This window comes from Crocodylus siamensis, chromosome 11 (genome assembly GCF_052110815.1).
Source record: "Crocodylus siamensis isolate JL-2025a chromosome 11, ASM5211081v1, whole genome shotgun sequence".
In the NCBI taxonomy this organism is placed as follows: domain Eukaryota; kingdom Metazoa; phylum Chordata; order Crocodylia; family Crocodylidae; genus Crocodylus; species Crocodylus siamensis.
This window is the reverse complement of record NC_143405.1, coordinates 61,135,570-61,249,878: the sequence shown is the minus strand read 5'-3', so window position 1 is coordinate 61,249,878 and position 114,309 is coordinate 61,135,570. Positions and strand designations below refer to the sequence as shown.

The window sequence follows — 114,309 nt, the reverse complement described above, 5'->3', positions numbered from 1 at the left end:
CTTCCACTTACTTGATTATTCTGTAATTTTCAAAGAATCGATGCATAGTTGTTGCAACCTTATCTCAAACTCAGCCTCAGATCCAGGACTTGGGCTACTCCAAAGGCCAGATCCTCAGGTGGACCTCCCCAGGTGATGAAGCTCTCTAATCTCATACATCACCAGAGGTTGTGATCCAGTGCACGGCTGTTAGGGTGGGGATTAGGCAAAATGAACTTTTTAAAAAAAAATTAACGGATTGCTGAAATGGCTTTCCCATCTTCCAAGTGTCAAGAACTTGAAAATAATCCATCAGTTCATAAAGACTCTCTCTTTCCCATCAGGCTAAAAAGCCTTTTATTTTTTTCTCTCGTTATGTGAAATTTGAAGAGCAATTTGTCAACAACGTAGATCGGAAAGTTTGAGTCTTTGGGAGAAAAGCATAAAATGATGCTTTTTTCATTAAAAAAACGGATTCTTCCTACTGCTGTAGATTCAGTCGGGCCCAGCTGGAGACACGCCTTCTTGTAACACCAGAGGACCTAGCCCAGAAATGTTAGCATGCACTGTGATGGGATGGAAAAAGCAGCAAGGGTTTAATTTAATAATTACTAGACAAGGTTTCTTATCCATCAGAGAGGACCTCTCAGACTGGCTCAGCAATACCTGGAGCATCATGAGCCAGCATCTTTCCTTTCTAGCCTCCAAAGAAGTCCATTAACTGGGAATCTCCAAAGGGGAAAGCTCATCAGAGAGCACAGATCATTCGGCTTGACTCGGCGTCAGAGTTTGTCTGATACAACTTCATTCTAAGTGTCGATGGATCATCAGATCAATGACCTGAAAACTTAACTGCCTTGAAATATGCCTGACACGATGGACATTAATGGCTTAGAATGAGCCCGTAAGGACCTATCGTGTCAATGTACCAGAAGTGAGATTCAATAGACTGTAGCGTATCTAAACTCGCCATCAGCCCATTAAAGCCATAGGTCCATAAAGGAACATTTCTCCAGAAGAGAAGCAGTGCCTGAATTGGCTTGACAGATTGCAATGGCCTCAATCAGAACCGTTAATGAAAGCCTCTTCAAAGGTCTTAGATCTCTTTATTGAAGACCTGGGCTCCTTAGACAGAAATGGTGAGGGCAGGGCTACAGAAAGGTACCTGACAGACCTGGAAAATGCAATTTCTCATTCACAGACACCGCGTGCCTGGACAGAATTACTGACCTGCGGCTGAGAGATGTCCTCCAAGACTGATAATGAAGCGCAGGGCAAAGACCATCAACACGAGCTGTAAGGAATCTCTGCTTTCATCCTCTAAGGAAACAGTGCTTATTTCTCTCCTCCTCCGGCCTTGGGAGTCCTCGCTTGCTGCTCTCCCCTGGGTATCCCTGAGGGGTGCAACTGAGGGACAGACTGGATGAGTGAGCGACGGAGGCAAGGGAAGTGCCCAGAGATATGGGACAATGGGAGAAGTATGACTGGGGGACTGGTCTTCTCTCTATGCACGGGGGTTACCCAAGCCAGCAAAGCTGGGAGCCCACAACACACTTCTGTCTCAGCCCAGGGCTCTGGCACAGACCCACTATCCTCTAGCCAAGCCTCTTCGCCCCTCCATATATTTTCACTCATTTCCCAGAGCATAAAGCCAACCTCCTCCCATTCTCCCTTGTTGCTTTGGGAGCAGTGAGTTAATGGGAATTATTGGGGCGTTCCTTGGCCATGACATGGGAAGGGTGACTGTGGGGTTAAAAAGGTGGGTGTAGGATTCATGGAAGGTAATGAGCTATGAAGCGGAGGGCAAGGAGCAAGGATAGCTAACTTGTAGGGGCAGGGTATAAAGAGAGAAAGGAAGAAGCAGTAACAGAAGCAGTCGGACAAGGCTGCAACAGCCCCTGGATTCATACCTTCTGGATTTTCTCCAGGATGACTAAGGCTCCTTGAAACAAAAGCTAAGGTCCTGAGCATCCACCTGAGACCAAACACATCACAGCACAAACACTGCAGCGTAAGCAGGAAGGGTCATCAGAAATATTATCAATAAATCAAAAAAACAATCTCCTAAGCAAATTTCAAAGCGCGCCTGTATCTCAGGTACTGCAACCTCCAAAGTCACTTTCTATTCAAATAACAAAAAAATGAGGGTCTTTTGCTAGCCAGATGCCAAAAACCTGAGACATTCACTAACAAAAGGATGCCAAAACCCCATGACAAGCACTAAAGAACGTCTTTAAGGTTCCCAGATCATCACTCTTTTTTCTTAACCTCATTAACAAGTTTACTCACCGCAAAATGCATTCACTACACAAAAGGGAAGCGCTATAAATTTGAGGCGGCTACACGCTGTCACTTATAAGTCAAAGCAGGAATGAAATCCCTTTCCCAAGTGCAAAAACTCAGTGCAACCCTAACTATAGGGCCATTTCTCAATGCAAAATTCAGTGTCCTAAAGAACTTTGGAGATTTTCCTGTTTGTGCTGACAAAGCCAGCGTGTTAATAAAGAAATCTCATGTTTTTTATGGGGAGATGGAAAGCAGCAGATAAACAACCTAAAAGATGCATTACCTGACACGATCTCATGCAAATATCATATGCATGTCATTACCACCGATCGCTCGAACGGCACGCTATTCTCCTTGGGAGTGGGACGCCTGTGCCTTTGTTGTCAGTGACAGCCAAAAATCGATGCTAAGTAGCCTTTCCCACACAATTCTGTTGCAATTCATAAATTATTAAGGGCCACCTTTTGTAAAAAGTTCCTGTTTACAAGGTTACTCTGTAAGTTAAAATGTTTGTTTCCCCTTAGATCTCTTCTGGAAAGCATCTGTGGGTAGATTTACATGATGAAGTTGATAGAATTGTATTTTGACAGTGCATCTGTCATCCGCGCTTTGTGTGTCAAGAGGTCGGGTGTGCGTTCGGTGTTATCAGGTGGGCCATTAGTGTTTGGAGGGATACATTAATGGGCCTCTTTTCTGTTACTTTTAGGTAACGGAAACCATCTTTCAAGACACCACTGGAGTGCATGAAAACCTTATATGACGTTTGGTTTTTCCCGAATGAAAATTACGCAGAAAATATGAAGAATTCTCTTACACCTTTGAAGATCTGAACTGAGCGTGGCTCCCGTATTTGCATACTTCAGCCACTTGGATGTTAAAGCAGTTCCTCCTTTTGGGAAGCAAGGGCCTTTCCTAAATATAAGCATGCATGGGCAATGAAGCATCCATTTGCTAAGATAGTCCTGGTAGACACTAGATATGGCCAAGAGTATTGAGGTCAGTGGGAAAACTATCATTGCCTTCAGTGGGGATTGGGGAGGACACTAAAAGAATTGCAGCTCCATTTTCCTGTGAATCTGTCTCTGGGGCTTAGTACAATATTCCTAACAGGCTTGGTAAAGCATGCTGCTGTCTGTGCTGAAGTCTTCCAAGGCTAAACTGGGGGAAAAAATTTCCGCTTTGGTTCAGACCTGTGAACCCATTGATTCTGGTGGGTTCATGCGAGTCTAACCAAGGGCAGAGAGTTTAGTCATATGAATGCAAGTGCTATTTCACACAGCTCCTCTTCAATTTTGCTGGGACATAGAGTAATGTATTTTACATTGATTTCCCCACTGTAGTAGATTACTTGAAAGGCACTTAATTTAAAGAGTAAGCAAACAACAGCCTGTTTTGCTTGCAAATCAGTGGTCCTGGTGAATTTTAAAGCAGGGGCTGGAAAATGGAGTGAACACCACAAAATGGAAAATCATTGAATTCATACCTTGCGATAGACAGATATGCAGGTTCATAGCGGATATAATATAGAGGGACCTCATTTTTGTATCTTACTACTGAGTTACCTTTCCACTTGTTACAGCGCTCTTCCATCCTCTCTCTCTCACATGGAGATCTTAGCCGCTTCTAGAAAATGAATGATGATTGCTTTCTTATTATGCTGACCATAGGAATTTCAGGGACCCACTTACTGTAGGAAGATGCCGCAGCTGAGCAACTAATCCAAAGCACGTTCCTCCATCTAATTACTGCAGGCTAAATCTTCTGCAGAGGAACTCAGTAGTAAAAGTTAGGCAGAAAGCCCTGTTTTTAAAGCCACGGAGTTTTCTGAAGCTAAATCTTACCAGCATCGCTCCTATGCTACTCCTTTGTTGAGCTCATCTTCCATGGCAGCATGAGTCTCCCTCCAATAAGGTCCTTGTCTGTGCCTGGGGTCCTTGTCCAGACCTTCCCCCCCGATACACACACCCAAAGTTGTTGGGAGACTGTAAACAGGGAGGGAGAACATTTATGTGAGAAAATACATTCCCTGTAGGTTTGGAAAGTGGCAATGGCATGGAGAAAGCATCTCCGGCTCCAACCTGAAACTGCAGAGAACATACATAAGAAGGTCTTCTGCATGGCCAATAAGAGAAGGATCCGATGGTGTAGGATTAGTGATCCTTCCTCAGCCCTATGCATCAAAGAGCAGATGATGCAGCTCAGTACAGCCTTACAGTAAACGCCTTTTCTTAACTCATGCAACCTCGGACAGGAATGTAGATCATAGCTTGCAACGGGACATGTCTCCAATGAGATGGCAAATTACGTGTGCTATTGTTTCTCTAAGTGTTACATGTTCAGACCCCCTTCTTCCTTCAGCAGACACACAACCTTCAGCTTTGAGGGAAGAAGTGCTGGATGGCTAGACAATCCTGACTGTATTGTAATTGCTCAGTAGGTGCTGTCCTGGGGAGCGGTGTTTCACCATAAAACATGCACACAGAGTTTGAGGGATATACGGCTGTGCCAGCTTCAGCCCCAGAGCACCATGTGCCTCGTCCTCCTTCTTCTACCCCCTGGCAGGGTGGCCATTCTCACTTCCCCTATGGCAGCCAACACAGCTGAGCCAAAAGGAAGTGGGAATTAACCCGTGCTCAGTTCAAGGATGTAAGATGCCACTTTTCTGCCGAGGCAAGAGAGCACAGTTCTTGGCCAGGGTGTCTCCCGAGATGGTGCAACAGCACCGACGCTGGCTGGGCCTAAAAGTTCAATGCAGCTGAGAGTGGCTTCCCTGGCAAGGTTTCATTTACTATCATTCTGTGTAAATGACTGTAATGAACTATCTTTTATCTACACTACCAAAGCCGTTCTCCTTTTGAGTGCACGTAATATCCATTAGTATTAATGGGAGTTGCACACACACATATCGGGCTGGAATGGCCCCTGAAGTGTTCTAACAGTAATATTAATCTCTCCTTCTGGGTGACTTTGTCCTCATAACAATAATAAAGCCATAGTGCTTTATAAAACGCAAAAGGTCTCTTGAAGGTTGGTACAGGCTGTTATTCTAAACCATTACCTTGGTGGATTTCCATCTAAATGCATTGCTGGTAGCTGGCATGTAGCTGAGTGTAACTGGACTAATGGTAGAGGACTAGATTTTAGAAGGCAATTTCAAATACATTGTATGGGACTGTCAAGACTGCCAAAATGGTAAAGGAGCAAAAGTTTCATGGGAAATGGATGGAATATGTGCTCCTAAATCCATAGACACTTAAAAAAGTCCCACCTTTCATTATTGATGCATTGTTTTATATTTGGAGCACCCCAAAAACCATGCTGTAAAAAAGGGATCCTGACTGCTAAGCTAAAAAACAACTGCAACTAAAATGGAAATCAGTATTCATGAACAGACTGTAGTTCTGAGCAATCCTGCTTCCATGAGATGGGAGTGACTACAAGTGGGCAGATTAGGGCTGAATACATGGACAAGTCCATCACTGTATGAAAACCCAGGAGCTGCTAGAAGTAGATTGTGCTCTTCCTTTTGAGTCAGCCCAGAATCAGGACAGCAGCATGATGCTTGGGACATTAGGCTACTGAACATGTTGTTTCTCAGTGACCTTTAAGACAGGTCTTAATAGTTTAGGGGGCTTTCATTTTACCAAGTTGCACTTTGTAACAGTGTGAGCATGTCTACACGTGCATTTACTCCAGCTTAAGTTTACTGCGGAGTACATTACTGCGCAGTAAGGAGGACTAGGCTGGCATGTACATGTGCAGGTGTTAAACTGCATTAACGCTATGTTAGTTGGGACTAAAGTTAGTCCCAGGTCAGTCCACACCCGGTGTTACTGCACAGTAAGGCATCTACACATGCACTGCTGTGCAGTAACTAATTGGCCATATATTTAATACCTGCATGATGCAAGTATCAAATTTATGCTCAATTTGGCATAAATCACCTTATTTACTTAACCGTATGGGCATGCACATACAGATGCGCACCTGTACTGCATAGTAATTTTGGTTACTGCACAATAAATGCACACATGTAGATGCATCCAATGCACTGTGCCTACACACATGCTCCAGGTAGTTTCTGCGGCATAGAGTACTTCTCACTTTCAGAGTACTTCTCACTTGTTAAGTAGTTTAAAGGTTGCATGCAGAAGTACCTGCATTTCAATAGTGAATAAAGCTTTTATGGTGGGAACCACCAAAAGTAGTCATTATATGTAGTTTTATGAGCCCATTTTTAGCATGCAAGGAAAGTTAGTGATAAAACAATCCTGGAATGCATCAGGTGAGGTGGTTACAGTAGTGACAGGGAAACAATACCAAGTTCTAAGTGGAATACTGGTACAATTCTGGTGACCAAGGTTCAGGAGAAAGAAACTGCACCACCATTTCTCTTCCATGAGGAAGCATGCTTCCAGCCCCTAAAATACTGGTGTTCTGGAGCCAGAAGCACTACAACAATATTAGACTATTAGACATGGCAGAGGTGAATACACATTACAGTATTTGTGCATGCAATCAGGAAACGCTGTAAATCCGAACGAGATCCTTTGGAAGGAAAACTGCTTTATTAACAGAAGACTGTGATCGTGGATGGAGGATCTAGGAAGGTAAGTTATATACCTGGGCTGTATTTCATAACCCGTCTTATGGAGCTTACACATCACTGCTTTTCCTCTCCTTTTTAATGTCTTTAAAAGCAACTATTGTCTTCAGAATGGCTATATGTAAGCTTGGACACTGCTATTGCTTTTATTTGATGGTTACTGAGCTATGTACTAACTGGGTTCAGTTCTAAACGTTCACCTGCTGTGTGATGTTTGTAGAGTGACTTACTGTCTTTGAGCTTCACAGACCTTTCAAAATTGGGTCTAATACTAATTCCCTTCTGCTATTCTTTGTCTTCCTTGTTCATGTAGGCTGCTTGCAGATGTTCAAAAAAAAAAAGTTAGTCCAATCCAACTTCTCAGAGACAGCCTTTGACCACACACTTGTACAGCACTTGATACACTAGGTTAATAATGAGCAGATCTAGGGTATCAGGACAGAAATAATAACTTATCATTATCTTTAAACAATATCACTTCAGAGATGTGCCTAAAATGGTCTAAGACCTCTGGCAAGTTGCACTGAAAAATACAGTAAGAGCATTGGGTCCATTTGAGGCAGCAGAGACTATGGGATAGAATAACTAGGCAAACTTTCAAACAGAAAAAAAATCTCATTTACTGATTAACCATTACAATAACCACTATGAGCCCAGCTGCAATCGGGTACATCACTGAAAGTGAACTAAAAGTGAGGAACCAAAAGCAAAATATCAGGTCTGATCTTCCTGCCATGGAAGTCAAAAGAGAGTTTCACTGTTGATGCCAATGATTGTAGGACCGGAGGAATATCCCCATTTGTTCCAACAGAGAGGAAACAAATGGCTGTTGTTCACATTGTTGATGATCTCTTCTCCTTTAACAGGAAAGGTTGTGCACAGCAAATTAATTAGTGCAATGCAGTCTCAATTTTTTTGGCATTTCTGGAGATATAAAAAATGGTTGTATAGTATTACCATCATATTTACATACAGAATAACAATGCATCACATGGCTGAGTCAGCAGCAACTCCTGTGTTTGATACCTGCCTGCACCACTGCATTTAAGTCTGTTCCAAAGCATCTTCTGTCATAAAATGACACAACTGGGAACAGACTGGCTGCAATTTCACCTCCTCCTGCACTTCTGTGTTAGGAAAAGCAACGACAAAAATGTAAAACAGGCAAATAAGAAAAAATGGTAGGAACCAATCTATAGGAGCAAGAACCAACAATGTGTCACAAAGTGTACCAGCCTGAATATTTGGTCTGTCAAGGAACTGGACACTTAATTATTACAATCATTATAAACAAAAAATAATTGAAAGTGAAAATCCTTTCTAATCCAGGACTTTAATTCTAAGTAAGTTTCCTATTAGAAAACAATTAAAGCTATGAAAATCTAAACAAATCATCCTTCTTCTAGTAAGCCTTCCTTATGCAATGCTAGTTTCCTCTCTCATTTTGAAGTATCTGAATGGACATTACTAGCTAATAGCTAAATTCTTTTCCATATCTAGAATCAAAGTATGTGCACTTCGCTATTCTCCCACAGAATGGATTTATTTAGAATAATAAAATCTGTATCTACTGCAAGATTTAGTTGCTGTCCTGTGCTTCCCCATACCAGTTATGAATGTAAAAGTTAAAATATCTGAAACCATCTACAGAAATAAATATAATTGCACAGGCTGTAACAAAAGTATGGCATACACATAATGCTACTGATTTATAAGAGCCATCTTTTCACCTACATACAGAATCAATATTTACTAAATCACAGCTGAAAAAAACACTGAGGCATGGTTTACTAGAGCACTAGCCCTGAGGCTTATTTGGCTATTGGATCAGCTTCACATTGGTCCACTGTGCTGTAGGTGAGATGACAGTACCTTCAAATGAATGCATGTTGCTTCTTTCATTTTCCTCCCAACGTTCTTGACGGCTCAAAAATCTTCTAAATCAATTTTAGAGCTCATAGTGCCGTAAATAAAATCTTATAGCCCACGTGTGTGTGCTTCTATGAATTGCTTGCAGGTGGAGGAGAATCAAACATGTCTTTTAGAGAGAAGCAAAATTCCTTTTTCAAATTAAATGTGGGAAGATCCTGAATCAAGATGCGCAGCTCAGTCCAAAGGAGAAGTGCTATCCTTCTTGCTCACCGACTATGCAAGTTCAAAGTGTGAAGTCTACAATGTCCTCTCAAAAAAGGGTCTGAGCGTGATACCCAAGCAACGCAGCTGCAAATCCCATTGTCCCCGCAATGATACAGATGTCTATTCTTCGCTACCGTGTCACCTACAAAAGGAGAGAGAGTTACGTGCTCAGAAACAAACAGAACAACAGCCCTGCAAATGAACTGGATGAATGAGCATGTCACCTGATAAAACTGTACCCACTGCATGTAACCTGCACATAACCGGAAGATGTATCCCGGTGTCGGGCACATGCTATTCATGGTAAGGGGATTTCAGTCTCTAATTCCCACTGACTTTCCCAAGGGAATTAAGTGCCTCTTTGTCTTAAAAAAATCTTTCTTTTCAGCATGGTCTTGTTTAATGCCTTTCTTGAAGATCATACAGAGCGGGCCACAGGCAATGGAAGCTGATTGACTTCAAAGGAAGACCTGACCTGGACATACTTCTCTATATGTATAAAGGGATGGGGAACTGACTTCCACTAATGCCGGAGAGCTAAGCCTTGGGAAAGCTGCAGAGAAAGGAGTCAAAATATCCTAGGAAGTGAGAACATTAATGAGGAAATCAGAGGGAAAGGGCCTAAAGTAGCATTACCAAGGCTGGAAATAGCCCAGTGTTCGTCAAAGGGATATGTAGAAATTGCACAAAGAGTCTTGAAGGGCGCAAAGATTATGGACGGTGGATGCAAATGAGTACTCAGGTTCAATGGCAAGATACAGAACATGGATCCATTTGAGAACAGTCCTTCAGTTAAGACAAGTGCTTCCATATTCATGTGTAGTGTTTGCAGTTCGGCTCACGTCCATACAGGCACTTAAAGTTAAGTTCCTCAGCAATTTTTCAACCACTAGTTGGTCAGAAACTGCATGGGCAGTTCAGCAGATCAAACTCTAGTCCTTGATCCCAGCTAAAATGCATTTAAAACATCTGGTCGATCTGGTTTTCCTTAGTGATTACAAACTAGCATAGACTCAGTGACTATAAATAAGCACAAAATGTAGTCGATTTGTTTTTCTCTACCTTCACCAGATAATTACTCAGAGAAGTAACCTCTCCACTCTTTTTCACTTGTTTAGTAATAACAGGAACATTGCACATGCTCATGTTGCATTTTTACTCTTTTCATGAGCTACCACCAAATATGGGGGCTGGGGTTATAAATTTCCTTGGATTCTGAAAGAACATCCTGCCCCCTTATCAAAAAATACATCTTTTTTTTTTTCACGATACAATCATTGTATAAATTAACCTGCATTTATTTTCCAGTACAATCTTTTAATGTAGAGCAACGGTCTGTCAGTGATTTTTTAGGAACTGCAGTACCATCCGCACATGGTAGCCAGAGGCAGTTATACAAATGAATTTATGATGTGTGCATAAGATGTGTAAAAGGCATAAAATGCTTTATACAGTTCAAGTCAGTCTTGTTTGGCTTAATAAGAGAAACAAAGTTTTATGATTTCAGAATTATTCTCAGGTGGCCAAATACTAAAAGCCAGCTATAGCAGCACGATGACTTTGGGAACAGTATTCAGCAACTTTGAGTTCTTGAAGAACTAAATGAAATGTCACTTCTGCTGGGGACAATGTTACATTTATATTCCTGCCTTACAAAGTGACTCTTGTAGGCTTACCTACTGATGGAGGAATATGGAAACACAGATGAACGAATAAACAGAGCCCAGATGGGCCAGAAAAATCATATGAATGCGGAGCATAAGAAGTGCCTTATCTGTGTTGTCTACAACAACACAGTTTTATTGCAAAGCCGGATTATCAAGGAAGCTACACCGGGGCAGTTTCTGGTGGGACTTTCACTTTGAATAAGTCAGCTATTGGCTAGTTTCTTGAACAAAGCACCATCTGTCACTGGATCCTGGTGCCTTTCAAAGCAGCTTTTAGTCATTACCTTGTTAGTATTAAGTGGGTGCATCTATAGAGCTGACTAATTAGCTCCACAGCAAAAATGTCACCATCTACATGTGCAGTGATCTTAGGCCGGAGTAAACTAACTCTGCCGTAGTACAATACTGCCAGACACTAGCACTACCCTAAGGTAGAGTTATTTACCCTGCCGCCCTGCACTGTAGCACCCTTGAGCCCCAGCCAGCCCCTCTGCAGCCTGTTGAACTGGGTCAGAGCACTCCTGGGCTGGCAGACTGCCCCCACCTCCCCCCCCCCCCGGGGCTCCCTGCCAGCCAGGGCTGCTCAGTGTGCTGCAGTCCCAGGTGCATGTGCAAACTCAGTGCCCAAGAGCAATGAACTCCAGTGCAAACTGTGCTGGAGTTTATTCAGCCATATTAATTGCACATGTAGACATACCCAGTATTTTTATTTTTATGGTAGCAATGCCCAAGGACCCCAGGAGCTCCATTGTGCTGGGTGCTGCACATGCATACATAAAAAGACAGTCTCTGCCTTAAAGCGTTTTGATTCCAAAAGAGAAAAACAGTTCATCCCCATCAAATCTGGGTCACTGATCCTGAATTAGAGACCACTCGCACGTTCACATAAGAGCTGCCTGACGTGTATGGCTTCCCCTGAATTTATGTCCTTGCTCCTGTGTGAAGCAGTCACTATCAAAGGGCACTTGGCATCAGTACGTCTTTATTAATACAGACTATAATATAAAAGGACAACATCAATCCTCAGCTTGAAGAGGATGCAAAGGAGAGGATAAACATATGTCTTTGCAGGTCACTGCCTGCTGGACAGTGCCATCTCTCTGATGCATGGAGACACCCAGGAAATATGGATGAGTTGCTGCACCTCACTGAACTAATTTTAGCTCATTGAATTGGCAGTGGTCCAGAACATTTTATCTTCATCGGCCATTTGCTATGAGACTGGATCAACCAGTGAAGATCTTGGCCAATATCTTTAAAAGAATGGGTAGCTGACATTAGGCCCCTAACAAGGCCTAATCTGATCAGCACCTAGTAGCCCCTCCTGAGGCCAAGGTGGACTCTCAACCCCTCAGAAAGTCTGGGAGGGACTTTTTGAGGGACAAATGCACCTTGACTGCAGCCCACTTTATAAGCTAAAATAAATTCAATGAGGTGCAGCAACTCAAACATACTTCCAGGGTGTCTCCATACATCATGGGGATGGCAGCTGGGTACCTAAGTAGGGAGACAGGGCCTGGCTTGTGAAAATCTTGCCCCTGGGTTCTCATTTTCCATAATCCAAGGCCTGGTCCTTTTGAGAGCACAGTCCTTGCACTAACAGACCAGCCTCTGTGGAGCTTTTCATAGCAGAACAGGTTGTTTCTTAGTTAAAAGCGGAAAGGTTGGACCCCATATAAGTGTAGAAGGGGTTGATCTACTGCAGGGGGGCAACGTTTTCTGTCAGGCATACCACAAATTAGCCCCATAACCTCCCTGAGTGCTACTCGGGTCCCCTTCTCCTGCCCTAATGACTGCTCTGCTTTTGGCTCCCAGCCCTGTGCTCCCTGCCTGACCTGCTGCTATGTTTTCTGCTTCCACCCCATGCACCCTGCCCAAGTTGCTTCTCTGCTTCCTACCCTATCTCCCTGTCCCCTCCCTGTCTGCCACATGATACACACAGGTTGGCCACCCTTGACCTACTGGCTATTCAAGCATGATGCTAAATCTCTACACAAGCTGGCCCATGCCCAGGCTTGGCAACCTGTACTCCGGACAGGCAGAGTCATGATTGGACATGGAGGGCCATGACAGTGCCCCTCTCAGGAGGCTAGCAGGACAAGATTTTGTGAAGCAATTACCAGCTCCATGGGATGAGGCAATTGCCAGCTCCATAAGGATGAGGCAGAGCTGTGTGATATGCTGTTATAAGGATTTTATGTCTTTCTCCCCCAAAGGGAGGGAGGTGCTAGGGTTATGCAGGCCCCAACTGACTCCCAGGGATCTTTGCCCCAGCACCCAGCTAATTTAATTAGCCTGGGCAGAGGGCACAGCTGTCTCTTCACTCTTGTACCTGGCACAGAAGTGGGTGATACTGATGCCAGTATTAGCAGGGCAGGTGTAATGCAATGAGTAAGTGTTGTTGCCAGGCTGTCACCTTTAAAGAGACGCTATCTCTATACTTGCCTTTGTGGTTTTGACTTTATTTCCACTGCTGCAAGACCAACCTGAATAGTCTGGCAGCACTTTACAGTCCTCTCCATCCAGACAGGGGTTCATGTGACACCACCACTTCTGCAGGACAATGGAGGCTGGAAAAAGAAACAGAGCAAAACGTTTTCTCATGCTGGTGACTATCTCACCTGCAGGGAAATTCCTGTTGGAAAATATGTCACGTTCGGTTAGAACAACATGCAAACCATTACAGGTACTAGTCTTGAATATAGGCGCTGTGGTTAACTTGTCTTCCAGGATCCTAAAACTTTTACTGATACCAGTCCTCCTTATGCACCCAAGGAGACGGATCCCATTGCATTTGCTGGGCTGAGTTATTTATTCAATGACTTTCAGTGTTTATGCTACCTGGATCTAATCACTGATGAAATTCAAGACCTCCATGCCCACAATCTCTACAGCAGGGTCTCACGGTGTGCAGGATATGGGTTGGAGGATGCTGATATCAAGGAAATAGGTTACCTTAGCTGGTATGAAACTAAAAAGGACATGATTAAACCTCAGCCCCCTACACCCGACTACTGGCATGATCAGGCAGGGCATGAAGTGAGACCAGCTCTTTTCTACAACTCTGGACTTGGAAACTGCATGGAGACTGGGGGGGGGGGGGGGGGGGCGGGGTGTACAAGCGAGAAACAGCCTTCCTTGCCAGTAACCAGAGCTCCCCTCCCACATAGGATGTGCCACGGCAGCGATCACCTTATGTCCACACACCGGCCTGGTCTGTACCATTTATGAATTGGATCACCCCAGTCCCAGCCAATGATATTGGTCACAGGTATGGGTCAATGATGCTTTCGTCACCGTAATACAGTTAATTAATAAGAACAGTAGCAGCTAATGAGCACATCATATAGAACCGCTCTGAAGGGTGTTCCCAGGGTACAGGGTAGCAAATGTTTAACTTGGATGTGGTCCTGTAAGTCCTCTTTGGTAAGAAAATATAATGTTTCAGAAGTGGGAACTAAGAGGATCCTATATGAAGCACATGCAGGAAGTGGGGACTCTACAGTAATAACACTGGAAGGCATATGCATATTTAACTAAGAACCTACTTCCAATTGCACTCTCAATATTACCCTATATTTGTGAAGGCTATAGCATTAAACATGCCTGTTTATTAATATTCTGCTCTTAAGATATTTCCCCTTAATCAGACTATGCTTATAAGCTTTACAGACATAGCCAGGACTAATATTAATGATAACAGATAGATTTCCACCACAAAATATTGCAGCTATCTGCATGCCTTCTTTATTTAACATTAGCATGATAGGTGGGAATACGCAAACCACAGAAAATCATTATGGAAGATACGGCTTCACAATCTTACCTATTCTAATTTGGACTTTAAATAAAATCTGGCTATACCTATTAGACAGATACTTTGCATCATTTAACTATGTGCACAACATATTGAATTGTGTTCTTTACTCTAATGAGATGTACAAAAATAATATGGTTTAGTTCTTGTAAGGAATAAACCATTTTTCATTAATTCCAAAATGTATTTGTACTTCTGCAGTCTCCAAATTAGGTTAACTAACAGCAGGCTGACATCAGTAGATTGCTGAAATGCTGATTCAATTACTTATTTTCTAAGGAGTTTTTTTTTCAATTTTAGCTGGCACTTAGAGGTATCTTTGGGCTGCAAAATACCTTCTTGAAGTAACAGTTTGACTTCAGACACCACTTTTGGAACGATGCATCCAACCTATCAGACTTATAAAATAAACACACGGTTTGTGCCACCAAGAATTTGCATCTACTCTAACTAATTGACTATTGACTGACTAATTTCAGCGAAACTTGATTATGCTTCATGGGACTTAAGGGATTGTTTCCACTCTGAATATATTACCATCTGAGCAGTTTGTTTGAGATCTTTGCTATTTCCTAAAACTCTGACTCATTCTCTTTGCCATTGGTATTTTACGGGCGCAATTCATGACTAACTTGCTGTACTCACAGAGAGCTACATCCACAGAGATTTAGGCTCTCTTATGTTCCCCATCTGGCACCTAGCTGCTCTCATATACACCCTGACAGGGTTCACAAACTGGATGTCCCTCTATTTTGTCTCATCTGCTTCATCCAGGAGGCATCCTCAAGAAATGGGCTCTGCACAAAGCACAGCCAGAGGAGAAGGTGGTGGCGGTCTCTGTTCAGCTGACAGCTCAGGAGTTAAAGAACTTACCCAGCTTATGGGCTCAATTCAACGCTCTTAACCACCTTTTCTGACCATGTCTAAGGGATGGGAGCGGGTTGAAGGTGCCCCATGCTACGTGGAATAATTAAGTATGCATTGTATCAGAGAGAGATCCTGTTTCTAACAGCCCAGTAGTTAGGCCACTCACCCAGGAGAATCAGGATGAACTCTTAGCATCATGTACTGACATATTCAGCAGATGGTCAATCCCGGTCTCCTAAGCGGTAGGAGTTAGCCTTACTCCCTCCTATCTCCTCATGTATGTGCTGTTACTTCATGCAGCAGGGAACAAATCCAACAGGAGGAAAAGGGAGTCCTCCCCCCACCCAAAAAGAGTCTATAGCATGGGGGTGGGTAGGTCCATTTCCTGCAAGATGGGCATAGCAGGTTCATACCTCCTCTGGCTGAGCCAAGATTTCCCCAACTTGGGCAAGTGCTCTAACCACTGAGCTAGTCCAGGTGCAGTGTGCACCTTCTCCACCTGGATTTTCAAGGAAAGAGGACTGATCCCTCTTTGGGGAAGTACCAAACTCCCAGAGAGAATCCAGGGTTGTGAACCTGCTACCCAGAGTAAAGGCCTAACCCCAGAAAGGGGCAGGAAAACTCAACCCTATGTTCTCCTTAACTTTTCCTAGCTGGTTTGAATGTTCCTCTAGTCCTCACACTGGCTTTCGTGGATCCCATTCTTAGGTACCAAATTTTCCTCTTGCACTGGGTTGGGAATCTACACATTGAACTCAGATGTGATCACCAATAGGCATTAGGCACCTCATCTCTCACCACCGTGATGCCTACTTCTCCCTCTATTAACATCCCATGCACCACATAATTATTTCTTTCTTTCTATAGTGCAGAATCCTGGTTTTCTTTCTTTCTTTCTTGTACCTGTCATCAATTGGTCACGATGAAATTTGAGACCAGCCCCCAATGGATCTCTCTGAACATGAAGCCATTTTCATCTGCCCATATCTAATCTCTGCCCATTTCCAATATCTTAATGAACACCTTTCAAGGAAGTATTTCAGGAATAAGGTAGCAAGATAAATGGCCAGCAGTACAGCATAGGGTTGGATTCAGCACCGCACTACTGCAGTTTTACACTGGTGTAACTCCACTGATCTGAATGGAGTTAACGCCTGTAGAACAATAAAGCAAATGCAAAGGTGAGCCCAAAATTTCTAGAAATGCCACTTTCCATAAAAAGCTGGCGCGGATGCTAATTGAAAGCACTGTAGAATAAATCAGCACTTGGAAGAGCTCTGAAAGCTCTTATATAGATTGAATATTTCAACTTTGGCCCATCTCTACTTATGGTTCTTTTTAAATGAAACCAATCCTTTTCCTTTCATTGACTGATTTCAACTCTGTTCTGAAAACTTCCCTCAGAATAACACTTTCTTGACAAATGTAATGCACCTTATTCCGGTTGCTACAGCAAGCCACCTATTCTTTGCTTCAGGAAAGCACTAATTCGTATGTCTAGTTATGTCAGGATTACCCTGTACCCCTAATGTCTAATATGTATGTAGTTCTGTATTTTTCAGCCCTCTGGACACAACCGTTCATTTCAAATGTATCTCTTATCTTACAAAGGGAACAGCTCTCACCGTCAGGCCTTTAAACAGGGAAAACTTCTGCATAGCAAGACTTCCTTCACTTCTGCGCTCCCTGTAACTGTCTGACTCCTGGGTGGATTTATGTTGTTCCCATCCCTTATCAGCTTGAGTGGTTCTCGCAGAGGTTTCAATAACCAATTTTTCTAAGGAATGGGATTGGGTATGTCAGCCTCATATACAACCCGCATCTTGAAGGAAGAGGATGCTGCCTTGGTCTGACATCCACCAGCTCATTTGCTGTGGGTTACCCTCCTGCAAATAAATCTTTTCCTGGCACGGTCCCCTAGATAGGGTGACTCCATTGAAATAACAGACTGATAGAGCTGAATGCCAGAAGGTGCCATGAGATCATGAAGCCTGACCTTTAATATACCACAAGCTACTACATTTCACCCACTTATCCTCGGATTGAGCCTAATACATTTGTGTTTTGAGTACAGCATGCCTTCTAGACAGGCCTCCACATTTAGATCTGAAGACGTCAAGAGATGGAAAACCTACTTCCCTCTTGGTAGTCTTCCACAATGGTCAAAATGCGCCTTATTTCCCATTTGAATGAATCTGGATTCAGCGTCCAGCCACTGGCTCTTACGGCTCCTTTCTCTCCTAGATGAAACGGCTCAGAGGTACTTCTCTTGTCACCTCATTGTTTGATTTGTGTTAAGCTGAGCAGACAGAGCTTATACAATCTCTTGACATAAGGCAGAGCTGACCAAGTGAGGGGCCAGCGGGTGCGGGACCCCCCAGCCGCACACATCATGGGCCATACACTCCTGGACTGCACACCAAGCCATGCAAGCCAAAGGGAGGAGCAGTGCCTGGAGCTGCAGCTTAATCCTTGATGGGCATCAAGCAACCTGCCAGCTAGACAGCCCTGATATAAGGTGTTTCACTGCCTTTCTTTCTGAATGGGTCTGGCTTACCAAGTGATTGGTATGGCTGCCCTGAGCTCATCGTTATCTTCTCAGCCAGTCTTTCAGTCCTCTCTAAGTTTTGGCAGTAGTGATTTTATTTTTTTTCTCCCAGATCCCTGAAAGAAAACATGGATTAGGATCTGGCCTAGTGCCGATCCCTACCAAAGCCTAACTGAAACATTCCCTTTCATGAGGATTCCTCGCTGATGACTGCAATTTGAGATCCATCAGCTAGCCAGTTCTTAATCCATTTAGCATGCACTTATTGGACACTGTACGGTGCATTTTTTCTTAAACCAGAACGCCCTTTGGTAACGTATTTGGTTTAATTCTAAAGTTTATTCATTTGTACAGACCTTTAGCAATCCAACTTCTAAACTTGTCCAAGAATGAAGTCAGGTTTGTTTGACAAGTCCATTTTCCAGGAAACCAAGTTGACCAGCACTATGTTCTTATCCATTAACACTTTATTAACTGAATCCCATATCAGCCTTTTAATTATTTTGCCAGGGTAATTTTTGTATTTTGTAAGGGTATTATGTCAAACTTACTGCCATACAGTTTTTCCCTAACTAGCCTTTTTCAATATCAGCACGACACTTCTCAAATTCCTCAAATATTCCTAGTCTTATTAAAAATGAACATCTTTGGGAGAAAGCTATCCTTTGCCAGCTCTTTTAAAACTCTTGGGTGCAAATTTTCCAGGTCTGATGATTGACATTAGTTTACCCCCAGTAGATATTATTCCACATTCTCCTTAGTTACTATATTAAAAGCAGGTTATAATGTCTGTCAGGAATGGTTTAGGCACAGCTGATCTTTTGTTGGGTGCACAGGGATGCATTAGATGGCCTCTCAAAGTCCCTAGTTTTTATGACTACTATTCTACAGTGGGCTGGAAAGTATTTTGTCATTGCCCTGCAATATAAGCACAGTATCCTGCTTCCTTATAGCATAGCAATTTTTCAACCACTAACCATTTGCTATATACCAGAATTTTTATTTTCTTCTATTTCCTGCTTTAATTGCACCATGGAACTAGGCAGGGCTTTTAGCAAAAAGATGCTGCCTCTTTTAATTGTGGAATCATGCCTTCTGGGCCTCTAAAATACTCTTTTGAAAGAACTCCTAATTTTCACATACATTTTTCTGTCTAACATTTTGTCCTTGCAGCCAAAGGTAGACTCCATTACTAATAGAAATGCCTGGGTGGGGGATGGTTTGGCTTGTGATGATGGGCCTAGATACACTTAACACACTTGAGAAAGGTAGCTTTGCTACAGACAAAATTTCTCAATGCTTCGCTTCCCTGGCTGTGTCTATCAGTCAGGCTGGAGGTACATACTGGAGGGCATTTATTTCTATAAAGGAAAAGGGAGAAAACTAAATCTCATAATGATCACTTTGAATGTTAATGTTTACTGCTTGTTCACAGCAAAGCAAGTTGACCTTTGCTGAATAACATTTTCTTTGGCTCTGATCAAATCTTAGAGTTGAAATTCATTGTGGTTATGTTCCCCCTCTTTTTTGTATGATTATTTGTTGCGTTTGCTGCTTATTTCAAGTTCTTTCTTTCATATGTTCTGCTCTGTTCTGAGCTCAGCAGTTCTATTCATCTACTGCAGAGCTGCTCAAAGCATGGAGCTGGACAGTCTTTGGAGGCTCAAAGAACCCCTGGGAAATGAAGCGTGCACGTAAGAGGAAAAAGTAGCCAAACAAAAAACTAATGAATAGCATCTGGGACTAAAATTACACATATATGCATGTGTGTGTTTGTATGTGATAAATGGTCCCTTGCTCGCTGCTTCTAAAGTCCTGTCACTTCAATGGAAAAAAAAAAATGAGTGGCCCATCATAAGCATAGGATAAATATACTATTTCAACGCCTCATTTCAGAAAAAGACCTGTGCCCTTGTGTCCTCTTCTAAACTATAGCAGACAACTTTCCTGTGCTATGGGAAATCCTGATCCATAGTAAATACTGCTTTTCACCTTCCTACCCTTCTTTTTAATGAGCTACTTTGACTTCTGCTACTACCAATATTTTAAGATCCTCGGATGAAAGACACTGTAGAAGCGCAAAGCACTCTACAAATATTAATTAAGCCTCACAACACAGGAAGTATTATCGGGCCCATTTTACAAATGAGATTGTGTAACGTGAATGAGGATTCAATTTAAAGCTCAATTCCTGATGCTCAAGGCACTTAAGACTTTCAGTCTGATGTGTTTCCAGGATTTAATGAGTGTTTGCATTCCTTCCTACAGCATATGGGGAGTCTTCTTCCCACCCATTGCCAGTCCAGGGTAATTCAAAGTGAAGGCCTTCCTCAATTCCTTCATTTCACCAGAGTTGCTCAGCTGATTTGAATTTCTACTTAACTTAAACAGTTTTGGGTAGATGCCTTAAAGGGGAGGAGGCCTGTTACAACGTTCTGCCCCCCTTTGATCCCTGACAGGAGCACTGTAAACATGTGCACCTAGCTTGGCTCATATAAGGAGCCTCAGTGTCTGTTAAAGACAGGGTGGAATAGCGGGGTGGTTAGGGCTAGGCAAAGAGGCACAGGACGCAAACTATACATAAGCAAAGATCCTAAAGGCTACACATAAGCAAAGACCCCAATACCCCCAGAAGCAACCGTGTCCCTATTCCCTTCATCTCAATCTGTTCCTGCACAATACCTGGCTTCAACAGCTTTACACAGGTGAGGGGAAGCCATTCTTACTGGTTCTTCATGAAAGGGTCAGCAACCTTCACTTAGGGTTCATCTCTGTATCTACAGGTTGCTAATGTTGTCACAAAAGCTAGGTACGGCGCTCCGACTTGCGGTAATCCGCAGTTGTGGCGCTCTGCTATTTACACCTATGTCATTACTTACGGCGCTGGATCCTCACACTTAGGGCATGCCGTAAGTGCAAGGATCCAGAGCCACACATCATCCAGGCCACAACCCACGACCCGCTCTGGGACTTGTGGCTGTGGTACCTGGGTAAGCCCCGTGCCCGGGGTTGGGTGGTCACTACCAAGGTCACCTCTGCCTGCCCCAGGATCTGCGCTTGGCCGAGGAAGGGCCTGGGGCTGGGGCTGGGGCTGGGGCTGGGCCAGGCCCGTGTGATTATGAAGCCACCCAAGGCCAAGGCCAAGGCCATGGCCGAGCTGCGGCAGGACACAGCCCCCCTAAGGCTGATGCCTACCCATGCCCACACAGACATTCAGGCTAAGGACAGAAATTAGACATAAACCAGTGGAAGTGATCAGAAACTGGACCGTGTCTGTAAAATGACAGAAGTTCAATGCACATAAACCACTTTCAAAATGGCCAAAACCAGTTTAAGGTAAACCTGGATGGATGTAGTAACAGACTTACCTGATTTAGGTTAAACCAGTTTATTGAACTTCTGTCCCAAATCCCCTCCAGATTCAAGTTAACTCACAATCCCCCAGCATCCCAGGATGCTTTGCAACTCCCCTGGCATGACTTGCCCAAGCCATCTGCTCCAGCCCAGCAGGGAGGTGTGCTCTAGCACCCCCCCGGCTTCTGGCCTGGGCCAGTGCAGACATGTGGCTTCGTTTCCAAAATCAAATGTGAATGTCTGCTCACTTGCTTATTGACTGTATCAATTCACCCTTGGGCTTTTTGACTGTCTGTACTTATTCTGCCACTTTTAAACCAGTCTATGTGTGCCAAACTTCTGTTGTGTTACAGGAATAGTCCGAGTTTCTGATTACTTACATCAGTCAAACTGTAATGTCTGCATCCGGCTAAAATGTGCACATTCTTCCATTCGACCACAGCCCTGAACAAAGAGGCATATATGTTTGTAATTACCTACTTACATGTATACATCAGCTCAAAATGAAGGCTTTGCTGAAAGTTGGCCCTAAATATCGTTGTGTGCGGCTGAATGTATTTTTTAATTCATATTCACTAATTCCTTACATGGTACTTAATTTTAATATATTGTGCTGCTGCAGTAAAACTGCTGGTTTAATTTGACCTTGTGCAAAGTTCTTTACCATCTGTCCAAGCTCTTTTAAAATGGAAATATCCAGCTGGCCTATGATTCTACTCTAAAAGCCTTAATGATGATTTTTAAACCTAATTTCATTGCCTTTTACACAGGAAGGCATAAAGCACACTACTTATCAACAGAGATCCCTTAGGCCACCACTGACTTCAGCCAGAGTTAGTGATAAAGGGGAAAGACCAAAAAGCCATGCCCCAAACCAAAGATATCAAAAAACAATGCACATTCCTTAATTGTCCTGCTTATATATATTTTTTAAATATATTTTATAATCATTTCCTGAAAGTCTGACTACATTTTAGGTGGATCTACATTAGTGCAAAAATGTTCATTTGAGTTGTCAGAAGGGCAGGACTTGTTGATAATTTTTGGGGAATTTTTTCCCCCTTCCCCCAAGCTTTTTAAATTATGTTTCTATGAATGAAATAGATGTTTGCCTTTTACTCCAGCGGTTTCCAGACCCTGTGACCCCCTTGCAGAGCGCCAAATCCCCTTGGCACCAAAACTTTCAAGTGAAAATACCATAAAGGTAAGTGCAGCCCAGAGTGATGCAGACTCCATACCATGGCCCAGCAAACCACCAGCATCCTGGAAATCACAGTGTGGGAACTATCAGTTGACTCCATTCCAGTAGCTGCTTAATGCTGGACAAGTCACAGAAGACGACATGGACACTTCCTAACTCCTAAAGAGCTCTCAGCCCAAATACACAGACAACCTGAATATGAATGGAGAGAAGGCCTGACTCTTCTCCCATTTCCTATAGCTTTACAGTTTGATTTTAATGGTGCTATTTCCAGTTTACATCTTGTAAATGCAAACGGAATCTAGCCCGATCACACAAAGTCCATTATAAAGACTGCAAGGCCACTTTTATGAACGCTTTCTATCCTGAATCATTTGTCATTATTTTCCCAATATGTTTTGCATTATGGCATCAGGATTCCTCCCAAAGTAGGACACCAAGGCCAGTTGTGCAACCCAGCTGAGTAGGCCCCTTGAAATCAACAGGGATGTTCATTTTGTGTGGACAAGGGTCATGTAGTCTGGCACGAGATGTAGTTGTTCCCTTTATTTCACTTTTCTCATAATAAGGTTGCATGGATTGTAAGCAATTTGGGCAGAGAATGTCTTTCTTGTCATATGCATGTAGAGAGAGCTTTGTAGAAGGGGATGAATGGCACCCTAATATATAGATAATAAGTAATATTGGGAAAAGACTAAAGGTTGGAGACGATACTTTCGGAAGTCACTCAAACCAAGTGCTCTGTCCAATATTTGATATTGGTTAGAATGTAACTAGAAGAGTAATTTTGCACTTTCAATGAATCCTCCTTTAAAACTCGTGTTAAAAATGTGCTAAATATCATCAAATTAAACCTTCCTGACCTTAGTAAAAGCTCTTGGAAGAGAAAAATGAATCTCTTACATCATATTAAACTAATTAGTTCTACAAGTCAGGTCATTAAAAGCCATGTTCAATAAACTCTACTTCTGATTTCTGCAGTGTGGGAGTTGCCATAGAAAGCTGGATATGAAGTGACCAAAAAAAATCAAATGTTGAGGCTTGGAGTGGAAAACTATGGTTTCTACACTATAGGAGCTAAATGGCATTTTCCTGAATGAAGACCTAAATGTTGACAGAAACAGGTTAAGTATGTTAAAGCATCACCCTAAGGAAAAAAGATTAAAGGCTCCTATTTGTAACTCAAAATCTTGCATTCATAATGTCTTCTCCTATTTAATTTCAAGTAGATCTGAATGGAAAAGGTGCAATTAAATTGTTTCAACAACCGTTTGCTAAAAATTGATTAGGCTTCCACTGCACTGCGGATTTATGTCATTCAACCAGGAAAGCCTAGTGTTACCTATGTAATCCTAAAGTATATTTTAATAAATAACTAGAGTTGATTTCCCATCATAAAAAACAGTATCAATGTTGCATGGTACAGCATGTAAAAGGAATTGGTACTGCACATGATACAAGAGGAAAGATTATTCGGAGAAACTCAACAATTAAGGATGATTTGTTTGCATGAATTACAATGTATGAAATTTTAAACATTAAGCCAAATCTGTTCCCTAAATAAAGAGTTTCTCAGAAAACATGTAAATAGGCAAGGAAAGCATTAAAATCAGACATGGTACATTTATTTGCTGGCTTATAACGAAAGTAAAATATTGCTGAAAGTTAGAAAAATGTAGGTGTTTTTATATTTAACTTGTAAAGGTCATGATTTTGTGTGAAAAGCAATGAAAACAGAAGATAAGTATCTTCCTTCTGGATTAACAAAAATGCAGGACACAGTGATTTCTGTGTCAATATTAATTAACAGTAAGCTACTAAAACATTTCCCAGCTTTGTTTCAATTTAAATGTAAATTTCACAGAATTTTATATTGGAAGATCCTTTTAATTCTTACTGACAAATAAGCTAATGAAGACTTATATCAGGCATTTGCTAACATGAAGAAATCTTGGGCTGGAAATAGGTACATTTATTAGTAGAGAACCAGTGAAATAGGTTGAGATGTTTTTAGTCCTTTTAGTGGTGTATATCTCAGCGATAAAAATATCACAGTGGCCAACTGCCTCAACTCAGGAGAAAATGTCTTAGCTGAGAACTTTTTAAATCTAAATAAGTCTAATGAAGATCTATCCAAAGGGCTATTTATTTACCAGTGCCAAAAAACTGTAGATTGTAAGGGCATGGCTACAACTACAGTCAAGGTATGGCTGCAGCCCTTTTGATATAACTGACCTAGCTTTAAACCTGCCAACTTGTCTAGCAACGACAGTGCGGCCCTTGCGCTGCATAGCTTAGGTGCAAAACCAGCTCAAGAAGTGCAATATATATTTGGGCAGTTAGTCCCCATGCAAGCTCTGTGCTGCCATGACTACCCACCTATCAATACTGGAGCTAGCTAGATTAAGGCTAGCTTGGGATGTCTACACAAGTGGTATCACACCTTTGCCTGCAGACAGGACACACCCTCAGTGCCTACGCGCTGAAGAATTCACCCAAGGGCAGGGGTATGGCTGGATCGATCTGTTGTACCATACCTCTCCGTTTATCAGCTGCATGTCTACACATTCATTAATGTGCCATACTTACTGCGCATTAACTTTAGTACTTGAACTAAAGTTTTTAGTGATGCTTACTGCACAGTAGCCTAATACTACTGCGTGGTAGCCTATTAGCATACTTTTTGCCCAGCATGCTACTGCACGGCGTTATTAGGCTACTGTGCAGTAAGCGTCTCGTGTAGACGCACCCACTGTTAGCTACATCCTACATTGCTGATTCTCTTGGGCTTCTTCAAACTTCAGCCAGTTACAATGCACGAAGCTGAATAGATATGGGAGAGTAATGACACGTCGGGGTCTACTGCAAAAACTTGTTCATAGATAGGGTTGGAAGGGACCTCAAGAGACCATCAAGTCCGACCCCTTGCCTAGGCAGAAAACAGTCAGATGACCCCAGCCAGATGCCTATCTAGCCTTCTCTTAAAGACCCCCCAAGGTAAGGGAGAACACCACCTCCCTTGGAAGCCCACTGCAAATTTTGGCCACCCTTACCATTCTCAATCAGGGATGCAGGAAGGCCAGTCTAGAGAACCAGTCAACAGACTCAGACGCCCCAACGCTTAGCTGCCTACCCCTGCTTAGGAACCACTGAAGTGACAACCATCTAATGGCTTCTTTATGCCTCAGTAATCCCACAGCCATAATGCTCAGTCTAGAGGCAATCGGATGGGTTAATGAATTAGCTCAAATTTCTGGGCTGGTTTTAAGCTAGGTTTAAAGGGAAATTTGCATGAAGAAGAATTAAGACGTGTTCTTGGCATGGACGTGAAATGGACGAGTACATATATTAAGGGGATTAATTACACCAAGATTTATGCACACACTCATTATCATCAAAGCGTGGGGATGTTTCCCAAGTTAACAAAAGGGAAGATTATGCTTTCTAGGCAGCAGGAAGTCAAACAAGCAAGGAGACGGTATTCCACACGCAACCCAGAGCAGGAGGAAATGTGGGAGCGACTGCTTACCTTCCACGCAGGAGGGCTGCGCCCTTGTCGTGCCTGCAACCTGCCCTGGGAAGCAAGAGCACTTGACAGTTTGAGAGCGTTCTTCTATGCGGTTCTTATTGCAGCAGCGATGCACTGCGACCACTTCGCATGTCCCTTGCTTCACTTGGTGCTGGCCTAGCAATCACAGGGAGAAGAGCGTCAGGTTGCCTTAGCATGAAAATAAAGGGAATCCGCTCCCAAAGAGGCACCGCACAGCTCTACATGGTGCTGAGCCTCTTCCACTTCCACGGGAGCCACCAGAAGCGCAAAGCTCCCTGAAGGAATAGGCTCCTTACTTGCACCAAGCACATGATGGCTAATGAATGCTAGTTCATCCCGATGATACTTGACTTCTTTACTGCCTCCCTGCACCAAGGAGCCTTATAAATACATGGAGACAAAAACAGACCAGACAAGTTTACTAGACGGACTATGGCCTAGATGGACTAGGTAGGCAGAGGATCTAGATGGAGAGAAGTGTGCAGACATTGTAGCTTCACCCTCCTCAAACTCTCTCACCGGCTTCCTATTTTATCAAATGAGGCTCAGGGTCCCTGCCTTACCATTAGCTCCAAACACTGTTGCCCTGGTCTCATTTCAATCCCCTAGGTTCACCCACAGACCCCATCCTCTCCTTGCTTTTGCATTCTTGTCTTCACACCTTCTTCCATTTCACCTCCCTACGCCTGGGGGGCCTTCTTCCTCCGTGTCTCTCAGGCACCCTCTCTGCTCTGCTTCAACCCTGCTCCTGACACTAGCACTTCAAGGAATCTCCCCCTCTTTTCTCATTAATCATTTTGAAACATTTTTCTGCCCCATTTTTCTGTCCCAACATTTTCTTGTCTCCGCACCCTGTGTTTGTCTTGTCTTAGCTAGATGACAGGTTCTTCAAGGCACTGGCCAGGACTCATCTCTGTTTGTAAAGCACTTGTAAATTAACGGTGCTATATAAAAGTTTCTTATAATAATAAGTTCACTTGACAGAAAGATGCTGCAGAGAATACTAAAGTAATTACCAACAAAGCTGTATCAGTGCTTTATATGAAAAGAATGCAAGTAGTGGAGGCAGGTATGTAATAACAAAGATGCAGGAGAAGAAAGAAAAGTAAGGGGAAAGCCAGAACACAGCAGAGAAACAGATCCATCCAACCCACTGGGAACATTACAGTGGCAAAGGGCCCTCTTTTCCTAGTAACTGAGAACTTCAGATACTTGGAGGAGTTGGGGCGGGGGGCACATGCAAGTCGGTAATGTCCTGGCAGCTAATAACCAACTGGGCTAAGATGACTTATCTCCCCAGTTAACTGCTAAAAATTCCCTCCTCATTGCTTATTATTACCAAGTGACACTGTTTCGTGTTAAGAGATCATGGCATGGCAGCAAATACAAGAAAAATAATACAGAGTCTGCTATTCAAATGGGGCAAGTTAAGTGCAATGTACTCTGCCCGTACCACTTGTTTCACAGCTGCTTCCATTTAGTGACCGCCAGGAAAGACAGAATCTGTGCCGCGGTTGTTAGCACACAGAGGCACAACCTCTCTGGGTGCTGCTCTCACTTGCAGCTGGTTTACATGGCTCTGGGCATACCCCAGCCCTGGACTGCAGCTGCTGGCTTCTGCGGGGTAAGTCAGCGTGTGTGACAGTATAAGACTCAGCCTTGTAGGGCCTGCTCCTTATCTCTAGTATGGGCTGAATGCAAATCACTGACCCCCAAAACCCCTGATCCTGAATCTGAATTTTGCTGCTTCAATCCATCTCTATTCAGCGCCCGGAGACAGAAGGTACATATGAAACAGAGGGGGTATCTATACATCAAAACTCAGCTGTGCTAGCAGACCTGTATTATCTTGGTAGTACAGATTAGCAATAAGAGTGAAGACACAGGAGCAGAGGATGCTAGACCACAAAACCTCCAGGGACTCTGAGTGCACACTTGGGTTGTGAGCACATGTGAAAGCCCCATGACACTGGAGTCTTTACTACTACTGCAGCTGGGACTGAGCTGACAAGGGTATGCTAAAACATGCAACAATCCCCTCTTCATTTAGGGTGTAGACCTACCCACTCAGTCATTTTTTAGGATGCATATCATAAAATAGATATGCACCAAATCCTGCTCTCTTGACTAAGGCAAGTGGTGCTCAGGCAGAATCGGCCAAAGTTTCCAAGTGGAAATCCACAAAAATCAGCCGAGGCAGGAGCTGCAGTAGGGTTGAAGGGACCTCAGGAGGGGATGTGGGGAAGGGGGAAGCCTGTTATGCAATGCATGCAGATACGTATATAGTCAAATGCATGTCAGTCAGAGGTATGTATGCATATGCTTGCATATACAGCCAAATGTATGCATATGCTTGCATATACAGCCAAATGTATGCATATATAGTCAAAGGTATGTATATGCTTGCATATACAGTCAAATGTGCATATGTATGTGTAGACTGTATATGCAAGCATAGAAGCAAAGTATGTATATGCATGTATATGCATGCATAGACAGTCAAATGTATGCATATGTATGCATATATAGTCAAAGGTATGTATATGGTTGCATATACAGTCAAATGTATGCACATGCATATGCAAATATATATAAGCATATACATACATGCTTGCATATACAGTCAAATGTATGCATATACATATGCGTCTAGTCCAACACCCTGCTCAAAGCAGAACCAGCCCCAACTACATCATCCCAGCCAAGGCTTTGTTTAGCCGGGTCTTAAAAACCTCCAAGGATGGAGAGTCCACAACCTCTCTGGATAGCCTGTTCCAGTGTTTTACTACCTTCCTAGTGAGAAAGTTTTTCCTAATAGCCAACCTCAACTTCCCTTGCCGCAGCTTGAGCCCATTGCTCCTTGTTCTGTCATCTGCCCCCACTGAGAACAGCCCAGTTCAAAGTACTACTTCTAAGTAAGTTTCTCAAATAATGAAGAATATTAAAAAATATATACTCTTAAAAAAACCCAAAAAAGTTGGCTTCACAACATTCCTTTGATGTGTGTGTTTTGATTTCACAAGAATTTTGAACACAGCTGGAGATATGCCTGATTTCTGAGGCCAAATCTGTATTCAGAACAATCTCAATGGACAGCTAGCAATGCATACATAATACTGCAAAAGAAATTCAGTCTTCCATTTGTGCACTCAATATGAAAAAGATTCTTTTTTTCCTGAGGAGGACAAAAATGCACTGTACTTTTAAGCAATATATGCTACAGCAGTAAAATGCATAATGTATTTTATAGAAAGTTGGAAAAATGTTGAACACAGCATAAAAACAATCTCTGATACCCATTGTATAAGGTTTATTGGCAGGCTGTGTATTTCCATGCAGGCACCTAATACCCATATCATAATAATAAAGGAAATGGCTTGTAGGACAGTGCTTGCTCCGTAAATCAATATATAAAATAAATAAACAAATAAAAAGAATAAATTCCAAACGATTGGTCTATAAAACTCTCCTGTGCAGTCATTTTTCCCATAATAAATAGAAGCCTAAGCTTCTGGAATATATATTAAAACCATGTTTTAGTTTTAAAGTACTTTTATTTGTTAATTTATTTATTTAGGAAACAGAATGAAACAAAGGGCTTGAGCCAATGCCTGCCACAACTAATTGCAATAGTCATTAGGAGTTTGATCTTATTATACTCATTGAAGTCAATGGCAAAGCTGCAGAGGACTGCAACGCAAGGCCAGGGCTAGGCCATCCAGAGGGAAGGATATCACATAACGGAGTGAAGGAAAAGCCCAGTACCAGTCAGTACATATGAGTGTTAGATAAATGGTCATATCTGGAGTCATTATGTATCGTACATCACACATTAAAATGACTAAGAACTCGTTGCTTAAAGTCATTATTCTCTGGACACCAAATGCTAAGAAAAAACTGATCTGTTACATGAGTAGGTGTAAACCCTCTCAGAGCTGTATATCATAAGGATGAAACATCTCCAGCAAGCATCGTGGAACTGGAGGACCATACATTTTAAAGACCAGGTCCTGCTTGCTTTACATGGGGGAGCACAGCTAAGCCAACAGGATGACTCCCTTAAGGAAGACAACCAGGATTCAGCCTTGAGAGTGCAGCCTGAAGCATGAGGCCTCATCTGAAATGAGTATGTTTGAATTTTAAGGCAGTGACACCATTTCCCTATGGTGCAAGGCTCATGCCAGGAGCCAGCTGCTGCACAGTGACAACAGGAAGCAGAAATCAAAAAGGAATTATGTCCAGAATGTGTGCATTGGCTCACTAGCTATATTACAACACAGCTACTATATACTTTCCAACCACACGGAAAGCTAAGGAAAGATGTCCTCCACTTGCCCAGTGGTAAAGGTAGGTAGCTAAGCTTTGAGAGTGGCCATCTTTCACTGTGGAAGACAATACAATACACTTCTGTTCTCTTTCTTTTCTAAGTAAATCGGACCAGAACCCCTGCTTCAGACTGAAGAAGTGGAAATGACTGAAAGGCCAGGAGACATCTATACTGCATGCAAATTTTGCATACCTTCGGCTGCACTCGACTGTATATGCATGCATATACATACATTTGACTATATGCTTGCATATACAGTCAAATATATGTATATGCTTTTTTATATATATTTTATATATATATATGCATATACATACGCATACATTTGACTGTATATGCAAGCATGTATGTGTATGCTTATATAGATATATATATATTTGCATATGCATGTGCATACATTTGACTGTCTATGCATGCATATACATACATTTGACCAAGCATATACATACTTTGCTTCTATGCTTGCATATACAGTCTACACATACATATGCACATTTGGCTGTATATGCAAGCATATACATACATACCTCTGACTGACATACATTTGACTATATGCGTATCTGCATGCATTGCATAACAGGCTTCCCCCTTCCCCACATCCCCATCTACTTTTCCCCTGGCCACCACGGGCCACTCAATTGTACGTTTGCTAACTAGTATCGTCCCCATGGTGCCCAGAAGTGGCAGTGACCACGTGCTCTGCAAACTTTGAGCACCCCATCTGAGCAGGCTAGCTTTCCGCACGCTACTCCTTAGTGCTCAGCAGCCCACGGGACTGAATTTGCAGTTTGCACTGTGGCTTTCAGAGTAAAAACCCACAGTTTATCTCATGAAGAACCCACCAAGCCAAACAGCCTGCTCCCCTGCATGGATCCATTGAAACCTCTCACATCTGCATTCGTGCGCCCAAAGGCAGAGAATCCTGTGAAGAAGGAACAGAAGCGGCGCGTTCCTGCACCTTTTAATCTTCGTCTCGCTGTACATAGCAAACCTTCATCTCAAACCTTTAAAGTACAGCTTAAAGCATACGGACAGAGCAATTCATGAATAGCCTTAAAATATCTCATAATCAATGTACTCTCAGGAAGCCAATGCAGTAGAAGTGGGGGCTGATGAATTTTAAACGTGCGAAGATCATAGTAAGTGAATCCTACGGCAGAGACATCAGGAAAGCCATTATAGGGGAAACTTGAGGGGGAGATAGAGAAAGCAACTGCTAGTGTCAGACTCCAAAGACCAAGGCCCCTCTGGGCCCACTTATAAAAATGCGCAGGAACTAACAGGCGTTTACTTGAGCCTCTTCCAATCTGCTCCCTAAGAGCCATCAGTATTTTCAGTCTAAATTCTTTCTTTAGTTACAACCTGGCAGCCAAACAGAAAAATGTCCCCAAGGAAGGATGCTTCTGCTGGTCTTCTTCTTTGTCATGGCTCCAGTCCAACCTTTCTATATGGTCTACTTCCAATAGCCTGCACAGGCCACTGCTTCTGGTGTTCAGATGGCCAGATCTTGTGGGGTGCATCATGGTGCTCCAGGGCATCTCAGGAGATGATCCATGGTTTGCTTCTCCTGACAAACACACGGGTTGGTTGCAGAGGCCCCGTGGTTTCATGAGAAAGTTGCTTCTGCAGACACTGACTCTCAACCTGTTCAGGCTCTGCCACGTGTGCCATTTCTAGCTGGAGCCAGATGCTAACCCCTCACTGGGGGTAATTCCTGGTAACAGAGCAAGAGCAAGCTTCCTTTCATGGACGCTGTGCAGCAGTGTGTACTCAAAGAGGATACCTGGTACAGGCGTGTCCTCGAAAGCAGGTGGAGCCTTGTAAACTTGAGTCCATCCAGAGAGCTGCCCTCTGAATCCCCGTTCCCTTATACCTGGGCTGCCTTCAAAGAAATATGGACACTGGCAATTCACCTTGGACAGGAACCTTAACTGTCCCTCGACCGTGGATAAAAACTTGCAGTGTGGGGACTTAATGGTGCTTGAAGCAATACTGAATTCGATGCAGATTCCTGCCAGGTAATTCACCAGGTCCTGAAAAGGAGCAAGTGTTGAGTAGTAGCTGTGCCATGGGCCCAGCCCCTGAACGCAATCTCCTCTTCTGCAGCACCCCAGCTGCAGGGGGCTGTTGCAGGAAGACCCCCTGCCCCAGGGAAGGGAACAGGTCCAACAATGGATGTACCACCCAGCTGCTAGCATCCCAATATCGGGTGCATCTCTTTGGTGCACAGAACATAAGGAAAACATTAGACGCTGGGTATTTTCTGAATGAATCCACAAACAAGCCTTAATGACCATTAGTGTAGGCCAAATGAGAAAACTGACCTGCCACAAGAGGTGTTTCTAACTTGCTCATGCCCTGCCTTCAAGTAGTAGTGTAGTGCTGGTATAGCTGGGATCGCCCAAGATACAAGCAAGAAGCAAAATTTCTTTGGTAATATCTTTTATTGGACCAAATTATAGGCTGTGTCTGCTTTGAGCCCCGAGGGAGGTCACTAGGTCTCCAAGACTTTGTCTAATAGCTCTCCTAACTATAAAATTAGTCCAATAAAAGACATTACCAAACAAATCTTTCTTCTCCCCGACTGCAAATCAGTATTCGTGTGCGGCTGGTCAGTACTGCGAGAAGGAAGGGTCACTCCCTGAATGGCTCACCTCCAATTTCATCAAATATTTTAAATGAAATCATTTCAAGGACTTTACTTGCATGTTTTACCTGCTGGCAAGATGAGTGGCTTAATTACAGCCTGTAAGAGTCTCCGAAGGGCTTGGGTGAAATGTGCTACACAAGCATAGGATGAGTTGTTACCAATGCAGGCCAAGAAAGAGCCTCCCAAGAGACCCCCAGAAGGTGGAAAGAGAACTGGATGGAGGGGGAGCAGGTGGAAGGCAGGACCGTGAAGGTGGAGCAGCCTTTGTGGTGCTCACCGTGGCCCTAGAGCCATGCTCTGTCCTCAGACCAAAGGCTACTCCTTGTCAAACCTGCTCAGAGTAGGTAACTCATCATTTGGGCTGAGGAAAGACACCCAGACACGATGCCTAGCCTCATGCATTGGGCAGAGCTCTGACCTCCGCTCCCCCCCCCGACTTCAGCTAAACCAAGGTGGGGGGGGGAAACTTTTACCAGCTCCATTTTTTCCTTGCGTGCACAAAGATCAAGCATGGTATATCTGTGTTATTTATGCCATTTCAAGAGCCCTCCTAAATCCTATTGAGGAAAAGACCTATAAAGCTGTGTATGCAGCCTGGATGTGTTTGTAGAAAAGCTCTGCTGATCCCCAATATCCCCCACTTTCTCAAATGTCTTAGTTAAGGAACACATGGGGGAAAGGACTGATTTAAGAAGGAAAAAAAGTGTATCCCTGTGACAAAGCCTGCTGTCTTTGATGAAGATAACAGCTGACCGCTGCTGATATCGTGGAAGATGGTGCAAAGGGATGTTGGAATGATTCAACCTTCAGTCAGCATATTCTTCAACGAGCCTTGAGAGCCAAATTTATATGTAGTAACAAGCTTGGTCTGCACAAAATCAACAGCATCATTTATTTAAAAGGATGAGAGGATGATTGTCAATGGGGAGATGAATGTCTATGGCATCTAATATAGCAGGCAGTAGCATGAGAAGCTGAATCTAGGGAAGTTAACAGCAGCTTGAAAGAGAGAAACTTGTTGCCTGTTGCTCTTTAAGGTGTTATGCAGACTTGGCAGCACAGTAGAGTTACACCTACACACGTACACCCACCCACACACCCGGATATGAGAAATACCTTCATGCATATCCTACTGGGCAAGGACCTGTCCTGCTTTTTTGTAAGAGTGGGACTGTAATTCAGCCACCTGCAGGCAAGATTACTGCTACTTGTTATCTGGGGCTACAGCTGCAGGTCACTTGAAAACTATCATTAATTCACTGCAAAACCCAGGAGAAGCACACCCTATCAGGCTTTCCACACCTTGAGTTTCTACTTTCTAAGGGAGCTTGCATTAAGGGGTCTTTCCAGCTAAAATATTGCAGCCCCCAGTTTGCTTGATGAATCCATGAAGCTGACTGAGCCCAGTCCAAAGGTCTCAGAAGCTGTTCTTAATCGGCTATAAAGCACTTTACCGCAGGAGATGAGAGTGAGACCAGGGCCCACGGCTTTCAGGGCAAATAGTGAAAAAAAGTCTTTTCATAAAGACTTAGCCACAACAAAAGATGCAGGAAAAAAAATGCCTGTTGAGCCACAACAGCTGTTCCTGATTGCAAGGAGCCAAGTTTCCTATCCCTTGTTTCTGTGCTCTTTAGGCCCCTCTGCATATTACATGCATCACACAAGTCATGGGTTAATTGCACAATTAATTTAGACCGGCTATATGTGCAAATTACCTCTTGCACCTTAAAAAGATGCAACCAGCTATAAAGTTACTGCTGGAAAATGTGTATTAACTGGTTGCTATCCTGCTTTAATTTGCACATGAAGCAGAGTCTTCCCAGAGGCTGGGAGAAATCTCATGCCCCATGGCTGCTAAGGCAGCTCCAGGCAGCTGCAGACTCTGGGACTTGCAACTGCAGGAGCAAACTGCTTGCCAGTGCAGAGGGAGCATGAGACGGTGGCAGGGTGTAATGGCGACAAAGTGTGATAGGATGTGATGCCGGATCCCACAATCATGCCTCCTGCATGGTTTGGACTGTGCATCAGATCCCATCAGGCCTTTACCTGAACATCTAGAGGGGCCGAGGATTACTGGTGCCCTGAAAATGCCTACACAGGGCAAGCAAGCAAAGATGTGGCAGAGCCCCAACTCCAGAAGCTGACTTCAGCACCCAGTGGAATTTGAAGGATTCCAGCGAACGAGGCATCTACATGCTTTCCTTCCAAATGAGTTGTGCTATATGCAATATGCATCAAATACTTCCAAATGAGTTGTGCAAGGCAAGCAGTATGAGCACATGTAAACCTACAAGGCAGCATTACAACATTACAGGCCCAGAACAGATGTGTGAACCCCGTTACCCGAGTCTCATCCAGAGAGCAACTTGTGAGGGGCCCTCAGGCTGCAATAAATCTTGAAATGTATTTGAAAGCAAAGTGTGTGGCCTCAAACCCGCATGATGAGAGACCCAAGGAGTTAACTGAATCACAAGCATAACCTTTCATATGTGCAGGAGGGCGAACATGCTGACAAAGCTGGAGCGGCTCATGTAATACAGTGAATTCTTTTGGCGACTGTCAGAGGTCACATCCATATGGAGATTAAAGTCCCCTAGAATAAGTAGCGTGGGTGACCTTAGATCAGGCACGAGCTCTGAGGCTTCACCCAGGAACAAAGCATTAAATCAGAGCGGTCGATAAATCAAAATAGCCGTGACAGAAGTAGGTGCTGCACATAGGAGCGGGGGTGGGGAAGAATGCTACCGCAAATGAAAAGGAAGGTGGGTGGAGAATGACCTCGAAACAAATAGAGAAATTACAAGATGAGCCCCTCTGCCTACCTGGATGCTGAGCTGAAGTTAATGAAGAAAAACTTCCTTCCTCCAGGTCTTGCATTTGGTCTGGCCTAAGCATGTCACTTGTATGACTGAAATGTAAGATCAAGCTTGGCAAAGTGCCTTGTGCCTCAGACTAAAGCAGTACTAATAATGTCTTGTAATGGGTGGCACGCTGATGCCAGTTTCCAGTGTTTCTGGTAGCAAATCAGCAGCGCTCTGCTCTGCAATACATGACTATGTCCCCCATGTCTCATTAACCTTCACTCTCACTAATGCATACCAGCAACCCTCCTTCCTGGCATTTGTTCCTTCTTTCACACGTTTATCACGAGTGAAGGAGAAAAGAAAAGTGACTGATTCCCTGGAGGGTCTTTCAGTACCCACCTCAAAGAAAATGACTCCCTGCTATACAGGGAACACCGTGCATGTATCCTGCGAGAGACTGATACCCAACCCACAAATCATCCTACTGGAGTCAATGCTCGTTAAAAGAGATTAGATGACAATATAAATTAAATGAAGGATTCTCCTAATGCACGGGTGGGCAAAACACGGCCCGCGGGCCTGATCTGGCCTACCAGTACATTGGATCCGGCTTGCAGCCAGGCACCCACCAAGTAATCGTATCTGGCTCCGCCGGCTGCTGCCCCTGCTGCGCTTTGCATGGGGCTGAGTCCCGCCTGCTGTGCTCCCAGACTCCCCTGCCGGCCGGCATCAGGTCCGGCCAGCAGGCACCGCTTCGGGGAAGGGCTGTTGCTCCAGCCACCGCCCGGGGAACTGCTGGGATGCCCTGGCCTCCAGTGACTCCTCCTGTCCCTGCTGCCCTAGTCCCCAGGGCTACCCTTGCAGCCCTCGACACCTCTCCAAAACGCGTTACACGGCCAAAGTAATTGCCCACCCCTGTACTATGTATCATCACAGCCAACGTGCTGCAAAGCAATCCCTACCTATAAAGGTAATGATTGCTGCCCTTGGGCTTAGTCCATTACTGAGATACTTTATAAACGTGCCCGCATAAATCCAGGATCAAAGAAACATCACGTAACAGAGAACGAAGTGCCGCATATGGACGTTTAGAAAAATGTTTGCTCTTTCCCATCAACGGAAAGGTTTCCCACACTTCTCTATCGTGCTCTCGCCCAGTTCTCTCAGCTTCAAAACGACCCTTGCTTTTGTTCGTCTATTCATCTTTGCTCTTTTATTCTCGTAATTGTTGCAGGTAACATCACAAGTTGGGAATTCTGTGCCATTCAAGAGGGACGGTTGCAAATTCTTTGAAAATGAATACTTGCATTTATGCAAGCGTCCCCCGCTTTTTGACGTGGTATCTGTACTTTAAATCTATGCCTAACCTCTCAGCCGTGACAACATCGGATCACAGATGGTAGCTGAACATTATGTTATGCACAACCATACATGCTTCTCTTGCCTGCCTATTGTTATTTGCCTTGTGAATCTTGCAGAGCTCTGCTGTACAAAGAAAAAAAAGGAAATCCTTTCAGTTTTGCACATACAGGCAATGAAATAAATGTTGAGGGTTGTTTTATGGCCTTTCTTCATCACTTGAAATGCAAAATGGTCAGTCTGGGCCTAATCGACTTAAACAGATGGTTTCAATCTACTTGATTCAAAATATATCAGCAAACCGATTTAATGACTTCCACGTGACACAAGTGATGTTTGTTTGGAGAAGGGGGAAACAGCGATTTCTAGCTAAGAAGTTAGTGCATTAGTTATCATGGATTAAGTAAATGTTATTTGCTAAAAGACAAATGTATGTTGGGAAATTAAAAGTTTCTTCATTGTAAAAGTTCAGTCTCACATCTAAGTATGCGGGGTAAAATTCAGAGAGTCAGAAGAAGGCCTATGCACCAACTAAGTCCCACTTAATACTCAAATCAAAGTTCGGGTGCAGCTTGACTGTTGTACAAACCTTCAGGTGGGCATTTGCACAAGGGTATATTTTTCCTATTTAAAGACACAAGGGTACCCAATTTAGGATAGTCCAGTTAACTGGATGATCAACTATGGACAAGTCAATAATTATTCATTCCTTAGCCACCATTTGACAATCTGCTTATGCAAGATCAAAGGGTAAAAAAAAAAGAGGTGTATAAAAGTTTATCCTTTCACACTTCTCCTTTTAAATATCCTTAATTTGAAAGAATAGCCTCTGCTGAAATTCCCATCCTCTTAATTGGTTTGTATTCGTTATAATCATGCAGCAATTTTTGATACCACTAGTAGAGCTGGCCCTGGAAAAGCAAAAGGCAGTGGCTGTGACTCTGAATGAGAATGATATATTTGGTTGGGAAAAGAGAAATGAGATTTTATTATGAGAGCATATATACACACATTTAAAGTGAATGGGACATCTAGAGATGTTGCAAACAATCAGACTGGCTAATGTACTAGGCACGGGGCCATCAATTCCTTCTCAGTTGGTCATTAATCCTTGGGAAAGACCAGGATCACTGCTGCTTAATTACTTTCAGAGTCTGTCTCATTTTCTGACAGGCTTTATATGGCTATTATGGGTGCCTTGGGTTTACTCTGATGCAGTAGACAAGACCGGTAGCAAGGGGTCCAAATTTAAGATCCAGTTGCCAGCTAAGCAATAACGAGTCATAAAACTAAACTGCACAAATGCATTTTTAATTCTGAGTGACACTAGGACATTTCAAAGGTTTCAGTCTGTGCCAGCCCTTCCAATCTGGTTACGATAGCTGAACTGAGGATATTTTAGCAGTGATAGTCTTTCGGGTGAGGTTTCAAGCTTGCCAAAGAAAGAAACCACTGGGTTTTTTGTTTTGGTTTGGTTTGAAGCAGTATACTTGAATGATGGGTTAAGAAATACCCTTTGGTTTGCATACTATTTTATATGACTGCAACTGTGAAACAGAGCACAACATGTAAAAATATATATACTCAGAATCGGATCAAATGAGAAACAGAAGCGGCTAGAATTTTCCCATTATAACTCATGACCCAACCTTATATTGTCGAATAAAGGAATTAAAAAAAAAAAAAAATCAGCATTCAGAAATAGTGAAGATCTGCTCATCTGAAGCTCCAGACTGTTGACTCATTAATTAATGAGCTGTTAATTAAGGACCAGCTAATCCCTTCTTCAGTTACTGTGGTACATAAACACCTCTTTTTCCCCCCACTCAAGGAGCTGCAAAGCTCTTGACCCTCTCAACCTTCACTTTTTATCTTCCTTCCCTTTGAATACAAAGGTAGAGCTTCACATTTCAGCACTTCACTTCGGTTTCAGGCTGGAGCATGAGAAATGTTTTTTGAAAAGGAAGCATAATAATGTAATCCAAACTCTGGACTCGGGATATCTGTGTTCAATACCTGATTTTGTGTCTATGCCCAGTTGCAGTGGGCTCTAGTCTGAGTCCTGACCTCGGGCACTGATGCACAATAAATTAATCTATTTTCCCCTTATTTTCCCTTAAGAGTTTTGGGTTCACATAACCAATACAATTAGTCTTTGTGTGGGGGGGTTCCCCATAGCAAAAACTTTTCTGTAGTCACCAAAACCGCAGCCCTGCTTATCCTAATTTGCAGGTTTTCTCACTTGCCAAACTGCAGCAGCAGCAGATTTCTTGAAGCAATATTTTTTTAATACTCAAAGACGTTTTTCCAGCCTGACACCCAGAGTTGTTGTGAAAAAAGGTATCAACTTATATCAGTTCTAGATAGCACTATTCCACATTTCACGTTGGGAGGAGACAAGTGTTACAGGGCCCATCCACAGCAGAAAGATCTTCCCTAAAGTACTTGCCACCGTGGTTGGGATTCTTCATCCTGACCTTTGCTTCACTGACAAGCCTAGAGAGACTGATTACAAAGAACTACTCAGACCCACAAAGGTCAAAATCGTGAACTATGTCTAACCCCACGCTCCTTGGGTCCCAATTCAGCCTGTCCTGAGGACCAGATACTTCAGGTTCATCCTCGTTGCTGAAACAGAGCAACTATGACAATAGCAACTGGGGATTTTCTTAGTTAAGGCACCAGCACTCAGCTTTGACTACTTAGTCACTAGGGCATCCCCATAGTCCAATCACGGGAATAGCCTGGATAACAATAGTTGAAAACTTCCTCAACTCTGCTTTAATCTTGTGCTGGGGAGATGACATCTCCACTAATAGTACTGCAGTTTCAATGGCCCATTTAATCCTTATTCTTTTGCACTGAAACTATTAACACGGCTGCTAACTAGTGAAAATTGTTGCATTTGGGAGGTTCCTCCCCATAATATGAGAAACCTGCTCATTGCAAAGCAGCTCAAGGCAGATAAATTCATTTCACGGAGGCTAACCAGTCAGCTAGGGTGGCAGCATCGACATACATTTATGCCAGGGCCATGCTAGGGCAAAAGAAGCCAACAGGCCCGTCATTACCACAACTGGCAGAAGCTCTTGGTGCAGAAATTAAAGTAAGGAAAGTCAGGCTTCTAATTTGGGGGGCGCTAATGAAATCCTGTGGAGTAGGAGACCTTTCCAGAGGGATAGGCTAAAACATCCCGTTAAAGAAAACAAGGCACGCAATGACCCTTTTCTAAATCTGGGAAGCAGCAGAAAACGCACGTGGAAAGGGTAGTCTCAAACGCAGGTGGACAAGCTCATCAGGTCTGACAGAACTTTTATTTCACAAGAAAACCACAGGCTTCCTCACCAGGTGAATTTTCCCCAAACCCTAATGAGACTATCAGCAAGTGCAGAGATGAATTAGAATAGTCATTAAGGAGGCAAGGAATAAAAAATGAGCCAAAGGAAAGGTCAGAGCAATGAGGTTGAATGAAGAAGAGCACGCGCTCTGTCACAATAGCTGCAGATGTGAAGGAAACAACTTGGGGAGAGGAGCAGATGTTACTTTTAAAGCTGTTGCAAATGTGATGGCTGTTTTCAAGGAGAATGCAGCAGCCCTGGATGGCAGGAGGGAGCACACCATTAACTCACACCAGCCTGTCTGGACTCCCGTAAGAGCCATTGACTTTAACAAAGATGCTCTACCATCTTGCCTATTTGAATGGGATTAAAGGTGACCTGGTGCAGTGGTCATTAGTTCCACCCTCCTTCTACATGGATGTTCCTCTAATTAAAATGGTTGTTTTCCCTTTGAGCTCACATGTGTTACCAAAAGAAAACTCTACAAAGGCATCCTCAAAAGTCTCAACTGTTCCAGGTCTCGGATTTTTATTTCCTTAAATCCCTATAGTTTTTGTTTTGTAGGGACATGGCAAATACCAACTACCATGGCTGAGGTTCTTCTTCCTGCTCTTTGCCTCACCTGCAGACCTACAGAGACTACTTGAACTACTCAGACCTACAAGGATCCTACTAGCATAAAAGGCCCTACTGGTCCCTTATAATTCAGTGCACAACTGAAGGACAGAATTTGATTTAAGTGAATGGTAGTGAGGTAAAGTCCTTCACTTCCTCTGCTCCACGAACAGGTTGGTGATGACCAAAAGTTTCCACCCCGACCGCTGCTCTATGGTGTAACAGGTGGCAGGATGCATGGGTCTCCATAAACCTGCAGGGTTCCTCAATTAGGCCTCCTGCTCATCACCAGCAGGAAGTGCAACTTAATTACTGCTACATCATGATAGCAGAGGGAGCCATTGTCAGCTTCGTTAACTTCTCTCTGCTGATCCTAAAATAAGGAGGTGGCTCTGAGCATGACGATCTGGTTTTGGTGCCTCTTGTTTCAGCATCTTGAGTGGCCAGGGTCATGAAGAATCCCAGTCCTTCTCCTCTATCCCAGTTGTGCAGAATCCCAGTCCTCAACCAGTCTGCTCCAGCATCTCCTGGACAATATATGCAGTTCAGGCACCTTGCTATGCCTTTCCCTCATCCCTTTAATAGCTCTTCCCCCATGCATAGCATCATTGCTTTCTCTGCTGACTCCCCCTGGTTTTCCACATAGCGATAGAAGCAGCACGAAAATAACGATTCTCTGCTTGTTCACGTTCTTTTTAACCAGAGAAACCTGCACAAACTCACGTGAATGTCACACAGCCGCTTGCCAAAACTAGAAGCACCACGTCCTCCTATGCAGACAGGAGAGTCGCTTCCAACCTATTTGCGTGCATGCCATCAACTCTCTAAAGAGAGTGACAAAAAGAAAGCCAGGACGATACATCAGAAAAACGGCCATTTGCTAAGGCAACTGAGGTCTCTCCTACTCGTTTCTCACCAAGCATCTGTCAGAAGGCACTTACAATCGCAACTGAGAACTGGATTAGAAATAGTGACCTTGCAAGGAAAGGCTCTGCCTCTCATTACTAATCCCCAGAGGCAGCCTGGTCCCTTGTAATTGCAGCTTGTAAGTCATTTAAGAGTTGTTGTTTTTTTTCAGCAAAGAAAATTAGAAGACTTGCTATTGGGGTGACTTGATTTAATTTGTGGAGTGGACACTGCCTATCTTATGACGTTAAGTAATGGAGCTGATGCAAGCGGCAGTGCCGTGCCACCAGTTCTGGAGCAGTGTTGTCCAGTTGTGTGCTATATTGCCCAGCATGATATAACCCTGGTAAATGGAGGCTTCAAGGGGAAACCACACATGTGCACACACAGTTAGTGCCAAACTGTATTTAAAAAAACAACTCAGCCCTTTAATAGAGGGTAAAGAGTATTTAAACATTTATTAATAGAAAAGGATCTCAGTTACTGATAAAAAATATTCTCTTTATTAGGGAACTGGCAAAATGTTATTCAGCACAAAACTGCTGATAGAGTGATGGCTCTAGAAAATCCTTTTATCTTATTTGTCATCTTGTATATGATATACTGCATCAAAGAGTCCCCTGTACATACTGTTAACCAACTCATTTGTATTACATTGAAAGGGGGAAGGAAATTTAGAGTAACATTTCCTCATTCTTGTTTCTGAAAACAGGTCCTGCTATGTAGGAATACAGGCAAAATTCGGCTCTCCATATTTTTTTTTGCTCAACAGGAGGAATAGATAGGGGAGGGAGGTCCAAAAATATTCCAAAAAAAGGACAGAAAACAATCATTGGGTTTTAAAAACAACAAAATCCAGCGAGGTATAAATAGTGTTGCGTGCCCTTTGCTGTGATAAGTAAGGCTGGGTTGAGGATGACTATGTTTCTTCATTCAGAGATCAGTGGCAGATCAGCAGATGGCCTGAGGTTATCATAAATATGTAAGCTCTGGAAGTGGCCTTAGTTGAAAGGCATCCAAAAGATAGCTGTCTTCAACAACAACAACAACAACAGAAATAGTTCACTTCTAAGCAGGGAAGCAGATTTTTCACTCCGCAGAAAGACTTCCAAACATACTATGCTCTGAGGATCTGGAAAATAATGATCTACAGTTCAATTTCCACCATCTGAAACAACGTCACAGGCTCCACTGAAAGGGCTACCGACTGACAAATTCAGAATTCATTTTTGTGAACCTCAACTCCCACTGAAGTAAAGCAGAGGTTCAAGCTGCTCAGTAAAGAGAACTGGGACTTTGGACATGACCGTAAAAAACAGAAAGTCTGCCTCTGTATTTCACTTCAGTTGTGTTCAACGTGAATTAGTGCATCACCAAGAAAGCAGGGATGCACCAGACTCTCCATCTGTCCACAAAAGTTACCCATCCTTGTCAGGGGGTAGACTGTAATCACGTTGACTTTATCCATTGAACCCATCGATGTCCATTCTAATTTGAATACATTTTAGGAACACAATTGTCCTAAAAATAGTTTCTGGTCATAAGAACAGGTCACAAGCCGCAAAGGCAAACATGCTCCGTCAACTGGTTGTTAGAAAAACCCACACTAAGGTAACCCCTGGGAGAACATATGCAGTGGGGACCCTAACTAAGCTGGGCCAAAGCCAACCCTTTGCACTGAGCAAACACTGGCTTTGGGAACAACCACACCACTCTCCCTCTCTTTGTGATCTTGCAGGACTGCTTCCAGTACCAGATGCTCTGGACCCATCTGACAAAACTACAGCGACTGCCTTCCACCTGAGCAACAAAGCCCCAAAACAACTCGCGTCAATAAAGAGGATCCCAAAGACTAGTCAGGCACTTAGGATTTCCCGGACAAAAAAACTTGTTGGTCAAAGCTCCCACTTCTTTTTTGCTGCAGAGCCACTTGCACCTTTTATTTCCAGAGGGCAGTGAAGGAGTCATATGTGGTACAAAGAGTTGGCAGGAAACAATTGATATGTTATTCCAACTCTATTAGTAGACTGAGAAAACGCTGATGGGTTGAGAGAAGCAACAACAACTTATTCACAGAGAGGCACTGATAAAAGAGGTGCACTATTTAGGGGCGTCATAAGCTTCTAGGTACACTGCCAAAAATGCTTTCCTCACCCCCCACCCATGGCTAGCAAGAGTAAATGCCCTTTTCTCTCCAGCACTAACCCTCCCAATGCAAGTCCTTGCCTTTGTCACCATAAGATTAGATCGTTTTAAGGCACTCTAGGTGGATCGACATTTGGAGATCATTTGAAAAATGAAGAAATGCTCAGCCTGCAAAGGTGTTGTGAGCCCTGGGATCTGTACTGGCTCCTGATATACTTTCCTCGTAGAATTCAAAGGTTTTAACTCCTAAATCCATACGTGGTTGGGTATCTGGTTCTCTGCTAGACTCTCTCCTCCTTGCAATATATTGCTCAAGCTGAGATCATAGTGCACATTGTAGCTGGAGCTTGCTCTATTTACATAAGAGGCAGTCTGGGTACACCTTCTCCAAGAGAGGTAGAGTCTCTTTAGGCATTTTAAGGCCAGGAGAGACCATTATAATCTCTTGGTTTGATTTTCTGAATAACCACCATCTTGCACCCAGTCATTGCCGTGTCAGACCCACAACTTCCATTTCAGCCACAGCATCTCTTACAGAAAGACAGCTGGTCTTGATTTATAGACTTCAGGTGAAGGACAATCCACCGCATCTGTGGGTAACTTGCTCCACATTGCCCCATTATTACCTTCACAAAAAATAATATGGTCTTATACGTATTTATCAGACAAACCGCCTCCAACCATATGCCAAATGAGTGAGCCTTCCGCTACCAGAAATTGCTTTCTCCTATTAGTACTTGTAGACCATATAAAACGTCTCCTGGATAAGTTAAGTAGAAGAGACTAAAGAAACTCAGTCTATGAAGCGCATCTTCCAGAGCGTGGTTCTCTCCCAGCTCTTCTCTGAACCTAATTTTGGAGCTCCCAGCTCATCTGAGTCTGCTAGAGTCCAGATTTCTCAACCCTCTCCCCACACCCATGCCCCCATCAGAGCAATGAAGCTGTGGACAAAAGTGAGCTGAGATGGATGCCTCAATAGGCAGCTCTATGCTTCTGTTTGCAAAAGTATTTCCCCATCTTCTATGCTAGGTACCCAGAACACTGCCCAGGCACCTAAACAGTGCGTTTAAAAACTGAATGAATAAAATAAATGACAATGTGGGTAAAAGGAAGAAGCCAGCTGGCCTCCTACAGGGAGCCATCGCATTGTGTCGTATGAACTCATTACATCTTGCTAACTACTAGACACAAATCAGAGATGTTACCTGGCAGAAAATTTGACAATTACTTTCAGTGTACTAAAAAAAATAGTGTCACTTATCCCCTCAAGGAAGACATCTTGGATCCTGAAACGAAAAGGAGCATAGTATCTATAAAGCAGGAAGGCTGGTTTCTTTTCAAGAAAAAAAGAAATCAAATAAGTGAAATTTCTCATAAGGAACTTTGCAATATAAAACTAGAAAAAAAAAGATGCTGAAATTAGTTAAAGGAGACTGAATTAATTAGTTTTTTAAACAGTCTTGTCAGGTTCAGCCAGAGATTTTCTTCTTTTTTAAATGGACTTTTTAAGTGTCTGTCATTTGAAAGTAGCAATTGAACCTGAAATCAAGGGTAAGAGTGATAAAACTATGTTAATCTAAGCCAGGCAAAGCATGGGAGCACTATGGTAAAACAAGAACATATCTGCCCTTGAAGGGTCTTGTCAAAAGTGGGACTGTCTCTTGCAAAGAAATTACTCATACTTCCTTGCTGATATAAGTAACTATGATATTGTGACTGATCGTGATTCATGGCTGTGAGAACAGGTTAAATTCAGAATAAAGAGTACATAGCAATTACTGGAATAAATAGATTCTATATTATAGATTCAAAGTGCTGGCAGTTGAACACACTACTTAAGAACCTATAAAAGATAATTTCAAGCATTTGGGTAGAGGTGGATTATTTTGTTTACATTTCAAGACATGCAGACAACCTATATGGGCTTAACTTTAGAAATAAAAAAATATCTTCACTTATACAATCCTCTGTATTGTAGCTCTCTGCAATACATTTTGCATCCCTGTAATTGATGTCTCTGTTGAATCAGAACAGAGAAAAGGCATCTCACAGTTTCAGTTTGCGACTAAAGAGCAGCAAGACAAAAATTGCATTTGAATCCTTGAAGAATCCCTGTACCAGAAATTACATGTATTTTGCAATTATCAACAGAAGAAAGAACTTCTCCCTAAGTCCCTCCTGGTAAGAACCAATTGGGAGAACAAATACATATTGGTTTGTATTTTCCACTGCCCTTTCCACTGAGCTAGAGCAATGCAATTAAGCAAAACGATAGTGGATCCAGGGCAACTATTTATTTATACAGTGGGTGTGTCTGTACATGTTCATTAATACACCACAGTTATTGTGCATTAAGTTTAGTACTTGGATAACCAAGTACTAAATCAATGCACAGTAACTGGCACTACAGCACAGGTTTTTACAGACACTAACTGTGCAGTTGCCTAATACTACTGTGCAGTAGCATATTAGCACGAGTTTTGCCTGGCATGCTACAACACAGTGTTATTAGGGTACTGTGCAGTTAGTGTCTCATGTAGACACACCCCATATGATCTAGTAAGGACTAATGAGAAACTACAAAATCATTTTCTAGAGGACCTTAACTTAGCCCCTAATTCACTGTCCTAGAGATAAAAGATCACTGCTGCTATTTTATTCCATGAAGCAGACTTGTGCCCAAGTATACAGCAAGACTTATCAACAAGAGGCAAAGATTTTCTCTCTTTTTTTTCTAGTGACAATACTAGGAAGACCCTACTAAGACCTATCAACCTCCAGTGAGTGCAAAGAAGACTCTTACCTTCTTTCCTTACAGAAAGACCCTGAACATAATGGCCCCTAGTCCAAGGTCAATGAAGTCAAGGGAGAAATTTCTGGTGTTGTCAGAGCATAATAGCACACTCAATTTTCCAGTAGAATTATTTGGATTTTCTTCATGCCCATAAATTAAATAATGAGGTCAGCACTTGTCACCAATAATTATGATTCGACAGGGATACATATAGATACTCGTCAATTAGCTAATTTCATTTTGACTGCCCTGGAAACAGAGTTAGGAAGGTATCGACAGATTCAAGCCACAGTGAGCACCTGACACGTATCTCTTACTTCTATCTGGAAGTAAAGCAAATCAATTGCTCAAAAAGGTATTTGAGACGGTTTTGTACAGTAACTTGAGGATGAAGACTAGCGAATGGAAATCTTTCTGTACCAATTCTCACTCTATCAAGAGATGCGCTAACAACATGAATAAACACTCTCTTGCCTTGCCTTATGGCAGGTATTGACAAATAAAGAAATCTATGTAATGTGTGGCCACTATTTTAAAGGCTAGAAAGCCCTTTGAGAATATAAATTGCCTTTATATCTATATAGATAGATATATATAGCCCCTACTAGATCATACATACATATATATACACACACACATACATACATACAGACAGACAGACAAACCGACCGACCTATCTATGTGTGTGTGTGTATAACACAAATCTAGACTTTTTCAGAAATATTCACTAAATACTGAATGAGAGATCCCAGAACTGAGTGAGGTTGAAGACCATGCATTAAGATACTGAACTAATAAGCTGCTCCAGAAACCCTCTAAATACATACTGTTAAACACTACCTAGTTTATTTTAATTATTTAGCATGGAGACTGAAAGAAGTTAATATGACCCAGTGGACTCGTTCATGTTTAAAAGTATTGCCTCTGCACTCAACAATCTGCATGCTGCATCTAACCTCAGTGTTGTATGGGAGTGATACCAAATTGAGAGTGTTAATGGAACATCATCCGCTTTGCACTAGTGTGTGCGACTTACACAAAGATGTAGGAGAACGGAAAACCATGCCCGCTGACTTGGCTGACCTCAGTAAAAGTTAAGTATGTGCTTAAATACTTTCCTAAATCATGGACCTAGTTTTCAGAACTTGATTTTTCCCCTTTTCTTTTTCCATCAGCTAGAAAGTCAGTGCTGGCCATTGGCTATTTTCTCCTCTAGAGATAAACTATCTTTCATTTTTATCTTCAACTGCCTCCTCCATTTAAGATGGAAGGACAAGTGCTTCTCATTAAGTCTGCCCCCACCACTCCCACAAATAATCCAAAAGTAAACTCTCTTAATAAAACTCATAAGCTGGAAGTTAAAGTGCCAAATGAAAGAGAAAGCATTTATGAGTCCATCTACAGAGTGGCTGAAGAGCAATTACACCTAACATAAAAAGAGGGAAAGAGAATAGCTGTAAAACAACTGTGTACCCACAAGGAAAGAAAAAAAATGGTGGCCTAAAAAAAAAATCTCTCCTCGAGCATCAAGTATGTCAATCATGGATTTAGGTAATGTAAGCAGTGTGTTCACTTGAACATCTTTGTTAATAATATTATGCCAATGGTCAAGTCTTAGGAAAGAAGAGTTTGCTATTCATTTGAACTGAACAGGCATTTCATTAAATGACATCTCCTTCAATGATAGACTGACCACTCTGAATTATTCCTCACTTCCTATGGGGATGGGGCTTATGTAGATGTGCCTCCATGCCCTTGATCTCCCAAGGAAAAGGAATTCACTTCTGACCCATCTTCAAATCTTCTAGACAAACATTAATGGTTGTCATTTTAGTTCTGCAACCTCATGCTTAATCTACAGACAAACACTTTTCTAAATATGAAGGAAGAAAAGCAATCTTCAGCCATCTCCCTCCTCCCAGCCCAGCTCTATGACTCTTTTCGGATCTATTTACAAAGCATGCTTTGCTTTTTGGTGTATTCATGTTATGGAGCATTTGGTACAATAGCTCTATTTGTTCACAGTGTGACAAATGGAAAAAAATGCTGCATAGAAAATGCAAAGAATCTGTCATACTGAAGCAAAAAGATCAGTCAGTCCAATCAGGCCTTCTGCACCTTTGGGCACCGCTTTGATATTCTGAGTCAGCTGTCCCTTGTGCAGCTATAAGCACTTTGTACCAGCTGATAATCAGGCCTTGGATCTTACATTTTATTTCAGCTTCTCCACTAGATAAGGAGTTAGGCACAGGTTTGCTGTGGAAGGACAGTCTATTAAAAACCTCCAGAATAGGCAACGGAAAGCTGGATCCTCCCAGGAATTGGCAATAGGGCCTCAGACCTTTCACATCGCTGGTTCAAACAGGGCATATTAGGTCAGTGTCAATGTTTGGCAGGCATTTTGGGACTTCTCAGGAAGTCTCAATCCCATTTCCAGTGGAGATGTTCATGTGCTCCAAAGCCATTTCTCAATGGGCAAAAATAAAAAAAACCCCAAAGAATACAAAGGGGCAATCTTGCTACCTTCTCGCCACCAGACGCCATCTATCAAGGTGCAAAGCATATTGGCCAAGCACTGTGGGGCAAGCTTTCCCTTCCTGAGCAGGGGCAGGTCTTCTGCTAAAAGAAAAAAGGCAAGAGAGAAGGGGAGGGACGTGTTCCCAAGTCCAGCGCTTCGGAGCCGTCAGGAGCATTTAGTGTCCGGTGAGAAATGGAAAGCAAAAACCTCCCCAAAAGGTATCTAAGTTCATTGTGAAAAGCTACTGCCAGCTGAAGTAAGTTGTCTGCTGAGGCTTCAAATAAAATCAGGATTGTCTTCAACTGTGTCAGAAGCAGAGAGACAGAAAGCTGCTGATATCAATGGAGCATTGTTTTTTTTAAATAATTAGTGATTCTGTTTGTTTTACCTGGCCCTCTTGGTGCTGGAGACTTTTTTTCCCCTTCTTCCTTCACCCCTGAATAAAAATAGCACATTTCCGTCTTAATGGTGTTGGCTACTTTTCCTCCCCTCCATAATTTTCCCGACTGCTTTTTCTCCAAGCTCTCCCAAGACTCACTGACGTGCTTGGAGAGCTTTTAAAGGAAAAGCGCTCAATTGCCTGGCATCTTCCCCCAGCCTCTCTGAGCTCTAATTACACAGCAAAGATTAAAAAGACAAATGAGTTTTATCATTGCATCCTTGGCCTTTTGGAAGGCAAAAACAAAACAGAAATCAGGGGCGCCTTCCAACCTTAAGTAAACTGTTGAAGTCAGCAGCTTGCAGTGAAGCCAAGAGATGAAATCCAATTTATGGGAAATTTCACTACAAAGTGCACATGCCTTGTGGCAGTCTTGCTTAAGTACAAAGTTGTGCAGCATGCAGGTGACATAATTAGGTCACTAGGGGCAAGGCTGCTTAGAACTGTTACATAAAGAAATCTATAAGACTCCTCAAATTAGACTCCTTCAGGTTTCAAGGGTTGGCTTTTCCTTTCTGCCTGCCAGCGTTCACGAGAGCGACTCTGCGCTGGAAGGAAGCACCCCCTTCCTGCCTGGGCACCGTGCGCAAGTTTTGCCTAACAAGCCTTGCTTTCCAGTGTTATTGCATTATAGCATTTTTGAAATTGTACAGGGAAGGCTGCTAAATACCTTTTCCAGAATTTGGGCACCAAACGCGAAATGTGCTTGAAGAGATGCAAGCAGTGCATTGCCACAGGTGCTTCCCCCACTGCCATGCTGGATGGAAGAGCGACACTAGTCATAGCATCCAAGTAGCTAATATGGGGATTATTTAGACAGCAGGTCACTTTTTCCGATCAACTCAGGGGAACAAGTCCTATTGAAAACAGTGACTTGGAGTGCTAATCATTTAAGATGCTTTTGAAAACCTCATTCACTGTAAAAAAAAACAAAAAAAACCCAAACACACACACACAAAAAAAACCGCAACAGTATTTGTTAGCTCAAGTAGTCAAATAGTTAATACATAATACTGGAAGCCTTTAACACTGAGATCACTTGATGTCTGCTCTAAGTCAGATGCTCGGTATTAGAGCGGCAGCAGTGGTGCAAACCCTGAAACGATGAAGTGGCGACAGCTGCTCCATCATTCATGCTGAAACCTGCTTTCCATTGTTAACCTCATTTCTAGGCCTCTGCTATCTTCCCTCAAAGGAAACCAACCTTTCTGCCATTAAATACAGCATACCCCCTCTCCAGGGAAACATTTTTTCTTAGGAGACCGGTAACGATAAAAACAAGAGGAGCTTTAAAACGGTAGAGCTGTTTTGAAAGTTTCCCTTTTTTATTGATTTTACTTCCTGAGAATGCTCCTGGATCACCCGAAACCACGGGCCCCGGACCACAGCTTTGCTCTGCCACCGTCCCAAGCTACCAACCATTCACATTTCACAGCGAGTTCCTCAGATTGCTCCAGACCAGGTTCTTTGGGTGCATCTGATATCTTAAATAGTCAGTCTAATTAAAAAAAAAAAATCTCTCCTACACCTCAGATTGCTCCAGACTTTTGCCTAAGAAAAATGATCAGGGTGAATTATCATGGAAAGCACAAGGAGGAAATGGCCCTTTCAAGAGAGTTACCAAACCCAGCATCCCGCCCCGGCCAGAACCGCTCGTGCTGTATGAGTTAAGGTGGGTCTGCCTCGTCAGCAGCTCCTTCACATAACTATTTTGACAATATTAATCATCTCTTGTATTTTGGTATCAGATTCTCCGCAAGTGAATGCACAGCTATGTTGTGCCCTGAGAACTCCCTTGATTTTTAATATATATTAGTGTCTGCGCCTGTCAGGTGGACAGACTTTCCTCTCCATGGATCTGAACACATGCTCTCCCATTTATCATGCAGTGCCAGGGGCAGTCAGCAGCGTCATTCCCAAAGGGTCCATCACCGAGCTAGATTAATAATGCTAACGAGTTACCTCGGCTCCATGACACAATTAACCCTAATTAAGAGATCTCTTTATTCCTAAAAAAATCCACCTTCAAAGAGATTTTACCTTTGGGCTTTCTGACTGAAGGAGGAGCTGTGCTGCTCTGACAATCTTATAAGCTGATCAGCCCCGATCTCTATAGCGTTGCACAGGATAATTGATGTAGCAGATGTACGCTGCGCACATCAAGATGTTTTTCAACTGTTTTTATCCTCATCTCTCCTAAGAAGTTAGGCAACTGGTTAACAAGTTGCCAAGAACTTATTTTGCCGTGAAATTAAAGGCCAAATGCAGTGTCAAACCCATACCAGCTGTGGCATGGGATTTTATCTCTTCTATAACTTCCCCTGACTTCACTATCTGCTAACTCTTGCCTAGTATCATAACAGCTACCCTCTGGCTGGGATTAAGTCTTTCCTAACTGTCCGGCACAAGCTACTGGAGAATTAACAGTACAGTTAATATTGTGTTTTTGCCACAACGCTTACAGCACCCTACGGCCGAGGGAAACAGAAAATGAGATTCAAACACACATCCCTTGCCCGGTAATGCACAGTGCTCCTTGTGCTCCACCAACTTAATGCTCTTTTCAGCCCCTGGTAAACAAGCTCATTTCATTTTACACTGGGAACCAAGTCCAAACCTAGCAAGTGCAATGCTCAAACAAATGCGTCTTGCAACCACTCTGACTGCAGCTTTTACAGGGTGATTGAGAAACATGGGAAAGAAACCATCACCATCACCAGGCTCACAGATGTGGCAAGACTAGACATCCAAAGATAAGAAAGACTGAGGGTCACACAGCTCCCGCTCACCCAATTAGTTGCAATTTTCTTGGGATTTGGGCCTTTGTGAACCCCGAGATTCCTGCCCGCTCATGCTGCAAAGGCAGCCTTTACCATACGAATCCCTCCGCTCCTGCTGCATGGATTCTGCAGGCAAACAGACTGAAAAAAAGTACAGCACCAACACAGATACAGACCCCCACCACACACCCACACACACACACTTTTATTCTAATAGGTCATTAACTTCAGAGATTAGCAGCCACCATTGAAATGGCAACGTGCTTAAATGAAAGCTTGTGGGCACCCAACCACAGCATAAACCATTTGAGCACATCTGAACACATGCATGTTTGGCATTTCGCTAGAAACCATTTGAAGTGATATATGTGCAAGGAAACACAATTTTTGTTGCTACAATTTAAGTGGAATAGATTGCATTTTTCAATCACCACCTCAGTGCTGACACTGTTGCAGGTAAGAGTGGAGCTGGAGGATTACACAAGGACAGCGATACTTAGAAAGCAAGTGAGATGAAGATTTTTTTTTTAAATGCTGGGAAATTAAATGATTTGCTTGAACTATCTGGAAGTCAATCCCTGCATATTTAATTGCTATTGATATAGCCCAATAAAAACTGGAGAGAAAATACTCTTGTTCAATGCCAGTTATTTTCCCAGGTACAACTCTGACCTGAATGTTCAGTGGGCTGGACTATTCATCGCTGCAGTATGACCCATGAAAAGCATCCAGGCACATCTCTAATGCAGGATGTCTGATTCAGCCACCTGAGTCTTTTAACAACCAATACAGGAATATATATTTTTCAAGCACATACAGCGAGGAAATGAAAGTACTGGTTGTGTCTCATGGCTGCAGAGTGACAAACTGTAGACGATTCAGGTGATTTTGTTCCTCCTTAAAGTGGAGGGAATATATTCTAAATTGGACAGGCCTATTTTGGTATTCAGGCAAGAAGGAAATGGGAATGGGGTGGTATGTTCCTCCACTGCCATCCAGTGGTAAGGACAACTTGAAAAAGTAATGGACTAAAGATGACTGACTGCTAATGAGGACCAAATGTGGGGTTTTTGTCATATGCTTGGCTGACAGTTACTGGTCATGTTTCCATCAATGCTCATCAAAGCATTTGCTCTCAGAGAAACCAGAACAAAACTTCTACTAAAACATCCTGGCAAGATGCAGCCCCACTGCTGTGCTGTTACTGTACTGGGATGCAAAAAAAACCCAACTCACTTTGGTCCTTTGGTTCACCCATATTGTTGCCCATGAAAGTCACTCTTCCCATTCTGCAGACATTTGGGGTACTGGGGCTCAGTACAGGAATCCTTGGGTGAAGTCCAGTGGTCTGTACTATGCAGCAGGTAAGGTTCACGCCATCAGTTATGATCCACCTGAGCTCAGAAAACCCACTAGGTTACTGTGATTAAGATATACCAGCACACAGAGGGGTGATGGAGTTAGCCTCATGTTTGGCCTCCAGACTCTCCAGTCTAAAGGCCTAGTTGCCTGTGACAGCTGAGTTGAACAGGGGTGGAGCAAGGTTTCAACTCATGCCTCTGGAGGTGTAGCAAGAGATCTTAACCACCCTGTCACAGCAGCCTTTTCCTGACCTTAAACCTACACTTCCACCCAACATGGAAGTCGTTGCACATTAGGCCCCCGGTCTGCCTAGGTTGTTTTTATATATCCCACAAGCAGCCTACCTGTCTATAGAGATACCTAAATCCCTTAGCAAACCAGCTTCTTAGGACCTTTTTCTGCCTTGTTTTCACACTGAAGTGGCATTAGTTTAGAATACAGATGAGCAAAGCCAAATTAAACACTTGATTGTCTGCTCCCTATTTCACACCCCGATGTAGGTAACTGAGGGTCTCTGACTCAGTAAGTGATAGCTTTGCACTCCCATTAGCAACATCATTACATGTGAATGATGAAACAGAGGCAATGATAACAATTTAAAGCCAACTCAACCTGTCAGAGCACAGGCTACAGAGTAATTTATGAAGAAGATAAATTCCTAATGTTAATGAGTCTTTACGACAAGGCATCACTACACAGGAACCCCCATAGCAAATCACATCAAAGCGGGGGGAGCAGGGGTGGCTCTGACTGAGGCCAGAACAGAAGGTAAGACAGATCTTTCCTCATCGGCACGATTTGACAATCAGTTATTTGGCCAATGAGATTATACTAAGACCAAGCACTGTTCCTCCTTACTTATGCTTCTACAATACTGCCTATGGGTTATCCTAGGAGCTCTAAAATTATCATTATCATGTGTTGGGACATCCTTTCAACTTTCTTCCCTGCATTTCCCCTTAAGATCTCTGATTTTCACCAAGCTCATGACTTTCCCCAACCAAGAATCAGGGCCAAGAATCAAGTTCCAGTTCTGTTGGTTGTGGACCCAAAACCCTTTAGCTTCCCACCACAACCTCACTTGGTTGTCAACCCTAGAGCAGTATAACACTCACCATTGTGCTAAGGTGCTTTATTGCCTGCTTATCTGAAAACTCCCAGTACCAGGGACGGTTCCTAAGTACATGTGCAGCAAGGCTGCTCCGACATGCTGTAATTACAGCACATTGGACCAGACTTGATTAAATCGAGTCTGCTAGAGAGTGGTAATTACCATGATGTCAGCATCACGTGTATCAGCATCCCAGCACTGAGAAATGGTAGCAGGGGCGCTTTAACTGAACCCCATCTGACCAGCCTTAGTTAAAGCACTCCCGTCACCATTTTTCAGCGCGGGGACACCAATACAGGCGACGTTCCGGGAGGTTTATTTAGAGAGGCTCCCAGAGCTGCTCTAATTAAAACACTCCTAGACCACATCCATAAACACCCATAGAGGCAGTTCAGTAACTCTGGGTGCCTATACACATGCAGGGCAGGCATTTTCAAAGGCACTGTAACTTTTGCACTTAACTTAAAGCACCTTAGGCCTTAAAACTTAATAGTAGTTGCATGGCTTGGTGCAGTTCTGTAAGTAGGAGGCCAGGGGCACTGGACACTGCAGCAATTAGTACTTGCCATTTTGAAAAGCCCCAGTTAAATGCACGTGCAATAAAGGCTGAGACACACTACCACAGTTCGCCTTTCTTTTAACACACATACAACAAGTTTTAATTAAGGCGACTTCCCCCATTTAAAAAATATTCTCAAGTCACCCACATGTATTAAGTCATGGCTTTAGATCGCTTTAAATGATAAATTCATCACATATGTAGGCACCCTCTATTTTTTTCTGGAATCCTCAGTGTTACAAGCACTCAAAGAAAAATGGTGACACAGCTAGAGTGCATCTGGTCTCCAGCAGCTCCTGCTGCTATACCATTTTCTCATGGCTAGCTGGGCAAAAGCTAAAGCAGCCCTGAGCTGCTCTAAGTAACAGTGCATAGTAAGAAAGCAGCCTTTGCTTGGCACTTAAATGAGGCTCTGCACTGTGGCATAAACTCTCTTTGCCCCATAGGTCTTTGCTCAGTTCAGCCAGAATGAAAAATCAGGCCTAAAATATACAAGCATCTGCTTAGAACATTTACAGTCAGTTCATTTATCTTTCTGAAAAGCTTTTCAATTTAAAATTGATAAACAAGTGTCTGGGATTTTACTACTGAACCCATAGTCTATTAACAAAGCTAAAATCCATCCTCAAAGATAAATGTTAAGAGGATAGGTCTGTAATATGAAAGCTCCAGTAATTAATAAACTCATATAAGCACTACACAGCCAAGATTGCTATAGCGTGTTCATGAAAAATAACCCTACCTCTGGCACATTTTCAGTAGGTTATTGGTTAAACCTGCTTTGGCCCCCAACACTTGTTTGAAAACAGGATAGCAGAACCAACGGAAGAAGTGCAATATATTATTTAATCTCTGATTCTAGTCAAGAGGGGATGTAATCACTAGAGCAGACCTATTTATCTCCATCTCATTTCATCACCCAGTAATTTAAATCTGATTTCTGATCCTCAATCCTCTTATCAAGTGCTAAACAACATCATGAGATCCTGTCTCCACTAAAAATGATTTTTGCCTTTCTTCTTCCTCGCAGACTGTCATGTCCTGTTCACTTTATCAATCAGCCTGACATTATCTTCCTTTCACAGAGTGGATAGTTTAAGTCATCAGATTTATGCAAAAAAAATAAGAAGTAGCTCTCATAGCCCCGGAGAGCTCTCTGAAATTGGATGACATTCTTTATACACAGATACTCCTCTCGAGGCTCAGTGTTTATCCTTGCGCATTTCGTACCCTCTTCTTGTCTTTCATTGCTCTCAATTCTTTCTTTTATACTTTATTTACAGGACATTGAGGCATAATTGACATTTTGTTTTAGCTCACAGCTTCAATCATATAGAGAGGAGGGAAAAAAGCCCAAAAGCTAGAGAGAAGGGGAAGCCTGTCAGATTTAAGAAACCATTACCAAAGCATGCAACAGGATAAGATTTGCAATGAATGCAAACACGGGAGAGGAGTGCTTGATACAGAGCAAACACAGGCCCAGCGGGAGGAATCTAGCTGGGCAGCTCCTCATCCTCACATGCCTTTTTCCTGTGCAATGCCAACACATGTGCACAGAAAAGATCCTGTCCTCCTTTCAGCCTGCCCATCCCAACATGGACCCAGGAGCCAAAGCAGAGCTTCCAACTTAAAACTGTCTGTTGGATTCAACGGGAGGATCGACACCAGACCCTCACTGAACCTGGCTCTGATTTTAGGGCCCACTCCATGCCTTGAAGGCAGCAACCTCTCAGGCAGAGGCAATGGAGAGTTTTCCTCTAAAACCAGAAGAGGCACTGACTTCCCTGCTAAGAGATTTCTAGTGCCAGGTGCTGGGACCACGGCCCTGCCTCTTCCATGCTCCTCTTGGACTGGCTAGAGCCGTTAGCAGGGAACCACCCTGAGACTTATGACAGTGAAATCCCCACCTGCAAAAGGGTTATAAGCATCATTTCTGCCCCCGCCAAAGGATTTACAAAGTGGTGCATGGCCTTTATATGACATCCTAGAGAAAGTGAACATCTCCCACGGGAGCACAAGGACTGCAGCAGTGCTCATCCATCCAAACTTGTTCCCAGTGAAGGTTAGGGCTCTTGGCTTCCTCCTTTCCCACGCATCTAGGGGCAAGGCACAATCTGGCTCTTAATGAAGATGCTAATATGAGGGCAATAGCAATTAGCGGTGTCCATTGTCTTATTACAACCATCTGCTAGGATAGCCACCAAAACATGCATCTTCTCATTGCCTGTCCCCTAGTCAAATTTATCATTTCACAGCACAGAGTTTTTCCTTGGTCAGGCGCACAATGACCTTGCAAATACTATATATTATTTAACAGAACAGAGCCTGAGTGTCCCCTTGTCACATCCCATAACAAAATATCGGGAGCAAAACTTAATCGACTGTAAACGTCAAGTAGTTAGCATTTGCTGCAAAATGCTAATAATATTTCAAAAATGCCATTTCTTTTCATGGCCTTTTGACCAAGTTAGCTAATGGACTGAGGCTTAGGAAATATTGGAAAGAATTTCAGTAAAGAGCGTCCCAATCATTTGTCAGCCTTGGATTTGTATTGCTTTGGTGCAGCTAGCCATCACAGTACATTCGAGCTATAAAACAAGTTTGGTGATGCTATTTAAGCAACCGCTCTATACGATTTGCATAAACAGTAGCTCAGCAACAAAGTCCTCAGCAAGGCAAACTAAATATAATCTCCCATACAGTCCATCTGCTAAATCCAATTTGTTCATCTCCAAGGTTTTGAACCCGCAAATACAGAACATGCACACGCATATCTTTGCTCCTGAGAGCGCGTGCCTCCATCCCACATCTGTAAAATTAGGATAATACCACCTCCTTTGTCAGGCTTCTGAGATCGACAGATGAAAAGCACCGTATAAGAGCTAGCTGTTCTTATTACGAATTGTCCCTTTGACTTCAATGGGTCCAGCCATATGAGAAGAGTCACATACATGCACAAGTGTTTACTTCCATCAAAGGACCTGTGTTTTTGGTTTTTGTTCCTACACAGTCTACCATGATGGGGGCCCGATCCATGACCAGGGCTCCTAGATGCCAACATAATGCCAGTAATAAATCAGCATTAACATGCTGGAAGCGTAGCTGTGAATGCACCTCCCCAAATGTTCCCATATGTAGCATTCAGCATTTAAGCAATATCCATATTTCTACATTTAAATAACAAGTCTGACTCTCAGAAGAAGTGGATAGGCATGCTACTGAGTCTGTTAGGTCCTAAACCACATCATCCAAATCCCTAAAGTTCAGGGGAGAGTTAGACAAATGCTTCTGGGGTTTGTCTCGCCTCTAGTCACTGTTCTACTATTTGGGTAGATTATTTCCCGGGGAAGGAGGGCATGTTTTCCTAGTAAACTTGCTCTGCCTTTAAATGGGCACAGAATACCCTGCAATTCAGTCTGATAAAAGGCTGTTGCTTGACATTATTAAAGCAGAGTTATTCCTAGGTTGCAAGCTAATTATCTTGGCTCCTTGTTTGGGGACTGTGGCATCCCTTGCAGTAAACCACTCTGCTGATGCCAGCATTTTCACACCGTTTCAATGGGATTCTTGCCTTTCATTGTATTTTTGTGCGTTTCTAGTGGAAATAATAAGAGGGAGGGAGAGAAAGGCAAGCAGTAAGGCAGTGGCCCTAGATTTTAAGAGGGCAAACTTCAACGAGCTAAGGAAGATAGTTGGAGAAGTGCTGAGATCCCAGAGGGGAGGGGAGCCAGGTGTCCAAGGTAAGTGGTCGCTCCTTAAGGAGACGATCCTCCAAGCCCAAAGGAAGGTAATCCCGATGAGGATCAAAGGGAGCAGGAGAGCATGCAAGCCTCCGTGGCTCACCAAAAGCATCCAGGAATGTCTCCTTGCTAAAAAGGAGGCTTACACCCAATGGAAAGAAGGGGTCATCTCCAGGGAGGACGATTCTGCAGTTGCTCGGGGATGTAGGGGGGTAGTTAGGAAGGCCAAGGCGGAGATGGAACTGGGACTAGCTTCCCAGATTAAGGACAATAAGAAGTCCTTTTTTAAATACATAGGGGGTAAAAAGAAGGTCCCGGGTAATGTGGGGCCCTTGCAGGATGCGTTGGGAAACTTAGTTGTCACACCAGGTGACAAAGCTAACATGTTTAATGATTTCCTTGCCTCCGTCTTCCTAAGTAGGGACCAGGACAGCCACCTCCCTGCTGGGGCCCCCTCGGGCCCCGGGGGAGGCACACCTGGGCCACGAGTTAGCAAGGATTTAGTTAGGGAGCTTCTGGAGGGGTTGGACGTATTCAAGTCAGCCGGCCCGGATGATCTCAACCCTACAGTTCTAAAGGAACTGGCTGGGGTCATTGCAAGTCCCCTGGCACGGCTTTACGAGCACTCCTGGTGCTCTGGTGAGGTACCGGAGGACTAGAAGAGGGCCAACATGGTTCCCATCTTTAAAAAAGGGAGGAGGAACGACCCGGGAAACTATAGGCCAGTTAGTCTTACCTCGATCCTAGGCAAGCTGTTCGAGAAAATTATGCTGGCACACATCCAGGAGGGGCCAGCAGGGGACTGCATGCTTAGGGGCAACCAGCACGGGTTCATCAGTGGCAGGTCCTGTCAGACCAACCTGGTGGCCTTTTACGATCAGATCACCAAATCATTAGATGCAGGGGTAGCAGTGGACATAGTGTTCCTGGACTTCCAGAAGGCTTTCAACACTGTCTCTCACCCCGTTCTCATTAAGAAACTGGGGGCTGTGGTGTAGACACCCACACAGACAAATGGGTTGCCAACTGGCTGGAGGGCCGCACCCAGAGGGTGGTGGTGGATGGGTCCTTCTCAACCTGGAAGGACGTGGGCAGTGGGGCTCCGCAGGGCTTGGTCCTCGGGCCCGCACTGTTCAACATCTTCATCAGTGATTTGGACGAGGGGGTAAAAAGCACCCTGTTCAAATTTGCTGATGACACTAAGATGTGGCGGGACGTGGGCTAGAAGGAAGCAACAGGATACAATCAGACCTAGACAGGTTACAAGGGTGGGCGGACGAGAATAGGATGGGTTTCAACACAGACAAGTGCAAGGTGCTGCACCTGGGGAGGAACAACCGGCACCATACCTACAGGCTGGGGAACTCCCCTCTTGTCAGCACGGAGGCGGAAAAGGATCTGGGGGTCATCATTGACTCCAAGATGAACATGGGCCGGCAGTGTGGGGAGGCAATTAGGAAGGCCAACCGTACCTTGTCACGCATCCACAGATGCATTTCAAGCAAGTCAAAAGAGGTGATCCTCCCACTCTATGTGGCACTGGTCAGGCCGCAGCTGAAGTACTGCATCCAGTTCTGGGCGCCGCACTTCAAGAGGGATGTCGACAGCATGGAGAGGGTCCAGAGGAGGCCACTCGCATGGTCAGGGGACAACAGGGCAGGCCCTATGAGAAGAGGCTACGGGACCTGAACCTGTTCAGCCTCCAAAAGAGAAGGCTGAGGGGGGATCTTGTGGCCTGTTATAAACTAGTCAGAGGGGATCAGCAGACATTGGGGGAGTCCCTGTTCCCCCGAGCACTGCCAGGAGTGACCAGGAATAACGGTCACAAGCTGGCAGAGGGTAGGTTTAGGTTAGATATCAGGAGGCGCGACTTCACTGTCAGGGCGGCTAGGATCTGGAACCAGCTTCCAAGAGAAGTGGTGCAGGCTCCTACCCTGGGGGTTTTTAAGAGGAGGTTAGAGGAACACCTTGCTGGGGTCGTTTGACCCCAGTACTCTTCCCTGCCATGGCAGGGGGTCGGACTAGATGATCTGTTCAGGTCCCTTCTGACCCTAGAAACTATGAAACTATGAAAAATCACACACCTGTCACAACATTTCTAACAGAAAAGCCACACCTCTGCTCTTCCTTCTATAGTTCAGACCCCCCTCCCCCCAAAATGTAGAATCAGGCTGCTTTGATTGTACCATTTCTTGGATCTTACTATAGGGGAGGGAATATGATTATACTCCCTCCCCTTTAGTAAGATCCAAAAAATGCTACAATCAAAGAGCTGAGCTCCATGCAAGGAAATTCAAATCTGTATGAGAGAGGGCACGTCCCCATCGAGGCAGCCAATTCAGGCATGCAACTATGCTGGTGAAATCTCTAAAAAAGGCAATTTGGTGCAACCAAGTGTTTCCCCTCACCAAGATGCTTTTAGAAGTGTTTTTAGAAATAAAATGGCAAAAAAAAAAAAATCCACTCAAAACAGCATGAATTGCCGGAGGCCCGGCAATGCAGACTCTGAAGAGAATAGTCTGAGGCCAACAGGCACCTCTCTCTCTTTCCCTTCTGACCAGTTGGGAAAAGTGACTCTACACAAGAAAAAGAAACTACAAAAAGAAAAAAAAACACAATTTGCATATACACATTTTGGGCCAAAAGCTCAGCTGACAGAGACCACTGTTGAGCCTGGATACCATCGCACTAGAACAAAACTGAGAGAGTAGCCTGGCTCTTTAAGATGGGGCAGAGAGCCCCGTCACAGGAGCCCAGCTGCAGCAGTTAGGTAATGAAGGAATATCCCATTAGCAGGCAAGAACAGGGAGTAGAGAGCAGCAAGCTGGGCGATGCACTGTTGCATGGGTAAGAGGTGAACTGGAGCCCCGATAAGCTTGCAACCAGGGAGGGCCACGTTACTAAACTGTGCCAGAGCTTAAGAGTCCCTCCTACACATTGGAGAAGAGCTAAAAGTTTTGCTTGCTGATGTACTCTTTTGTTGGATGCAAGGACCGTCTTTGTGCTTTAAGGACTGGCTATGGCATCCCAAGAGAGCAACGCCAGCCTGCAAGACGGCAGACCCACCAACCTGCTTCCAAAAACACACTGTGCCTTTTTGTTTTATTTTATTTTTTCTTTCTTACAGGAAAGGTTTTTTTTTTCCAAAGGTCTTTTGGGAATGTCTGGGAAGGGCAACAAAAACCAGTAAAGATGTATAAACCAGGCACTGCCCCCCCCAATGGGGAGGAAGACACCATTTTAGAGGTGAAGGAGCTCTGTCACCACGGGTGACACATCATACATTTACTGTGTGGCTAAAGAGCACAAAGCAGATCAAAATGCTTCCAAAATTACTGTTTGCTTGTGGTCTGTAATACTCAGAGGCTGCATTTTCCAGTGTTTGCAAACACCAACGGGAATGACAACTGGGCTGTGCAAATGCCAAGCCTTCTCACTTTCTAATACGGCATGCATGATGCTCTAAAAGAACTATGACCTTACATGCATAAAAAGAGTTCATCTGCAAGTGACAACTGTTTTTTTTCTCCCTTCAGTAGTTTCATACAGTTGGTTCAATTGTTGCCCTGGACACTGCCTGGTATCTCTCAAAGGTCATAATAACTACATGTAGGAGCCTCGTGTGATTCTGCAGCAACACTTGGCACTAGAAGGAGACAGGCACCTGGCTGAGCTCTCAGCAGCGTGGTCAGGATTGCTGAACATAGCTCTGGTCCCTTGTGGTCCAGCCACTGTCCAGGGACTCACGGCAGAGTGGAAGTTCATAGCTCCAGACACCTCTTGCCCAAGGCTGGGCTTAACTTTCCATCAAAAAGACTAAATTTAGGCAGAAAAAAACATATAGAAGCTAAGAAATCTATTAGGCCATGCACATACACAGGTCACAACTAAAACTGACTACCAAACTACCAAATTTTGCCTGCATTAGATGCCTGGCCATACTACAAATCTCTTGTTTCTTTTAAACTACCGAAGATGAGAAAAGTAAATGTTGTGCTATAAGATTTCATAGACATTTGGGCTGAAAGGGACCCCGGAGGATCATCAAGTTCAGCCCCCTGCCCCGGGGGCAGGAAGTCTTGCTGGGGTCATAGGATCCCAGCAAGATAAACATCCACAAGTGTCTTGAAGGCATTCAAAGTAGATGCTTGAACCACCTCCGATGGCAGGCTATTCCAGACTTTGGGGGCTCGGGCAGTGAAGAAGTTCTTCCTTACGTCCAGCCTGAAATGGTCACAGAGGAGTTTGTGACCGTTCCATCTTGTCATCCCTTGGGGTGCTCTGGTGAACAGATGTTCCCCCAGGTCCTGGTGAGCACCCCTGATAAACTTATAGGTGGCCACCAGATCACCCCTGAGCCTGCACTTTTCCAGGCTTATTCATCCTTAAGAGCAATAATACAGCCCTAGGCCCCTAGCATATTCATTAAGCTTCTAGTTTCTTTTTACCTGGAAAATAATGTGTTGTTTTATATGCATCTCCCCATCTGCACCGCTTTTTTCAAAATCCTAGGTCCACCCATGGGAGTACTGATGGGGCAGGAGGGGGGAAACAGACCACAGATGATCGGCCTCAAGAGCAACGAAAAAGGACATACATTTTAACTAAGCTAATTTTGGCTAAGCTTCAACAAATATAGCCTGAAAGAAAATCAAATACAGAAAAAAAAATTAAAATGCCATTCTATAGCCATCGTATCCCGATATCCTAGCAACTTGCCTCTCCGCTAAGTACAAAGTAAAAGCAGGATACACATATATCTATAGCTATATCTATATATAGATAGATAGATAGATAGATAATATATATATAAATTCCCACAGTACTCATGGGGTCTTACAGAGTCACTCTGAGGAGATAGCCTTTGCAATTATGAGGAGCAGTGCCGATGGGATAACTTAGATAGATACTGTGCTCAAGAAACCCTGCCCAGTCTTCATCAGATAATTATCTAGTACAGGCATGAGAATAGCAACCATTAATAGAGCTACAGGCAGGTGAATGATGTCCACCAGGAAAATGAGAGTTGAACTCACAAAAGGAAAAGAGGTCAGACCGCAAACAATAGACGCATTGATCCTGGAGTGGCCTGCTCATATATACATATATATTTTTATTCTAGGGAGCATTGTTAAAGATTGCTATCCTGGAAGATAATGAATGTTGAATGTAGCTTCCATTCTTGTGCTGATGGATATTGTTTCCAGCCTGATGAGAAGAGATTACCCTGCTGAACCCAACAAGGCACGTTTAATCTCCTGATTTAGACTCCATTGTCCTCTGCTGGTTGTCACTTTCCTGAACGTGTACGAGACCATCGCTGTAAACTACCAAAGAGACAGCTGTGCTTAACATCTTGTGGCAGCACTCACCAAGGGCTACTTGAGCAAAAACAATGTGCTAATGAAAGCTGTGGCTTTAAATGAGCTCATCTTTGGTTTTCAGGGGAAGAGAAATGGACAGCAGGACTAGAAATACTGTAATACAGACAGACCCATACGGGCCCAAATCAACATCCATTGAAATCAATAGATCAATTCCTACTGATCTGAATGGCCTTTGGAGAGGGCTTCTATCCTGCAGACTGGTGCTCACTAAGGGTGACATTCATGCCGGGGCAGACAAGCAGCACAAGGCCTCTTGCAGCCTTGAAGCTGAATTTTTGTTTCAGTGCAAGGCCCCAAATTCTATATCCCACAGCCTACTTACCTAAGCGCCACTCAGCAGGGGCACTGGCTAGAAAAGCATGCCTCCAAGATATTCCTTCCCCTCCATACACTCCCCTCAGTACATTACAGGTACTGAATGAACAACTGGTGTTGTGACTATAAGTGATCCAGGTTTTCCATTCGCCATGGTAAAACACAGTAAAATGCAGATTTTCTCATTTTAAGGAGAAAAACCTGGATTTTCTCCTTTAAAGGAGAAAAGCACAGAAAACGGTGGGTTTCCCCTTGCAGGCTGGCAGAGGTCCTGCCTGCAAGGGGCTGGGGGCAGCAGGAGGAGGGCAGTCAGGCACAGGGCGCCATGTGCATGTGTGCACATATGCATGCACATGGTCGTCATGCAGGCTGGAGAGCAGCTCCTGCAGGGAAGTCTGGTGGGGGGGGGGGGTGGAATTGAGGCCCCTATAGTGAGGGAGGGAGGGAGGGAGGGAGTTGGGCAGAGCTGGGGCTGGAGCTGGTGCTGCTGCCCTGCTGGGGTAGTGCATAGGGCTTGAGGCCCCATGGGTGAGGAGCAGGAAGGGGCAGTGGGTAGCTTGTCCAAGGGGTGGCGGCAGGGCTGACTCCCCACCACTGCGCGCACTCCTGTGACTCCAGATTTGTGTGTGGGGTGGGGGCAGAGGCAGGGGCAGGTGGGCTGCCCACTGCGGGCTCGGGCTCACTGCTCTGCTGCCCTCCCCCTGCAAGGCACGGCGGAGTGGGGCAGGGAAGCTCGATGCCACTGCCAAGAGCCCTCCCTTAGAGAGGCCCCCCTGCCTACCTGGCAGCAATGGGGGTAGTGGTGCAGAGGGCACCTCTCCATGGTAGTGTGGGGCACACCGCAGCACTCAGCCCCACTCTGCCATGCTGTGCCAGGTCCTGCCTGCTGAGCTGTGGAGGTCCTGGGGGAGGGCAGCAGGATGGGGACCCCTGAGCCCACAGCAGGCAGCCCACATCCACCCTCCCATGCTGCTCGTGGTGGGAGGGGGAGCTGGGCTCCGGCCTCTGCGTTGCTGCAGCAGCTACTGTCTCCCACGGGCAGCAGCTGGGGCTTGGGCACTGCTGTGGGGCACAGGGGCCTGCAGACCCAGGTCCCTGGCCCTGTAGCCCTGGCAGCTGGGAGGCCCCTCCAGCACGGCTAGCAGGGCGAGGGGGCTGTGGGTGGGGAGTGAGAGGCATCAGCAGGCCCAGGGGGCTGTGGGTGGGGAGTGAGGGGCAGGGCACCAGTATATCTGGGCTGCTCAGCATTGCAAAGCAGTGACGGGGGACAGCTGCAGGTGGACCCATATCCTGGTGAAGGAAGATGGCAGGGGGAAGCTCTGATTTTGCACAATAAAAAACCCAAAAATCAAACACTAAAATTTCTAGGTACTTAGAATGTATCTTATTATAGTGACTGAGGCATCAGTAGGCTTCCAAATTGTTTTAAAATTGTAAACAGGTCAATAAAACATTGTGTTCAACTGATACCTATGCACAGAGTGGCGTTTCATTTTAATCATGGATTTGGGGGGTCTTTAAATCAGAGAATTTACAATTTTTTATTTTTTTTTTTTTATGAGAGAATTTGCTATGTTTAAGCAGAAAAAACCCCCCCAGGAACCCTGGTGCTTCTGAAGGTCCTACAAGTAAATTCTAATTTTGCTGCACATGCTGGAGGTAAAGGGTACGAACAAGGGGTGCAGGACCACGGAGTTCCTCATCCGCAGAAAAGGGGCACTGCCTGCACCAGCAGAGCAAGTCTCATCTCCAACATGGAAAGACAACCTCTCTGCTCAGTCCTGGGACTCTGTATGGAGGCTACCTTCAAATCTTCCAAGCAAAGCAACCCTACCAGTGACTTCCCCTACCGGTGACTTCCATCATGCAAAACACAGAGAACAACAGTTTCAGCCCTCCCAGGCTCCCAGACACTATTCAGGTGGCAACCTTTGGTCACTGTTGTGAATCACTAGACCAGAAGCCGAGTAGTTAACTAGACAAGAGGCCAAAGAGCTTCTCCGGCCCTTTCTTTCCCCGGTGCCCCTAGGCTATTCACCTATTATCATCTCAAAATAGTGTCAGTTCAGGCACTTGGGAGTGGGATTTTCACACGCACTGGCTGGACTCTCTTCCCCCTGAGGCCCCTGGGAGGTTTAGGTCATTTGTATCTGAAATCCCTTCCTCTTTTCTTCCTCGCCACTTGACCCTTGTTACAGAAGTAGCTGCCAGTGGAAGCAGAGCCGACTGCTGCAGGTTCACTCTATTAGCTTCCCCCTTTCCAGCCAGTGCACAGGCAGGCACTTGCCAGATGAAAGGGCTGACGAGTCCTTTATGTAGCTGCAAATAAGCAGCTTTCTATTAAAAAAGCAAAGAGGAAGAGTGCCCTTCCCCTGAACTGTGCAGATTAAAGAGCCTGAGAGAAAGACCAGCTAAAAGGGAGGCAGGCACTGCTAATGCGGCCCTGCTGAGCACCCTGGACAGGCCCCAAAACATGGAACCAGAGGTGGGAGGAAGGAGGGTGGCAGCTCTTAACTTTGCAGATATTTGGGGCAGTGCTGCCCAGGGATGACTGGCCACAACGGACGTTGCACCGGTGGCAGAACAAGCGGCTCCTCCTTGATCCTTGCTTCCCCCATGCTGCAGCTAGACAGGTACTGTGCAATGGGAGCCAAAGGGCAGTAATTAGTATCTCTGGGGGATCGAATTTTGTAGCTACACATTAATCCCAGGCACGTAACACCCTCCAGCCCATACAGTGAAGAATATCACAACTCCCCGCACCCCGCTGCAATCAACTCCTGGTAAGAATTGCAAGCCTCAGTCCACAGCCTGTACTCAAGCCACCCGTTGCTGCATGGGCAGCTTTGCCTAACTGGAGACCTGACAGCGTACATGAGATGCGAGTAGGTTTCCTGAAATAAACATTAAAAGTACAGTACAGAGGAAGGCAGGGATCCATCCGCTGCATTTCATGTAATTCTGGTCCCCTTCAAAGTGTTACAGCCTGGTCACAGGACCAGGACAGTGACCAGCCCAGCTAACACGACACCCGCTTTGCTAGACATGGTACAAATACGGAGGAAGGGAAAGATGCAAGCATGATCAGCTTACGAACAGTCCAACAGGGATAAGACAGGAAGGGGAAGACTGGGCATGGAGGCACAGAGCAACTTAGAAACTCCCACTGATCTCAGCAGGGCCAGGATTTCCCCCAGAAAGATTAAGTGACTTGCCCAAGGACACACAGCCTCTTCTCAACAGAGTAAGCTGGGGCAACCAGACAACCAAAAGGAGCCCTGGGTGCGAGCCCCAGGATGCTCATTTTATCAGGGGTAGCCTTGAGGTCAGGAGGGAGGCTTTGCAGAAATAGCTACAGAGACCACGTGAACCCAGACGTCCTCAACCCCAGCGCACCGCCCCCGCAACAAAGCAATCCTTCCTTCCAGTGGGGACGGGTCTTACGGATCCACGGGACCCAGAAAGAGCCCCGTCTACACTAAACTTGGCAGCATTTCCCCCCTCAGCACTCTTCCCAGCAGTGTCCCATGTGCCAAACCCCAGTCGGAGGAGCACCACATGCTCCCTATCAGGCTCCACTCTTCTTTTCTCTTACAACTGCTGGAGATGAGCTTCCTATCCATCCTGTCTGTGGATTTGGGCTTACAAGGCAGGCTTAACTTGGATATACCAACCTTCCCGCCCAACAAAAGGAGCTGCTTTCATCTCCTGCACATTAGCATGAGCCTGCTTGCCTTTTTTATATAACAGAGAGACTTTTTTTTTTCTGCTCAAAGTTAGGAAAAGTAGATAAAAGGCAGCAAAGAAGGGGGTGGGGGGAACCCCTCTGCTTGGTCAGAACTTCGGTCAATGGACTATAAGGATGTTCAGCTGCTGTGGATAGCCAGCTTATAAAAAATGAGGCTGTCAATGTAACATGAATAAAATAAAGTCTGTATTTTCACAAGCTTTTCCCAGTGGTTTCAGAATAAGGCCACCTTGATATTGTGGGAGAGGGCACAAGTTCAGCCCCACACAATACATCCTGATAGCTGGGACTTGGCCCTTTTTACGTTAAATGAGATTCAGTTCTTTAAAAACCCTCCCTTCTTTTTATATCCGGCTGTACTTTTCCCTCCAGATCGTCGTGGAACATGATATATGAAACCCACACATTAATCAGTTAATCTGAATTTTTTTCCGCCTCCCTAGAATACACAAATCTCTTCAAACACAATCGCCTTCCACACAGCTAGAGTGCACATTCATGGAAAACTGTACTAGAGGCTATATTTTACCTTATAAAAGACTAAATTAACAGTGAATTACTCCCCGCTGGTGGCATACCTATGCGTCCAAATTGAAGCCTTTGTCAAAATCTAGCCTACGTGGAATAAGTGTCCACTGTTATTTAAAATTAATAAAACCACTGAAAATAGGAACAAGTATTTCTTCCCCTCGTTTCTTTTTGTTTTTGGAGAGGAGAAATCTCATGAAGAGAACTCCGTCCTGTGCCCTCCTGTTCCGTTTTGCTAGAGAGGGATCCAGTGGTTAAATTGAATTGCTTTCCCTACCTTATTACTCAAAGAGATTACAGCCAGGGCTTTAGACTGTGGCTACCCTATATTTATAAGCAGAATAATAAAACACATAAATAATACACTGAATAAAACATTAAGATATAAAAGGAGTTAAGTGGAACAAAGGGCTAAAGCAGATTGTGCACTACCCATGTCTGACCCATGGAAATACAAAGGACTTATCATTCTAATTAGCAAAATGCACAGTGACGACGTAGATCCTTAGACTGAGCGCTGCGCGCCTGCCTCCTGCTCTGCTTGATCCCGACTGGTTTTTAGCCTTGTGGGGCCCTCTAGTGAGATTCAAAGGCTGCTGCAAGGACACTTCAAACAGGCGCTTTCATCAGCTGGAAACAAAGATGCTTCCCTCACCGTGCAGCGACTCCAAGGAGGGTGCTCCCAGAAAGCCGTGCATGATCTGTTGTTTCATCGAATGCATGAAGCCCTGGACCCCGTGGAGTCAAATGGGAGTTTTGCCACTGATTTCAGCAGGGGCCAGGGTTTTACCCGGGAAGCTTTTGTAGTTTACCCGGGAAGCTTTTGTAGTGGAAAGCTGTGACTCCATAAAACCGACGTGCAACTGTTGTTGGGATCTCCGGCCAAATGTCTGAAATGAAGACGTGGCCAAGAGGCGAGAGTAGAGATCTCACTCAGCAGGCCAGGGTGCATTGCAGCCGACAGAGGCATTCCTGCTTCACAAGGCACCTCAATGGACCAAATGATATCTGCCATGGGGACCCAAACTCCTCTATTTTGCCTTGGGAAACAAAAAGCCTTTGCACACCTCTTAGCTTCCTTGATCTGCCAGACAGCATCCAAATGCCAAACAGCCTTCCTCTTTCCCGAAAGTGCTGTCACCCTGCTCTTCCCCTTGTCCTGAACAAATAACCCCCCTCTCCGTACATGATGCACCCACACCCTGCTGGCTGTAGGAGCCCATGACCTAACCCCCTAGAGCAGCGATTGGCAACTAGGGTGCTGCGGCACCCCAGGGTGCCCTGAAATCCTTTTACTATGGGATCCCATGTAGCAGTAGCGCTATTAAGTGTGCAAGCACAGCTCACAAAATATTCCCAGAAATTGCACACAGGCATTCACAGCATTAAAAACACTCTGCCTTGTTGGGTGTCTGAGTTCTTTGCCACCCACAGGAGAATTGCTCCATTATTTTTTTGTCATCAAGAAGATAAGAGAAAACTAAGAGCTGGCATTTTCCAAGGGGGCCTCAAGCCTATCTGCAAGTGCCTTGACTCTAAAAAGTTTGAGAGCCACCGCACTAGAGAGACGCGTCATCCTCTCTGCCAGCACGCTCCTGGTTTGCTTTTTGTTTCCCACGCTGCAGGGCACATGGTTTGTTCAGCTTTGGCCCCTGTGGAACAAGGAAAGGATTTGCTAAAGAGAGGATTTTGCATGCCACTCCTGTGCTGCCTCTGCCACAGGTAGGCTGCCAATCCAGCCATGATAGCTCTTTGCCCCGTGCCCACTCGCTCACAAATCTCACTCCAAGTACATGACAGGAAGTTTTTTGCTTGTGTGACAGACAATGGGCTCTGTTTGATGGTCCCCCTTCTAGGCTAAACTAACATTTACAGGGAAGGCATTGAGAGAAAGACAGAAAAAATAACATGTTCTGAAAAGACGCTGCTTCTTTCCATGAGCCATGACAGGCAAGGAGCAGGAGCAGCAGCAGGGAGAGTCTTTGTTTTCGATACCAAACGCACGTCTGCATTATTCATACAGATGGGTTTTACATGCACTGAGTCTTTACACATATCCGTCTTCCCCGTTGAAAGAACAGAAAAAGCAGGCACTGGTGCAATCCCAGCAAGTGGCCTATCAACGCCAGTGCAGCCTTGGCCCGCCATGGTTTGCAAACAGAAACTTGCACTGGTATTCTCTATAAATCACTGCCCCCGTGAAACCCAGATTGAAGAGCACCCTGTTTTATGGAGAGGTCATAGAAAGATGCCAGGCATCGGAGCATGGGTCCTGCACTACGTTCCAACTGGATGTCACCAAAACTGAAGGGAGAAGATGAAGGGTCAGCACAGAAGCAGTCGGAGCCAGAGTCTGAGACTCCACTTTCCATGCCAATCAACCAAGCCATTCAGCTCCAAGCCTTCTCCACCTGCTGGGTCAGACATAAGCTGCCATCTGAACAAGGCTTCCCCTATAATGTAGGCAGCTCCAGTTTAAACACTCTTTTGTTTGGCAGTCCCCAACCCTCCTGTACATCACAGACTAAGGGTTCACCGATGCAGCCATTTCATTGATCCTGGACCCAAACTGGCCCTGCATGGCACTGCATGGCAGCATGGTATCAAGGCCTAAGGAAACATAAAAAGCAAAGAAAATCTGTACCCAAACTTTGAGCTGGGATTGAGCAGCAAGTACCTTGGCCTTATTCTAAGCGTCAGCGGTTATTAAACGTTTATTAGATGGGCTGCGATTACCTCTGCCTCTGGGCAAAACATGGAAGGTCAGCTACTAAAGCAAAATTCTGGTATAACGGAGTAGAGAACTCCCCTTTCCAACAAATGTTTCTAGACAAATTCATTGGGGGGAAAAAAAACTACCCACCAGGGAGTGCTGGTGAGAAGCTTCCCGTATGTCGTGTAGGGTTGGGAAGACATGGGGACATGGTGCAGACAAACCCACAGGGCCTTCTGAATGACGCATACTTCCTGGCCCTGTGTTTCATTGTCATGCCGCAGCCACATGACGAAGGGATGAAGGAGGAAATATGTGCTGACCAGAAGGTTGGTGTGCCCTCCGGGTGCCTCAGCCGTTGACAACTCCCAGCTGCTTTGAAAGCGTTGTGTTGAGAGGAGATTTTATCTTAACTTCCACCTAAGAATTTGGTCAGCAATTTAATGTCAGTTGAATAAGATTGTTTCGTTTCTGCGAGACCATACATTGTAAAGGGCCAAAGCCCAGCTCCATGGGAATGCTGCCCAAATTTAGCCCAATTTATCATAAAAGGCAAAACAGAAATCTATCATGCTGTAGTTGAACATGTCTTGGATTGACATGAGACTGATCCCTGTAAGCGGGAGTTGATTAATTACCCAGTAGTTTTGCCTGTACTTTACCATACCTGCTTAAAAACAGGGGGAAAGAATTTGAGTCAACTAAAAAGATGCAATTAAGCATTCTGAAATATCAAGTGCAAAGAGTGCTATAATTGTGTGTCATGAACATTCATCATGCATGCACACAATGGAAGATACCCTCTTCTTGTCAGAGGTATTTGCCTTAGTGATGTCTGCAAAGTGCATTTTTAAAAGAGAAAAGCAACACTTACTTTCATCTTTTTTTGGTTGAATGACACCACCTATGGAAGTGTGTTTTCTGCTACCTAATTCTATATTCTTAAACAGGAAATTCAACCAAGCTGTCAACAAGCCTGCTCGGGAATAGTTTTTATACGAGAGGACAAGGTGACAGTTGACTTGAGGTTGTCTGTCTCCCAAGAAAGTGACTTGAGCTGCTTCCACAAAGGCCCACCATGGGAGAAAGTGGTGCTAGACCATCCCATAATACTTCATTAACTGGAATAACTGGGTGTGCTACTGCTGAGACATAAGCAAGAACATTTTACAATGTATCTTATCACAGGTACATCTTACCCAGCTGGATGACCATCTACCTGCTGGTGCAAGAAGCGGCATCTAGCACTTCTGACTCCTATCTTACCAACAAAATTGCTTCCTTTTCCAATCTGATTTACACCAGCCACACGCACCTGGCCAGATACTTACCTAGTGGGAATTAGCACATCTACCCTGAGAGCAAAGGAGCTATATTGATTTTCACCCATTTCAGGCTCTGGCCTACAGTATTTAAAATTAAGTAACATTTACAGGTTTTCATTTTAAATTAAATCTAATTCCTCAATGTATCAAGATAAGCATGACACCTTTCCTTTTGCTGAAGAAAGGGCTGTCTTTCAAAAAAAAAAAAATCATGAGTCAATCCATACTTTAAGTTGGGAGAGCAGCACAAGATGACACATGGCAATGTGGTAAGTGTGCTTCAAAACACCAGAGAACTATGAACTGATGGCTGCGTGGTGGGAATTATTGATGATACAGGTTATGGACAGCACAAATCCAAGTAGTGGTTTTGGTCTAACACCTCTGCACATAACAAAGGACTGAGGCAACAAGGATGGATTTAGGGTAATAATGGGAAGACTGACTTAGGTGGCATGAGCCTACCCAACCTTATGCAAACCCCAATGAGTCTTTCCATCAGTACCAATGGGCACCCAATAAGGACCTAAACCAACAGATGAAAATTACAGCCACATTTCAGAACAATGACTTTATGGACAATTTTTGTGCAAAGTTCAAAGAAAGAAGCAAGCCAGGTGACAAGAACAAATCTCACGGTCTTACCAGCGGAGACATCATTCCAAGAACTCTGCCTTGTCTACAGCACCCCATAAAATTACTATAAAACCCTATGAAGTTGTACAATAAATCTGTTTCTTGGTCATTGTTTATTAACCATGGCACTGCCAACATCACACTGTCAACAGCTTCATCAATTATCCATTGCTAAAAAGTGGACTCATTCAGCGACTGTTATTAATTGGTCTCAGTAGCGGGTAATGAGTTTAAAAGCTCCTACCTGTGTGCCCCCGGGGATGGTGACTAGTGGCAGACAACAATTTACAGCACACCATTAGCACATAGACCAGAAAAAGCCAGTGAGATAGAAGCATTGATTTGGCACAGAATCTCATCCTGGAGGCAGAAAAGGAAGCAGTTAAGTGAGAGAACAATATAACTGGGGAATAAAGGGAAAATAATGCTTTGGAAGGGAAAGCTAAAAAGTAATTAAAATGGCTTCTTCCAAGGTAATGCTGACCAAAATCAAATTCACACTTTGGTTAGGATCAATTCTTTACTAAGCAAATTTCATAATTAGAAGTGCTACCATGGTTATCCACACACGTATGCGTGTGCATGTGTGTATGCATGCCAGTTATCATGCAACTGTTATGTTTCTATAATTCAAGGTGATAACTGCTTAATATGAGATTTGCACACACAAATTTAAATATTACAAGACACACACACACACAGTCTTGCTTTTGTTCTTATTTTTCAGCTACCTCTGCCACAGATGCATAGCACGCTAACAAAAAATATGCATCCGTGACTTAATTTCAGGCCAGATTTCCAAAGACAGTCAACTCCCACCTAGCCGCATAAATGAAATGGCTGGATTTGCATGAATGCTCAACATCCAGGAGCTGCCAGTGCAAAGAAGGGGAACTGCTGAGTACTTGTGCAAGGTTGGACTGCATTGGCTTTGCAAGCATTATATAATAAATATAAAGGGGCGGTGTATAATTGTTCCTCATATATTGATGCAATGCAGGGGCCTGATTCCTATTATTCCTGATAAGTGGTTTCAGAAAAATCAAGAGGACTACTCAAAGAGTAAGGACATGGCTACATGGGACCAGGCTGGCAGTATCAGGGCCAGTTTCAGTCTCAAAAGTTCCTGTTTCCCATTCAGACAAGCAACTCTCAGCCCTTTCACTGAAGACTCCTGCAAATAACTCCCCACCCAGTTTCCATAGTAGCATTCATCATGTGGAAAGGTAATCTGATCATTTCCTTAAATTGATTTATGATGATTTATTATTGTTTCAGTGCTCAAGGAGGCACTGTGCTCTTGAATTCTTAAGATACATCATAATATTTCATATTTTCAGCCAGTACTGCAAGTGGGAACATAGCAATGTGTATTAAAAATAATTTGTGGATGTGCGTCAATTGAACTCACCACTCTTTTCAGAGCAGAGGCTCCAGTCTACAGCTAACCAGCAGGCTGGGATTTGGAAAAGTCTATGCTGGGTACGAATATTTGTACCAAACCATCACCAAAAAACACTTTGAAATATTACTGGTGTTCTAGATTTCAACTGATATTCCAATAAGCAAGTCCTTTTGCAGTTTCAAAGAGGACTCTGAAGCACCCAACCCTGTCCAGCTAATCAGATCTTTCAAAGGGCTGAGTGAGTATTTGGATAGTGTAAAAAATATATATATGAAAAGGAGACCTCATGCCATGGACAGACCTACTGTCATGACCAGACAAGGCATTTCCAGTTCACTTCAGATGTATAGTGCATACACAAACCAAGCAAAAGAGATCTTGTGTTTCCTCATTTAGAAGGCCTTGGCCTAATCTTCTTTTCCCATGTTACAAAAGGATTTCATTCTCTGTTTGTGCACTAATAAGAAAGTTGGCCATGCCCAAAAACACCAACCAGGACACTTTGTAGTAATAAAAACTAGCAGTCAAGGAGTCTGCTGTAAACAGGATTTAAAAACGTGCGCTCCTCTACACTAGAGAAAAAATACATTGGTTGAAAAAGGTTTAGCCATGCCAGCACATGCTGAGCTCTCCTTGGACCTTCACAAACTTCTTTTAAAAGCTTCTCTGCCCACTTTAAGTGCTCAAGATCCTCTGTAAAGGAACAGCTATGTTAAGTAGGTCCTTGCCTTGTACGATTGTTACACAGCACAAACTACAGCAACACAGATCACAAGAGCCTTATCCTTACTCTGCACCAACACCCTTTTACACTGCTCAAGTGCAAATGCAGACCACATGACAAAGATGGGCACTTAACTTTGAGAAACTGCAGTCCGGGCTTCATTCACCCCTTCCTGGCCCCGGTCTACATGAAGTAATGGGCTGATCACTGTGAAACCAGGGCAAGTGGGATTTACCAGAGTTAGCAGTATTTACCACATGATAGTTTCTTCTTCATAAAGAGGAAGAAAACTAAACTGAGCGGGAGGACCTGCAGCCTACTGCATTCAACGGCCGAGAACGCTAACAGGATGACCCTGCAAAATATTAAGTCTTCATCTAATTGTTAGCTAGTTTCCTCAGCTGTATTCAAATGTATATTGTTGCTAACCAGAATGGCAAATCTTTGTCGTCTAGTCCAAAGATAAAATAGTGTCTTACCTTGGGGACTTTTCAAGAATTTTGTTCCAGTCAAACACGATTATTTCAGTGCGTTTTTCATCGTTATTCCAAATTCCCATTTGCAGCTACAAACAACCATTTCTGCATTTCACAGTTTTTCCTTCACTTTGGGGACCTACAAGAGGAAGCCATATTAGAATGTAATTAGAGTTCTGAATGGTGATGTTTTATAGATTTATATTAATAAAACCATTGCTTTATAGTGCCATCTACCGTGCAACCCAAGTTAAAAGTCAGCAAAGTATCAGAAGACAGATCTGAAACAGTGTAAGATGAACTGTGTGGGGCTCACCTATCCAAAACCAGCAAATGCGGTGAATACAGTATTTTCCCGTACACCGGACTGCTTTGTGGTTGTATGTCCTCTTGCCATCCAGGCGCCATAAAATTTGAGAAGGGCTCCAGACACTATTCAGGCCTATGGATGGCATTACACCCCCATCATTATATCAAACATTGTCTGCTTACTGCCTCTCCAAGGGTCACGTGCAAAAGACCATTTGAGACGATGAAAAACTCTGATTTCTAAAGGGTCCGAACCAGACTCCTTGCAAGCTGGGCTCTCTTCAGTATACTGAGAAGTTCCCTTCAGAAAAAATACACAGACCAGGCCGACTCCACAAGCTTGGAGGGCAGCTTCGAGGAGCTGGCTTTCACCTCTCTTTCCCTTTGCCACCTGGTCCCAGGGTCAGTTTGCCATGCACTAGCTCGTCTTTAAATAATGCAAGCAAAACAGCGCTCTGCTCCACTCCACCAGTTACGATCTTATTCTTGAACTCCCCCCCACCCAACCCGAACATGCCTTCCTCCTTCCTTTTGTGATGGGGATGGTACAAAAAAGTAGAGAAGAAGTCCCCCAGGAGCTGCACTTGCAAGGGAATTCTCCACTACCTCTTTGCAGCTTCAGACATTCAGCTGAACCCCACCAGAAGAGGCTTTCTTGGGCGATTTCCTGCCCACACATCTGGTGTACCCAAAACAGGGTGAGAACATCAGCATTGCCACATCTGGCCAAACCCCAGCTGTTCACGAACAGCACCAAAATGCCATGAGTCTCCCCGGGGCTCAATTTCAAGTTGGGTTTGGTAAGAAAACAGCAGATCAAGCGCTGAACGAATATATACTCGCCTGTGTTACTGAAGCTAGAATAGCAAAACCTTGTATCATTCCCAGTTCCAACTAGTGGTAATGCTGCTGTCCACTGTAACAGCACCTTGGGTCTAAAGGCCACTAGACTTCCATCACACACTGCCACATTCCCCAAGTCTGCGATTTCGTCTCCTGGACAGGACTCACCAGATCTCAAGCCAAGGACTGTGCACTTCCAGAAGCCACATTCTCAAATGTTGATACGCAGAGAAACTCCAAAAGCATTATTGATGTGGGTCTCATAAAATAACAAGCTGAGCATTTTAAAAACTAGCAAACTCAAGCCTCCTCGCTTCAATTGCTTATGTTTGATGCCTTTCCTATCCCTGGGTTCAATTTGACTTTCTGCTGTCGAAAATATAGCACACTGGCTTCCTCTTCAGCTCTTCTATTAATGGTGTATGCCCCGACCAAACGATGGAAGTGACCTTTTCTTATTTTCCACCACCCCTTTTCCATTTTTGCCCCCTAACAGCAACAATCAGGCATTCACTTTTACAAAACAGAACATTACAGCCGGCCCCCAAAGCAAATGTGGGGTTAGAAAGACTGATAAATAAGTGCCTTTTATCTGCTGAGGCTCAGAGCAGGGAAGCCCAAAGATTGCAGTGCTTAGCTCTTGCACCATGCAGGCTGCTAGGAGGAAGAAAAGAGAACTCATTGGCATTAAAGTGATATCCTCACAGCAAATTTTTAGGCAGTCATTTCATTCTTCAGCATTAATTTACTAGCATGGGAAATATTAGCATGAATTTGGACAACTGAGCCATTCCATCCAAAAAAGAAAACTGCTGGTAGAGTGGCCTATTAAAACAAATAGTTACTGCTCGGTGCTAACAATTCCCTACCTAAATGCATGACAATAAAAACAATAAGTACATCTCCAATTTATATTTAAAAGGCAATCAATGCCAGGAGTTTTAATGCACTACTGAATGACTCAGTTGTGTCCAGTACACTTCTGTCCATTTCAAAAGGGGATTTATAGATAAAAAATTTTTTTGCAGTGCCCTACAAATATTCAGACTAGACCATACTGATTTGTTTTAGACAATACCGCTTTCCTGACGTTATATGTAGTTTTTAAAGAAATCATGCAGATTTGTCTAAAAGCAAATAAAGACCTGTTGCAACCTGCTCTGAACTTACTGGTTAAAGAACGATCAGATATGAATTATTGCAACTTGCAGTGACTAGACAGATTCAAAACACAAGTGGATAAAGGTAAATTAACTTTATCCCCTTTTTTTAACCAGCTAAATTTCTTAGAGCAGGGCTGTTTGGAGGGGAAGGGACTAGAATAGTCACAGCACTACTCGTCATCAATTAGAGGTTGGCTGCTTTGTCTTAATTAAAGAAAGAAAAGTCTCACCTGCCTGATCATGTCAAAAGACATCCCATGCTTTTAACCAGGAAATCTAGGTTTGTGCCCATCTTCATGTGAAGTGATGCTCCCCATGGCACCGCTGAATGTCGATTCTTGCATCACATCAGGGTGTGGTGCTACTTGGAGCAGCAGAACAATTACTTAGTGTTTGTGCGAGTTGCAAAAATGATCACTCCTGACCTTCCGAGTCAAGAGCTCTCTTGGGGACAGCTGGATTGGTAATCGAGCCAGTCCCCTGGGCACCAGTGCTAAGGCAGATAATGGTATTCCCATTGGTCAGTTATGAGCTGGCTCAACTTTGCTTTCAAAACACAGGGCGATCCTCAAAGGCACGGAGCATACTAAGCAGCCAATGAATTCAGCAGGGCAAAGAGAATCATAGAAAATCTGGGTTGAAAGAGACCTCAAGAGGTCATTTAGTCCAACCCCCTGATCCAACTACATCATCCCAGCCCAGGCTTTGTCTAGCCAGGTCTTAAAAACCTCCAATGATGGAGGTAACCTGCTCCAGTGTTTTACTACCCTCCTAGTGAGAAGGTTTTTCCTAATATCCAACTTAAACCTGCAACTTGAGCCCATTGCTCCTTGTCCTGTCATCTGCCCCCACTGAGACCAACCCAGCTCCATCCTCTTTGCAACCCCTCTTCAGGTAGTTAAAGGTTGCTATCAAATCCCGCCCCCCACCCCCGGTCTTCTCTTTTGCAAACTACATAAACCCAGTTCCCTCAGCCTCTCCACACAAGTCATGTCCCCCATCCTCTGAACCATTTTCGTCACTCTCCGCTGGACTTTCTCCAACTTATCCGCATCCTTTCTGCAGCAGGGGCCCCAAAACTGGACACAGGACTCCAGATGTGGCCTCACCAGCGCAGAAGAAAGGGGAATAATTACTTCCCTCGATAGCTGGTCCAATTGCCCCCAGGTATGGCAGGGGCTCTGGACTTGGATATGAAACACCGGTTTGCAAGACCCGTCCCACAGTAAGAAGGCTCTTGCTCATTTAAATGAATCTGATCCCATTCCATGAGAATCCCATGGCATTTTTTTGAAAACATATCTTGGGTGCATATTTTTTTTATTTCTAGGGGGCTCCCCACTCAGCCCATTTAGGGACATGTCTTACCCCAGGCATTGTATAAGATGGGCAGATGCCTAAAGCAAAAGTGTGGATACCATTCATAGAGCCAGGACCCTCCAAGTTAGGGTCCTGCTCACAACTAAGGTGTCTAAAGCCCTTAGGATCTAGCCCTTTGGCTTGGCACCTCAGTACCCTGTAAAATGGAAGTAAATTCCCTACTTCACTGGGGTGTGGTACGGATAACTACAGGCAACCCCCACTTAGCACTCTTGATTGGTTCCTGAAAAACTGAGCATTAAGTGAAACTAGCATTAAGCAAAACTGAAAGTTTTTGAAGACCCAGGATGGCAACTGCAAGTGTTTTTAATGACCCAAAATGGTGGCCATGAGCTTTATAACGAAACTTGCTGAGCACTAAGTGGGATCAGGTATCAATTTAAAATAAGTGTTATAGTGAAATAGCGCTAAGCAAAACAGCGTTAAGCGGGGGTTACCTATACATTCAAGGTTTCGAGGCACTGGGACACCAAGGTAACAGGTGACATACACTTATCTCATACAAAGATGTGTCCATTTAGAACAGACATCGTCTCCTGCTAATATTTATGTTTCATAAAATACTTTTCAGAGGTTTGATGTCATCTGGGGAGGACATTATCATCAGTGCATTTTATAGCCTCCTCAATAATAAGCTACAAAAGAATGCCATTGTGTTCACTGGATATTTAAGAATTTAGGAATGAGACCTTAACTGGAAGCGTTCCCAACACATTCCCCACTTTAAATATACATATCAGTGAGAGACAGCGCCTCCTTTAAGAGGCTCACGTTCCATAAAATAATTGGCATAATGAAATGCATATGCCATATACTGCATGAAATGATCAATCGACATAAAAACAGAGAAGATCCTTGTAATGACTTAGCATCATCGTTGAGCTATTCAGAGCCATCCTGTTTTACTGAACAGAGCAGAACAGGGGAGGACTGGGAAGGTAGGAAAATCACCAGCATATACCGTAGGTTAGTTGAGATACATTAAAACCCTTTTCTCTCTGACTAGGTATGCCAAAAACCACGCTCATGCTGTGCTAACATATGCTTATGCAGCATTAGACATGCAATGAACAGAAGAGCTGAAGCGTGCATCCACTCCCTAAAACCTGAACTTCCGTGCCAGAGCCGGTCGTCTCAAAGAGGAACTGCCCATTGCCGGGTCTAAAGACACATGAACAGGAACAGATATTTAGCTCCAACTCCCCAAAGACCTGACTATCCTGACAGCGGAAGGTGTTTGCTTCCTAGTCAACCATTTTTTTTAAACTGGATTTTGTGTCTCATCACTAATGTTTCATGTGCTCTAAAGAAAATGTCGAACAATGCCTCCTGGAAGCAGATCCCAGATTGGAGGTGTTCTTTTGAAACCGTTTCCACTCATTTATAATCGCCATTGAGTTCAGTCAACCGAGGTCAAAGAAAGGGGGCATCCTTCATAGGCCCGATCCCACGGGTGACTCAGTGCAATCAACAGGAACTGAAGGTACCGAACATCTTGCAGATTTGGGCCTTGTACATAAAGTGAGAGTGGCCTTTTTGTACAAAAAGTAGTAAAACAACATCTATAGTACATAGATTTGGCTTGACACGACTGCTCTTATTTCCTACGATACACACAGAAGTTATTTCTTTGGAGGCACAATAAAAATATTTCTGTAGACAACAGGCAGTCGGCACATAGATTTGGCTTGACACAACTGCTCTTACTTCCTATGATACACAGAGAAGATATTTCTTTGGAGGCACAATAAAAATATTTCTGTAGACAACAGGCAGTCGAATTGCTTCTTTTCCAAACCATCTGAGGTCAAAAGAAGAATAAAAAGTCTGAACAATGGGCTAAATAACCAGGAGGCTGCAAGAGAGTTAGGAGATGCTTTGCAAGGCTCAACCTTCAATTCAGTGTGACACTGGTGCCCCCCAGTGGACTCGGAAGATGTTTTCCACCGCACCGACAAAGCCCGGTGACTGCGGTCAATTTGTCTGATGGTTGTAATTACAGTTGTGCTTTAACGTATCAGAGGTGGACTAAAATGGGGCTCATCTCCATTTTAAATTGTCCCAGGCCGATGAGAACGGAAGAAATTCACTCGACTGTGCATCTGTAATGTAGCAAAAAGACATAAAATGCTTTCCAGCTTTCGTCACTGCTAGAAAAATCTCCTGAAATCTCATCTGCGGAATACATGGCAATCGCTCCGTCCGAAACTTTGCTTCTTATCATTGTCTCTCGAAACCAAGAAATCCCCTCGAAAGTCTCACGCTTGGTACAAAACCTCCGATTTGAGAGCTCTTTTGTGTGTGAATGAACTGCCCGTGCAAACTAAGTTTTGTCATTAATCATATTAATGTGCTGGTGTCAGGGACTCCTCCGTTCACCCTCCTACCTTTCCCACCACACCCAAGTCCTGCCGCTGCGTTTTTTTCTTCCACCGATATGATCCACTCTCAGGTTTTGTAGACGGGAAGTGACATACTCCTACTTCAGCAGGATCTAGCCCCAACTGCCCTTTGACCACAGGTTAGTGGAACTTCTACACCCACTCTTCTCTGTCCCACCTTGCACAAACACAGGGAAAGGAAAGGATTGGGCAGAGTTAAGTCAGTGCACAATAGTAATTTCCAGCTAGTATAAGCAGAAAATTACTGCCATGCTCCTGGACAGCAAAAAGAGTAGGTAGGGAATTCTGGATCTGACCATCACAGTTATTTCCCCATTATATTCATAAGGTCCAGAGCAATGTGCCCCCCCAAAAGCAAAGGGAGGAGTTCTTGTAACACCCTAGCTACTTTGGCACCCGCCCCCACCCTTGCATTTCGCAGATCACCAAATTTTAGGGCCAGAAGATACCATCAGGATCAAGTTGAATCTCCCGGTGTAACGTAAGTCATGGGGCCTGACTCAGTAGCTCCTGTATTCAGTCCTAAAACTTCTGCTCAACCTGCGGCATAGCTTCCAGGAAGACTTCCAGTCTGTATCTGAAGACTTCAAATAGCGGAGAATGCATCACGTCCCTGCCTAAGCTGCTTGAAGGGTTAAATTTACCCTGCTTTAAAAAACATGCACCTTATTTGTAGTGTAGATTTATCCCGATTCACATTCCAGGCATCTGGCTTGTTAGGCCTTTTCTGCTAGAGGAACGCGCTCTCGAATAGCAGAGATCACTGCTCCAAGCCAGGGCCTGGCACAACTTTACCCTCTATTTCCAGAAACTAGGCACAGCTCCTTTACTCACTGTCAAGCGGCTTTTCAGAAAGTGAATAAATCTTGTCATGCTTTTCTGCACCATATCCAGTTTTTCCACCATCTGTTTGGACAGTTTGACACCAAACCTGAACACGGTATCCAACGGTGCTGATCTCAATGATGCCACACACACAGGTAACACCATTTCCTGACTCCGGTTCTCCGGCTAATACTTCTAGAAACTCGCTAGTCCCAGTTTTCTACCCGGATTTGTATTACAGATGGTCCTATTATACTCGAAAGGAAAAGCACTGCTTTTCATTTCATCTCTTTAGCTGAATTCCAAGATATTCCCCAAATCTCATCATTGTAGCAGTGCTTGAAAGGACCAGAGGAATGCAAAAATCTAGACCTCCTGGTTTGGAGATGATACCTTTTATTAGGCCAACTAAGAAAGTGCAAAAAAAATTAAAGGACCAGATTTTTTTTTCCATCTGTACGTTGTATTTAGCACCTGGCTGCCTAAGTAGTCCATAGCCCACCCCAGCTGAGTGTTATGACCTTAACAAATGAGATGACTTACCAATTTTGTGTAGGTGAGGATAAAGTGCTATAGGATGCACACAATGGACCCAATTCTCCTCTTATTCCACATCAGGTGACAGCATCGGCTTTAGTACAGCTGCTTCCAGTTTACAGCAAGATGTCCAGGAGGAAACTGCAGGCTCCACTGGCGTGAACTACGTAGCTTAAACTAAACCGGAGTACAAAAGCTTGTCAAGCTGCAGGACGGTTAGGAAAGTGAGGTAGCTCAAGCTACACGGTGGATGCCTCCCATTTCAAAAACTAGGCACGTAGCCTAAGTCCAGTTACTCGGGGAGACTGCAGACAGTTCCCAGCACCTTTCAGACTCCAGCAGACACACAACAGGCTTCGCCAGCAATTTTTAAAACATCTGAGCAAAACAAACCCTCTCAAAGTGCCTTTTTATGACATCACATTCCCCGCTCCGCTGGTGGCCTTTCAATCTGTCACAGCTAGTCAGCCCTTTCCACAGGAATATTTCAAAACCTTATTTACCAGCAACTGGGAGGAAGAGGCAAAACACTACTGATGAGACCTAAATAAAACAAAATCCATATTCTCCCTTGACTAATGGGATGTGTTATTATATGCCAGAGGCCTGGGGTGCTCACCTCTGCAGTGCCCATGCTGTATACACACATACACACTGCTGGACACGCAATGTGCTTCGGTGGAAACATCTGCTTTCATCTTCTGTCACAATGGAGGTGCCCCATAGGAACAGCCCTCTTCCTCCACTGATGAGGATTTTAGACACATTGTGCATGGCTGAAAGAAGGGCAGGGGGGCTGGTAGACACCTGAGCAAGCCTGGCCCTCCATCCTACCTACTATTAGCAGCCTTCATTTAGTTCTGCAATGGAACGAGACTCCCTAGGTGGGAATCTGACCCTGGGAGCTCACGTTGGGAAGCCAAAACTGGGCAGCTCAGCAATGGACTTCTCTAATCCTTACCTTCCTTTTGCTTCATTCCCTTTTTTCAGGGTCAAATCCTGGGAGGAGCTGAGGGCAGGGAGGAAGCATCCACACTGTGTGCATAGAGTATGGAGCCAGCATCCCACGCTGGCGCTTCGGGTCTATTGGCACAAGACCAGGCCGATTTCATCGCCTCCGGCCTGGTTTCCAGCACGTTTGCAATGCAGTGCAGCAGACCAGCCAATGGGAGTCATGGGGAGGAGGGGGGTGAGCACGCCCAGAAATTGGGCCTGAGATGTTTTGAGTTGGGCACCCAAAAAAAGTGGAGGAGGACCCCAAAGCTGGAAACACTGGCCTTGCCAGGGTCAGAAACCGGAGTCGCAAAGCCAGAGAGCAAGCTGGGATCGGGAGCAGAGCGCTCTGGAGCAAGGCAGCCAGTGCTTCGATGCACATCTGCTGACAGCCTGGATACTGCTGCCTCTCCCTGCATGGCCAACCTGCCCTTCACACCTGGCTCCTATCCCACCCCCACAGCAGGGAGGGGTACCAAAGAACATAGCCCCCCAAGCTGCACCTGGGGCCAGGACTGCGGCAAGCCCTACGGCCTCCATTCTCCACCATGCAAAGCAGGAGCTCAGTTCAGACAGAGCCTGGGCTGCAGTTGCTTATTCCATCACCAAAACTTGATGAGAAGAAAAGAAAGCCCAACCAGAGCTGCAAGGGCCACTCCATAAACACGGGTATGAGTCACGAGTGACACATTTTATAACGCAGCCCCACACGTCCAGGATTGTGATGCTGACTCCCGTATCGCCACCTATCTAGCCAGGAACCGGTCATCTTGGTGTGTGCTGTTGTTCACCAGCTCCACCTCCCAGCCTGCTGCCTCATGCAAGGCAGAGCTACTCATAACCCAAGTCATCCCGAGGCAATGGTATCAGCACTCGCATTTTTGCAAATGGGGCGTGCAATAACAACCCCGCTATCAATTCCATCATTAAATCCAGCACCTGGAAACCAACAATGCAGCAGGCTTGCATGAAGGGCTACAACTGGCATGGACTTTGCAAAAGATCTGCCGTAAAATGACGACTCTGTAAGAGATGGGGGGGGCGGGGAATCTCTAGTTTCCCTCTTCTACAGATGCTGTAGTTCAGCGGCGATTGCTGACAACCGTTTGTCCAATGGTCACTCCTCGTTTTCCATAATTCACTGCCTGAAAGTAAAATACTGCTAATAGGCTGGCAGGGCATGAGAACTAGCGTGAGGACTTGAAGCAAGATCGATAAATAATTGCACTTAAAAGATTAACCCAGTCTTGCCCAGTCTTTTTCCTTAGTCAAATAGCTACGAGTATAGCCAGAAGAGGGCTCTCGCAGATTTTCAGTTTGAGGATTACTCTGGATACAAGCGTCTAATGTGATACAGGTGCTTTCAGAGCCCATGCAGACAGCAGATCAGGTCACCGCTGTGCAATATATGCACCGAGTTGTTAAGTCACCAGAAGTCTCACAAGGTTTCCTAAAGTGACGGACCGTCGCCTAACAAGTCAGGTCATGTGAAGGGTGCAATCACGGCTGGGAAAAAAAAGGCAGACTTGGGCATATCTTTTTACTTATTCTTGAGCCACCAGTCCTGCCACACCAAAAGTACCCTGGGAGAGAAATTATATATACATACACATGCACACAACTTTGTTACGGTATTAAAAAGTATTCCAGTTTGCAATTTGCTTGCTTTAGCCACAGCCCGGTGAGAAGTCACCACCCCACAGCTGTACCCAACAGACATGTCTCCCCCCGCACAGGCCCCTGGGAGGCCACTGTCTTGCCTTGCCCATCTCCTGTCACCCCCAGATCCAAAGTGACTCCAAATTATTAACAGTGGGGTCCCTTAATTATTTTCCACTTCCACGATGCACCCAGCATAAGAGACTTCTTCCACACTAGTAAAACCCTATCATTTCCATACTCCTTCCTCCCCCCTAGAAACTAATCTGCCTCTTTTCCAACTCGACTCTTCAGTCCTTCTCTCCAACCCTCTCTAGTTCCCCTTCTTCCCTCTCCCTGCACCTCAAGCAGGCTGCAAAATGCAGTTTCCCCATCCAACAGATGTTCCTTGCAGCACCATGGGGAAGTCCAGCAGTCGATGGGGTGCCCGGCAGTCGAGGAGCAAACCCCCCTGGAAGTCAGCTGCAGGGTCAGCTGGGGAAAGATGTGACCTCCGAGTGCTGGCAGGCTCCTCTAGCTGCTCTGAAAAGCAAAATGGAGTACTGGAAGTCCCCTGGCCAAGACAAGGATGGAAAAGGGCTGGTAGCAGATGAGGAGGAGAACAGGCTCCAGCCCCCCTACGACTGGCTCTTCAAGTTTGTGGTTGGGACCAGGCAGGTGGGAAAGCACACTGCAGGCTGTCACTGGCTGACACTGCCCAGACTTCTCCCTATACTTGGTTTTACTGTCCCCAGTGAAAGAGAGAGCTTGCAGGGATGACCTGGTGCAGTCCCTATGCGACTCGTAACAGGTCTGGGGAGGGAAGATGCAGAATCAGGCTTCCCTGCTGTTGTCCCTGGCTTTACTTCACTTGTTAACTTGAGGCCACAGTGATCAGCCTCCGGTGGAAAAGCAAGAGCCCAGCTCCTATTTCCTTTCAACCCCAACGATCGATTCACACCCGTTTATGTCTTCAAGGCCTTTTCACAAAGTGCGGGGGGGAGGGATAGGGAAAAAAAAAAACTCAGCTTTGTTTTTCACATGAAGGCTGAGGCTTTCTTCCATGAAGCCTGGCTCTGTTAACAAGGAGCAGCCCTCCTGCTGTGCATGCTGCACGATTGCTGCCTCACTTCCCATATCTCTGCCATAGACCTCTGAAAAATAGCGCTTCACCTCCTCTTTCCTCCCAGGCTGCTTTCCTACCAAGGCCCCGAGCCTTTGCCCACCACTAGCAGAGCTAAGTCTCCAACTACTGCCCGCCTGCCAGGGGCCCCGAATGAAGAAGCTAAGAAAGGGAGTGGGATTTCTCTTGTTCCTCTTGCATCCACTGAGCCCTTTTCCTACAAGCTGCATTCAAGGAACAGTATCAAGATGATCTGAGTAATGACAAATATTTCAAAATACCTGGGACTCATCTGGGCTGAGAATCTATATCTATATCTGCACAGATATCTATATGTATATAGATATCAATAGAGAGAGAGAGCAAGAGAGAGAGAGAGATCTGTATCTATATATTTATATAGAGGTAGAAAGAGATATCTGTATCTATATACATCTATCTATCGATCGATCGATCGATCAATAGATGGATCTAAAAAACACACACACACATACACACACACAAATATGTGTGTGTATATCTATCAATCTATCGATAGATTGATAGATATACACACATTTTTTCTAAAGCAGTCAGATCCACAACCCCAGTCTTTACACACTCACGAAGTTGCAAAAGCTTGGAAAAGTTTTGTTTCTGAATGGATTTCATGGGTATATTAACTAGGGCAGTGGTTCTCAACCTTTTAAGCTCAAGGCACCCCTTAGAAAATGCCAGCTCTTCATTTTCCCTCGTTTTGGCCAACATAAAATATTATTATTATTAATAAGAAGAAGAAAATTAAAAAGAGGACAATTCTTCTGTTGCAAAGAACTCAGAAAGATCACAACAGATCAAAACGATTTTAACACTTTGTTGAAATCTCTGGGTTTATCCTACGAATCCTGTTTGTACACCTACTGGTACTAACCGTGTGACACCCTCAAAAGGTCCTCCTGGGCCCCTAGTTGGGGATACACAGCACAGCACAAAGCATGTTCACACTCAAATACGAGATGGGTATGAGCACCCAACCTCGGCAAGCCTGTCCAGTCAACTCCTCAAGTTTCCAATGCATTCTCCTGCCAATAATCTGATGAAAGTCCACCCCCGCCGTATGTTATTCATTTCTAGTCTGCTGCAACACATTTCTCTCCCAATACGTTGGCTACAGCTCAAACTCACTGTCTAGATAAGCAAATGAGGTCTGGCATCAGCAACCAGGTGGACCTTCCCAGACAGGCAGCAATAATCCTGCGATCTGTCTCCCACGGGTGTTTGTGCCCTTGTCCGAGGAACATGATAGCCCTACATTGTAAAAGGGCAGGACAGCCAACCTGCTGCTCTTGGCAGGAGGTCACAGGGCCAAAATGTGTGTGCCTTGTCGAGACAGATAAGGAAACCCTTTCCCAGATCCTTTCCCCCCAGCAGCTTCAAAGCAAAACCCTTTTGTCTCTGGAAGGCACACTCTAGTCAAACACATGTTACCAGGCGCAAAAACACAGGGTACTTGGGTGAAGTGTAATGGGCTGTGAAAAACAGATCCAGGGAGATAACCTGGTGGTCCATTCTGCCCTTAAAAAGTCTATGAAGAGTTTGAAAAAAGGAGAGTTTGAGGTAATTAACTACTCCCCAATCAGGATGCCGATGTATGGATTTTTTGCCTGTTTTTAATTTCTCATTGGAGATGAGCTGAGATTCTCTTTTCAACCAAGATTCTTCTTGTAAATCGATCCCTTTTAGGCCCATTTGACCTACCAGTGTCTCTTTAATGATTGATGAACGGGAACGCAAAAGTGAAATTCTCTCAACCTTAACGGCTCCCCTCTGAATTGCCTTCGCCGTGCCAGGTCCACGAGGGACATTTTTAAAAAGACTTGCAGAGTGCATGTCACTGATTCACATTCCAGGTTGATAGCACGCAGCATTTCCATAGCCTTGTAATATGTGAAGCAGCCGCGCAAGCCGAGAAAGGGCCATTAGCGAGAAACGTTAACAGGACTATTTAAATGAAAACTCACTGTTATTAAAGATGCACTACATCTTGGGGACCACAACAGGCATTTGTTAGGTCTTTTACCTTGCTATTGGCCACTAATTGAATGCAAAACAGCATCATTAATGCAAAAAAAAAAAGAATGAGGAAAATAGTTTATTTTCCCTCCAAGTGAAAGCCTCCCCTTACAGATGACAAGGTTCTTGGCCACGATTAGCAAGAAGACAGCCTGCAGGTAATCAGATCTTCGCTCACCAGCATATGCCATTGCATTCAAAAAGGAAAAATAAAATGAAAAGGGTTAGCTTGGATCTCAGCCTTGCCCAGAAACAGAAAGATGCTCTTGGCACTACTTTGAGCACATGCCTTGAGTTTTTCTGTTGCTACAGGGGGGTGTTGTGATAAGAGGACGGAGCCTGATACTGTTCCCTGCCCACACGCCTCATCCCTGCCAACGGGGGGTTGACAAAACCCCATCCTAGGACCACAAATACAGTGTATTAAAAGGCAAAACCAGGCCTGGTTGGGCTTGTCCAAGGTCTTCCCACCAAGATCACATGCGCTGCCTGTTCAGGTTATTTCCATGCTTGGTTATTAACTGGTCGTATTAACACAGCACCTTAAAGCCAGTGTCATGGACTAGGGTGTCACTGTGTTACATGCTGCACCACGCACGCAACAAAATCCCTGTCCTATATAGCTTACAATCCAAATGCAAGACAAGAGACCAATGGAGGAATAAAAGAAACAGAAGCGTTTACAGTCAGCAGGATCAGAAACACCTTCAGCATACCAGTAGCCTAGCCACTGGCAAGGGGTTTTTTTTTTGTAGGCATCACAAAGGAGAGCTTCCAGGTGGGGTTTTTGAGGAAAGATAATGGAGGAAGGTTTGATGATACGTTGAAGCTTAGTCAGGCACTCTTCCTAAGTAATGTGTACCATGAAGGGCCTGGAAAAGGAAGATGGGATAGAAAGAAATGGGGGCCAGGAGTGCGATTTAGGGCCTGAATTTTTTACAGTGTTCCAGAGCCAGCAAAGGGGAGAGAGGAAGGCAGGGGAGGAACAATAGTTAGAAACAGTGGCACGAAAGAGCAGAGATGCAATTGGTGTGGAAGGAAGAAGGATTAAAGTGGACAGAGGTCAAATATAAATCAGGAATGAAGTGGGTGCAGGTGGGCAACCTAGGGGGCTTTCCCCCACACCCACCCTGCCTTCCCTTTACTAGAAAATGATTTGGAAAGAAGTCATCAGACCCCTGCGAGTTCCTTTCAAAGCAGCTTCTATTTTATTCTCGTGAGATGTGAAAAGTCAACCTTGTGATTACCGTAAGCCTTGAGGGGAATCGAGCCCCTCCTTTAGTCCACACACTGACGTGAGGCACCAGTGGCATGAAACAAAGAAAGATGCGACTACTCGGTTCAGCAGAGGACTACAGCGTCCATCAGACCACAGACATTTCCAGTGCACGGTATCCTCACGTGGTCATTCTCCTTCACACGTTAGTATGCCAAAGGATACGGGATGAGATAACTGAAAACGTAATGATTTTGCTTGTGTCAGATAGAGCTGCACTATATCCAGTTTCAGTCCTATCATTAGGAGCAACATTTTGGGGGTTTGGGTGGTTTAGGATAAACAGCTGGGTTATTGTTACATATAATATGAAGATCTACATGTCCAAGTGTAGACCACTTTATAGCAACAGCGTGGCAAGAAAACCTCAGTTTGCTTGGCACTGTGGCTGAGGAGAGCCACACGGACAGACACGGGGCTGGTTTACCACCCCAGCTCATTTTGACTCCACACCAAATACACTTGGTTTTCTTAAACTTGACTTTCACCTTTTTCTTTTGCCATTCAAGTACATACACAGGAACTTCCTGATCATTTCTGTACTGTCAATAGCACTGTCCAATCTTATAACTGGGAAGAGCAGTATCTCATGAATTTTGAATTGTGCCGTCCCAACAACTAATCCTCAAAATTATTTTTCATTATCCTCACAAAAAGGTGGAGAGAGTCCAGAGCCACTCGTATAATTAGAGGCCTGAAGAGCAAGCCACACGAGGAAAGACTGACAGATATGGAAAAGAGAAGACTTTGGGGGGATTTGGTGGCAGCTTACAAATATATCAGGGGACAGCATCAGGGCTAGGCAAACAACTATTCACCAAAGCACCCCAGGGGAAAACCAGGAGCAATGGCCATAAACTCCTAGAAAGAGGTTTCAGACTAGACAGAAGGAAAAACTTTGCGTGACCAGCCTCAGGAATAGACTCCCAGCGGGTGGTGCAGGTACCTACCCTGGAGATCTGCAAAAGGAGACTGGACGCACACCTTCCTGGGGTTATTTGACGTCCCTGCCCAAGCGCAGTGGGGGCTGGACCTGATGATTTCACGAGGTCCCTTCCAGCCCTACACTTCTGTGAACCTGTAAAAGAGGTAAAAATCATAGGTCCTCCCAGACCTATCACCCATCAGGTTAGTGCAGTTACGGCACACTCATTTCTGTAGCCAATGACCACATCCAGCCACCTTTGGTCTCCCCAAACGAAATGGCCAGGTGCCCATTTACAGCGGGTTTGGCCAGGCTCAGCCTTTGGCACGGGTCTAGAGTAGGAATCAAACGCCTGCCTCTGGAGCCTTTGAGAGAGGCCTTTACTTTCCCTTCTGCCCTAGTGAACGTGAGCGGTGCCCGGAGACCTCTTGACTGCCGCCACACATGCATCGGCTCTCCATTCAGGGTAAGTCATTAAGGTAGGTCATGATAGGAGTGGGGATTTGAGAAAATACAAAGCGCTGGGATCCCTTCACCTGAAGCTGCTTCTTCCCTTGGCTGCCCTCATTTTGCAAAATCACATCTTTCAGTGACCCTGCACAGCCACAAACATCTTGACTCTTGTAGTAAGAGGATTCAGTGGAAACCCTGAGACCGAATCCCCTTGCCCTGATACCAAGAACAACACATGCAAACCCTGAAAGTGAAGCACAATGACACTGAAAACAGTCGAAGGAAATAAAAGCCCCAGATTCTCACTGGTAAGTAGATTTAAGCCGATTCCTTGCAAATCGGCAGGTTTGGGTTCCCTCCCCCCACATCCCTAGTAAGAACGGCTGAACACCATGTAATAAAAATAAACACAGAGCAGATTTGACAGGTTTGCAATTAATTTTCATCGGCTCTTATTTACATCTTTGATTCTGGCAGTTTTCCTCTTCTGGGCGAGGAGAACCAGCTTCCATTACGTTGATATAGAGTGTAGCAAAAATCCATAACGTGGCAGGTGTTGGTTACTCATTTCATTGACACAAATATTATGTTTAATCAAGAAAAAAAGTTGTAAGGCAAGCCAAGCAAGATGAGGGAGAGGAAAAAATTGCAGCTCAGACTAAGGTGCACACCTAAACTCATCCCCTTATACTCCAGCAGGCAATTGTTGGATACCAGTCCTAGAGGGTCACACCAGCTAGCCAGCAATACTGGGGTGAATGGCCTCCAGAGAACCAAGAAACTTCCTCTGGAGACAGGATGGCCAAGGACTTGGCACGCTGTTCTTCCCTCCAGACTGAAACTGCAAAGCCCGCAGATGCAGGATGGTTCTAGTTGGTAACCCAGGGAAGCCCTGTAGCACGGGTCTAAGGGAAAATTGTGGCCACCTGCCTATTAGAGACCTGTCCTAGAAAAATCCCTAGGAGGTGCTCAAGGAGTTCTCTGCAATGTAATGCCTCTCCTGTGGGTATTTCCCAAACAGCAGCAAAGATCTTCAGTATACATTTCTAGTATACAGTGTAGAATTGTGATAAATGTATACTAGAAAGTCTAGAATTTCTAGTATACATTTATCAAAAGTCAAATCTTGCTCATCATCATAGTTTCATAGTTTGTAAGGTTGGAAGGGACCTGAGCAGATCATCGAGTCCGATCCCCTGCCATGGCAGGAAAGAGTACTGGGGTCAAATGACCCCAGCAAGGTGATCATCAAGCCTCCTCTTGAAGACCCCCAGGGTAGGAGCCAGCACCACTTCCCTTGGAAGTTGGTTCCAGATCCTAGCCGCCCTGACCGTGAAGTAGTGCCCAAAACTCACCATGTCCTTTTGGTAGTGGGGGGGGCCAAACACTGGACACAGTACTCCAGATGTTGGCTCACCAATGCAGAATAGAGGGGAATCATTACTTCTCTCCACATGCTCTAAACTAGCTTCCCAACTATGACAGTCATTTAAGGAGGCAAATCAGTGCTGGGAAGGATGAGAACCACCGAGCTGCAATCCTGCTATTGGAAAATGTTGCAATGGAAGGCAGTGACCCATGGACCTGATTACTGGAAGGAACTGGACTGCTCTTGTTGGAGAGGAGTCAAGTCCCCTATCTTAGGCATCACTGTGCAATCACTATGAACTCAATATTCATACATTCATAGAGAATGAGGGCTGGAAGGGAGCTCAGGAGGTCACATCTAGTCCAACCCCCTGCTCAAAGCAGGACCAGCCCCAACTACATCATCCCAGCCAGGGCTTTGTCTAGCCGTGTCTTAGAAAACTCCAAGGATGGAGATTTCACCACCTCTGGGTGTTTTACTACGCTTCTAGTGAGAAAGTTTTTCCTAATATTTAACCTCAACTTCCCTTGCTGCAACTTGAGACCATTGCTTGTGTCATCTGCTCCCACTAAGAATGGTCCAGCTCCATCCTCTTTGCAGCCCCCCGGCAGGGAGGTGAAGGCTGCTATTCAATCTCCCCTCAATCTTCTCTTCTCCACATTAAATCACCCCAGTTCCCTTAGCCTCTCCTCACCAGTCATGTCCCCTAGCCCCCGAACTATTTTCACTGCCCTCCACTGGACTCTCTCCAATTTGTCCACATCCTTTCTGTAGTGGGGGGCTCAAAACTGGACACAGGACTCCAGATGTGGCCTCACTGGTGCAAAATAGAGGGGAATAATCACTGCCCTTGATCTGCTGGCAACACTCCTACCAATGCAACTCAGTATGTCATTAGCCTTCTTCTGCCCATTAACCTCAGTGTCCACAAAGGGACTGCTCACATCAGTAAGAAATGCCTCTGCCCATAAAATGTTTAATGCCTTCTGCCCAAGTTTGAACGCAACTATAAATCCGCTCTAAATTGTCAACCAAAACAGCCCCATCCCTTCCTACTTCAAGTGGCAGAATATTGGCAAATTGAACTCGCCTGGTGACTTTAAACTTAATTCAGAAAAGCAATTTTTCTGAAGAATATTTTACAAAAAGATATTAAAGAACTGTACTGAAACTTAGACAATTGTTCTTTAAAAATATAGACGAATGAGACATGGAAGCTATACACTACTTTTGGTTATGTTATAGCATGTTGACATGCAACTAAAATAGCTAATACATCCTGCTATCTTCCACTGATAATTTTTAATTAAAGTCACTTATCTTCATCTACATATTTAAGGAGTCTAGATCTTTCATTATTCATTTCTTAAAGAAAATCAATGTTGTCCTGATTTGCTACAGCTCAAACTGGCTAGCATTATTTGCTGAGATAAGAGCGCCTAAAAGAAACTCTGTTTTTAAGAAACACGTAAAATGCTGTTGAGCATATTGCCAGACTCCTAGGGGGAGTCTAAATTATGCATTTCCTGTTCCATGATGTAATATGAGTAAAACACACGTGGTGGCTTTTTGGGACTAGACGGATTATTTGGACCTGCACAAAAAAGGAAGGGGAGGGGGGAATTTAAATTAAAACGTTTCACAGAGCTTATGCTTACAAGAGCATTATATTTTAAAAGCCATTATTAAAGCTTGATATACTGAAACAAGTTAAGAGACTGTGAAACTAATCTATAGCACTGGTTAGCTGCTCACATCTTAGCTCCTATGTGCTACATGGCTTTGAAATATTTGCACATCAAAACAGACTCTAGTTTTACACTTGGGAGCCCAAAGCTTTGTAAAAGAAACTCTTAAAAGAGTAAACTTTGAATCACAATTTCTTCGGGAAGCAGAGTTTTTCTAGTCACTGTAAGTGTCCTTTTCTTCTCAGGGTGACCTTAGCTTTCAGATTTGTAAAATGGTTTCCCCTGGTGTTCAATTCTACTGTGTAATAAATTTTAAAAATGACTATTTATCTCCTCTAATATATTAGTCAAGTCTATCAGGAAAAGCCACTTCGGAGAGTTTTGCTCTCATCCGCCCAAGATTACGTCACTGCTGATTTTGAAGAAAGAAGTTGCATTTAGCAACAAATAAATCAATCCTGACTACATTTGTTGGAATAACACATTTCCATCCTTCTTTGCTAGCATGTATCAGTTGCAATGTCTAACATATATTTTCACTGACCAAGATACAACCTAATACAATTTGAATAAAATTGCGTTATAAACACATCTTATTATACCGATATAAGCTTTAGTTATTGGCATTTTGAGAACAAATAGGCCAGAGGTTCTGGAAAAAAAATGTAAATGAACTGCGAATTGACAAACCTGTTCTTTTAAAGTTAACTCATGTTTATTTGTGAAAAGTGAGAATCAATATATTACTCAAAAAAAATCTGTATCTGTGCAAAAGTTTCATATTAAAGCAGATTTAAATGCCTTTGGATTTTGCATTGCTAATCATGATCTCAGCTGCTTCCACTATGTAATGACAATAATGAATAAACATGCTGTGCTTATGAAAAACTAGGACCTAACAAGCTGATCAATTGTTAATTCTTTAAAGTGACTAGAACGTGTCTTCACTATCAATAACTAAATCAGCTTCTGTTTGTGGGTCTAATGCACCACATACAGATCCTCTAGCCATCCTGACCATTCCCTGTAATAATGCAATTATCATTTTGGTCAGTTTAAGGTGAACTGGAACAAGATTGTTTCACTGTGCCTTTAAAAAAAAAAAAAAGGCAGCGAAAATTGTTTTGACATTTAAATAGAGAGGCTGAGCATTTGTTCATGGAGTATGCAGAGTTGGTGGTAGCATTCCATTAATAATACGCAATTATCTATTTGAAAAGCCATTTGTTCTATAATATCATTCGTAAATGTTACATATCCATACAGCTATTTCTGATAAAGAATCTAATCATTTTATTTCACCTCCTGCATTAGGTAGCAAAAATGAAAAAACAAAACAAAACACCCACTGCAACACATGTGAAGTGTCACATGTTTGTGCGTGAACCCTGCCGTATAGTTTAATCCTCCATTTCAAGCAGACACGCAAATGCAATTAGTAAGACTCTATTGTGCAACCAAAACACAATGATACATAGTCTGAACGTACTTATTAAACATAGCTGCCAACAGGTACCACCTGCAACAATTATAAGCAAAATATGATGTTCACTGCTGAAGGTCTAATTAAACGGGGAAACTATGTTCATCTTGAAAACTGCAAAAACTGATAGGTGCTAATTTCCACCCTCCGTGGCTTCCGTCGCTTCTATAAAAAGACTACATAAATGCAGGTACCATGAATCCATCCAGCAAAGCAACGCACAAGCTTGGTGTGTGATTGCAGAACAAAAATGTGATCCATAGCTTCTGGCCAAAAAACAAAACAAAAAAATCAAAAAAAGCTCAAAGCCACCTCAAACATGTAGGTGAAGCTTTTTAAGCACTGAGCAATTAGAGGCCTGAGCCTGATCCCCTTACTTCCATGGGAAAAGTCAAGGCCCATGGGGACAGAAGGCAGGCAAGAATCCTTTTGTCTGTGCACGCCTAACTGCTATCACAGTCAACGGGCGTTGAATACACAGGGGATGCAGCATGAAGCACTAAAGGGGCGATTTCAATCATAAACAATTATGTAGGCCTTTTAATTAAGCCATTTCTGTACATGCGCATGGAAGTGGTCACCGCCAATGGCACGGACCTGAAAAAAGGACTCAGTGCATCGCCTACAATCATTTGGGCATCCTCAACGCATTATCTGTAGGCTTGGCTTCCATCTGATCCTGTTAAGAGTTGAAAGTCAGCTAGCAAGCCATTGGAAAGAAAATTTCCCCCACATCTGCCACATGTGTTGACTCTAATATGCTTTGAAGGGGTTTTGAGGTGGAAGAATGAGGAATTGTTCCTGCCCAGGATAGGTGCACAGGCTGATCTGAGGATGTTTCCTTTGTTTCCTCCTCCACTTATCAGCTGGCCGAGGTAAACTGTTATCCCCGTTTGATTATTTAATGCTGCAGGCAACCAAAGCTGGCATATGTGCATACCAGGAATTATTGTTGCTGTGTGACTATCAGCATGTTTGATTTTTGTGTGCTTAGGGCTTATTTTACTATTAAATCTAAATGAAAGTCACAATGCATTTAAAACATGCACAGGAAGGCACAGGAAGGCTTTATGGTAGAGGTGGTATTAGTTTATAAAGATCAGCTTACTGCCATTCATTTCTAAGATGTAACAACACTGATAACAATGGACACAGTACTGCCTGAGATGGGACATTCCCTGTATTCTTCCATAAAATAAAAAACTGCCCCCATGCACGCACACTAGAAGTCTTCAGTTATCTATCTCAGGTAAGTCTAAAACTTGAGAAGAGAAAGGCTCTTTCTCAAATAAGACTTCCCTGAACAGCTGACTTGCATCAGATTTTTAAAGATACATTTTTAGGAAAATATTTATGTTCTTTTAATGGCTCCTAGTTTGTGGCAATACATCCATAATTAAACAAAAGTCTAATAAATTATTTAGCACCACATTAAAAGACACTGCGTTGCATTAGGATCAGAATACTTTTTCATTTATTTCCCCGTTAGCTCTGATAAAACCAAACTTAACAATTAGTAAATATTTCCATAGACTTAACTATTACCCTAATAACCCATCCTCTGAAAGACACTTTGGCTAATGCTCTACAAGTGTCAGACGCTCTCATCGGGCTCTCTCCAATGCTGCATGTTAGTGTAAAGTTTCAGAAATGCTGCGTAACGAGTTGCCACAATGGAAGTAATTTCAAGGGGACAAACACCCGAACAGCGTTTCTTCTGTATTCGAGCAAATCAAACCGCTTGCAGATTCAGTTGCCCAAGTACTTTTGTACGTACCTACCTACGCGCACACACACCAGTGCACACGCGCTTATACGCATGGTCTGTTTAGGTTTTATAGCAAGTCTCACACCTTAGCTGCCTTGCTGTAATTAAAGAGACACAGATTAACATCTCCAACAGGCCCTTCTACAACATTACTGCAAGTCCAATAGGCATTCAGAAGTCCTTTACCTGTCTTCATACAGTTGAGAAAAGGACAAAGTCAGCCCCATATATACCCTCTGTCTCCCCACTTCAACCTATTCACCCACCTCTTCCCCATACGCCTATGGGACAGGCAGGAATGGCTGTGGCTGTAGGGCTTTGATTCACATGACAAGACTCTGGTCCTCTACGGAGCAAGTCCCAGCCCCAGCCTCAAGGGCAAGACCAATGTCACCCACACCAGGTTGGCCAGCAGTTATCCTTTCACTATTCAGTTAGAAGAAGATGGAAGGAAGAAGAGATCCCAAGCTGCTGAAGCAGCTACATGTAGGAAAAGTGCATCCAATTTCCCCTACCAGTCTACATGTCAAGGCAGCACAGGAAACAACCTAAAGATTCAGGATGATCAAGGTGGGGGGGATGATCACCCTCCCACAGTTGTGGGGGAACACCTAGAGAGGCTGAATATCTACAGATCAGCAGGACCGGATCAACTACCCCAAAAGTGCTAAAAGAACTGGCCGAAACCATTGTGGTTTCCACCACAATGGGCAAAGCTATTTGAAGACGTGTGGCATCATATGACCCCAGCAGTCTTTCCTGCCCAAGTGCATGGGGGGTGGGACAGGATGATCTGGCAAGGTCCCTTCCAGCCCCTAACATGTATGAATCTATTGCCCCCATACTTGTCACCCCAGTGTCTGGAAACAGGGCTGCCAGACACCGCATACAGGCCATCCTGGTGCTACCAACTTCATTTGAAAAGACAACAATGGAAGCATTCAAGTTGGCCTGTGCATCTCTCCTCCTGGTGAGCACAGCAGGCCAGGTCTTCCGGAGCAAAGGGGAGAGACACACAGTGGTCTGTAGAAGTGAGGAAAGAAGGGACACAATGAAATTCAGGATGCGTAATGGTTTGGAAGCAGGAGTCCTTTCAGGGGAAGCTGTGGGTGGCTTGGCTTCTCCAAGACCACTGCTGCCAAAGATCTGCATCAAGTTTTCATTTAAAAGGGTTGGACCTCCCTGGTACAAATTATTCAACTTTCCTAGGCTCCTTCAATATAATACAACTACATTCCATTCCATTTCTGAAGTCTGATATTTCTCTTCCCGTCTCCAACATCATTAGCATGTTATAGTGGTTTAAATTAAAAAGGAAGCATTTATTTTAGCACCCTGATATCAGCTTGCTACAATATAACATTTTAGCAACAGGAAAACATCCCAGCTTAGCATCATAAATTCAATACTGGAACAAGATAAATCCTTCCTATTAACACAAACTGCTGTACTTCACTGTATATATGCATGCACATCTACAACACACTTCTATTTACTGATTGGGCCACCACAAACACGCATAACTCTCATTGAATAATGGGAACACACGGATATTCAAGGACAACTAGAGCCTCCAGACTTAAAACAATCATCTCCCAATGCTACAATGGGATTTGCTAGCGCGGCTCTGTGTGAAATCCCATTGACCCCAAAGGAACTCTGCACTCGTACGAAGGTCAGCATTGGTAGGATCTCACTGCAGACCCAGAGCCTAAAAATAACAGAGCATTCACAATAAGGCAGATCATACAGCAAACAGGACGACAGCCCACTTACCCATCAATAACTTATACAAGTAGTGGATTAATACGTAGACCATATAAACCCCATGCATGCCCACAGAGGGTCGGACATCCTTCTATTTAATTACTAGATCACATTATCAAATTATTAGCATTTTCCGGGCTATGCAATGTTTGCCACAGAAATGCAGCTCAGCAGAAAATGGAAAATATGATTGGAAGGGGAAAACTTCTTTCAACATCCAGCGCAACTGTGCCTGCCTACAATGGGTCTGAATTCAGTCCTCATTCTGAATGGACCTAAAACACGCAAAGGGCCAAATTTGCCACTGGTTTACACCTCAGTCATACTGTGAAGCCTGTGTCAAAGGAAAATCTGGCCCATAGCCTGTGACATGTAGGGAGGTCTGGGTAGGTTAAATGATGCAAATGAGCCAGCGGTTTGCAATTCGTTTAAAGGAAATGCTAAAAGATCTTCCATTAGTTGGTTTATTCTTGCCTAGGGTCAATCTTACACTAGTCAGATGGGGAATTTTCTTCTTTTCCTGGATACAAAGGGTGGAATCAAATACTTACTGTCACAGTTAAGAGCTAAATTTTCATCAGTCAGCATACCTTTTGAAGGTGTCAGCTACTCCCACAATCAACTTACCCAGATGAGCACATATCCCTCCATTGAGCAGAACTATTACTATGGCAAATGATCAGACCCTGGATGGTGGGTGACGGCCCTGCAAGCAAAGGAGCTAAGCCCAGACCTGGGGTGTTCTGACCTCATATTGTAATCAGATCCTTCCATCAGCCGTGTCGCATGCAAAAGCAAGTGGCTGCAATGCTGTGGCTTCTTTTATTTATTCTTCCTTGCAATATGTCAGGCCGCATGAGTTGCAGCGCACCTGCCATTTCGCACAAGGCAGAGAGAGACGTCCTTTGTACAGGCACCTTGTCCAGGGGAACACATTAAGGGAAAAAAAGGACTGACCTCGAGGCTCTTTTGTCAGGGCTCTCTCCGCAGGCGTGTTTCAATTACAGCTACATTTTCCAAGAAAACAGGAGGGGCAACGGTTCACCTGAGTGACTCAAGACACTCCATTTCTCCTTCAGCTATATGGGCTTCAATGGGGAAATGCCCGTAAGTGCAGTGGCGGGGCAAGAAATTAGGCCCCAAGCATATGGATTGTATAAAGCAACCACTTAAAAAGTGCTCAGTCTTGGAGATGTGGTTTGCAGAGATTTACAAAAAACTGTAGCTCCTCTTGGCTTTTGTGAGATGCTTTCTGAACTGCAGAGATGCTTGGCTTGCAATGCTCCAGCCCAAAAACAAAGCCCAGAGTTTGCAAGGAGGCAGCCAGATCAGAGATGCTAGCTGGCCCTGGGAATACACAGTACAGATTCTCATGATCCATGGCCTTTAAACCGAGGGCTTGGGTATAAATAGCACCCTGCCAGAGGATGAAGAAATGGGGGAGAAGGGGTACCCACATCTAAATGTTATTAAAGAAGAAATGCAGGTGTCATTTAATAACAATTAGATAACACCTCAAACAAAACAATTCACCCCCAAAAGATAAAATATCAGCCTAGTTCTAGATCAAGGCCATGATACTTTGTGCTAGGAGAACCCAAATCATTCCTATCTCCCACCAAATGCCTCATTAGTATGCATCTGCATAAATACGTATTAATCATGAATGGCATCGACCAAACCCTGCTCTTTTAACAAGTCCAAGCAACCCTGAGAGGTTCAGTCCTCACTCAGGCAAAACGGGAGCGCTGCCTGAGGCTGCAGGCTTTGCCCCTGGTTGAATTAACAGTGGCATTTCATAAGCACAGCTTTCACCAGTTGGTTACTGGTTCAAACTGGAGCTTGACATCTGCATGATGACACTGGCGTAGGAAGTGGTGCTGTGATGCCACCTAGGGCTTCCCTGGCAGCGATCGAGAGGACCTGGAGACAGAGCAACCTTCTCCCTGCTAGAAGGCAGAGACCGCTTCGAAGCGGGATTGAAACCCGTCACATTCCCGTCCTGTAATTAGGACATTTCGACCCTCAAGACTGTCAGCCCAATACCTTTCACAAGCACTAAAAATTCACTCAAAATATTGCCATATTAATTTACAACTGGAAGGCAAGAACTCCACGACCATATCATCTAAACGCAGGACAGTACATGCCAATATATTTCCCACAGATGAAAATCATTATAATTCTCTAGAGACTCTGTCTCACTGCAGTAACCCATGTCATTTCCTAGCTAGTAAAAATGTGCCACAGGATATCAAAAGACTGTAGCACTTTTCTAATTTTAATATTCCTCTAATCAAATAATGAGTTGTTTACTGCCTTCTAATTTAAAGGTAATTCATTACTTGCATCCTGTCATGTCTTATTGGCATCCAAGGCATAAGAAGCTTACACACTCCCGGGGCAAGCACTGCACTATTCCATATGGTTTGCTTGAACGCAATATGCACTGTTACATATGCAATTTGCAAGGATCCAAGCATTCGGGGAGGGGGGAGAGTTAATAACTGCAAACAGTACAGTTTAAGTGCTGAATGTTAAAACCTTCTAGTGACTCAAAATATTTTTCAACATGCTCAATTTTTTTTTTAAATGCCTCTAGGAAATATGATATGTATAAAATAAGGAATGATTACCAAGATCTGTGCAAATGGTGCTCAGGGTCCTCATAAAAGATTTTATCCAGCCTCAGCCAAGTGCTTCCATTGAACTTCAGTGACAGTTGAATCAGGTCCAAAATAATAATGCACCAGTAAGTTTAAGAAAGAGTGCTAAGTGACAAGAGAGCAAGTTATACAAAAGGTATGATGTGCATTACAAGAGCTGGAGCACAGCCAAGGAAGTGGGCTGCTATACTGCAAAAAGCCAGCAGAAACTGTTGAGGTTTTTAATTGTGCTACTGCAAGGCAGGAAAAGAAATATAAGGGCCCAGACCTGTAACTTCTTTTTGCATGAGTGGTTTTATTCACATGAATAATTCCACTTTGATCAATGAGGCTACTCATTGTAGGACCGTACCTACCCCACTGACATTATTTGCTACCTGCAAATACTCTGCGTGCATGACCAGGATTGTCCAGATGACATTTCGGCATCATATAGGTTGGTCTGAGAATGCTCCAGGTATTGAATATTCTGCCAATAACGCTCTGTGCAAACACCAGGTTTACTGAACACTAAAGTATTAGCTGTCAAACAGTCTCTTAACCAGCACTGAAATTATGTGATCAACTTGGCCTTACATATTTCCAACTTCAGGGATGGAAGCACGGCACTGAGAAAAGCAACTGGAACTTGTTAGCAATCCATCCACTCCCTCAAAACTTCTATTCATTAGGAACAAAACCCCCCACAGAATAATTAACTCAATTTAGACGACAGTTTTGGTCAAAACAGTCACCTGATTGGCTGTCAGTGATGTCATACCCATACATTAATCCCCAGTGACCACAGTTTTAACATCATTCATATCACCACATCATACCCCTAGCAAAGCCCAGCCTAAGTAATACGGTGAACGACCGGACCCGAAAATAAAAAGCGACCTGTTGAAACAGAGGCGATGTCACGGCTTTAAATGGTTATGCCGAATTTTATTTTTCGAGGGCAACGGGGTCAGCAAATCCTACATACAATGGCTATTGTCGTACCCCTGCTTTAAACAGAGCACGTCCTCAAGATCTCCCATTTGATTATAAGAAGCCGGGACCGGGGCTGAGCAAACAACTGCTCCAGGACATAAAACTATTGCAGACGGAACCGTACCATTTGGCGTGCGGAAGCCGAAGGCGTCACAGGCGCATCCTGGGGGACAGCGGCAGCTTGGACATTTTTGCTCCTCAAACAGCCACAACAGCGCATCGTTCATGCAGACCCCCCCCGGCACGGATGGGCTGCCGGGAACGCAACTCCGCGCTCACTCCCGGCACGGCTGCAACTCCCCGGGCTCCCCGCGCTGCATGCCAGGGACACTCCGGCCGCGCATCAGGGCCCGGGCCGGTCACCCGCCAAGACGTACGTCGAACCGCAAACAGCGAGGGGCGCAAGGGACCTCCGGAGGTCGCCGCTAGTCCAAGCCCGGCACCATCACCCCAGCCAGAGCGCGTGTACAACCCCCCGCCGTCGAGGGGGCTCCGAGCCCTGTCAGGAGACGCTCCAGCCCCCCTCAGCGCGGAGCCCCCCAGCACTGCGGGGGGGAGCGTTCCCCAACGTCCCTATGCAAATCACGGAACGCGCCGGCGGGCCAATCAGTGCCCGGGCCGGAGCGCTGCCCTACCTGCCGCCCGCCCGCCTGCCAGCGCGCCCCGTCCGCCGAGCCGCCAGGCGCCGCGCCGCCCGCAGCCCGAGGCAAGCAAGGCACGCCTCTTCCCCGCCCCGCCCCGCCCCGCCCCCGGCGCACCTCCGCAGGGCGCCGCGCTCCGCAGGGGAGCTCCCCAGCCCGGGGGAGGAGCCCGGAGCGCGGGGAGAGGCAGAGGTGCTGCCAGCACCCTTTCTGAGGGGGGGGGGGGTCTGCCCGCGGTCTTGGAGGGGGCTAATGAGCAGGGCGTGAGGGGACACGCTGCACGTCTCCCGAGACGCCTGTTTGTTCCTCGTCTCTTCTTGGGGCATTCCCGGAGGCCTGGTGAGAGAGGCAACGTGACCGGCTGCAGTGGGACAGGGGCGCGTGGCGCTGCCCCGAGCAGAGCTTTTAACCAGGTAACCTAGCAGCTGCCCCTTATTTCAACCTCAAGCGTGGCTCGGCATGAAGCGGTTTCCTCAGCGAAAGGCAAGCCCCCGGCATCATCTGTCAAAAAGTCCTGGTAACTTGGTTGGAGATGCAGCAGGCCGGGGGGGGCTGTGCCACCCATCCCCTGGGCACAGGCCCGGGCCTGGCATGCACTACACCCGGCAGGGTTGTTAATAAGGCTTCACGTGTAGAAATGATAATTAAATGAAACTTAGTGGGCGGTTGTGTTTTACTGACTACAAAGGAAGCAGGAAATCTGCTCTGCCACTAACCCACTGTCTGGCCCCAGTCAGCTCACTTTGCTGCAAACTCAGTTGCCTATTAAAGCAGTCAGGCCTTACCCACCAGTGTACCGAAGCATTTCAGTGCAAGTTAGATGCCCTAATGCTTCTTTGTACCTTTGTGGTACAAGTTATTTGGGGGCAGCAATGATCTCTTACTATGTCAGAGTCTGCACAAGACAACAAGGATTTGCACTGCAACATCACGCAATGCAGAAATACTCCCCTCCCTTGTCCAGTGCTCTTGGTGCTGAGCGAGCTATCTTCTCTTTCAAATTCTTCTTCCCGTCTGCTGCAAAGTCCATCAACAGTCACTTCCGCTGAAATGCCCAGGTCCTTCCTTCGTCACATACAGTTAGAAAGTTATGAGGCTGCTAGAGCAGGTCGATGGTTTAGATCAGTGGAGGCCAAGCTTCCTGTCGTGTGCCACAAATTAGCTCAGACCCTCAAGAACCACTCTGATCCCCTTCCCCTGCCCACTCTGGTTCCCCCTCCTCCCATTTAGATGACCTCCGGATATGCTACATGGACCTTCATTGCTATGGCTAGCGAGGCTGCTGTGCAATTTGCTACTTCAGCTTACTGCTGCTTATTCACTGCCAGCCTGTGCTGCATCTGGATCTGTTGTCCAATGTATATAGTTAGAGCGCTACGGTGATGTTCAACGTTTGTAGGAGAGGACTTGAAAACTAATCCTACCTCTGACCAAAACTCCCCTCCTACTAACCTTCAAACCACAGATGTCTTGACCCATAGACCACTGAGCCAAACACGGGTTTCCAATTTGCCTTGCACAGCTATTTTCCAAGCGACTCAGGTAGTGTCTAAAGTCTGCTTTGAACATGAAAATGCCAGACAGGTGCTCATTTGTTTCCAAATATTCAAAGATTAGCCAATTGTACTGTCAATCAAAGCGCTCTGCGGGAGGATTAGTCCAACTCCCATTTTGCACGGGAGGAAATGAAGTCGAGGGATTCGTGACTTAATCCTGCACCATTTAAATCTATTGGAGCTTCTCGGTTAGCTCTCACGGGAGTAACATCAAGTCCTACATGGCTTGCCCAGATGACCAAGCACACTTCTGCATGCAAAGCTAGTTCACACGAAGTGATGCAAAACAACCGCTGCACAAGCAGTGTGGTCACGTGGGAGTTCCCGCAGCATAGCTTCTTTTCCTTAAGTCCCTGCTTTCTCAAAGCAGGGCTTTGTTTCGAGGTAAACGCTTGGCCTTGTATGCAAACAATCCCACGGGGCGTTGTTCTACCAATACACTCAGTGTAAAAATTCTGGGATTTTTCTGTGCCTTATGAGGTAGGCAAGAGGAGACACTGGAAGTGTGGAACTTGGGGTCAAACTAAATAAATGCCAGGACCATTCTTCTAGTAGCAGGCATGTTGGTAAGGATTGCAACTCCAGGCCATGCCGTCCAAGTCCTGTGCTCATATTCTCTCTCCCTGTTTCACAAGTCGTGCTCGTTACTGCTAGAGGTCATGCCAACAGGATTTGGCATTCAGTTTTGCAATTAGCAAATAAAAATAGGCTTGTACTCTCTGACACTCCACACATGATACTGATGCATTCAGGACTGCGTTACTCTCCTACTAAGATGAACCAGCATTTTAAAGCATGGCATACGTTTTGCATCTTTTGAAGAGGCGAAGAGTTACAAAGCTCATTATTTTGAAATGTGTTTACCCATTTTTCCTTTGTTTTGTTTGCAAAACTGGGGGGTGCACAGTTTAAACAAACAGCTATTGTACAATTAAACATTGATTAAAGAAAAAAGTTCCATTTAAATTATTAAGTGGTGAGATAAAAAGCATCTCCTCTCTTTTGTACGCTACTTTATTCAGAAGTCAAACTTCTGTAGTCTCACAGAATGCTAATGAATAGCATAATAATGCACAAGGGCAAGAGGGGGCTGATTAATTAAAAACAGAGGCCCGAAATCAAAGGGCTTGAAATATACTTACAAAAATAATTCAATTATATATTATAAGCCTACGATAATCAAGACACATCTCCCAGTTCCATTCATGGTTGTGCCCCAGTTCAATATCCAAACTAGTTTGCTTGTATACAGGCATCACTAATTGGGACTTTCGTGTGCAATACTTTGAATAAAAAGACAAGAACAACTTACGCTCAGGTCTCATTCTCATACTTTCAACGTGGCTACACTTAACTGAGTATGTTCACAGCTTAATTTCTGCACAATAGTTGCACACTCGCTGCTGTAGAAATGAATTGGTCGAGACTCCACACTCACTCAGTTGGCTTCATCACAAACCCATCTCACATCTCTCTGCCGGGTTTCAGCTCTTCCTTATATTCCAAGCACTCCTTTACAGCCTTTCCCAAGCCAATAAGCCCATGCTGTGAGCTCAGTCTTTCTTCTTTTGAGCGTGTCCTACCCCACAATTATAGCTTAAGAAACTATAAGAACTTAAGAACTATGTGTCTAGTGATAATATGACAACGCGTTAATAAATTACCTTCTTTAGTAAGTGAGACTCTGAAGTCTTTATGCAATCAAGAAAGCACTGTATATATACACCCTGTAGTTGCCCGTGGCTGCAGAAGTTCTGTCTTGTAGGAGGATTCAGTTTTTCCTTGTCAGAAACCCAACATAAAGTCACAGTGCACAGTCATAAGTCCCCAAAATAGGACTTGCTTTGAGTGAGAGAGAACAAAAGAAGAGAGCAGCAGGCTCTACAATGAAGACCTCCAACTAAAAGTACCTAAATTCTTGTGTTCCTACAGACTTTGATGACAAATGCTATCTAAAGATGGAGACAGATGGTAAATAGAAAGAGTGAATTAGGCTGTCATTAAAAGCAATGGGCTATTCTTGAGGGACAGAAAGAAATTGTGGAAGATTTAATGGTGGGCAACATAAACTGCTCGGGTCAAAGCGAGCAGGGTGAGGAGAACGCCTAGGTTAGGAGTCCTTAAGCAGATCTGAAGCCTGGGGAGGGACAGCGTGTTGAAGACAGTTGCGAGGAAGGTTTTAAATTAAAAAAAAAAAAGGAAAAGATAAACATTTTGATCTTGTTCAATGTGCTCATGGGGGGTCCAAGGGGAATATGTACGCATGTGTCTAACACAGCACTGGTTCAGTAACATAACAATACTTAGTCCTAAAAGAGGACTCCATGGAGACCGCTATAAGCAATGCAAGCAATAGGCAGCAGGTCACCTTCATCATCAATGCTGAAGTCAAGGTAAGACCTAAGGAAGCTCAAGTGCCGTGCATTGCATCTCCAAGGACATCGTCCAGATCCGTCTAAGGAATTTCCCAGAACTCCATAAAAAAGGGTGACAGCCACAAAAGACATTGCCAGATGTTATGCCCAAGGAACACGTGGACCCTGCATCCAATCAATAAGCAATGAAATAATTACATCCACTTTTTGGGAGAAGACAAAAAGAAATGTGGTCATGACCACTTGTGCTTACTGCAGAGCTGGAGGGACAGCATTAACCCCACCATCCTGGCCAAACTCCAACTTGACCAGCACCTACCTCTGCTCCCCTGGGATGCGTGGAGCTCTCCCTAACAGTTCCTGGTCTTGCCAGTGCTTTCATCCTGGAGACAGCTGAATTTCAATAGGGGAGAAAACATTTCTGGCTATTCAGGTCTGTGAAATGCTTTGCAAAAGAAGGCCCTGTTTAAATAACTGGACCATCAGGGGTGCAGCCATGAAAGAGTGGAGGAGGGAGAATGTCCCCACTCCATTCCTGAACTCTTTGGGAAGTCTGCAGGTGTGTAAGTGGTGTGCCCCCCATTAGGCATGTAACTAGGTCAACTCCGGACAGAAATGGGCATGAAGGCTCACATGCACACTCCATTTAGATAACCCTGTGCCCAAAGGTGTCACAGAGCCGTGTATCAGGTGTCACCTGTCTGCCAGTCAGGTGCCTATTGACTTGCAATCTTAAATGGTTAAAGCATAAAAAACCACTGCTTGAGCCCAGGCGGTGGGATAGTTCCTCTGTATTGCACAGCAAAACGAATACAATAGGACAGCATAGGTCGGAATAACATCAAACACTCAAATCCCCAAGAAGGCCAGGGTCAGGTTTTTCCAAACTGCAGGCCCTCAATTAAAATGAAGGTTATGGCTTCAACAGATGGGCTACATTTAGTGATATCCCAGCTAATACTGAGGCTCAGTCCAGTTAAAAAAAAAAAAAAAAACCACGTTAAAAATCTGGTTTTGGCGATTTTAAAAAAAAGATGGCAGCAAACCTGCATTTTAAAATTTTCCTCCACTGTAGGCCTAATATAATTCTGCATCCAAAAATTAACATCTCAAAGTAGTTCATTTTCTAAAAATAGAGATCTACTTCAACTTGCAAAAATGCAAATCTTTTCCAAAAAACAAAAAAACAAAATCTCGATCTAAAAGAGGATAAAGTTAAGGTGGGAAGGACTTTAGCACCAAAGAGCACAGAAGCAGGGAGCCAACTAGTTCCATTGTTCTAAAGGAAACCTCAGCTGTCACAGCTTTGGAAAATGCTGATGTATAATACAACCTTAATTAGTTTTCCAGGAGTAGTAGGAAAAAGAAATAGCCAGTTCCAGAAAGGATCTCAGCTCTATGCGAGCCCATATTTCTAATGTTTCATCATCAGGTTCTACAATAAAATGCACTGGTAGGTACTCAAGTGACATCCAACTGAAGAAAAAAAACCACATTAAAGCGCAGTAACGAAAGCAGGGAAAGTCACCTGTAACAAATACCTTGCTTCAACACAGAGCAGGCCTCCTTCACTTGGCTCACAACAGAAAGAGTTCTTCTGACTTCCTGGGGACTACTGGCCTTTAATCTTTACCTGGCTTCAACCACATCCTGACAATCTGAACATGAAACGTATTTTCTTAAGCACGTCATTGCCCAGCTAGGTTGTGCGAGTGACAAAGGATTCACCCTGATTTCCCCCAATATAAACACCACATGCAATCCAACAAGCTCATCTCCCATCGTTTCACAGCTCTAGTAAGGTGTACAACTTTTCCTAACTCAAGCCCTATTGCTAGCCAGTTGAATACTCTGAGAACTTGCTACTTCTTTCAACCAATAAATAAAGGCACACAATGCAAAGAGAAAGCAACATCCATTTTCTCCTTTGGTTCATGAAGGTCGATCGTGCCACCTGGCATACTGGCACAGGTTGTGCATGCCTGTGTTCAGACACTGATGTCCAAATGCATTGCATGGTATCCCTGTCCACTTGGAAGAGCAGTAACCAATATACTGACACCATGCCCCAGCCCTATATTTTCTGCACCCAGCGTGCACGTGTGACACTGGCTCATTACACGTGTCAGTGCAGGATGCTGAACTCTCCCCTGGCCCATCTTAGTAAGACATTAATCAGAATCCATCTGTTTCCTCTTCATCCCATACAACATCATTACAACTAAACCAAAGATTGCAGGATTCTCATCTTGGATCTCTCCCCCGGCCCCTCCCAACCTCCCATACCAGTTTTGGGGTTTTCCTAACTGAATGAATAAAGCTGTTTCATTTAAGTGAGATTAGAAACAATCTTCCTTCCCGCAGAGAAAGACATAATGACTGTGAGCAGAGGGCCCAAAGGCTGCTTTCTGGTGTAAATCCAGAGAACCCCCACTGAAGCAAATAGGAGTTCATTTAGATTGACCCTGGAGCCACTAGGAGCAGACTCTGGACTTTGGTCTTTAAATCTGTGATTCTGGTGGCTGAAATCCAGGTAAGAGAAGGGAGATGGAGAGTCGCAAACTGATCATAGCACAAATCAGCTGATCAATGATCATCTTACCCAGACCTACACTCACTGGGACGCCCATCCCTCCCTGGGATCTGCAGGCACTGTTAGACTAATAGTGCTCTCCACGCATGCAACTCTTAAATAGTCATATCTAGTTACCAAAGGTATTTTCTAAATAGTCCTGACATAGCCCTCTCCTGGATTAAGCATATTGCACAGGGCTCTGTGCCCGCCTGCCTGTCCACCCTTTTCCTGGTGGCAGCAAGTGCAAGGCACAAGCAGCAGTATGGGGTTCCATTTCCTCTCCAGAAATGGCAAAGACCACCCCCTGCCCCAAGCCCAAGCCTGCATGGAGTAGCAGATCTGAGGTTTAAGTCCCCATTCAGATGCCTGGTGGGATTCACACCTCTCAACAGTGTTGTTCCCAGACTCTGGCAGATATTCTGCATCAGCACACAAGAGCCACATGTACAGTCATGAGGCCTGGAGACTTACTTTTCAACAAAAGCTGAGGTCCCACTGTAATCACAGGACTCCAGGAGAAAGGCAGATGCAATCTATGCCTTCGGTCCAGCCCTGGTGCATCTACACAGTGCATACTATGTACAGTTCTGGATCTCTCATTGCCTCAAAGATGTGGACATGATAGATGTCAACATAAAATAAGAGATGAAACTTGTACAAAATTAACTAGAGCTTTTTATAGACATTTCAGATGAAATAAAAAAATTATCTGGGACCATCTGTGGGAATCTCCATCCTTGGAAGTTTTCAAGAGCAGGCTGGACAGCCACTTGACTGGGGTGGATTTAGTCAGGGATGATCCTGCCTTGAGCAGGAGCTGGGCTGGATGACCCTGTGAAGTCCCTTCCAGCCCTACTTTCCTATGATCCTGACCAATGTACACCAGCAACTATTAACCATTCTTTGATATCTTCTCTACCAAGGGCTGAGCTGTGCTATAAAGACAGAGCATACAGCTGTGCCATTTTAGGTTTCTGTCTAGGTTTTCCTATCACTGTTGTATCCAGATGCCTTTCACAAGAAGGGCAAGACTGAAAGCTATTTGCTCCAGTTATCATGGGACTGTGAGGGTCGGGGTAGTAAAAGTTATACTTAATTAATCTGGTTTGGATGATTTTTGTTTCACAGACATGTTGCTTTTGTTTGTTATTCATATTTACATCACAGGCAGAGTACAGTGGCTCCCATATCTAAGTTTGCCAAATGCTCTCCATTAAAATCTTCTGCTATAAATATTACAAACAACCCCACGTTATACAATGCCCATACCTATCCATACACTTACAGCCAAACGTTGCCAGAAAAGTAATTAGTGATTGCGGATATTCATCTTAAGACACCTTAGATGTGACTAACGTTCAAAAACTGGGTTTTGAACATCATGTCCTATTATGTGGCCAGGAGTTGAAACCCCAGAATTGAGGTATTCAAGCTCACTAGTCACTTCTGAAACCCTGGATACGGACAAACATAAATACGAAACATCTGATTTGTACTTGTGTTTTGCGTCTTGATGTTACAGAACCCATGGGGATTTTCAAAAGGCACCTGGGTGAATTAGAAGTACAAAGCCTACTGATGCACTGCACAGTACATTTCTGTTATCTGCATTCACCACATTTAGCGACAAGAGTTAATTTATTAGAAGAGGGTAAAGAAGAAAAGATATAGCCCAAGATTTCTGGAAGGGGTTGACAGAAAGACGATTCTTTCATGTTCCAAAAGTGAAGAACGTGTGCTATGACACAGCGTGAACAGTAAGGATTTCCACACAAAGGGAATTTAAGCGGAGTTGTCTATTGTATGCAACCTACTCTATGTGGCTGTGATTTAAACACAGATGAACGACTAGCTGGCAGGCCAATCAGTTACAGGGATCCCATTCTTCTCATTTAACCACTTCTCAAGGACATCTCTACCTTTGGGTTTGTGACACCAGCGCAGAACAAAATAGATTATTTTTTAAAGTAAATGAAGCTGAGAAACACCTGCTTTCAATTTGCAAACAGCTCACAAGAGCCATGGGTTTGTCTCAGCTGGTGCTCAGCAGTGTTGCTATGAGAGAGGAGGGGTCTTTGCCCCTAGGCACTTTTTGTTTGATGGGCACCGAGCTTCTTTTCACCTACATTAGTTGCAGAGACCTCCCGTTGGATTTACTGGACCCTGTTCAAGCTGCATGCCCGCAAAAGGGCACATGCTCACAGCAAGGCAGCACCCTGCCCCTCGCTTACTCAGACTGCCTCCGGATTAATGCCACATCTCAAGGAAAAATCATAGAAAATTAGGGCTGGGAAGGGACCTCAGAAGGTCACATCTAGCCCAACCCCCTGCTCAAAACAAGACCATCCCCAAGTAGATCATGCCAGCCAAGGCTTTGTCTAGCTGGGTCTTAAAATCCATGCACACCATCACTGGTGCCTACCCACAAGCCACGATTGCTAGTGTTTAAACCACTGCAAAAGTTTAGCCTTCTCACAGACTTCCATCCCCCTCCCAGCATTTCCAATACCCCCTTCCTCCGGGTCATTGCCAAAAGGGTTTTCCAAGACAGGAATGAAGAACTGAATTATTCACAGACCGCAGTTTGAGACAGGGACGCTCAGAGTGAACTATCAGAACAAAAAAACATTTCCCAGAAGATCTAACCTCGCTGCTCAAAACAGAAAGGTTATTATGCAGAGTCCTGGAGGAGAGAATTGTTTTAATACCTTCCTTCAGTATCTAAAATGATACAGTAAGCCATTACTGGCTACGGATATAACATATCCAGAGTGTACTGCTCTATAGATCTAAGCATTTGTGGAAAGTTTTC

The 114,309-nt window shown here is 44.4% G+C and overlaps 1 protein-coding gene across 6 annotated transcripts; it reads right to left on the bottom strand.

Annotated features, from left to right (window-relative positions):
* Positions 1–6,822: 6,822 nt before the first annotated feature.
* Positions 6,823–105,044, bottom strand: TAFA4 (TAFA chemokine like family member 4). Of its 6 annotated transcripts, none has more exons than XM_090022592.1 (7): positions 104,986–105,044; positions 84,181–84,351; positions 76,719–76,854; positions 74,355–74,470; positions 25,991–26,146; positions 13,161–13,244; positions 6,823–9,149 (listed from the first exon to the last, which is right to left on the bottom strand). In XM_090022592.1, exons 3-7 carry the CDS (start codon positions 76,796–76,798, stop codon positions 9,010–9,012), a joined length of 576 nt encoding a protein of 191 aa, XP_089878718.1. In that variant the 5' UTR covers positions 76,799–76,854; positions 84,181–84,351; positions 104,986–105,044; the 3' UTR covers positions 6,823–9,009. The 6 variants fall into 6 exon arrangements, with proteins under 6 accessions (XP_089878718.1, XP_089878721.1, XP_089878717.1 ...); XM_090022595.1 differs by lacking the exons at positions 84,181–84,351; positions 104,986–105,044 and adding exons at positions 92,207–92,334; positions 104,475–104,973; XM_090022591.1 differs by lacking the exon at positions 104,986–105,044 and adding an exon at positions 104,475–104,973.
* Between the last annotated feature and the right edge of the window lie 9,265 nt (positions 105,045–114,309).

What these genes read in the sequence shown, in the direction of transcription:
- TAFA4 (XM_090022592.1), bottom strand. Translation starts at nt 76,798, where the DNA reads ATGGGAATTTGGAATAACGATGAAAAACGCACTGAAATAATCGTGTTT. An exon ending in CCATCCCCGGGGGCACACAG is followed by an intron (nt 26,147 to 74,354) that starts GTAGGAGCTTTT and finishes TGTGATTGCTAG; the next exon opens with GCCAGCACCAAGTGAAGCAA. An exon ending in GCAGCCCTCCTGCGTGGAAG is followed by an intron (nt 13,245 to 25,990) that starts GTAAGCAGTCGC and finishes TTCTTTTTCCAG; the next exon opens with CCTCCATTGTCCTGCAGAAG.